Source organism: Spodoptera frugiperda, chromosome 23 (genome assembly GCF_023101765.2).
Source record: "Spodoptera frugiperda isolate SF20-4 chromosome 23, AGI-APGP_CSIRO_Sfru_2.0, whole genome shotgun sequence".
Taxonomy (NCBI): domain Eukaryota; kingdom Metazoa; phylum Arthropoda; class Insecta; order Lepidoptera; family Noctuidae; genus Spodoptera; species Spodoptera frugiperda.
Window position 1 is genome coordinate 6,623,366 of NC_064234.1, and position 114,785 is coordinate 6,738,150.

General features: G+C 34.5%; 17 protein-coding genes across 21 annotated transcripts; 9 read left to right on the forward strand and 8 right to left on the reverse strand.

The window, feature by feature from the left end:
- Positions 1 to 767: 767 nt before the first annotated feature.
- LOC118266598 (malectin-B) lies at positions 768 to 2,061 on the forward strand. The gene has a single exon (XM_035580037.2). It carries the CDS (start codon positions 979 to 981, stop codon positions 1,774 to 1,776), a length of 798 nt encoding a protein of 265 aa, XP_035435930.2. The 5' UTR covers positions 768 to 978; the 3' UTR covers positions 1,777 to 2,061.
- Positions 2,062 to 2,287: 226 nt separating this feature from the next.
- Positions 2,288 to 4,170, reverse strand: LOC118266599 (uncharacterized). 2 transcript variants are annotated; one of them, XM_050703054.1, is made up of 3 exons: positions 3,779 to 4,170; positions 3,329 to 3,586; positions 2,288 to 2,581 (listed from the first exon to the last, which is right to left on the reverse strand). In XM_050703054.1, exons 1-3 carry the CDS (start codon positions 4,013 to 4,015, stop codon positions 2,573 to 2,575), a joined length of 504 nt encoding a protein of 167 aa, XP_050559011.1. In that variant the 5' UTR covers positions 4,016 to 4,170; the 3' UTR covers positions 2,288 to 2,572. The 2 variants fall into 2 exon arrangements, with proteins under 2 accessions (XP_050559011.1, XP_035435931.2); XM_035580038.2 differs by having other exon boundaries at positions 3,225 to 3,586; positions 3,779 to 4,137.
- Positions 4,171 to 6,604: 2,434 nt separating this feature from the next.
- LOC118266594 (A-kinase anchor protein 10, mitochondrial) lies at positions 6,605 to 8,709 on the forward strand. Its single transcript, XM_035580034.2, has 3 exons — positions 6,605 to 6,823; positions 6,927 to 7,034; positions 7,111 to 8,709. The coding sequence occupies exons 1-3, from the start codon at positions 6,799 to 6,801 to the stop codon at positions 8,616 to 8,618; spliced, it is 1,641 nt and encodes a 546-aa protein (XP_035435927.2). The 5' UTR covers positions 6,605 to 6,798; the 3' UTR covers positions 8,619 to 8,709.
- A 73-nt stretch (positions 8,710 to 8,782) lies between these two features.
- LOC118266596 (G-protein coupled receptor 143-like) lies at positions 8,783 to 12,291 on the reverse strand. The gene is made up of 7 exons (XM_035580036.2): positions 12,005 to 12,291; positions 11,697 to 11,799; positions 11,459 to 11,553; positions 11,194 to 11,372; positions 10,675 to 10,834; positions 9,152 to 9,319; positions 8,783 to 9,063 (listed from the first exon to the last, which is right to left on the reverse strand). The coding sequence occupies exons 1-7, from the start codon at positions 12,155 to 12,157 to the stop codon at positions 8,854 to 8,856; spliced, it is 1,068 nt and encodes a 355-aa protein (XP_035435929.2). The 5' UTR covers positions 12,158 to 12,291; the 3' UTR covers positions 8,783 to 8,853.
- Positions 12,292 to 14,450: 2,159 nt separating this feature from the next.
- Positions 14,451 to 16,904, reverse strand: LOC126912178 (hornerin-like). Its single transcript, XM_050703058.1, has one exon. It carries the CDS (start codon positions 16,687 to 16,689, stop codon positions 15,043 to 15,045), a length of 1,647 nt encoding a protein of 548 aa, XP_050559015.1. The 5' UTR covers positions 16,690 to 16,904; the 3' UTR covers positions 14,451 to 15,042.
- A 1,038-nt stretch (positions 16,905 to 17,942) lies between these two features.
- LOC126912179 (uncharacterized) lies at positions 17,943 to 21,976 on the forward strand. The gene is made up of 3 exons (XM_050703059.1): positions 17,943 to 18,336; positions 20,436 to 20,621; positions 21,735 to 21,976. Exons 1-3 carry the CDS (start codon positions 18,065 to 18,067, stop codon positions 21,907 to 21,909), a joined length of 633 nt encoding a protein of 210 aa, XP_050559016.1. The 5' UTR covers positions 17,943 to 18,064; the 3' UTR covers positions 21,910 to 21,976.
- Positions 21,977 to 22,652: 676 nt separating this feature from the next.
- Positions 22,653 to 30,320, forward strand: LOC126912177 (MICAL-like protein 1). Of its 2 annotated transcripts, none has more exons than XM_050703055.1 (14): positions 22,653 to 23,045; positions 23,168 to 23,352; positions 23,450 to 23,514; positions 23,648 to 23,996; positions 24,480 to 25,153; positions 25,236 to 25,351; positions 26,050 to 26,130; positions 26,328 to 26,538; positions 27,087 to 27,231; positions 27,528 to 27,704; positions 28,079 to 28,193; positions 28,850 to 28,949; positions 29,258 to 29,396; positions 29,599 to 30,320. In XM_050703055.1, exons 1-14 carry the CDS (start codon positions 22,894 to 22,896, stop codon positions 29,793 to 29,795), a joined length of 2,706 nt encoding a protein of 901 aa, XP_050559012.1. In that variant the 5' UTR covers positions 22,653 to 22,893; the 3' UTR covers positions 29,796 to 30,320. The 2 variants fall into 2 exon arrangements, with proteins under 2 accessions (XP_050559012.1, XP_050559014.1); XM_050703057.1 differs by having other exon boundaries at positions 27,528 to 27,698.
- Positions 30,321 to 30,568: 248 nt separating this feature from the next.
- LOC118266595 (nuclear cap-binding protein subunit 3) lies at positions 30,569 to 34,394 on the reverse strand. Its single transcript, XM_035580035.2, has 3 exons — positions 34,100 to 34,394; positions 33,679 to 33,973; positions 30,569 to 33,563 (listed from the first exon to the last, which is right to left on the reverse strand). Exons 1-3 carry the CDS (start codon positions 34,190 to 34,192, stop codon positions 32,539 to 32,541), a joined length of 1,413 nt encoding a protein of 470 aa, XP_035435928.2. The 5' UTR covers positions 34,193 to 34,394; the 3' UTR covers positions 30,569 to 32,538.
- A 1,559-nt stretch (positions 34,395 to 35,953) lies between these two features.
- LOC118266647 (polymerase delta-interacting protein 3) lies at positions 35,954 to 39,991 on the reverse strand. 2 transcript variants are annotated; one of them, XM_035580113.2, is made up of 8 exons: positions 39,659 to 39,991; positions 39,391 to 39,568; positions 39,179 to 39,311; positions 38,783 to 38,899; positions 38,318 to 38,504; positions 37,988 to 38,159; positions 37,693 to 37,877; positions 35,954 to 37,606 (listed from the first exon to the last, which is right to left on the reverse strand). In XM_035580113.2, the coding sequence occupies exons 1-8, from the start codon at positions 39,718 to 39,720 to the stop codon at positions 37,516 to 37,518; spliced, it is 1,125 nt and encodes a 374-aa protein (XP_035436006.2). In that variant the 5' UTR covers positions 39,721 to 39,991; the 3' UTR covers positions 35,954 to 37,515. The 2 variants fall into 2 exon arrangements, with proteins under 2 accessions (XP_035436006.2, XP_035436005.2); XM_035580112.2 differs by having other exon boundaries at positions 38,783 to 38,908; positions 39,659 to 39,989.
- A 518-nt stretch (positions 39,992 to 40,509) lies between these two features.
- Positions 40,510 to 47,335, forward strand: LOC118266646 (RNA-binding protein cabeza). The gene is made up of 7 exons (XM_035580111.2): positions 40,510 to 40,678; positions 40,760 to 40,909; positions 41,185 to 41,500; positions 44,066 to 44,097; positions 45,442 to 45,581; positions 45,709 to 46,376; positions 46,547 to 47,335. The coding sequence occupies exons 1-7, from the start codon at positions 40,669 to 40,671 to the stop codon at positions 46,572 to 46,574; spliced, it is 1,344 nt and encodes a 447-aa protein (XP_035436004.1). The 5' UTR covers positions 40,510 to 40,668; the 3' UTR covers positions 46,575 to 47,335.
- A 1,782-nt stretch (positions 47,336 to 49,117) lies between these two features.
- LOC118266688 (mitochondrial Rho GTPase) lies at positions 49,118 to 52,996 on the reverse strand. 2 transcript variants are annotated; one of them, XM_035580171.2, is made up of 12 exons: positions 52,585 to 52,996; positions 51,991 to 52,199; positions 51,634 to 51,786; positions 51,311 to 51,442; positions 51,000 to 51,196; positions 50,731 to 50,920; positions 50,499 to 50,634; positions 50,292 to 50,422; positions 49,983 to 50,210; positions 49,706 to 49,899; positions 49,495 to 49,533; positions 49,118 to 49,414 (listed from the first exon to the last, which is right to left on the reverse strand). In XM_035580171.2, the coding sequence occupies exons 1-12, from the start codon at positions 52,775 to 52,777 to the stop codon at positions 49,288 to 49,290; spliced, it is 1,929 nt and encodes a 642-aa protein (XP_035436064.1). In that variant the 5' UTR covers positions 52,778 to 52,996; the 3' UTR covers positions 49,118 to 49,287. The 2 variants fall into 2 exon arrangements, with proteins under 2 accessions (XP_035436064.1, XP_050559019.1); XM_050703062.1 differs by lacking the exon at positions 49,495 to 49,533 and having other exon boundaries at positions 52,585 to 52,995.
- Positions 52,997 to 53,297: 301 nt separating this feature from the next.
- On the forward strand, positions 53,298 to 59,304 carry LOC118266689 (DNA-directed RNA polymerase III subunit RPC2). Its single transcript, XM_050703060.1, has 12 exons — positions 53,298 to 53,515; positions 53,978 to 54,309; positions 54,546 to 54,658; positions 54,935 to 55,110; positions 55,453 to 55,640; positions 55,960 to 56,344; positions 56,432 to 56,795; positions 56,880 to 57,338; positions 57,434 to 58,228; positions 58,312 to 58,448; positions 58,564 to 58,727; positions 59,017 to 59,304. The coding sequence occupies exons 1-12, from the start codon at positions 53,441 to 53,443 to the stop codon at positions 59,231 to 59,233; spliced, it is 3,405 nt and encodes a 1,134-aa protein (XP_050559017.1). The 5' UTR covers positions 53,298 to 53,440; the 3' UTR covers positions 59,234 to 59,304.
- Positions 59,305 to 59,385: 81 nt separating this feature from the next.
- On the reverse strand, positions 59,386 to 64,395 carry LOC118266687 (sphingomyelin phosphodiesterase 4). Its single transcript, XM_035580170.2, has 13 exons — positions 64,103 to 64,395; positions 63,723 to 64,025; positions 63,430 to 63,532; positions 62,905 to 63,121; positions 62,513 to 62,687; positions 62,012 to 62,304; positions 61,719 to 61,902; positions 61,349 to 61,470; positions 60,916 to 61,133; positions 60,571 to 60,701; positions 60,270 to 60,377; positions 60,057 to 60,179; positions 59,386 to 59,774 (listed from the first exon to the last, which is right to left on the reverse strand). The coding sequence occupies exons 1-13, from the start codon at positions 64,118 to 64,120 to the stop codon at positions 59,454 to 59,456; spliced, it is 2,316 nt and encodes a 771-aa protein (XP_035436063.2). The 5' UTR covers positions 64,121 to 64,395; the 3' UTR covers positions 59,386 to 59,453.
- Positions 64,396 to 64,685: 290 nt separating this feature from the next.
- On the forward strand, positions 64,686 to 67,435 carry LOC118266732 (tRNA-dihydrouridine(16/17) synthase [NAD(P)(+)]-like). The gene is made up of 7 exons (XM_035580250.2): positions 64,686 to 65,160; positions 65,299 to 65,458; positions 65,812 to 66,007; positions 66,241 to 66,489; positions 66,579 to 66,834; positions 66,908 to 67,075; positions 67,159 to 67,435. The coding sequence occupies exons 1-7, from the start codon at positions 64,945 to 64,947 to the stop codon at positions 67,318 to 67,320; spliced, it is 1,407 nt and encodes a 468-aa protein (XP_035436143.2). The 5' UTR covers positions 64,686 to 64,944; the 3' UTR covers positions 67,321 to 67,435.
- A 150-nt stretch (positions 67,436 to 67,585) lies between these two features.
- On the forward strand, positions 67,586 to 69,548 carry LOC118266733 (palmitoyltransferase ZDHHC11). The gene has a single exon (XM_035580251.2). The coding sequence runs from the start codon at positions 67,971 to 67,973 to the stop codon at positions 69,054 to 69,056; it is 1,086 nt and encodes a 361-aa protein (XP_035436144.2). The 5' UTR covers positions 67,586 to 67,970; the 3' UTR covers positions 69,057 to 69,548.
- A 160-nt stretch (positions 69,549 to 69,708) lies between these two features.
- On the reverse strand, positions 69,709 to 72,416 carry LOC118266734 (bax inhibitor 1). Its single transcript, XM_035580252.2, has 5 exons — positions 71,967 to 72,416; positions 71,371 to 71,597; positions 71,005 to 71,231; positions 70,291 to 70,461; positions 69,709 to 70,017 (listed from the first exon to the last, which is right to left on the reverse strand). The coding sequence occupies exons 1-5, from the start codon at positions 72,011 to 72,013 to the stop codon at positions 69,985 to 69,987; spliced, it is 705 nt and encodes a 234-aa protein (XP_035436145.1). The 5' UTR covers positions 72,014 to 72,416; the 3' UTR covers positions 69,709 to 69,984.
- Positions 72,417 to 72,501: 85 nt separating this feature from the next.
- Positions 72,502 to 76,644, forward strand: LOC118266731 (pre-rRNA 2'-O-ribose RNA methyltransferase FTSJ3). The gene is made up of 9 exons (XM_050703061.1): positions 72,502 to 72,699; positions 72,784 to 73,544; positions 73,635 to 73,784; positions 74,077 to 74,181; positions 74,422 to 74,583; positions 74,881 to 75,088; positions 75,199 to 75,651; positions 75,829 to 76,028; positions 76,141 to 76,644. Exons 1-9 carry the CDS (start codon positions 72,633 to 72,635, stop codon positions 76,585 to 76,587), a joined length of 2,553 nt encoding a protein of 850 aa, XP_050559018.1. The 5' UTR covers positions 72,502 to 72,632; the 3' UTR covers positions 76,588 to 76,644.
- The last annotated feature ends 38,141 nt before the right edge of the window (positions 76,645 to 114,785 follow it).

Below are 114,785 nucleotides of genomic sequence, written 5' to 3' on the forward strand. Positions count from 1 at the left end.
AAGTCGGTAAACTAACTGAGTACCTAGAAGTACCCCTCATAAATAAATAATTATATAGTTTGCTATTATCTATACTAATCTATACTAATATTATAAAGCTGAAGAGTTTGTTTGTTTGTTTGTTTGTTTGAACGCGCTAATCTCCGGAACTACTGGTCCGATTTGAAAAATTCTTTTTGTGTTGTATAGTGCATTTATCGAGGAAGGCTATAGGCTATTAAACATCACGCTATAGCCAATAGGAGTTGAGCAGAGCGGGTGAAACCGCGCGGAAGGAGCTAGTATTATAGAAAAGTACAAAGTAAATTGCAATCTGCAAGGTATTTTCATCATTGACGATGTTAAAAACGCCATCTTTTGGCGTAATTCTCAAACGGTATTGAAATATTTTCAATAGATGTCATGATAAATACTTTAAGCTTTCTTGTTTTGTTATATCCAACAATGTTTATTCCAGGTAATCTAAAATTATACATACTGCCTATACACTATACAGCGTAACCCGATAAAACTACCTGTCGAAGTCGGACTGTAGTACTGTACAGTTAAATCGGAAGGCGTATAACGTGTAAAAATTACGACTCAAAAAGAAGTTAAAAAGTCACCGGATGGGGTCAATGACATAATTTTATTAATTTATTCTACAAGAATTACGATTTATTTTACCTTTTTTAGTTACATAGAATAAAATTTTGGATTTAATAAAAATTACATTTTTTGTGCGCCGAGTCTCAAAAGACTTGGCTTCGTTTTGCTACAAACAGAATAAAAAAATCGATTCAAGAATTTGGCATGCATGGCATGGTTTGCCGATTGCCGGCTGTTAGTTACTTACCGTGTCAATTTTCAGCGATAAAAAGAAAGTTTTTAGTAAATTAATTATGTATCAAAGAATTCAATAATTAAAATCAGTTGATTTAGCTATTGAAAAGTGGTTTATTGTTATTCAACGTCTGACGATTATAGTTGTCATACAAGATGTGTCAGTTGATGTTTTACATCGTTGTTTCTATATTTTCTGTTTTAAAAACTGCGACTGGCTTAGGTGAAATAATTTACGCAATCAACGCAGGTGGTCCGTCTCATACGGACATCTATGGCATACACTATGAAAAGGACCCTCTACAAGGAAGAATAGGCACGGCTTCGGACTATGGTAAACAACTGGTTATGATCGGTAGAGTTAACACAAAAGACGAAATATTGTATCAAACTGAGCGATATCACCACAGCACGTTTGGCTATGATATTCCTGCAAACAGAGACGGCGACTATGTGCTTGTGCTTAAGTTCAGTGAAGTGTACTTCAATGCCCCTAACATGAAAGTGTTTGACGTGGTTTTAAACGGAGATCATACTATTGTAGCTGACTTGGATATATTTGATAAAGTAGGTCGTGGTGTCGCGCATGACGAGTATATCCCATACTCAATTAAAAATGGTAAATTGTATTACAATGAGGAAGAGTCTGACATAAGAGGTGGAAAGATAAAGGTAGAATTCATTAAGGGATACAGAGATAATCCCAAAATCAATGCATTGTATGTGATGAGAGGCACAATTGATGAAGTGCCTAAACTGCCCCCATTGGTGTGGCCAGAAAATGAAACGGAAGAACCGAGAGATGAAGTCGAAGAGAAGAGTTCTAAGTCAAGGCGAGCCAGTGGCCCTAAACAACCTGATCCATACTCTATGGACGAGAGTTCAGTGCTGATCCCAGTTTTTATAACTATAGGTGCTTTTATTCCACTTTTGTTCTGCCTCTGTAAACTATAATCTGTGTGATTATACTTAAAAATATAATTTTGGTGTGATTGTATGCTGTTTAGTATATGTTTATTTATTGTGGGTATATTTCATTTCAATAAATCATATTGACATTATTTTAAAGCACTCAATATCAAAGCTCAACGGTGATAGTACAAAGCCAACAAATGCAAAATGACTAGTGCCCGTCCCATGTTGAAATATAATTAAAATTCTACACTATGTGCACATGTTATGTGCTGGTCATAATTATGCACTTTATGTAAATAAAGAGATCTTGAGTTTATTTTGCAACACATGTTTTCTTCCTTCATCAACCTCGTGTATTGTTACATTCCCTATTTTAAAATATTAATTTTGTATTCCCTGTATAAGGAAATAATTTCTTTAACATTATGTACCATGTTCTAATGTTGCTTATAATTGTTCAATAGTATAAATTGTTGACTTTGGGGAGGAAATGGTAATAAAATCTTGTTTGTGTTGGATGTTGGATTGACAAAATAAATTACAAATATGATTAAAAAAAGAAAATATTTTTATTATTGACAGTCTCACATATTGGTAGTGTTATTTTCTACATTGTATACAACATTAATCCATCCAGGGAAAATGTATGAGTCTTCAAGTACTTATTCCTAATTAAAATACCTAACTTACATTAGAAGTCTTTAGAAACTATAAACATACCCCTAGTCTCTAAAGTCTAAAAATTTTTAACTTTGTAATAAAATTGATCTTCAATCAGTCTTGAGGTTCTTCATACTGTCTGCCTATTTTGATTTTTTGAGCGAGTTTTACGATTCTACGTAATCTGAAAAATAGAACAGTTTTAATATAGGTATTAATATTAATTTCAAAAATATTTTATGTGGTAGGACTCAGACTCTTAACTCTCTCAAAACCTATTATTAGATAAAAGAGGAAATAGGTTTAGAATACAAAATGTTATCTTGTTCACGTTTAAGAATTTTGTCTTGTATAATTTGTGACCATAATGCACATAGGTAGATATAATACATATATGAGGGGAACCTGACATCATAATGCAAGTGCACGAATACCTAAGTAGTTACGTGGATTGGTACCTACTCTGTTTTGTCGACAACAATAACGTGCTGCGATTATTAATTGTATCGTATATATCACACACTTATTCATTTAAAAAGGCATAAAATCGGCAGATGCATAAAAGCTTACCCTTTAAAAATAGGTCAAGTCCTAATTGTACTTTAGAAGCCAACTATAAATTTTAAACTAAGTAACGGTTTGCAGTAGTAACTCGCCATTTTAAAATTGGTATACATGTACCTACGTGTATGTGATGAGAGGTACGTGCAGCTATAAATAAGTAAAAACAAAGAAATACAATCGTTTGTGATATGACAGACTAAACGATCTGATCTGGGTTTCTGAACAGCAAGTCACAATTTTTCAAACACGGAAAAAACACTCACGCATTCGATGTACCATGCACTTTGTATTCACATTTTCCATCATTATTCTGAATAAATCCCCTTCTGCATTTATTTGCTATTGGTAAAGCAGTAGTGATATTTGCCTTATTTGAAGAATCTGGAGCTATTGTCGTGAGGATATCGGCTGTCGCCTGAGGTGTAGTGACAACATTATTGTTTGCAGGCTGGTTAGGAGCTGCCTCGGTTACTTCGACAGCAACTCCAGTGCTGCTCCTTATACCTTCTGTAGTCTGTTCTAATAATACTGTTGTAGAAATCGTTGTGGTATTTAACGGTTTTGGCGTTGTACCGTTTTGCGGCTTTATCGTCATTTCCGAGTAATCATAAGCGTAATCGTAGTCCTGCAAAATTAAATGATAAGCAGCATAAAACGCACTGTTGCTGTAATACATGGATTAATTGATAAAGTCGTATCGACGTAAAACATTATTTACTAATTATACTATGCACACTTTTAACGGCTTAATAGTACGGTACCTACTCTGTCTAAACCGTCACCAATTAAAATGTTTACCCATGTATTATGTACATACCACGTATTCTTCTTTTCCTCCTTTTAGTAACGCTATGATGTTTATGTTTTTCAAACCAATTTGCACATTTAAATCTCCCGTTTGTCTCTGATCGAAACTGGAGGTACAATCAGTTGTTCCCACTAAAATAGAGCACAATGTCAAAGCGAGAGCCAATAATTTACACATTTCTGGTGCTAAATTAAGTACGCGCGTATATGCGATGAGATAGGAATTGCGATCAAGTCCCGTGGTCATGCGCGACTGGTCTGAGCCACCGGTTGCCCTGTTCACAGCTTAACATAAAGTTATTTCCAACAGCTTAACAGTTATTTCAAGTAACTGTGGGAAGGTCGATAGCCTCCGACGGTGCATTGCGTCTTCAGATTGCGTAAGGATAGCAGATTCGAAGCGTTTACTTAATTATTAATTCTATGAACATGGTCAAGTTCTAGGTGATATAGGCAGAAACGAGTAGCAAAATGAGATTGCATTGCGATACTTACCTGCTTATTATTATTTAATAAGATTGTTGAAAGAGTTATTTTAATCCCTATTTTATTTAGGACTTCTGTATTTATCAAATTCATACCAATACCTACGTATTGCATTGTAACTGCAACTATACTATACTGTACTGTAAGCTCACAATGCCATGGGAATGTCCAATACTATTTTTTTCATTTATATTTATTAACATAAATATGTAAAGTAATCGTTATATGTTGCTTTGTGTACGTATTGTAGTATCTACAACTCTGGATTTTCGAGCAGGAAGGAAAACTATACATTTTCTATTAATTTATTATTTTTATCCGTACCTTATCAGGTAGGTAGGTAGGTATTTACATTCGTTCATTGGGACCGAGTGGTCGCAAGCGCAACTTTCCAAGCAAAAGGTCTCTGGTTCGATTTATTTAAATGGTAAAGCAACGCAATAGATTTGTCCTTTGTTACCTGCTCGTGGTGAAAAGTGTGTGTTATTTTATTTTTATAAATACACCTCTGCCCCTCTCACAACACACCTTTAAGGAAATATAAAGCATATTATTATCACGTCCTGTTTTGTTACAATTTTATTTGTAAGACTAGAATAACTTGACCTGCAACTTTATAAATAATACGGTGAGTGTTGGTAGGTAGGTACCTAAGGTAAATGTTATAAAATACACATTCATAATACTTATTATTAAAATCAATTTTGAGTTTTATGACTGCCGATAATGACTGTAACCGACGTAAATTACACTGGGTTATATTACATATTTGCTGAAGCGTAAATCAATTAAAATCGTATAACGTACCAGTTAGTCAATTCTCAAAAATTTGTCAATTCGGAACATTCGAAGTCCTCAGCTCGATCGCATTTACGAGCCCATTATTGACGTCTCATAACACAACCAATGACATAAAGGACCGCGATCGAGCTCACTTCGAATGTTTGATCAATTAGCTATTTAAGAATCCATCTGCCAAACCTTACTAATACAGAAGATGGTAAAATGTACGGACCTATGCTAAATAATAATAAAATTAATAAGTAGGTAAGGGAAAACGGCTATTACAGGTAAATGAATAGGTAATCATTTACGCCTCTCATTTAATTTGTCAATAAATGCATTAAATTAAATACCTAAGTTTGAAAGTTAAAGCAAGTGATGTACAAAAAATTCAAAGCAAAAAGTAAGGACATTTCTGGTACGTAGGTATTAAATTGAATAATAAGCCTGACCCGAATAAAGGAGACATATTGGTGTAGGTAGGGGTTTCTGAAACAGCTGTTTACATAAATATTCGGTCCAAAGACATACCCATTATAGCTACTTATGTAAGTTTCAACAAAAACTGATAGAAACTGTAACTCGGACCGTGTATAATAACTGTCGTATTACGTCATTTTCGGCTGTACATTAGGTACCTAGTTCTCAAATTCTATTAAACAATTCATGTAGGTAATAAGTACGGTACTTAGGTAAACATAATGTACGAAAAATGTAGGCATATAGGTATCTTGTATCTTTCAAAATATGACTTCGTAGTACGTTTATAAATAAACTAGATATGTACCCAAATAGGTACTTACTGTTGCAGTAATAAATCCGTAAATAAGACAGCTAAGACCTAAGGTACCTATATCATTCATATTATAGGTAATGTGAGTACATTGACGTCAATGTTAAAATACATATAAAAGTACGTATCTACCTACATAAATTTTTTATCCGAATACTGTTTTGATACGGTGCTTACAGCTATCTGAATCCCATACCCATACACACAAAGACAGACAAAAGGTAAACAGATATGAAATATTAAAACTTTATTTGCATATCAAATTAGCGTGAAGTTCGGGTCGATGCCTTTTCGAAATGTAATAATTGTCGTCATTTTGTAATCATCTTGTGGAAGCGTTTAACTATTCTTCAATTGTAAAAATTATTCAATAAATATTATCTTTTTTTAAAACATAATCAGTAGATAGCTAAATATCTACTAATCTTCGGTAGGACTAAATCTATTCATATTTTAACCTAAGTTCATTTTAAAATTGATTCATTCTTATACTATTAGCATTACGAACTGAATTCGATACGCTTGCCTGTACTGTACGCCTATCTTTTTACAACCATGACGGAATTGAAATGAGATTTTAACCTTTTAAGAAATATCTAGGTGTGCTAAACTCCTAAAGATAGTTAACAAACACATATTGAATTTTTATTTAAATGCATTCGAATACAAGTCATATTTATCACAAAAAAACTCTAAAATCGGATTGCTTAAAAGACAAGGTGCCGCGTCCATAAAAAAAAACAAAACATCAACAATAGTGATTTTCTTTTGACGTTTTCCGAACTGACTATCTTGACATTTGTAATGTAAACGTAATCCACTACTGGTACATAAACAAATTGTTTTCATTTTTCTTATTATTGTTTACGCTTATGCTCATAAAACGCACTTATGAAGAGCTTACGTAGGTTACTTCTGCAGTTTTACATAGCACCAATAGACACGTATAACGAAGAATTTATACGAAAATGATTAAGTTCTGGAAAAGTGCAGGTAAAGTGTTCTGTAATGATCATTGTAATCTTCACTAGTCGCCCTTTTACATCACGCATGTAACTACGTGGTGTATACGTTTAATCGTTTTCATTCATTTTAGCAAAAGGTAAAACCGGGTGTCCAGTACGTCCACCAGAAGTAAAATCCGTTAGTACACCAGATATCAAAAGTTTAATTAATACGCAAATACTACTAGAAGAAAATGAAGGTAAGTACATAATGCACACAAAATAAATTAATCGACGTTTGTTCATATTATTAAGTTATGTGCTACTGTATTCCAGATCCCAAACAAATGTTTGAAAAGAGTTCTAAGTTGTCTCTAAGTGTAAATGATATTATATTTGAAAAGAAGGCACTTAAATATTTTATACAATACATGGAATCAATAGGAAAACCTGCCCTCATTAAATGTTTGTTGGAAATAGAAGAATTCCGGAAACATGTACTGAGCTCAACTAACACCACTGAAAGTGGGAATTTATCAAAAATCAATCGTACTCAAAGTTTAGATCTTCCATACAAGCACGAATTGAAACAAGACAAAGATATTAAGTCACAAAAATGCAACTGGAGAGAAAATAATGATGTGTTCACAAGTACGAGTAATGCACGCTTTAATGAATGTTCCATGAGTTCATGCAGCAACTTAGCTGAACATGATAAATCTGAGAGTTCAAAGTCATCCAGTGAACACAAGCAGCTCCAGTGGGACTACACCGAGGAAGCCATAGCAATATTTAAGAAATATGTTGCTTTAGAAGCTCCATATCAATTGGATTTGCCAGATAGTTATAGAAAATCTGTAATCTCAAATATCTGTCAACCTGAAGGACAGATACAGGAAAACTGCTTTAAACCAGTGCAAGAAATTCTAATTAGCCAAATAGAAAATAATCATTACAATGATTTCGTTAACAGCCCCTTTTACATCAAAGCACAAATTGACATTTTGACCAGTGGCTCTCTAAATCTCAAAGATATTTTACACAATGAAACAATTTTGTTTTACTTCACAGAATTTTTAGAACAAGAGTCCTGCAGGGTATTATTAGAATTTTTAATGGCTGTCATGCACTTCCGAGATAATTTATTGAATGGTAGCACAACAAGCTCTGACCAAGCTCAGGCAGATGCTATATCTATTTATGAGAAATATTTTTCCCTTCAAGCTACACATCCTATTGGATTTCCAACTGAGACTAGACTAATAATTGAAAGTGATATTTGCAGGGAAGGGGGCCCACTTCCAACATGTTTTGATTTGCCTTATCAAATTGTGTTTAAAACATTGACTCAATATGTTAAAACATTCCTAGAATCCGAGTTGTATTTCAAATACCTCTCAGAGATGATTCATTCAGTTGACAACATGTGGTCCTCTCATCATAAATCACATTCCGATTGCAGCAGTGAATTTAGTATTAGTACTCAAAATACTCTCCTTGCGATGGGAGACCCAGTCTTCCGGAAGAAGAAACGCAATCTCTCTGTACCTGACATGACTATAGACTCTAATCAACTGTATAATGCTGATGCTTTGTGGCAGCGAAACAGACCGGATGGTTTAAATCTTGGAAGAGTGAACAGTTTAGGCAGATTCGAATCTAAATTTGAACCTGATCCAGACAAGAAGGATAAATCTGTGTTAAAGAAAATGGTGAGCCGGTTTGTACCTAGCAATACTTCTAAAGTGGAGGAAGAAATGGCATGGCAGATAGCACATATGATTGTTAAAGATATTACAGATCTAACCATGGCCCCACCTGATAATGAGCATGATGATATGTGATAGTTATTGTATTTTGTAAATCAATAATGTATATAATATATGTATATGTACTTGTAACTAATAAATCATCTATTTCACTTAATATTGTAAACATGTGTACTTTTTTGTCGTAGAATTTACATCCCAGAATATTTTGATAAGTACAATAAATTAATAAGCCATAATGTGATATACAAAAGTATATTAGTAAAAAAAGTATAAATAACACAATATCGACAATACTGGGAATGATTGATCACAAAGTAGCGTAATTGTTAATACCCGGCGGTATCGGTGATAGCTGTAACCTCGGCGGCTCGGACCCTAACAGAGGGGACTGTTCATCATAAAACCGAAATTCTTTTCGGGACTCGTTACTGAATGATGGCATTTGTCTCCATTTATTTGTATTCCATTTTCTATAGACAAGTGCATTTAATAAAGCTTGCATAGGATTTGTTAATGCCTGAAACAAGATTTCATTAATTAGGTATGTTACATCAATTGTGATACCTAATCTAATATGTTCATATAATATAATATGTGTTACTGACCATTATGTACCATATAGTTATAATAACTTTCACTGGTATATTGAACCACATAGTCCACAACAGGAGCCCATTTATAAGGTTGGGCAGCCAACATAAATAGAACACAACATTGATCAAGAAAAACTTTAATCTTAATGTGTCCACCACTCGCCTTTCTTTGCTTGTGAACTGAAAGAGAAATATAGGTATTATGATAAATTGCCTCAAGCCGAGCAGTCATTAGTGAGACTTTTAAAGTACCTACACCTTAACACTAACTACTTAGAAGTGTGGGATTTCTGATTAAGCTGTACTCTGTACCCCCAAAGTAAAAGTTCGATTCCTACTCCATCTAAAGAAAGGCCTCAGAATTAACAGAACAGATACCCCTTCGAGAAAAAATAAATAATACCACACTATACATATCAGAAATCTATTTTATACTATAATAAATTCTGATATAATGCGAATTGAATGATGATTTGATATTGAAAATATAAGATTTCATTCATAACAATACAATATTAGAATTATGACGTCATTATATAATACAAAATAGATATTGTAGCGCCATTCCTCAATTATCAAGGTTGCTCATCAGATATTAACAGGATAAAGCAGAAGATATACAATGTGATAACTATTAAAACAAGTTTACCTTAACATATCATATTCGGAATTTAATTCCATTCCTTGTGAATGACGCAAATGTGCGCTAACGTAACGTATATTACTACGTTAGTCACGCAATGTACTACAAAGTTAGGATTTAAAAGCGTGAACTTATTCATTGGGTACATAACCGGATCTGCACGCTCTAGCATATTAATTCCGTTTAAAGTTACCTACGTCTTTATAAGAGATTCACGTCTCGTTATATTGTGTAAAGTTCAATGCCGATTTTACTGTTTACCAAAAGGTTTGTTCCAAGGTTAATAGAACAATAACTATTTATTCTAAATTGTACCTAATCTTGAAAACTATTGAACTGATTTTCATTAAAGAATAAAAAAGTTACCTCAGTGAGATTCGCATGAAAGAAACGCATTTTTCGAATGACCATTTGAAAAGCGATTTAAATACTGAAAGCGCCATAAAATAGTCCGCGCTATACTTTTTATATAGCATTGGATTGGATATTGATTTTCCAAAATCGAATTGCAGTCATACGAAGCCCGATCGCAAAGGTAATTTAATAATACGGAAGTCTCATTCACTACGTCAGTGTACGCACGACATCAAATACTAATCGACCTTAGCAGCTAAAATAGCCTAATCATGGTAACGTAAAAATTCGTAAACAAACAAAAAATTTGTTTGTTTACGAAACATCATTTATGAAAAAAATATGCAAAAAACAAGTCTTGATATTTTAGTTTACTAATCTAACTTCAAGCTTTATATTCTCTAAGGGGTGAATAGAGTAGTATTTAAAGTTCCCACACCTCCATTTTCAGTTATATTAGCCATATCTCTGTTTCTTTTTTAAAGGTAAACAGGAAATGGAGTATCATAGCCAAGTTGTTCTATTTGTAATACTATACCTGTGCAAGAGGTACTGCTACTGCCATTTCAACATCTTTACTTGACAGCACATACATTATTGGGTTTACTATCATTACCATTGCTATAGGCAAGTATGTAGCACAGTAATTAGGTAATATCTTGTATAAGGCACTTGTTACACTGGGTAGGTTATGGCATCTGCAATGATAATAGCAAAGTTATTAGATTTGATTATTATTTATAGCTTTAAGGCCATGCAACTTTCAAGGCTTTTTGTATCTAATATCTAATTTACATATACCTAATTTGAATGATTATCTTTCTACAAAATCTGCATAGTAGTATATTGATTTAGAATCAAGTTTTTTTTTAGAAAATTCTTTATAAATTAATGTGGTGTGTATCTAAGATTCAAAACTAAAATTCAGGATTTTTAATAATTTTTAGTATTTTTTAAATAACCTTCTATATCTTTTATCTTTTATAATCATAAAATGATTAAATTTTATCTTCTGGTATAATTATATATGGTCTGTGTGTAAATAGTTTGCACTTACTTTGCATTAGGAATGTAAAGTATAGACAAGCCAACACCAGTAGTTGCAGCAGGTACTCCCCAAGCAATAGAGTGATAGAGCAAAGTATGAGAATCTCTGCCCTTTATTGTGAGCCAAGTGTCTATGGCATAAAATAAGGTCCAAAACCAAGTTACTGTATAAAAGTATTGAGTCCAGGCCTGAAAATTATAGAGAGAGATTTTGAAACCACAGAACAAAAGGTAAGAGAGAACAAATATAATTTTAATATTACAGAGACACTTACAGAAATTATGCTGCAAAATAAAACACTGACATCATCATCTGGCAAAGGCATAATATTCTTATACCTCAGCCACAAGGCAGAACGCAGCAATACTCCTGGAATAAAGAAATTAATAATTTAGAAGAATATTAATATTTTTTTAAGCATAACTAAGTACCTACCCCTTTATTATCAGATATTGTGAAGAAGTCTATAAAAGTTTGGTAAGAAGTTAAAGCAAATCACAATTAGAATTTACCAAAAGATGCCAGTAAATCCGCAACAGCTAACCAAATAATAATCCGCCGACCGCGCGTTGATCCGACTCCTTTCTTTATTCGATTTATAACATCAGGGAAAATCTAGAAACATATTAAAATAAACTTTAATTATAGAAAATGCAACTGGATCCAAAGTAACCCGAATTTCCAAGTCGGTGAACTGAGGCAAGACGGTAACTTGAGAAGCCTTACAATAGTAACATTAAAATGTCGCTTTCAAAAGTTCTGCTTAAATTAAACACGAAAGTTCAAACTGATAACAGTAACTCAATATTTTATCGCTTACCTGATAAACAGACCCTAAAATCCCAACTGTAGAGGAAACCAAACATACAATATTGTACGAATCTGTATTAAATTCATCCATAATTCTAACTGCAAAGTCTTCTTTATTGCCGGTATGGTGACAACAAAATGTCTGTATAGTAGGGTCCGACATGTTTATCTTAACTAACTGGTCCTTATGTAGGTAATTAATAAATATACTTTTTCATTTAAAAATACTTTGGCCAATCTTTACACATTTATCACTGAGCCTTGTGTTTGTATTGATAACAACTGTCAACTATTATCATATCAAGAACTTGACACTGACAGCGCAGTCATAGACATTTTTTTTGTTTGATTTGACTTCCACAGCTGGCACTAAGCTTTTTCGGCTATGTTATGTAGTTTCCCTAGGCTGAAGTTAAGGTTCTATTCTAAATTTCTAACCGATGATGGCGATGAATAATGCGATGTTATCTTTAATAATATTCGTCAATCGTAATTAATATCACATAATTTAAGTAGGATATTGTAAATAATGAAAAATTTGGTTAAAAATTAAATCTTGTTATCTTACCACTGATATTAATGAATAGAAAATCTTGTTACCTTTTTATTACATAATTATTACTTTACTTTTACTTATTATTACCTATTTACCTTTAACTTCACTACATAGTATAAAACAAAGTCGTTTTCTCTGTCACTATGTCCCTTTGTATGACTAAATTTTTAAAACTACGCAATGGATTTTGAAGGGGGTTTTTTTATAGATAAGAGTGATTCAAAAGAAACGTTTATATGTATAATACTTGCATAACATATCACCCATGCGCAACCAGGGCGGGTCGCTAGTATATTTATAATTATATAATTTTAATGGAACGCACTAATCTCCAAAACTACTGAGTAGAAATGAATAGTTAATTACTTTTGTTGGATAGTCCGATTATTGAGGAAGGCTTAAATATCACGCTACAGTCAGTAGGAGCCGAGCAGCGGATAAGCTAGTTGTGATATTAATAAAAAAATCAACAAAAACACTAAAATCATATATTTGGCTAATCATAGCATTTAATCAAAAAAATATTACGATATCCGGCGCCTGTTTCACGTAAGCCTGAAGTTCTTTAAATGAACTGCTGCTCCTAATGTACCTACCTAGGTATCTACTGTAACCTACTAATGCTATTTTTGGCACGTGTAAATCGATATCACTACGTATACCTTCCTACCAACAACATAATATAATTATAATACTAGGTACTTATTTCCGATAAAAACAATTATCTATGACTCACATCAAAATTGAATTAATTTGCGAAATTCCTTTATCAAAGTACCTACATACTTGACTTGTTAGGTAGATATAGTCGCTTATAGCACACAAATACCTACACAACAATAATACTCGATTAGCATCTATAATGTATTATGTACCTACCTAGGTACATTTACAAATATAGTAATTAAGTAACGATCCATATCTATCGGCAAAAGGAAAAATAATTATTATTTAGATATTCGGAACACGTACATTGACGATATTAAATTCAATTTTCAGTAGCATTCCACTAATATTTACCATATATTCTATTGTACTGCTGGCACAGTGGCTGAGCAAGAGGTCTAGCTGCTGCCCAACTTGTCCCAGGTTCAATGACCGCACGGAACAATTTATATGTCTGTTTGGGTTTTGGTATGATATTATGTTCCTAGTTTTGCATGATTATAACTTTGTAAACTCACTAACATTAACAAAACACTAATGTGGGGCCACATTAAGCCACAAATATCTGTAATAAAATCCAGAAGATACATAGGTTCAATCAAGTGTTCAAGTCATGCTTCGGCACGAATGGGCCGGCTGCGGCTCACGGCCTTACAGGAAAAGACGTGAAACAACGCTTGCGTTGTGTAAATGAGGTTACCGAAGGCCTAATTACCCATAAATTCCTAACCCCCAAAAGACCACCAACGCACTAGTAACGCTTCTGGTGTTACGGGTGTCCAAAGGTGGCGGCGATTGCTTACCACCGGTTAGGTTTATATCATAAAAAATGGTAGGTTAGGTACGTCAAAACGTCTATGAATGCCTGCATAGGTATTTTCCCTTATCGGGGTGAAGTGGAGTATTTGATGCTCAATACCTAAGTAGGTAGGTATACTTATTATAAATTATTTCGAATTCGTTGATAGACCCGTGCACCTCATGGTTTGATGACTAGTCAGATTGGTGATTACGAACAAAAAGGCACTAGTCATCTAGCGGTTATTCGGTATAGGCAAAATTAAATATGGTGTAAAAAAAATTGCCCCATAGCATCCGTGGGGGTATCGAACCTAAGCCATAGGTATACCCTCAATCTGAGCGTTAACCAGGAGGTTAAATTAGGGAATTTAGATAATGAAAATATGTTAATCAAGTTCTTAAATAAGTATGTACCTAGTGAAATAAAAAAAAATACAACAACACATGCATTTATTTTTCGCTTAACAACAAAAATTTTGTGTCTATGACTAACGTTAAACAGAATAGGTAGAATACTAATACTATTGTAAATATTTATCTTATTAATTATTAGATATACATAATACTATATCTGAATGAATCGATTCAACTGGGTATTACACACAACAAGTGCTTTGCCCGCGACTTTGATTGCGTTTTTACTTTTCTATAACAAGCTAAAGGTACGTGCCACTCTTCGTGTAAACAATCCATTTAAACGACCAACAAAATCGCAAAATATAGGTATTAGTGAAAATACAAACGCAAGCGGTGATCGACACTCACTCGAAAGATTTAACTATACAAATTCAACACTCTGTGTGACAACCATGTAATATCCAACCTATCATCTGATTGAATCCAAAACAATAAAGCCACTTAGAAAAGAAATTAAACAGATGTTGTAACTGTAGAGTAACATTCGTGTAACAAATTCCACTTAACAATTTAGGTAACAAATACCAGTGAAGTGAGCAAATATTATTTTTAAACCAAAAAAAAAGTTCATAAAAGTGAATTATAATTTTTTTAATGCTACAAGTAAATCATTTTGGTGCCTCCGTTGTTGGCAGAGGTATAACAGTTAAATTGTGATTAATCGAAAAACACGGATTTATTGGATCCCTTATTTCTTCCGGTTGCACAGTGCAATTTAGTTGAGCAAGCTTTTTATCATCTCCATTTACATCGTCACTGGAAAGCCCTAGAGCTGTTGGTTCTCCCCTTGGAGCATTTTCAATCATGGTGCCGTTGTTTTGGATGTCTCCGTCGCCAGTAAAGTTGTTGTTGTTGATAGGTTGATCAATTACTAAGGGAGGTTCTGTTACATTATTTTCTGCAGCTGTATTCAGAAGAATCGAGCACGGTATAGTGGTCATATACTCTTTACCGGCCTTTGTGAGAACCGCAATGGTGCACTTAGTATTATCATTAGGGTCTTTATTAACATCGGAGTCCTTTACATTAGCATCAGGAGTGAATGAGGTAGCAATAGAACATGGTATCGCCAGCACTTCGGTTTTATCATCATTACTTATTGCCAAACTACAATTTACTAAATCAGCTAAAATGGAATCCGTAGCAGCTGGCGTATCATTGGCCGGTGCCACAGCTACAGGTTGTCCTCTATTATCGTAAACAACCGTGTGATGATGATGTCCTGTCGAACGAGCCAAATTCCAAAGAGCCAACCCAGTTAATACTGTTCCAATACCTGCACCAGCAATACCCACTCCTGCCAGGGCGCTTCCACCGCGACTCATTCCTCCACTTGGTTTACCATAGTTTCCAAAATATCCGGGTACTTGGGGGCCAAATCCAGGATTGTAAAAACCGTGTCCACCAGCGCCGCCATAGTTAGACCCACCATAGTTTGAATAAGGAGGTGGTGGGCCTTGAGGATGATATTGGTTTCCATAGTTGTTTTGATATGGTGTGTATGGTGGTGGCGCACCTGCTGAACCAGTACCAGCCACTCCGTGTTGTTGTGGATAGTTATGTGCTGACTGCGGGTACCCCACCTGCCCGGTTCCAGTTCCCTGCTGTGGATATTTGCTTCCAGTTTGCTGGGGATAGCCACCGCCAGCGCTTCCTGATAAGCCAGGTGAAGCCGGGTAGGAAGCTGCTTGCTGATTAGGAGAAGATGGTTGTTTTGGCTTGTTGTCGCCAGATAATCCAGTACCACTAGGATATGAATGGCTTCCACTGCCACCACTGGGGTATGAATGGCTTCCACTACCACCACTGGGGTATGAATGGCTCCCACTACCACCACTGGGATATGAATGACTACTGCCACCACTAGATTTTGGCTTGTTGTCGCCAGATAATCCAGTACCACTAGGATATGAATGGCTCCCACTACCACCACTAGGATACGAATGGCTGCCGCTGCCGCCACTAGAATATGTATGACTTCCAGTGCCACTCGAAGGATATGAGTGACTTTGTCCACTGGATGATTTTGATTGCCATGATGATTGACCGGGTCGCTCCTGCCATCCAAACAAGGTAGGCTTTTGTGCTTGTGCTTGACTAAACGAAGTTGGCGCAGGTTGAGGATTATAATTTGTTCTTCGGCTAGTTCCGCGACCCGATCCACCAGAACCTCGGCTTCGACCCGAAGTTTTCCTACCTTCGGCACATACGATCAATATGATAGTAAAGATCGTTAATATACATTTACGATTCATATTTAGGTACTTGAACACTCACTAAAACTTTTTTAAACTGGACACTGAGTGACCTATAACAATGGACGTCAACACTACACTGTCGCGTGTGACTCTCTGTTTCTCGAACACTAAATGAATCGTATTAAGAACATGGGCGAATGTTGACCCGCCCACCCTACTGCGCATAACTGAGGGGCTTACATCCACACATAGAGTGGGACCTACGTAGAACCTAGGTAAGCGCTATAAATGGACCGCACACTAACATTCTCATGGTCTCTTTCGTAGAATCAATATTTCAGCATGGAAACCTAAACAACGGGGTACAAACAAACCTAAGTGTAAAGCGCGCATTACAATTTTCTGTAGTAAGTAGGTGGTGGGTACTTAATCAATAATTTCAATGTTAAGACAACATGTTGATTCTATTGTTTACAATAAAAACAAGTGCATAATTAAGTAGTTTGTACTTACTTACAAACTTCAGTCGCATTTATCGACGTAGATTTTTATGATTTCAGTGTAATTTATGCTGTCACCTACCGATTTATATTTACATAGGATGTAGCTGCTGTTTATAAGTTTTACAATGTTACATAAATAAAATTGCAACTCAATATCTTGAATCACAGGTGCCTCCACAGGAAAACAAGGATAAAAAAGTTAGCTCCTATTAATGTGTAGGTAACCTATGTCTTCAATTAATTAATTGTACCTGCTTATGTGAAGACTTTATACAAAAAATCAAAATTGATCTTTTGTTTCTAGAAATTGAAGATAAGCCGCTTTGGTCTTATTTCTAGAAAGAAAATGAAGAGACACAAACACACTGTAATTGGTTAATAACAGGAAATGACTTATACACACCAGTCGACAGGGACTAGAGTCCACAGCCAGTGGAACATATCAGTTATTGTACAAATTTTGCTTCTCCTGTGCTCAGCACATGGTACATTTTCCTTTGACGTATAATCAGCATTTACTGCATTTTATGTGTAGGATGAAATTGACATAGGTACCAAGAAACCCTGGGAATGCCAACCCAGGAGTACGCATTTACTTGCTTCTCAATTGATAAATTGATTCTGTTAAATTTAAAGAGACCCATTAGTATATTTTCCTGGTTTTGAATGCATTTATTCAAAATCTTTAAAACACAAACAATACAAAAGGAACTCAAACGACTTTATTAATACAAAGATTGTAGAGATATCGTATCTACCACGTCATTCGATTATCTTCTCTATAAACAACACTTGGAGTGATAAATACAATCAGAAATCAATTAAGATTCTTGTCCAGTAGTTCTCATCTTGAAGTAAACAGCAGACCATCGCTAGACCAAAAGAAGGTTTCTATTTTTGTGGAAGAAACGAGTACTTACTTACTTAAAATGATTTTATTCATTACGTTCTTAAGTTTTCTCGTCAGCACTTGTATCGCCAGGCCAAATATTGAAGCCGTGCCACAGAATGTGGTGACTGTACCCCCAAATTGTCCTGAAGGACAAGAGTGGGTTAATGGGCAATGCCGAGAAGTTTGGAAAGTTACAGCTGCACCCGCAAACATAGTCACGGTGCCAATAAACTGCCCGCCTGGACAATCATTAGTTAATGGCCAGTGTCGTGAAATATGGATCAAAACACTGATTGACGGCTTCTTCAGGTAAATTATTCGCTACAATTAATATTTTTATTTTTTTAACAATCATTTTGAGTCTTATAATGTAGAACACGAGACAGAAATCTTGCACGGTGTTTATAAATTGGTACCACATGATGGAGATAAGATAGGAGTAAAGTTATCGTAGAAACATACAAAAGATGAAGGCACCGGTATTGTACCATTATCGACTTGACATTGTTTCCTTTATACTTCCTATGGTATTTCTATAGATACGATGAAATAAGGTATATTAAAATCCAATACCTACCACAAAACATAAGAACCAGGTAATCTGATGTCGGTGAACCCGTAATACCTATATGTCCGTTTTGATTCTGACCATAATTTTTCTGCGACGGTACCTGTTCATTTTTTACTCATTTAGGTACTTCCAATAATTTTAATATAGTTGTTATATGAGATTAAAAAAAAAGGCAAAAGAAGTCATACTCATAGACCTAAGCTAAACCTAGTTGGATTCAAATGAGACGACGCAATTATAACAAAAAAAGAATCACGCAAATTGGAAAACATTTTATTATGAAATCCTTCAACAAAAGGTGAAATGCTGAATCGTTAAGGAATTCTCTCGACTATCTTTCGACTTCATCATTAGATACGTTTTAAATATCACGTATGGCCATCATTGCTGCAAAGTTCTCAGTAAGGATAAGTGCAGTACCTAAGTAGTTGAGGAGTTCCCCCGACTGTCTTTTAGCTCCGTCATCTAATCTAGACCTTCATTAATTTGTAGTGCTTCAGAAAAGGTATCTATTACTAAAACATTAACAAACGCATTAGCCATCTTTACGATATTCGAATGTTTCCCTTTATTTCCCTGAGAACCGAAGTCCCATTGTCACCAAGTTAGGATCAGGGACTTCTTCGGGAGTACAGGCATTAGGCTTTATGGCTTTTCGTGCCACAAGATAGGCAAGTAGCTGATGTTTTAGTTCTTCCAAATCTCAAGTTTGGAATGTTTGATCATATAAGCGTTTTCATACTTAATAGGCTTTGTTTATGGCGTAGCCTAAGTCATAGCAGGTGCAGATATCTTCTATATTCCAGACATCTCATAAATGTAGGTAGATAAAAGATACCTACATATATCAAAGGTATCCAAAATAACACAGTCTTAGCAGTAGCGATAAATTGTATAACTATTAATTATCTAAGTAAATCAATATTTACAATGAAACGATAAGACAAACAAATAAGGAAAATTAATTGTTTAATTTTCCTACTTTAAGGGAATTCCCAAATTTCTTTATGAGCTTACAATCATTCGGAAACTTTAGCTTAAGCGTACCTAAACATTTTGAGCTGCGCATTACGTAGAGGTTTCCCTGAGTTCCAGCTCGAAAAGCAGACGTAGAAACGGTATGATTTTTTTTAGTCAATAAGAGTCCGACATTCACCTTAACCAAGGTGGGAGATGTCATTGGATAATTTAACCCCGGTAAAAAAAGAAGCGTAAACAATTCTGACTAATTAATAGGGTAGTTGACAGAGTATAACATTATAAAATGTAATCAGTCCACTAGTTACATAATGAAAAAATATTGGACACGTAATTTTTATTTTGTCATACCTAATATTAAGGTTACAATAAGAGTTCCTACTCTTATTGTCATGGTATGGTCAAACGATATTTGAAATCAATATATTGTCAAAAGTATTTCATTTTCTAAGAAGAGAAAAATATGTGTCTAATGTTTTAACTTAATCTACCACTCTACCAGAGGGTCATTAAAATAAGAGATTGGTATTTTACGGAATGTGTTTGGGTTTTTCGTAGCCATATTCTATCTTCAATCAGTATATACCTAAAAACACCTACATCTGCCTACAAATCCGACCACTACCACCGACTTTAACCGTTCAATCGTTAATTACGAATGCGTAATAAGTAGTAACCTTTATGACGTAATAAGTCAGAAGACAATGACGAATAACTACGCCGCACGGCTTCGATACGATCATAATGGGGTACGGATTACCCTATCTTCTGACAACCCTACGAATATGTTAAAAACTACACAATATCCTTAATAACAAGTTCAGTGTATCTTTATTGTTTGTTTGTTGATATTTTTCAGAGATCTCGCACCACAAAATGTAGTGACTGTTCCACCTAACTGCCGTCCCGGGCAGCAGTGGGTCAATGGTTCCTGTCGCGACGTGTGGAAAAGTGGAACTGACAGCAAAAACGTAATCACGGTTCCTACCAATTGCCCTGATGGACAAGTATTTATCAATATGCAATGCCGTGAAGTGTGGAGAAGGTAAGGTATGATTTGTAAATTACTTTGTTGAATTTCAGGTCTTTGTACCGCAAAGAAGGCGCATCAACTGGCCGCTGCGTAGTGTATTGTGGGTACGATTACGCCACGGAAAATGTTTTTGATCAACAAATAGTTATTCAGAATCTGAGTGTAATATGTAGGATGTGTAGGCATGTTATATTTGTTGTGTGTATGTTTTACACACTGAAGGTGGCAGCCGTGTTTTTGCACACTAAATGGCGCTAGTGTGAACCTCAAATTTTTTGTTCAATTAGCTGCATTGATTTGACAAAAAGCCCTCTAGCTCCATTTGCACCATCTGGTAACCAAAAACACGGTACCCCCATTAAGATCGCAAGACAGGGAGCTACTCGACGCAAGTCGCTTTTTTCCGGCCTATCTGAAAGTCATTGGAAGAGACATGTGTTCAGTCTTGTGACAGATGATGATGATAGATACGCTCCCATGACAAAGGAGAAAATTCTAGTGTGAGGGCACCAAAATTTAAGCTTTTTTCGTTTACCTAGTTATGTTGCCATGTTCAATTAATATTTATTATAAATCGATTCATTGATTTGATAATGTGTTTATTATTTATTAATCAATATGTATTTTTTTTGTTTATTAGGTACTTTGTTACCTATAAATTTATCTTAAAAATTACGTGTGTAAGAGAGATAACATGAAATAGAATTTCTAAGAACACCTCTGGTAGATACTATGGCTTCAAATGCACATTGTATGCACTAAAAGTATTTTGTACCTACCTACATAATACATATGAATCACTAAATTAGGTATATTAACAAAATCTTAATTATCCCCTTCAATTAACCTAGATGTAAAAGATTGTAATTGCGATATGCCTATAGTTCATTGACCGAACGTCCCGTATTAACTGATTAACAAATATCGATGTGATTCGCAAATAATTATTTTTATTGAGGCTTTCATATACACTTGCTCAGACTTCCCTTACCAACTAGCTCTTCTGCAATAATGGTACTTAGATTATTCTCCCAAAATCGACACGAACTTCATTAGAGCCCACGAGCCTGATTGAGTCATAATATAAATAAATGTGACCAACTAATTTATCACTTTGTTTTTCAGTGCACTGAATTTGGAGAATGCAGAAAATCAACTTAAGGTAGTTGAAATCCAAGACCAAAATGATGGCAACAGAAACGTAATAACCGTACCAAACCAGTGCCCCAGTGGCTATAGGCCTGACGCTCTTGGAAATTGTCGCCCAATATGGAGTATAAACCTTGAAAAATTACTTTAAATAAGTACCTAACTACCTACCGTTTTTGACTAATAATTAATAAACTCTTAATTCTGTTTTTCATTTACTTTCATTTGTTTTTTTTTTGTCCCTTGTCCCTTTATCCGAACATGTTTGCTCTTCATTGGGCATGCCCTTGCCCAATAATATACCTATGCATCCTAGTTAGTATTATGTTACATTACGCCTTTATTTCCCGGAGGGCTGAGTGTAAGGGTAAGCTAAATTATTACAATTAATCTACCTATATGATATATTTAATAACTATCAAAAATATTGAAGTTGTAAAATCTAATACGTAGATAATACTTTGCCAAAACTGTTATATAAACCTGAAATGAACGTAGAACTGAAACTTATTCGTATTAGCGAAACACGACTATTATAATAGAACTAGATACAGCTATTTATTACGCTTACTTACACCACGAAAATTAAATAATATGATTTTGAAAATTAGGGATCCAAATGTTGAGTATCCAACCTATCTTTATTTTAAAACATAAAAACATACAAGATACGCGCGAAATAACATTACAGTTTGCCGAAATTTTACATCCGATTCTTATAGGATTTACACCTACTCGTCCCACTTTTTTGTTCAAAATTGCCAGTTCATATTTTAAAGATCGATCATATAATAATATGTAGTAGGAAAATAGCTTTATAAAAATCGACTATTGACTCAAATGGAAGGAACAGAATAGAAAATGACAGTAGTTTTAGTATGACAGCAATGTTTTAGGGACATCCCTAGCCAATGCCAAATTGCCAACTAACCACTAACTTGTGATGAATATTTTATTAGAAATGTATATTTGAATACGGTTCAATGATTAGTATCGGGCAAAATTTGTACTTCGTCGTACATTGCAAATGCAGAAATAATGGCTCGTTATTATTTTCAGTGAAAAGGTTTTATAAATGAGTCATAGATGATGAACAGTTTGAACTCCTTGTAAAGTTGCTAAAAAGTTTTGAAAAATGTCTGAACGAAGAGGCACTAAAGCTCTGGAGTTGTGGTGTAAGCGGCTAGTTAAAGATTGCCCTGAAGTGCATATAGATAATATGACAACATCCTGGAGAAATGGCATAGCATTTTGTGCATTGGTTCATCATTTTAGACCTGATTTAATGTAAGTACTTATACCTCTAAACAAATAAACAAGTCATAACTTCATTTCAGGCCCTGTAAATGGATTTAAAACGTAACAATTATAGTACTTATGAAAGTAAACTTTTAATACATTATTTTCAGTGATATGTCCAAGTTGAATCCTGAAAATATATATGAAAATAATAAACTGGCTTATAGTGTTGCTGAAAAGCACTTAGGTATTCCTGCTCTATTAGACCCTGAGGACATGGTAGAAAACGATGTGCCAGATAGGTTGTCAATATTAACTTATTTGTCCCAGTTTTATCAGCGACTAGGACACACAGGTAAGTTCTAAAATCTGAATGTTGTTCACTTAAATTTTATTAAAATTAAGGAATTATGGGAGATAGTTACCATATTCTTGAATTATATTTTTTTCAGTGAATACAAAAGTATCTGAAAGTGAGGCCAAGGTATCACCTCAAACAGCCAGCACGGAATCCGCAGTTAGTATGACAATAGTTAATGTATACTTTCTTAACTTTAACTTTCTAGATGTGTGCAATGTTTGCGATGAATCTGTTTTCTGTTCTCCCTAATACTTTCTACCTTAACACCTATCTTTATACTACTTTGTAGGCACCAATAAGGTTTGGCAAGACTGGTCTAGACAAATGTGCAGCATGTGGCCTGCCTGTGTACCTTGCTCAGCGTCTACTCGTATCTCACAAACTGTACCACAGAAGATGTTTCCGTTGTTCTAAGTGCTCTGGACATCTAAACCCTAAGAATTTCGAGATAGTCGAAGGATCTGAATTTACCTGTGATAGTTGTAAAAATGAAAAGACTTTATCAAAATATCTTAATAATAATGATCATGATCAAATGGGAATGCTGGCATTCACTGACACCGTGAATGAGACCAAATCAGTCTCAAATGAGGAGTCAGTTATTCCTAAAAACAAACCAAGACCACAGTCTATTTTGGGTGAGTGCTTCATTTTAATTATGCTAAATCCATTAATTAAACCGTGTTCTATATAAATGTCAATAACATAAACAAAGTCATAAATAAACATAATCTTATCAAATTCATGTAATATGCTACTGTTGCTAATTATGTTGTTATACAACACAATCAACATGGTTGAATAGTTAACAGGATTAGTTTGGAGTTACGAAATTGATAACATTTCCGGAACATTTGCTAATTTCTGTTCTGCATCATGTTCTCTCTTTGTTGACTACGAACTGAATGCTCCTTTCAATATCTTGAATGTTTTCTTATTGCGCAACAAGACTATTAGTTTAACTTGTGGATAAGAACATTTTAATATTTTTAATCACTGGATGTAAATCTATGCTTTTGTTATGTTTGTCATGTGTATGTCCATTTTCTTATTAATTATTCATGATATTGTTTTAATATTATTATAACCAGTTATTAATTAAACTATGTGTCATTTTGTAGACAAAATTAACATGTTCGAAAAAAATATAGAAAAAGATACTAATATTGAATACAAAATCTCAAATATTTCTTTAAAAGACAATAGTATTAGTAAATCTGAAGAACTTAGCACTACTAGTAGATCTCACTGTGAAACAGACACGCAACCGGAATTGATAAGCACGACTACTAAAATGGAAGATGACATGACGATATTAAGCAATAATATGCCAGAGAAAGTGTATAAAAGTAACATGGACAAGTTTAATTTTCTACAAACACAACTAGCGGAAGACGTTAGAAATGATGATAATACTATAGAAACTGTAGATGTAATCAAAACAAGTAACAAAGACAAAGACTGCGTTAATACAATTGACCATAATACAATTAGTGTAGAGGACATTAACGATGCAAGCAGTACTGTACATACAGAGACCAGCAATGTAACAGATGATAACAGAATAGCCAACAGCTCATCCACAGCTGTGGACCAACCACCTCCAATACCACAACAACCCCCAGAAACGCAACCAGACCAAGAAATAAGTATAAGTGTTCCTCCAAGAAGAAAGAAACAGAATGCTTTAGAGAAAGCTTTAGCCTCTGCTATGAAAAAGGAACAAGAATCTAAGTTGGAGAGCAAGGAGTATCCTGACCATCTGAATCCCTTCTCGGATGATGATGAAGAAGAGGTATAGTACCCTACTATCATTTTAATTATTAAATATTTCTTAATTGGATGTAATAATTTGTCCTTTTCTTTTTGCTTTCAAGGAAGTTGCCCCTTCAACTAAAAAAGTCAGTACAAATCCTTTTGGTAGCAGCGACGAAGAAGACGATGATGTGCCACCCATTCCACAAGCTCCTAAACCTGAGATAGGTACACCAGTGTAAGTATTATAGATTTTTAATACCAACCAACATGTGATATAAACACTTTATACCATTTCTATGAGTATGTTAGAAAGATAAAACGTAAGTCGGAAATAGCCTATCAAATCTCATAGCTATCAAATCAGACATTATCACATTCAAACAAAAAATTCTTTACATTTTTCGTAGATATAACTTATAAACATTCGTTTTCCAAGGTTGTAGAATATTTTAGATAGGTACATAATATGTGCTTACAATTTTCTTATCCTATACTACCTACTTAGATAGAGATTATCACAAATCTTGCCCAATCTGTTAGAACAAGACTTTTGGATTATCGGAAAATTAACGGAATAAATCAATTTGTAATGTCGTAACAACGGTAAATAAGTACAATACGTTTACGACTACATGGCATGTAGTTGGTCTCAATACAACAAAAGAACAATATGAAGGTCTTTACATTATATCAAAGGCTGTTCGTTACACAGCGCATGTTGCAGTCGCCCGTGATAAACGGAAATTTATTACGAACTTAGATTATTTCATACTATGTCGGAACTCGGAACATTCAACCTAATTAATTTTGTAACCAACTAGCTATTTGTAATGTATTTATCATCTAATCAATTGCATAAACGTTTAACCGTAATAGCTACAGTAACTACATTATACAGATGTTATAAATGGAATGAATATTTTTTTATTGCAGAAAGAGACTTATTGCAGTCAATCCATTTTGGTCCGATGGAGAAGAACCTTCGTCAGATGAAGAGGACACACACAGTAAGAGGTAAAAGGAATACACCACACATCTACGCATTTATATTTAAGCTTTATAGGCATACATGGGTGGTGCTGATCGCTTAATAATTGCCGTCTGGTTTTACCACAATTACAATAGAAAACCTACTTTTTCCTTAAGATAGACTTAAGTAATTACAATGTATAAATTACTGTAACACTAATAATTCATTATGTTTCTTCCAGTTCAATGTATAGATCTTCAATGGCAACAAGCACTCCGAATCTCCCTGGAAGTACGCCCCGGCGGAAGAAGGGCAAGGCGCCGCCGCCGCCCCCAGCGATCTCCATCACGGAAGCGCCGCGACTACACAACCCGGCGCTTACCAACTCCATGGACGATGTCGCAAGCATATCCTCTTTGAGCTCATACAACTCCACCATAAACTCTGACCAAGTGAGTGGTTTTCTTTTCTTTTATTTGTAACTAACTCCTTTTGATCCCTGAATGTGTAAGCAGAGGAGGCTACTCAATACCCCTCCACTTTTCACAAGTTATATTAAAAGCCTCATGTAGTACAATAAAGAGGTTGACCATTTTGCTATACAAATCCAGACTCCGGGTTATTACCTAATATTTTCTCTCTCTTCTCAAAACCTCAATAATACTATACTCGTTCCGGGAATCGAACGCACGAGCTCTGGTTCGGTAACCGGGTTTGGTGATCACTCAACCGACCATAAAATGATATTATCACGCTTCACTTATTAAATATCTCTTTGACTACGTGATCAATTTATCTTTACCGGTTTCATTATGATTATTACGACACAGATGTTTGCGAAACAATGCTTATTGTGAATTGTAATAAATGCGTGCGAAATTAAATGCAATATTACAATATTTTTATATTGTTAATACGTTTACGTACAATCTAAAATGTATCATAAACGTAATGTTTTTTATTCAAGGTCGGCTATTGATATTTGCTTATTTTCTTATAGAAATCGATTGGTAAGTCTACGCCAATTCTAAAGAAGAGGCGGCCTGCACCGACTCCACCGGACAGTTTGTCAACATTGTCAGGAGGATGCGGTTCTTTAGAGAAAGGCATCAACAATTCTGGCACGAGGAGCATCAATTCCGAAGGTATGACATAACACCACATATCTACGGTAGTTAGTCTACATAACAGTAATTGAAAATATGTGGTCCCACACTAGGATTTCGCTCTGTACGGATGCGTTAAGCCAATTGTATCACACTCAAACCCTGAATAACAATTTGTGAATCCCAGAATAAATATTGTTTCATGGAGAATAAATATTGGTTCGTCGTCGAGCTAATATGCTAACCTCACAATATCAATATTATTGCATATACATATTTGAATAATAATATTGATGATATTTTATAACTTACATAAGAAATTAATAAAATTTTAGGTGGACGAAAGACTAAGGGTCCTGCACCAGGGTTACCACTGCCAGAACGCCGAGAAGTGAAGCTACAAATGTCGCCGGAAGAATTACAAGTACAATTAGATCTATTGGAGACACAGCAACTTGGCCTCGAGCGGCAGGGCGTGCTCATAGAACGGATGATACGCGACAAGTGTGAGGGTAAACATGATCAAGCACATTTATTTCCATTCGGCACCCACTCTCTCTATAACTCTGTAAATATACGTAATCTATAGTCCTCAAACGGCCGAAATTAATAACTGATCCTAATCGATCTCGGTTTTTGACAGGAACTCCATAAAATACCGTCAAAAAATTATCTTAATCCTAAGATTTTGGGCATCCGTATTTAATTTCGGCCGTACATTTTATTGGAGTTGCAATAAATACGCTCAATTTTTTAAAGATTAATTAATATCTACTTCCTCTAGTACTTAATTTAATTGGTATGTCTATCGCTATCTTGTAAGTATCCGTCTTTGAACAGTATCTACAAGCATGCTCTTGATAAACAATGCACGTGTCCATTGCAGGTGACGAAGCTGAAACGGTGCCACAAGAGGAAGTCGAAGATTTAGTCATTCAACTGTGTGAACTAGTCAATGAGAAAAACGACTTGTTCAGAAAGCAAACTGAATTGATGTACATGTAAGTAACACGTGATGGTATAGAGGGCTCCATAGATTACATAATGGAGTTTGTTTACTTATAAATCAACCCTTAATGTTATATTTATAAAGTATATTTTACGTTAACGAAATTGCCTCTTGTGTCACAAAACACATTCTTTTTTATTACACATGTCCTCTTCAAATGATCTGTTTCAAAACAACATACATTTAAGTATGTCTTAAGAGTAGGTTAATATTTAAAATGTTTTACACCTGATTCCCACAGTCGTGTCGTGAGAGAATATACGGTTAATAAGACAATAAACAATAAAAATTTTAATGTCTCTGATACATGTTGGTACAAAATAGATGTCATAAATTTACTTGGAAGGAACACAAATACTTTTATTATATGGGCTACAATATGAACAGTCGCAATTCCGTGACTGTCCACTATTGTATTACGGACCTCCTTTATATTAGAATGTTAAAAAGGTTCGAGTTTATTACAGCAGAGCACTGCCACCCACCCTGTGCCAAATATGTAGACTGTTAGAGAGTTGTCAGCTACCATGACGCCTGCGGGAAGCGTGATGATAATAATATGTAAATGTATTCTCATCTGCCGCAACCACACATCTTATTATATGAATGAAGTACAAATAATACAATTTTGTCTGTTTTCTATTCCAGACGACGACAACAACGGTTGGAACAAGAGCAAGCTGACATTGAACATGAAATACGGGTCATTCAATCACGACCGGCCGTTAACCGCATTGATGCGGATAAGGTAAAGTATCAATTCTATTGTTCACATGCTTTATGCATATCAAAGCTAATCCTAGGAAATAATAAAATTTAACCGATACATATTAGGTATATGACTCAGAAGGGACGCGTAATATATCACTAATTCCTCCCTTCCTTAGTTGCTCTATGTAATTAAAATTACATAAATAACGTCACGCCTTTTAATCCCCGAAGGGGTAGGAAGGGGTGCCACACATTTTACCTATCGTTTGTTATGAGCCCCATATAATAGGGGTGATTTTATTGCCATATTAGATCATCATTTATCGATCTTTCATTTCATTACAGGCCCGAGAAGAAAAATTGGTTTTACGCCTTGTGGAAATAGTTCGCATGCGTGACGAATTAGTTCAGCAAATTGACGCAGAACGTCGTCGCGAACGTCAAGAAGATTTAGCTATTGCGGCTTCCATTGCCAATAAGAGAGGTATGCTATATTAATATTACAATTTGTTATTTGCCATAGGGAAAGACATGATACTTCAGTTGAAAATAGCATTCACACGGAATTAAAAGTCGCGGGTTAGACTCCTTGTAAAATGTATTTTTACGAAACTTATTTATTTTTAAACCTGTCCATATTATTTTATTGCGTAAGTTTATAATTTATCGTATTTTTACATTTTCAGCCCAAAGAAATAGTGAATCAAACAGTTCATCTATGAAATCAGTTGAAGTAATACCAACTCCAAAAAAAAGTAAGGTAAAGGACAAAGTTAAAAAACAACTGAAGAAAGCAAAACATACATTAATTTCTAAAAAGAAAGAAGATTCAAGTGATCACAAGGAAGCGAAAGAAAAAGATAAAGAGAAAAGAGTAAAATGATAGTATTGATGAGTTCTGGACACATTAATTTTATTATAATTTTCATCCAAATTAAATCATTTTTGGCATGAATAAGTTATGTTTCGTTATAAGCATGTAGCACGTACTTATACGTAAGACTGAAACATTCCACTAATTATATTATACATTTTATTTATACACATTAAAACATTTGAAAAGTTATTTATATCCAACTCAAAGTTGATTTACAAGAACAAGTTATCATTTCAAAAATTGAAATGTGGAAATTACGTGCCAGAATTTAGATGTGTAGAAAGTTATCTTAAGAATTGATCTGTTGACTATCTTTAGTTGTGCCAGCTATGTAAGTACTGGAATATGCATAATGATAGGAAATATAATTATTAGTAGTCAATTAGCAACTGCACAGTGCATAAAGGATGACAAAATGCACCAAAATTATTTTAAGTTATATTCGAATTGATCGCATAATTACTAACAAGTGCCTAAATTATTTGTATTATTAGAAATGCTTTAAGTATTAAAATTAATAAAAACATTTTATTTTTTATTTTTTTTTGAAACAGGCAATATGATATTATATATTTTTTATTTTTATTACTGTTAAGTTTTGCAATGTATAGTTTCAGATTAAGTAATATAATAACTGTACTTAAGAATACTATTCAATCGGCAGTGGAAGTTTGAAGTGGAATAAAAAAATCGTCAGTATTATACTTACTCAATAACAGGCTACCTAAGTGCTATTTTTCATTTTTTTAAAGATTTATTAAAGAAAATAAAAGTTCATATAATAGAAAAATATATTTATTATCTATTAATGTGTAAATGTAGACAACAAATTTGGATACAATTCATTTAGTTACAATATTTTCAGAGTATAAAATATGTGACGTTCATTAGTACATTATCAGGCTTTAGTACAATTTTGTAAGTACTATCACATTTACTGGCTTTATATTGCGTTTATTAAGTGTCATTATAAGTTTGTACATCATCAATATCACTAGAGGCTTTACACGAAAACAGGAATTATTCACACATTTTATACATAGTACATACATACATATACAATTGTAACACTGTAACACAATCATTATTATTATTCCACCCATAAGTCCATGAGTACTATTGTTATATTATAGTCAATTCTAATACTCGTCTTCCGAATTATCGAAATACATATTATTATTATATATTTGTTGCGAATGCATCAAAAAATTCTTATTTTTACTTTTTATTGAATTATTAAACATATTTTTATAGTAGATTTACTAATAGCTAGTCTTTTGCGCCCACATTTCTTGATCGTTTATTTTGATACATTTTATTTTTTAATTTCGTTTTTAGTTTGTAGTATGACTAATTCATTGTAATAGAGATATTACGGACAGTACACTTTTTTATTCAGCTAACTAACAACACGATTTTTGTTTGGCGAAATAGCACAAAAACATTGATTTTATTCTAATGCACAACAAATAACAATAAAAATTGAGTCCCAGTTGAAACGAATTTTATTAAAAGGCCCTACTCCTTACTCCTGGTTAACTTTGACTTAGACTTCAGAGTTTAAATATGGTTAAAAGTAACACAAACCAACTTATTTCCTCAAAATCTTTTATTGCAGTTTCTTATTGTCACAACTGAGTAAAGTGAGTACACGATCTAAGTATCAAGGTGCAGCATTCCATAACCCCACATTACACTGCTACTATAAAATATAGTCCATTTAATTCAGTGGTTCCCAAACAGTGGTCGGTGGATCTCCAGTGATCCACAGAAGGCTTTATGGTCCGTGAAATAAGAAAGATACACAAGACAATAATATTAAATTATCACAGTTAAAACTCAAATAAATTTTATGTGACAACTAAGAGGATCAACTGGTTTCAATTATCAGACTCACTATTTTCATGAGGAAATGTTATGTGGGACCACATGAAAAAAAGTAATAGTGGTTGATCTAGAAACGGTTGGGAACCTCTGATTTAATAGATCTGATTCAATCAGTTAAAAAATACTAAAATATAATTTTATTATATTACATTGTGATGCCCTTCTGACATTATGATAGTGACATGACCACTGACACTTGGAATGCTGCATCTGATATCACTACATCATGTATGTGTAGTAAACAAAATAAATCCAATGCAACAATAATATGAACACCATAACTGAATAATAATTATGATTCGATTGATTATGCAGCCCTATTATAACATAAGTACAGTAAAAAGTCGGTAAAAATCATTCAACTATAATTAATTTAAAGATTTTATTATCTAAACTACATTTAATATTCACTTAATTTAAACCAAATCATTTATTTATTTTATGTTAGTCTATAATATTTCATTTATATAATGAAAAACAGGATTGGGCAGGTGGTAAAACTTCATACTTTAAAATGAAAATATTCATTCAATAAGTGTGTATGTAAACTTTCATATAACATTTACCACATATACATAAGAAAGTAAATGTCCTCACATTTAGTGCTTAGTGTGATATTTCTATAAATTGCACTGACCAATGACAAGAATGCATTCATCATCTAAATATTTATATATCTACAAACTAAAGAGAATCCATGTTAATACCCATTGGTATTATAAACAACACTGTAGATACATCTATGTATATGTACCATGTTATGTACAAATTCATTTGCTTTGCAGTACATTGGAGCTAACATCTTAAAAACAAAATAAATGGAGTACACTATTTCTAATATAAAATAATCCTACAATAAACACTATAAATCATCATCATCATCATGTGCATAATTATTGTCAATTTCAATGCGTAAGTTACTTTGTTTAGATTTACCTAATTTGTCTCTTAGGTCATCAGACTTCCCATGTTTCTTTGATTTCAAAATTTGTCGTAAATCATTATGATCACTTGTATTTCTAGTTCCAGTAGGTTTTCTATCTAACCTAGACCATACACTATTATTACTAGAATTAACTTTATGCACTCTACTCATGACATAACTATCCGAGTTATCTGACACTTCATCACTTGAAAAACTTTCATTATCTTCCACAGTTATTACTTTATCACCTAACCTTGACTGAATACCATGTTTTTTTCTATAAACAGTGTTCCTTCTAAACTTGTCAGATATGATTGTATGATCTCTTGGCTTGTAATTGCTGTGGGAGTTTTCTACTTCAATTGACAATGCAGAATATCCATCTGAATCTTTGGATAATTGGGATGCCTGCTTTCTCTTTCGCTTAGACTCTTCATCATCTGCATGCATTCTCATTCGAGGTGCCTTTGATTTAGTTTTCCATTCAGAATCTGAATCACTTGCCTCAGCTTCTTCATTGCTATAGTTGTCCCTAGTAGCTGGCCTTTTACCAAGGCGGCTAGCTAAACTTTTATTCTTGATTTTTACAATTTTATCTGGCTCTTCTACATCATCATCTTCATCATTATTGTACCTAGGCTTTCTTTGAAATACTTCTTGATGATCATAAACTCCCCAAGATTTACACAAGTCACCCCAAGGGTTCTTACTTACTGCATCCATATTTTGATCACCATATTCATCTGTAGTTTTACTATGAGCTTTCTTCTTGTTCATTTTCTTGTCTCCATTAGTAGCAAATCTCATTAAAATAAGATCTTTTTTAGGATGTGGCATACCTTCACGCCAATGATGATTTGGATTAGCAGCAAGCATTTCCTTCAAATTTGGATCTTTAATTTCACGAGAATGCACTAATAATGCCAAGGCTGCTGATATATGATCTTGGCAAACAATATTACCTGAAAATGAAATTAAAAATAGTTAGCACATAGTCTTTCTGTATAATTGGTATGGTAAATACCATTTGTTTAATACTATGGTAAATACAATTTGTTTAACTATTATAAAACTTACATGATACTTCATCAATCCATTCCAGAGATACAGGTTTGTAGTCTTCTAAATATTGAAATATTTCCTTTGTAGAGAGTCCATCAACTCCATGCAAATTGATTGCATCAAAACGAAAATGTCTCTCATTTCCACTTTCTATACCAAAATTGGAATAAAGTTCATCGATCTGCCTCTGTGTAATTACTCTATTTCCTGTAAGATTTAAACCAAATCTTTTTGCTCGTTCCTCTATCTTAGAGGCATCCACTTTTTCCAATTTTTCTACGATTAATCCTGCCTTGTCAGCTTTGTACACCTGGAAAACACCACAAAAATACCACATGCATTTTATTGATTTCATGAGTTCACATAATTTACTATAGAACATTAATTAAGTAAATGCTTTAATCAAATTATGATCAATAATAATTAATTTACTTACCAGTGTACAATCATCAGTGTATGAAATTGGTTCTTTTACATCATCAACCACCATTGCGTTATCATCACTCATTTCACCATCTTCTCTATCCATTTTGGAGGTTTGGATTTATATTACTTTTAACTTCTCGTAATTGCTTTAAATTTCTTATAATATTCTTCTATTTATAGTAAGTAACACGGAAAAACGACACAAATATTGTTGGACAACTGATCAACACAACACAGCCAAAGATAATGAAAAAAATAACCAAGAGCAAAGCAAAGAGCAGGCAAGCACCAGTGTTGCCAGCTAAAAAAAATGGACTACCGTGTTTGACAGGAAAAATTGCCGTGTTCTTTTGAGGAATATGGAGTGCTAGGGAGTGGAACTCCTTGCCGTAGTCTGTGTTTCCTGATGGGTATAACTTGGGTGTCTTCAAGGCCCGAGTGAATAGGTTGCTTATGGGCAGACGTGCTCCACCGTAGGCCGTATCATCACTTACCATCAGGTGAGATAGCGGCCAAACGTCGACCCATTAAATGTAAAAAAAAAAAAAAAAAAATATTTTTGAACGCCGTAGCAATATTAACGCCATATTTTCAACTTTTTAATTATTATAATGACCTTCACCATACTATGGAATACATTCTTTGGTTATTATCAATAATAATACGTTCACTTCGAATGTTATTGATTTATTCTTTTTTTTAGTGGATGAATTGCCGTACGGGAAATTGCTGTATATGTATTTTGATATCGCAATACATTTGTTGTCGTAGACCATAGATTATTGAAAATGATTCAATTACCGTAGCACACGGCAATTGCTGTACAATGGCAACATTAGCAAGCTCCTAGAATAGACATAGACTATAGAGCTAAAAAGTATCAAAACTTTATGCCTGTGCTCTATGCACAATAAAATTATTATTGTTGTGCTATTAATTTAGAATTTCTATTACTTAACTTTTTGGTTTATACAACATATTTTTTGTTATTTACCCACGAAAATATAGTGGAAACTTAAAATACCTTAAAACAGGGTTTATAGACAGTATAGATTAACAGGATTTGTGGTCCTGGGGCAAAACAAGTATAAGGAGTACTTTCAATACATAAAGTAAAAACAAAAAATTAAGATCTATTTTTAGTTTCAAAAAAATATTCATCGACTTACCGCTTACGCACATGAGATACTAGAATGTAGGCTTTGATTATATTTATGTTTAGATGGAATATCTGGTCACGAAAAACGTTTCAGAGTGTCATGTACACTACAAAATAAATACGTAAACAAAAAAGCATAATTTGTAAAAATAGTAACATGCCTATCTATAGAAAAGTAATTAATATTATTATTTTTGATCTAATCAATTGGCGCCATATTTTATCAGTGTTGCCAATATTTTTTTCAATGTTCCCTTCTCAACATCTTTTTCTTATAAAAAAATTAAATTATGAATAATTTTATTATTTAATGGATTGTACCTACTTACTCTTTAATGTAATTTACTCTATTCGACTCGACAATTTCTTTGAAGTGACTAAATTGACTTGGTTATATTTTTTGGTGGATAGTTTTTACTGAAGTAATATGTTCAATAATGTCTTCATAAGAATATTTAATTATTGTTGTCATGCGGAAAATAAATTACTTGTATAAAAAATAGGAACACCAACTCCGTGTGCCGTGTCTATCAACAAAATAGGTACTTTAAAAACAAGTTCAAAAGCACCCATGTCATGTTATATTTAATGGGCTTTTTTACAGACGGCAATTCTAATTCTTTTAAGAATATTTAATTCATTTTGATTGTACATATCTTATAAGGTATATAACTGTGCATATAGGTTTATAAATAAAAAACATACGGGGGAAAAACTAGTTTTATGTAGGTACTTATGTTAATTTTACTTAACAAATCGACATCAAATTATTAAATTTAAAGTATCTAGTTTATAATTCTAATGTAAGAATGCTACAATGATTTACGTTCAAGCAATGATATTCGTATTAAATCAAGTTTGAGCATTGACACAAGATTCATAAATTCAAAACGCACACTGTGTGATTTTATGAATGATTGAACATTTATCATGCACATTCAAATTAATTTTATGACTCTCCATGAAATCACACGTGCCGAAAGTAGCACTACGCCATGTACTTTAACTTGTTTTTAATTATAAACATAAGTATGAAAATGTGTTTAATAATTGTTTCTGTACATAGGTACTTAACATTTATACACAATCAAATTCTAAGCACCGCAAACTAAAAAAAGGACGTAGAACATACGGGACAAACGTATTTACAACTTTAAAAAGTTATTAAGTCTAACTTAAGTTGACAACATAAAAAATATTATATTCATATAACAAAAACAAAGTATTTAATAAGTGAAAAAGTTTTACAAAATTTCAAAATTGTATGCTTTTTTATTAAAGTAGTATTATTATTGCATTTGAAATCTCAATTGTTATCTGGGGGCACGGCAGTGCCGCCAAGTCGTACAAAAAAGCGGCAGGACCGTACCATTTCTTTTTCCGGATTTTAAATAGATATTAAGATTTGTATGAATTATTTCTTAACTAAATACACAACTTATAATTTCAGTAATATCTCTTTGAAAATCTTTAACATATCTTGTATGTTTTTTCCAAAATAAAAGATAGGATAGAAAACAAGAGATTAGATATAAATTGTTGTTATAAGATATGGTAGACAACTAGGCAATTCTTATGTTTATAACAATTCAGCAAATTTTAGAATGTACAAAAAAAAAATGCAAAATGCAAAAGCTTTTCTGCATTGATATGAAAATACACATATATGGAGTACCTAACTACCTAGGTCTGCCAAGTGATACTGAACTAATTCTACAACTTTATTAAGTGTATTTAGACTGCCTTAGCCGGAATAAGATCGAGGTACATATTATTCTCTTAAACATATTTAATTTCATTATAACATACAATATAACTGAAGCCACTAAACATTACAAAAATGTTGAAAATACATTTTTTTCTAATCATACCTATTAAGGTCTAAGTCTTACCAGGACTAAGAATAAGATTCTTTATAATCTTTGTTGATGTCCTCATTATCAGTCATAAACAATAGCATAGTTGTATTATTATTAATCTACAATGCCAGCACTTTTTGTAGTTGTAAGAACTGGCTGCAGTTATAGTGTGAGGCTTAGTCATTTGTAGATAAGATTATCCACTTACAAAGATTGATCTTCTTGTCTTCAACATTTTATTCACAAAGTTACAAATGGGGGACAAAGTAACTAAGGTACCAGATAACATAAATGATAAATTGCTCACAAACACTGTTTTAATTATAATAAAAATACACACTTCAAAAGTTAACAATTCTGTTTGATATTGCAAGTGACTCACTAGCAAACAATATTCATAAAGGTGAATTACAAATTGCTGAACAATACCTTGTGGAAAGTAGAAATATCAGGCTCCACATTTGAATTTGTGCTATATAGTTCAGGCTTGTTACTGCTCCTGAAAAAAAAAATTTACTTTAAAATATGCTTAATCTACAAAATCTTATGTTCAGCTGCTACTGATCAACTCAACAACATTCTTACCTGGGTGCTGTAGAAGGTGATCTTGGTGTGACAAGTAAACAATTCATTGGTTGTCCATCTAACTGTCTATTGTGGTACAAATCAACTGCTTTCTGAGCATCTTCTTGAGTTTTGTAGATCACTTCAGCTGTCCCAGGTCGCACCAGTCTTGACTCTACCATGCCACCAACATCTCCAAACAATTCCTGAAATGAAGAAAATTATATGAATATGATTTTAATAAATTAATCATAAAAGAGATTATCATAGAAAAAGACCGAATTCTCTTATAAGATAATAAACGAAAGTAACCTACCTCAATATCTCCACCTGTAACTGTGTTTCGTAAATTGCTCACAATAATTCTATACTCCAAATGTGGCTTCTCTGGTTTCTGAACTTTGTCACTTCGCATAGCTGCCATAGGGCGCTTTTTCAAAATAGATGGTGGCCTTGGTGGACTTTTTTCCTTTTCCACAATGGTGTTTCTGAAAATTACATATGTATGGTATCATTTCAATAACTTTAATTTACAAACACAAATATAATGATGTTATCATAATGATATTATGCCATGCCATACCTATAATAGAAACCAAATAATAATTTCAAATATAGATTTTATAAAAATAAAAGCAATAATTACCTATGAACAGTAGCAATCCTGCTATCACGAATGTCGTTATTATGAGTAATAATTTTGAGCTGCAAGCTTGCTTTGCGGTTTAATGATGTTGGTTTGGGTATATATTCATCTTCCATAGGATCATCAATTATTTCCAAATCATTTTCAACAGTCCGAAGTATTGGTTTGGGTTTTTGTGGAATTTGTTCTAAAATATAAAATATTGCATAGTTATACATAATAATGTAATTTTTGCAGATGTTTTATTATTAAAAACAGTAGTAAAATTTGAAGTTTCACAGGTTCTTATTCTGAGCAAATGTCGCACAATTTATGATAACTTTTTATTCAAGATTCAATTCAATAACTGGTGAACAAAAATGTATCTATACTGTTTGCACCTGTGAGACCTTGGTATATGAGAGGTATAAAGTAAATATTAAATTTATAGAAGCCTGTTTTAAAGTACAGAAAAAAAAGAATTACCGAAAAATCTTGACTTTTCCACCGGACGGCGTTCATTGAATCTTCCAGAATTAATTTGACGCTTGATGCCAATTTTAGACACACCAAATGGCTGTGAAACCACCTGCCTTGAAGAATCTGTAAATACTGTATCAATAGAAATATCATTCAATAAAAATATAAGAAATAACTAACATAACTTTATTATTAAAACAATACAATTATAAACAGAACTTGTATTAAATATATAATTATTATGTTGGTTTGATGGTGAATTATAAGTAGCTGAAAACTGTAAGATAATTATTAAATTTTCTGTTAATCTAACTGATGAATAATTTGGTATACCTATTCTCCATTTGAATAAAATGTATGTATCAAAACATGGGTTCATGAATTAATTTAACACAAAATTACCTCTTTCTTTAGTTGGTGGGTTTGCCCTCGTAAATTTAGTTCTGTTTGGGAAAGGTCCATTCCTAACAGGCCCCGGTCCAGCTCTAACGGGCCCTGGTCCAGCCCTAACAGGCCCCTGTCCAGTGATTCTTGCCTATAACAATTGAGGTTAATTATGATAACATCAAGAAGTCCATAAGTGTTGGTACTTAACTATTTGGGTAGTAACTTACCCTTTCAAGACGTAACTTTTCTAATTTTAATCTGGCATCTTTCTGTTTAGCAAGCTGTGCTAACTTCTCTCTAGCATCCGTTATTTGTGTTCGTTTTTTTGATATTATTTTATTTCTTGCGTCGGTAATAGGCAACTTTTTGGGTGGAGGTTGTCCTTTTACTTTACCTTTATTTACCCTGTAATAACAAAAAATATATCATTACAATAATGTATTCAAGTTATCATAGGCCATGGTGAAAAAGATTGTTAAAAATTGAAAGCTTTACCTCGTATTTTGTCTCTTCTTTTTAATTATATCTTCTAAACTCATATCCACATATGAAGACATTATAAATTCGGCAAATATGAGCAATATAATGCACGATTAAATCAATCAGAAAATTTAAAGTTGTTCTTCCTGTTTCGATAAATCAGAAATATAAATTGATAGCCGTTATATAGATACCAATCTACCAATAAACCACATCAAATAAAAATAATGAATGATAATAGTAAATTTCTCTTATTTGTTCGTTATTTTAGCTTTTTGTTGGTTTTCCATTCGCAAGTCGGTCGAACGTCAGTGACAGTGACAGTTATAGACTAGACTACTACTGACTACATTTCTTTCTGTCATCCTAGAGCATAGACTAGTATTTTTCTATTCAGGACTATTCTATTAACTAAGCTAGGACATTCACTATCAAACCGATAAACCGAAAAACTAAAATACGAACACATGCAAGTATGTACATGCATGATATATCATGGCTTAGATATATGTTTCTTTGCTGAATGTAATCAAAAATAAAAACCAATAAATAAGTGGCATGGAAAATAATCTCTCTTTTTACTTTTACCTGTACTGTAACTTTTTACCTGTACTGTGATAATAATTCAATAACAAGTGGAGCCTTTTAATAAATTCTTTTTATTTCTAGTGTATAAACTCAAAAGGTTTAAAATTATTTGTGCACCAATTCCATTTGGTAGAACATAGACCTCTGACATGTTTAATCTAAGACCTTTCTGTATACTGTATACCTTTTCTCACAAATAAATACATTTGAATTTGGACATTGAAGTTCAAACCTAAAGCCATATATTTCAAATTTCAACATTCATAGACTATAAAAAAATATAGAGAAACGATTACGCGAAAAACGAATGGCGGCTTCGCGGGCGCCATTGTAGCGTAGCGTGGCGTGGTTTATTCTTCGTGATTCGTGTCCGTTTATTTCATTGACACACGCTATTTTCATCTTTAGCATTTAATCTAAAATTAAGTTTATTTGACATGGGTGATCGTAAGTATTATTCATTATATCTGTTCTTACTTTTCTTAGGTGTTCATTTATGTGATAGTAATTCATTACGTTTTTTAACAGCGGGTGATTATAGTGGTGGATACTCTGCTCAATATTCTGTTCCACCACCAGCTATGGCTTCTGGCGATAATAATTATTCTGGTTCTGGTCAGGGATATCAAAGCAGTTATGGTTCTGGCCAAAACCAAGATTGGAACCAACAAAACACCGGTAAGGAATCGATATTTTCTGCGTCTTATTACATTTTGTATCAATTTATTTCAGCAACTTACTAGGTTTTTCTATAAACATATGTAAACCCTAGCATTAAGCAATTACTTGCAATTTATATTTTAACGTGGTATTTATAAAGTTAGTGGTACTTTTTTGCTTCTCAGTACCATTACACGAAATTGTAATTATCATTCCTTTGCCTCATTATGATTAAACTGTGATAACAAATAATTAACTTCTCAGGTATTTATATAAATATTAAACAATTTCAGGAGGTAATGCTTATGGAAGTGGACAACAAGGAAACAACTATGGCCAAAGCTATGATTCCTCAAACTACAGTAGTGGTGGTGGCGGAGGTGGTTATGATAGAAACAGTGGCAGTGGCTACAATGTAAGTGGTGGCGACCGCGGCAGCAGTAATTACTATGGCGGTGGTGACCGTGGAGGATCAAATTATGGTGGAGACAGAGATCGTGGTGACAGACAAGGATACTCTGGTGGTGGAGGCAATGGTGATCGAGGAGGGTTTGGAGGAGGTGATCGTGGCTACAATAGAGATGGGGGGAATAGAGATGGTGGATATGGGTAAGTTTCACTAATCTATATTTTATTCTATACAAAAATAAGTTACTTCAAATACAAGCCTTGTGATGTGGCTGTTTGTGATAGCAAGGTATACTGCTACTCCAAAGGAAAAAAGTACCATATTTTGGACCCAAGCTGTTGAATCTTCAAGCAAACCTTCCTATTATTCAAACAAATTTTACTTTTCATTTATGCTATATTGATGTTTGAAATTCTTCAATTATATCCAAACTACAAAGTACAAAAATAAAAATCAATAATCAGAAGAAACATGCTTGGGTTCAATTATTGTGTTGAGTAGCAAAGCAAAATCAGGCTATCAGCATTATTATAGTATTAGATTATTAATATTGTTCTAAAATGTTGTTGTCATCATCAGCTGAGGTCGGCTTATTTCTGGATGTATGTCATCTGAAGTATTTCTGCAACTCTTGGTATTGAATGGTGAGCTAAATAATTTATTCTTCAAACAAGGTTGTATTAATAAGATTATAGAAACTGTACAAGTTTTAAACGGTTTATCCTGGTTTACATTTTAATGAGAAAGGGTGGTTGTCTCTTACATATAGAAATTTGGTTAGAATTTACTTTATAAAGGTATTATAAATTTATGATATAACTAATTATATTCACATGTTACTGGAATAGCACGACATTGATTTATCTTAGGGTTTACAGGAAACAATTATTGTTACTTTCTTTTTACCTATGTATGTATGTGTTAGAAACTCTGTAATTAGGTGGCAGCCACATGGATGAGTAAGTGCTTATAATGATGAACACTGCATCAATAACAAGGAAAAACAATTGATTAATATTGATTTAATGTGCAACAAGTGTACCATTAATTTACGAAATGACTGGTTCGACATGAGTGATCCCACAGCCTCGCAGAAAAGCAGCATTAAACAACTTTTGCATTGTGTTTCGTCATGTAGTTGTCCAGGCACTTTGATGTGATTGGATTAAAAACAATTATCCAAACTGTCTAGAAATTAATATCACTTCATTGCCATTTCTTGTTTATATAGATAATTAGATACACCTACCTAGTGTGGATTAGTAATTAATTTTCCTCAGTGTGTGAGAGTTGACCAAGAGATATTATTCAAGAGATGTAAATTATTATATCTTGAGTAAATAGACTATTCATTAGCTGGCTTTTTCTAACTTTAACATTTGGTTTCAGTTTTTAGTAGAGTTCTTGTAAATTAATTATTGATTCTTAATTTTCAGTTTCCTATCTATTGAACTCATAGTGAATAAATCCTAAAGTTTATTCACTTTGTCTTTCAGTAACAGTAAATAAAGTGATATTGAGTTAAATGCTTAGAATTTTGCCATTTAATCAATATACTTCATATTTATTATACAGGGCTTACAGGACAAGTTCAACTAGATCCTTGTGAATTTAGGGAATTATAGAAGACATAATTTCTGTTTCATTAACAGAAATCAGTAAAAAAAATGTGTACTCTAACTCCTTAGAGTAGAGGATCTAGAAGGACTTAATCTGTAACCATGTGTAATAAGCTTAAGCAATATTTAATACACTGGAATCTTTTGAATTTTATTAAAACTTAAAAAACATACTTGGCATAAATCTCTGTATTCTAGTGATTGAATGTGGTATGTTGATTCTAGGTATCATGATGTGGTTTTTGCTATAAGTCTTGTTGTATCATACTTATAATGGTATTTTTGCGGCCTTTTTGAAGATCTTTTATTATTGTGTATTGCTGAAATAGGTTTGAAATAGCAACATTCCAATTCAACATATTTTCATCAGCTACAATTTTTTTCAAGAATCAAGAGGTAAACTTATGTATAGAAATGTATTAGGTTTATACTTAACTTGTTTAGCTATTCGGGCAATGTTGATCCTGTTTTTGTGGTGATTGGAGACAACCTAATTCAAGATGAACATTTCTTTTTGTTTATTGTAATATCTGAATCAGTTGGTCTAAGCTTTTGTTACATTTTTATGATTTAATTAGATATATTAATAAAGGTTAATATTGTCTAAATTGTAATAAAATTATTGAACAATGTATTTCAAATTCCAAATAATTACGACTGACTATGGTATGTTAATAGTAACATTATATTAACCTTTATTAATGTTAGATTGTTTTTTTTTTTACTAGGAGAATGTGGTGGTATATGAAGTTCCACTAATTGGCGTCCCTTGAAAATTATGGTTTTCATACAGCCATCTTTTCAGTTTTCATTTTTAGTATACATAAGTTGAATTTAAAAGAGTCTCTTCATGAATGCATGCAAATAATTTCAAGATAGTGTAATTGCAAATTACAATGTATTCTTGAAATTATTTCCATTGTTATTGCTAGCATGCATGTGTCAAAAACATTGTAATATTAACATCATCACAAAATGTTCTAAGATTTTCAAGGTATCAAGGTATAAAACATTATGGTAAAGAAAAGGATGCAACACGGACTCGGGTCACTTATAAAAGTGTACCTAGGTGTCAATCAATCTCCGCGGCCGTACAGTGTGTCCCCAGCCTGCCCAGTGTACTAAACGCTGTTCTTATTGTTTTAGTGGCGGCGGCAGGGGGGGTGGTTATAATAAAGGTAAAGCTCCTCGCGATGAGCGAGCGGTGCTGTTAACATTTTATTAATTTGTAATTTTCTAAGGGCTGCCAAACCTGGTATTATGCTGGTTCATTGGTAAATAATCTGGTTGTGATTGTAGGTCTTATTCAGTGTATTCAATGGGTATCGGTATCCAATGCGTTGTGTCATCGGTCATCAATTGAAATTTACACCATTTTTTACGAAGCACGGTTTCAAAGAGTGGATTTGACTTGTGTATTAACATTTCAAAGGTATGAAGACACCTCTTGCCAACTAATACGAAAAAAAAACAAATCAACTGTGGTTTATAATGTAAATTGTCAGGGACTACAACAATTTCTGTTGGCAAAGGTGTGAAAGAGTAAGTGGTATAACGCAAGATATGGCGTGCATTGTCCTACACGTATACAAAAAGGTCATCCGTCGTTATTTTTGAGGTTAAGGGTGTATATTATTTTACTGGTGTTTAATTTAACGTTTCCCGCGAAGAGTGTGTTAATTGGACTTGGTTATTGTGTAGTCCACACTACAGTTGTATTATGATAAGAATTGCGTAATATTAGTGTAAGTTTTATGGTTATACCAGATACATGTATATCATTTTGGCAGCCCTGTCTGAAATCTAAGTGAATGTGTTATTGAAAATTGGTAAATCCGTCAAAATCTTTAGTGGGTACTTATGATAGCACAGTACTTACTCATTAATATGGTACATACATGCAAAAAAACAAACAAAAAAAGTGATAGTAGATCAATAAAAGCGATTGAGATAATTCAAATCTCAGATTTTCAATTAATTTGAAATGTTATTAGATATAATACATTTCTGACCATTTATTAGTATTCATATGAACATATTCCCAAATAACAATATAATGTGAAATAAAAATAGATTTGTGCATTATCTTTTGATGGGGCAACACAACCTGCCTTTATCCATCTTATTATTTTTTTAAAAAAAAGGTAAAATAAATGTGTCATATTAGTGGTTAGTACTGTTTATGCTATCGTGACATTTTCGTTCCTGGACATATTATTATGAATTGGTAATAACTAATTACTGACCAGCAGTAATAGTAGGTGACAAATTAGATTGAAAAGGGTTTAATTTTAATGTTCCTTTGGTAAAATAGAGAAAATGGTTCGTTAAATTGTTCAGCAATGTTAAAAAACATTTATTGAATTAAATGTCTTATTATGGTAAAGTGTTTAAGACGTCTGGGTAATATTTACTAGAGTAACTCTTCAAATACATTGGACAAACAGGAAAACAGTAAATAGGTACACATATACAAGTATGTATGCTGTGATAGCGGTGAATAACTTAGTATTTATCTGCAGGTGGCGGCGGTGGATACGGCGGCGACCGAGGTGGGGGTGACATGGTGACTCAAGAAGACACTATTTTCATCCAGGGAATGAATCCATCTACAACTGAAGATGAGCTATGCCAGCACTTTGGTTCTATTGGTATTATTAAGGTGTGTATTATATTTCGACCAATACGCTTAGCATTTTAAAAAGCTATATAAATAGATTAAACCCACCCTTAAACTAGGAGGAGGTTTTGATTGTAAAAAATATTAAAACTTTAATATATTTTTGCAGACTGACAAGAAAACTCAAAGACCAAAAGTCTGGATGTATAAGGATAAAGTATCTGGACAACCAAAAGGAGAAGCTACTGTAACTTATGAAGACTCTAATGCTGCATCCTCAGCTATTCAGTGGTTTGACGGAAAAGATTTTAATGGAGCTACAATCAAAGTATCTCTAGCTCAACGCCAAAATACATGGGGTGGTAACAAAGGAGGCGGCGGCGGTGGATTCCGCGGAGGGCGAGGGGGCGGAGGCGGCGGCGGCCGCGGAGGTGGTGGCGGCGGCGGCGGCCCAAGAGGCGGAGGCAGTTCTGGCGGAGGTGGTGGCCTGCCTTCTGGCAATAGAGTCGGTGATTGGAGATGTCCCAATCCAAGCTGTGGAAATACAAACTTTTCTTGGAGAAAAGCATGCAACAGGTGTAATGAGGAGAAACCAGAGGGTGCAGGCGGTGGAAGTGGTGGTCCTCCATCGGGCGGTAATGGACGCGGCGGTGGTGGCGGCGGCGGTGGCCCACCTGGCCGCGGAGGTCGTGGAGGCGGTGGACGAGGCGGCGGTGGCTGGGGCGGCGGCGGCGGCCGCGGGGATCGAGGAGGCGACCGTGGTGGCGACCGCCGTAGTTACGGCAGTGGTGGCGGCGACCGCGGCAGTGGCGGGGGCGCGATGAGGAGCGACGGCGGGTAACTATCGTCATCGACCTAGTCATTTACTTTTAACACATTTAAAAAAATATACTGATTCATTTGATTGACTAAGCTATTCTTCAGTAATATTACTGCACCCACTTTGCGTACACTTCTTCTAATTTGATTGCAAATAAATTTACAACTATTCTATTTCTGTTTTTCAGGGGCCGGGACCGCCAAAGACCATATTGATTAAATTAATATTATTTTTATTTAGATGTAATAAGTTTGTTTTGTAATTACGAATTGACTTACCGCATAGTTCTTTCTTGTATAAAATCACCTATCTATTAAGGTAGTCATACCATTTAAGTGTGAAAGTTCATGTTAAAATAGCTTGAATAGCCTAATCTAATGAAAATTATTTAGAAAATTAAAAGCTAGCAACTTATTTGACAATAAGAGTTATTTTTTTCTAAATACGTAAGTTTTTTTGAAAACAATAACTTGTTACATTTGTACAACAATATTATTATCATTTCTTCGCTGTCGATTCTTACCAGAAGATAAGCCGTGTGAATGATGTTGGAATTTTGTGTGTATATGATAGATTTTTAAAAATTTTACAAATACATTTTACCAATGTAGCATTTCTACTATAGTCGACTCAATTTATAACAGTAACAACTGTTGTTGCAACTTAATGAGAACTTAATCGAATCGGGAATAAAATGAGTTGTATCTGTTAGATACAATGATTAGATAAGTAGACCAATAAGTTATTAGTTTTGTTATAGCTTTCACTGTGGTCACTTGAATTTGTGATCGAGTTAAGTTTTTAGTTGAAATAAAGGTCGAACTATAGGCATATAACATCCCTGGCTTAGTTTCTAAGCGAAATAAGTTGTTCCACATAGTATATTTTTGCATTTTTTCTTTGTAAACCCACTAAGGATGAATAGTATTATGTATTTGAAACTTTGTATGCATTCATTAAATGGTTATAATAGTGATCATGTGTTTATTATTCACCTTTTTGTACCTTTATAGTGTTCACAAGATAAATATTTTACTAGATCTAAATATTATCTATTGTCTTCAGATGAGGGTTAGGTACAGAGGATTTTTATGGGATAATGTTCAAATCAGCAGATGGACCATCTGATAGTAAACAATCAGCGTCGTCGGTTGTTTAGGGCTGATGCACCTCGCATTGGGATTTTATAATCAAGGTGTACGCGAAAGTTGTTTCAAAAGACTGCATCTCTGACAGAACATAGGTCCAATATAGCAGGGATGGCCAACCGGTCGATCGCGACCATTAGGCACTTGTCTCACCGGCAACGAGTAGAGCTAGAACTAGAAACGAGTTAGCGAGACGCGGGGAGCGAGTGCGTAATTCCGATATTTGTGTAGCTCTGCTATAAGCGAGTGTGCGAGTGAGGCGGGCGTCTACTCGCTTCACTCGCAGCACTATAGCAGCCACTACATAAATCCTATCATAGATTCATCATCATAACGATGATAATTCAAATGATTTTTCGATATTCATAGTAAATAAAAAAAAACGGTTCATTTTAGATCCGCACTGTAGAGAAATGACCAGTGGTTGCTCTCTCGGCGTGAGTTCTAATCGCTTGGCGAGTGTCGCCGAGCGAGTGTTACCTTTCATAGCTCTTGTCGCTCAGCGACAAACTAGTGAAGCAAGTACTCGCCGGCAGTGTGAACAGTCAGCGATCAACTGTTTGTATATGCATCTCTTTTGTTCACACGGAATGGATATCTATAGTACGTTTCTTGAGCGAGAAAATAGCCGATAGTCGTTTTCTCACCGTTGGTGGGACAACTGCCTTAGTCCAGCCGATCGTGGCAAGGCAAAAAATATAAGTATGTAAATAGTCCATATTGCGCAACGTAATTACTAACTACTACACTACTATGCTCAATGCTATTTAATTTAAGATTTCAAGAAGCAAGTAAATAGTAGATTGCACACTGTTTCGTTAGTAAACTATGTTTAATCAAGTTATGCCTAATCAAGTTGGCCACCCCTGCAATATAGGAAAATAAGAAGGTTCAGCGTACATTGGCGAATGTACTGAGAATAAATCAATTTAAAATAATTACTATGATACTATGTTATATAATTTATTTTTAAATGAATAGTTGTTGTTGTAAAAACATAGAAAAAAAAACATACCGGCTGAATTGAGAACCTCTTCCTTTTTGGGAAGTTGGTTAAAATGGCGTAATATATGTTTGTGTAGTTATTGTGTTATATAAAAATTAACTACATACTACGGCATACTCGATGAAAACTGCATGCGAAAGAAGCTTCTTGTGTAGTTTTTTTCAAACGTGGTGGCACACCAAGTCTAATCTACGTGAGACAATCTATTTTCTATTGTCTGGTTAAATAATTTTACATCATACCTACTTTATTTTTCAATGATTTTTCCGTGGAATCGAACCCCGCGACCTGTTGCGCTGCAGTTGGTGATCAACCAACCACTGTGCCAACCGTGCAATCAAAAATGTGCTTTAAATATACCGATATAGGGGTGTATGTACTATTTTGTAATCATGTGACAAGTTTCTGAGCCAAGAGCTTGTTCTAACGATTTAGTATAGGCACTTCTATTTTGCTGTTAGACAAAAACCCCTCGTTTGTCGCCAGTAATAATTATTAGTACTTACGCAAAAGTGTATGATGGATATTAAAACTAGAATAGTTAAGACTAGGCCACAGGTCACTAACTTTTTCCAAGGGGCTACATATTTACAATGAAAGCGCGTTCCGCAATCAAACGTTTATTTACAACTGAAACAAAATATATTATTCGTCCTATTCAAGGTTTCTCTTTGGTCTAATTAAATAATTTTTCAAGCATTTAAATTCAATACTATTTTTAATACATAACAATATTTATGTACAATAAATAAAAGCTGCGTCAGTTACTCTAATCTAACGTTTCTGGAAGCTGAATATCTTAATAAGGACGAGACCCACGACCGTAGCGGCGGCTACACCAATTCCCGCCTTCCACCATGATGAATTATCTCCTGACAAGCTGGCAAAGTGCTTCAAGTGTCTGAAATATAATAAAATCAGTCAAAAAAGAGTCTATAGGTATTAAAACATTCTATTCATAAAAACATTATACCAACTAACCTGTGCTTGCTGAATAAAATCCAAGCTGCTTGAAATTGACTGACAAAGACAATTAAAATAACAATTTTGTATTTTCAGCCATTATTTATGAAAAACATTAGTTTGAAAATACATTGATCCATTAAAAATTATTAAAAGGTATATAAATTGATTTAATTACTAGTGATGTAATCCTGAAAGCAGTGCTGATTAAAAATAAATGTTTACTTACGGAAATGCAGCCATGGTGGCTAGCTTGACGAAGACATCGTGTTTATTTTCTCTAATATTGAACAACTGTGGTGGTAGTAGTTGGTATTTATTGCAAAATACATCTGGTTGAAGTATGTACTCTTGTCTTGCAATCAGCGCATCACCTTTTGTTCCCACTATTAATACAGGAATATGACTTTCGGCAAAGTATTTCTGTAAAATAATAGAAATTGACATTAATTAATCATGAATCGATTTTGATATTCAAAGTATTTATTAGTGAATACAATACTTACGATATATATCCTAGCGATATATTCAAATGACCGGCTAGCAGCGACATCATATACAAGACAAGCAACATCACAATTGACTTCATGAGGTTGCAGTGGATCCGAGACGCGAGTTATCGGTATTTCTTTTAGAACTAAGTATTTCTCTTGGCCATACACCAAAACAGTATTTATACAACAATTATCTGTGGTATTGCTGTCACCGCGTTCATTGGCGTGCGGTTTAATTTTCTAAAAAATAAAATATGAGAAGTTAAATAAAGTTAAGGGTCACTGAAATGTATCACACTATACATACTATTTGACACAAACCTTATGTGCTATACCGAGAAAGCTTCTACAAATAGACGTTTTTCCGCACGACCTTGGGCCGATGATATGGCACTGGTATACATTTCGACTGGATTGTTTCTTGGCAATATCAACTTTTTTTTCACGTGTTACTGTAAAAAGTTTACAAATGAGTTCAAGTTCCACAGTTGAATATTATTGCGTAATTGTAGTTTTGCCAGAACTTACTGTGTATAGCAGATTTTTGTGTTTCATTTTCTAGAAAATTGAAGCCCAAATAAGCGAGATAGGCACTGGTATTTTGTAAGTCCATCAAGGTCATTAAAGTCCATCGACACATCCAACCTTGTAAAGTTAAATATCCCTGCAAGAATAATAAATCAGTCAGTGAAGATTTCTCTTATAAGTAATGAGAACATTTACTGTGCCTGCAGAGGGGTATAGGCTAATACAAAAATACCTTATCATTTGTAGGCACAGTGTACCGCAAATTATGCCATGGTATTCTTGGACAGCAGGAAAATACATTTTTCAGTTCAGTAGGATTAAGCATGCCATCTTTGTCAGAGTCATATTTTTCAAACAACTGTGTTAAAAACTGTTGTCCTTTGTATGAAAGTTCAGTTGTGCAGCCTACAGGAACCTTAATACTGCAAAGGTATTAAATTAATTGTATAATAAAAATTATTATATTTATCAAGATAAAAAGATAAACAGTGAAATACATACTTAGCATATAAATAACTGTGAGTCAATTCCAGGCTCTCCTCATAGCCAAATTTACGAAGGACTGTCCATGTTGTTTCATTTCTTCCTCTTTGTATAAATAAACAATGTAAGAAAATAAAACCTTTGATTGTTATACAATCATTTTCTATACCACCAGCTATGTTTTGAGCAATTACTGATTTTACTTCATCTAAAACCTGAAACAACACTTATGCTGTAAGTTTGTTATGTAAAGGCAGTCATAGAATGTATAACCCACTTTTAACAACTTTGTGTATTTAAAGTAGTGGAATGTAAGTCAATCATGTTACCTGCAATTGCAGAGGTGAGTCAAAGCATTTTCTTTGAAACATTGTCACTTCATAGTCATCTAACAGGCCATCTCCATCTAAATCACAGATCTTGAATATCCTTGTTAAAGCCCTTTTGCATTTTTCTGTTAACTAGTTAAATGAAAAATATATATTAGTATAAGTTTTCTCACTCAGTGTAATTAATTTTCTTGACATAATGGCTTTAGAAGAGGATTTCTGCCAACTGAGTTAAGCTATTCCCATTAAACTAGACATGTATATTCTACACTAAAAAATAAATGGTTATTATTAGAGGCACAATGGTACATGTAATTATTTACCTCTTGTTCTTCAATATTGTATATGGGATTAATTGGGTGTAGGACAGCTTTTTGTGCATTATAGAACATCTCAGATACATTTATAAGAGATTTTGCTGAGCATTCTATACATCTATCCACTTCTGGGTACTCCTCTGCTATGTCCCAAATATTCTGAAATATTTATTACATGTCCATATTAATGCTGATGAAAAGTATACCAACACAATTTTTAAACTGTCCTGAATATGTATACCTTGTTGAATGAATATTATCTTTTGAGTTTATAGAAATGCAGTGTAATGCAATGTTATCAATATATTATTTTCTATATAAATAATATCTAAAGTACATAATGATTACTGATACAAAACTTACATCAATGATGGAATAATCAATTAAATCAATCTTGTTGCCAACAAGAATAACTGGCTTTCTGTAATCATCAGGGCAGTTTTCTCTTACAAAAGGCAACCAATATGAGGCAATTTTGTTCAGCGTCTCTTGTCTGTCTACTGAGAAAACTATGCATATTACATGAGCTCTTTCTATTTCTTCTCCCACTTGCTCTAGTGTTTGTTCAGCAACTGCAAGCAATGTCGTAAATTACAACACATCATTACATGAACAATCAAATATGTTTACAACTACATGCATTCCTAGAATTCATGATGTGTATTGTTTATGAGAAAATGTCATTTGTGGTAAAACAAACATGTGAAAGCCAGACAATTTTATAATGCAATTATCATTTATTTAAAACTTACTAAATACGCTCTATAACATTCTAATTGAACTAATTATTTACTTCTGAAGCATGTAGTTACACAACTATTTATTGCAAAACAAACTGATAGTACTTTCATATATTAAACAAAGGCCTCAATTATTATGTTGAAATATTTAAGTAGTATTTAGTAAAGTATAAAGTGTAATGTTTTCTGTAGTAAATATTATAAGATTAATACATACGACAAATGTCGATAATGTTGGTCGGTACTTGTTCCGGGGTTACATCTGCAGGAATTGTTATCTCTTCAGCTTTTGGCGGTACATGTTCAGTAAACTCTTCGGTTACCAGGGAAAGTATCAGCGACGTTTTTCCGACACCAGGTTCGCCTAATAGGAGTATTCTAACAGTACGAGGTATGGACTCGTAAACCATCTTGATGTGTGTGAAAAAATTGTTATATTACGTATAAAGGCATTTTTCTGTAATTAGGTCAAAAGTCGCTAATTTATTGTTTTGAAATTGTTTTTCACAACAACGACAAACGGAATTTCGAACTGAAAGGTGATGATCATAATTTTATTTTTAACAAGTTACAGGATCAGTCGGCCGCTGTCAGTTTTAGTTCCTGCACTAGTGCACTCACTTTTTCATTCATTCAATCATACAATCATTCATAGAAATCTGGATGAAAAAAATATGAGATAGAAATATTTAATTCAATTAAAAAGTTTTTAAATTAGGAATTTATATCAGTAGGTCTCTGTTATTCAATAATAAAATGTAGATTTTAATTGAAAAGTGACTTCAACTATATCCAAAATGTTTGAAGGCACTGCGAGCATCCTATGCACTGTCCGACATGTTCGTCGTTTGATTGTCCAATTCTTTGTCTATGGTAAAAATCATTGAAATATTGTCTATGGTTGACATTGACAGCTGTTCGACCCATCCTTTCATTGTTGTCATTTGCCATTAAGCCATTGAGTTGTCAACATTCTGTCTGCTGTCTATTTGCGGCGAATTCTAATGGCATGGATAGTTTAAAATATTTACTTTATTTAAATATTGTGTAAGCCCTAATCGAAATACAAAATCATGGGTGAGATAAATAAAAAGCAAAATGATTGGGATTCTGCTAAAGTTTCGCGAGAGCCGATAAAAACACTGGAGGTTAGTTGACTTTTAATTTTATCACTAATTTTATAATATTAAGCGTCTTCTAAATTTAATATTATAATCAACAATAAATGTATTAGATAGCAGCTCATATCTCAATAAAATAAAGTATAAAAGTAACATAAAATGGAGATTTTTTGTGGTACTTTGTATGCATAAATAAAACCCCATGTGGTAATTTATTTCTCTCTTTGTAGCCTTTTTTCGACGTTTTATCATTAATTTCCTATTATTAAGTCATTAATTTCACATCATTAAACTATTAATTTTATGTTTTTAAACAATTTTATGCATTTACATATATTTTTGCCTGCCAATCTGTAGGTACACAGACTTCACTGTTTACTGTGTGAATTTCTAAACTAGTGGTATATTTAATACATTATAATATGTTTGTATTAACAATAGTATAGCATAAATCCCACATGTATAACTCAAAGAAATGTATATTTTCAGGACAAATGGAAATTAGTACCTTCCTTTCTACAAGTAAAAGGATTAGTGAAACAACATATTGATTCATTCAATTATTTTATTAATGTTGAAATTAAGAAAATAGTGCAAGCAAACGAAAAGGTGTTCTGTGATGCAGACCCTTTATTTTACATAAAATATTTGAATGCATATGTTGGGACACCTGATTTAGAGGAAGGCTACAATGTCACCAAACCGACTACTCCACATGAGTGCAGACTCAGAGACATGACATATTCTGCACCAATCACAGTGGACATAGAATACATAAGAGGCAATCAAAGAGTCATCAAGAACAAACAGTTAATTGGAAGGTATGCACCAAATTTTTATTACCATGCTTTATTTTAATAACTCAAATTATCACAAGCTTAATCTTATATGCTTTTATTTACAATGATGTCTTGCAATCTTAGTAATTGGGTAATTATCTCTCATTATAAGAGGGTTCTTATAATGCGAGAAACATTGCCCAATTACATGCGAGTTCTTTTTAACTATACTAAAATTATTGAACTGTGAGTTAATGCATTTATGTTTTTTTTTTCAGGATGCCATTGATGCTGAGATCTTCAAATTGTGTGCTGACTAATAAATCTGATTTTGAATTAGCACAACTAAATGAGTGTCCTCATGACCCTGGCGGTTATTTCATCATTAGAGGTAAGTTTGAGATTGATCTTTAAGAACTTCATTCATACTAAGTACATTGTAAATGTCAATTATTAATGTCTTGTCTGTCGGTATATAAGACACAATAGAAAACACATTGTGTCTCGCGTAGATCTGCGTTCCGACAGACAACGGGTTAATGTACGTATATGAACATAAACATCATTAGATAGAAACCCACCAGCCCACCACTAATTACTTAACACACTAAAATCTATAACACTGTTTCAAGTATCTAAAGATAATTAAGTCTATGTTCTTTTACAGGTCAGGAGAAGGTGATATTGATCCAAGAACAGCTGTCCAGGAATCGTATGATTGTTGATGAGTTCAAGGGAGCAATTCAATGTCAAGTGACTAGTTCAACACATGAGAAGAAGACCAGAACTAATGTTATCGTTAAAAATGGGAAATATGTGTTGAGACATAATGCTTTGTCTGATGTAAGTTGTCCATATTAGTTATTATAGGTAGCAATTGAGTGGTGTTAAGTAATTATTTTTTTACAGATTATTTGTAATAGCAGACTGTAATTAGTGCCAGGCATAAGTCTCTTCTCAAGCTAATAAAAAATTGGTCGAGAATAGACTCTTTTTATTTTATTTAACCAATAGTATGTCTGAACATAGATCTAGGTGAGACACAATGTTTATTCTATTGTGTCTCATATACCAACCAACAGACAAGAGATTAAATCTCTCAATAATTGCTCTATCTATATTCTATTGACAAAGTACTTGACTTTATTGAAGATTTTTAATTCTTAATTTACTTAAATTTTACAGGATATACCTATTGCAGTGGCATTCAAAGCAATGGGCATCTGCAGTGACCAAGAAATAATGCAACTAATTGGCACAGATGACACTTCAATGAAAAAGATGGCACCTTGTATAATGGACTGTCATAATTTAAAGATATTTACTCAAAATCAAGCTCTCTCTTATATTGGGAGCAAACTTAAAGTTAAAAGGTAAACACACAAGAATACTAATATAATAATTTACTTCTAATTAAAAAAAAAAAAGTAAAAGTATTATTGGGCATTTTCGGTTTTTCGAAAAATTCTCAGTAGTAGCACCGAGTCTGGAATTGTGTCCAGTATATGGCAATAGGCTCACCACACATGGGACTTATAACACAAATGGTGAAAAGTACATTGTATAGCGGCATTACGTGCCGTAATATGCACCTCTGCCTACCTATTCGGGGATGAAAGGCGTGACGTTGCGTTACTTCTAATTTTCTATTTGTTGAGATAGTAGTATTATATTTTGATTATTTCGTTACAGGTTCCAGTCAGGCACAGCTAAAGTTCGCACACCCGTTGACGAAGCTCGAGATTTGTTAGCCACAACGATCCTAGCTCATGTTACTGTGGAAAATTATAATTTCTATGTAAAAGCTATTTACCTAGCTATAATGGTCAAAAGAGTAATTGAAGCTGAAACAAACAAGGCTGCTATAGATGATCCAGATTATTATGGTAACAAAAGACTTGAGTTAGCTGGCTCTTTACTTGCCCTAATGTTTGAAGATCTGTTCAAAAGATTCAATTGGGAATTAAAATCGATAGCAGATAAAATAATACCTAAAGTTAAAGCCGCGCCGTTTGACGTTGTTAAACATATGAGGCCAGATCTGATTGCGAATGGACTGTTTGCTGCTATATCTACTGTAAGTACAATTTCATAATAATTATGCTATGTATAGTTTTCCACTTTTGAAATAGAGTTTTAGCTAACTTAATTTGTGTTTTTTTAGGGTAATTGGACAATCAAGAGATTTAAAATGGAGAGGCACGGCGTAACGCAAGTGTTGAGTCGGCTTAGTTACATATCGGCGCTAGGTATGATGACCAGGGTAAATTCTCAGTTTGAAAAGACCAGGAAGGTGTCGGGTCCTCGTTCGTTACAACCTTCGCAGTGGGGTATGCTATGCCCGTCTGACACTCCTGAAGGTGAAGCCTGTGGTCTCGTGAAGAACTTGGCGCTGATGACACATATCACCACTGAGTGTTCCGAAGAGCCCATAGCTAGGTTAGCTCGTAATGCAGGTGTTGAAGATGTAAGACTGTTAGGAGGCGAAGAAATCAATCACCCAGCTGTCTACATGGTGTTTCTTAATGGTTAGTATTGCTTTACTCAAACTACTTCAATTTTAAATTGTTTGTGATTGCATTATTGTATACTAATTATTTTTCATTTTCCAGGTAACATATTAGGCGTTTCAAGACAATATAAAAGGCTTATTAAAGTCTTTAGAATGTTCCGAAGACGCGGGCTGATATCGGCATTTGTTTCTATTTACCCTAATCACAATCAAAGGACCGTTTACATATGCAGTGATGGTGGAAGACTTTGCAGACCATATATCATTGTTGAAAAAGGAAATCCATTAGTACAACAGTCCCATATAAATGAATTAAATAGAGGAATCAGAAAATTCCAAGACTTTTTGAATGACGGACTTATTGAGTACTTAGATGTGAATGAGGAGAACGACAGCCATATAGCAACAGTAGAACAAGAAGTAGATCCTTACGTCACCACGCATTTAGAAATAGAGCCGTTTACTATCCTCGGCGTCTGTGCCGGCCTAGTCCCATACCCACATCATAATCAGAGTCCTAGGAATACATACCAATGTGCTATGGGTAAACAAGCAATGGGTGAGTACTGTCTATACATATTACTTTTCTAATACAATTACTTTCCTGTAAATAAATCTGAGTTTTTTTTATTAAATATTTCTGTAATATTTCAGGTACAATTGGATATAACCAGAAAAACAGAATAGACACATTAATGTATAATTTAGTATATCCACAATGTCCAATGGTTAAGACAAGAACAATAGAACTGACAAATTTTGATAAACTGCCCGCCGGACAGAATGCTACAGTCGCCGTCATGAGTTACAGCGGTTATGATATTGAGGACGCGTTGATACTTAACAGAGCGTCTATAGACCGCGGGTACGGCCGTTGTCTTATTTACAAAAGTGCCAAAACTACAATGAAGAGGTATAGCAATCAAACGTCCGATAGAATTCTCGGTCCTTCTAGAGACGCGACTACTGGAAAAGTTATCAGAGCACATGAAATTCTTGACACAGACGGTATAGCTGCGCCTGGAGAAATGGTAGAAAATAGACAAGTCTTGATAAACAAGCAGATGCCGCCAGCGACTTTGAACCCCGTGACGCAAGGCCAGCCCCAGCAGGTGGACTACAAAGATGTGCCTGTCACATACAAGGGACCTGTTGAATCCTACATAGAAAAAGTAATGGTGTCATCAAACTCGGAGGATGCTTTCCTTATTAAAATATTGTTACGTCAGACTCGTGTTCCGGAAATAGGAGACAAGTTTAGTTCCCGCCACGGTCAGAAAGGAGTGACGGGTTTAATTGTACAGCAAGAGGATATGCCCTTTAATGATAGAGGAATTTGTCCCGACATGATCATGAACCCCCATGGTTTTCCATCCAGAATGACAGTAGGGAAAACTATCGAATTGCTAGCTGGGAAAGCTGGGTTGGTGGAAGGGAAATTTCATTATGGTATGTATAACCTACCTTTAAGACAGATATCTTGTATGTATTCTTTGTATGATTATCAATTAACTTTTTAATATTTCCTCCAGGTACGGCATTTGGTGGTTCAAAGGTTAGAGATGTATGCCAGGAACTTGAGAAACATGGCTACAACTATCATGGCAAAGATATATTTTATTCTGGAATCACAGGAGAAACATTGGAGGCTTATATCTATTCGGGTCCTGTAAGTATCAAAGTATATTATAATTTGTGTTTCTGCAATCTGAGCAGACATTGAGAAATAGCTCTGCTTTTCTAAATTGTATGTTATATTGAGTGATTTTTATGTTTTTGTTTAGGTATACTATCAAAAGCTGAAGCATATGGTGCAAGACAAAATGCACGCTAGAGCTCGTGGTCCACGAGCAGTTCTCACACGTCAGCCCACTGAAGGACGATCGCGAGACGGCGGTTTGCGTCTCGGAGAAATGGAAAGAGATTGTCTTATTGGCTATGGAGCAAGGTTAGTACATATTGCAATATTTTGTACATAATAGAGGTTTTGTATATAATGTTAGATGAGTGTGAAATATCATTTGGCAGTATGCCATTGGAATTTGCCAAATTTCTGGATTTTTATGGGACACGAGCTTATGCATGTGTTGTCTTTTTGTTAGGAGTTATAGTATCAGTAGGACATTACACATATCGACACTACGATTAATTTATAATATGGATTTTTATAGAATTTGCAAATATCCTGTTTTATTTAACTTGTAATGACTAATAAATCGTAATATTGATATTTCCAGTATGTTGTTGATGGAGCGTCTGATGCTGGCGTCGGACGCGTTCAGCGCGGACATATGCGGCGCATGCGGGCGGCTGGCCAGCCGCGCCTGGTGCCACGCCTGCCACTCGTCGGCCGCAGTCTCCAGCGTCGAGATGCCCTATGCCTGCAAACTACTGTTCCAAGAGCTAGCTTCCATGAATATAATCCCTAAGCTTACTCTTAAGAAATACTGTTAGATTACTTAAGCGAATGTTGTTAAATTCTATATAAAATATGTAAGTGCTACAAATAAAAATGTTCAATATAATATCAAATGTTTTAATTATTGAGACTTCTAGCTTCTAACTCTTTACAAATTCAGTAGTAGTTTGCAACAATGAAACACAAATTCATACAAAAATATTTTTATTCGATGCAAGAATAAAGTATTATAAAAATTGAAATAATATCTTGATTTTAAATTAATCTTAACATTTTACAACTAGCTTTTGTGAAAATGAACATTATCCACATAATGATTAGTACAAACACGTAGAAAAATCCGCTGTACGATAACATTTTGAATATGACGTAGCCGATAGAGATCCACACAACGCAGGCGTGAGTTCCGAGGCGACGCAGGGAGAGTCGTGCAGGCAGTTGTTGACTGACAATGTTCTGATGATTTGTGACATCCTTCACGTATGTCTGGATCGTGCACGGTGATTGTAGCACTTCCCGAGCCATAAACCCACATAAATCGGTTCGATCCCACAGAACTGCGAACTGCGCTCCATACTGTTGATAATAAAGAGACATAATATTTAGGTAGAGGTTACCACTAATTGCACTAGCCGCACTAGTCAATATTTTTCATATTACCTAGAAAATTAATACAAGTCTCGTTTTAGAGTTATTGTCGATCGTCTCGGCCAGCCTTAAGGCATGTATTAATCACTATTTATATACCAATAAAAATGCGTTGTTACATCTAGAATCCGTTGTCAGGCAAGCTTCAACAATCAAATATACTTAGGTAGCAATAAAAACATACTTTTATGATTTGATTGTATCACTCACCATTTCATTTATTCTAGAAGCTATTTGGTACAACATTCTCACTAAGATTGTGCTCTCGTAAGTTGTTATTGGCATGAGGTCCGGATCACCCATATAGTGTACTTTGGTCGGTTTACTGCGCAACTGTAACCATACAAATAAAAATATTATTACTGACGTTATTTCATGATTATTATAGTTCCCATTTAAAAAAGTTATGTGTAATAAAATTACCTTATTTGTAATTGAGAGAGGAAAGTTTAGAGAATTGTCATATGATGAACTATCCAAAGAATTATCTTCTATGACTGGTTCTGGTGGAACTGCCACAGGTGCGTTTAACTGAAAATATAAAAAAATATATATTTACGTACAAAATACGCATGATAAAAAAAAAAATGAAAAAATTGCTACCAATAGATACTTTAAAATGTTACATTACAGAATGTAACACTTTAAAAACCAAAGTATGTTTTATCTTTAATCAGAGTTTACCATGCTAGATCAAATTAACATGATTGTATAACATAATTACCCCAAATATGTATGAGAAGTAATGGAAACTGGTTGTTAAGAAATGTGGCACTTTCTTGTTTTCTTCTAACAAAGCGGCTTCCTCTCCTTCATCTTCTATCATTAAAAATACCTTTATTGAACCCCAGATACCTAGAAACAGGAAATACATATTTCATAATAAATTAAATAATTATAGATTTAATTTATTTTGACGCCGATGCCTGATCAGTTTCGGGTCACGTCGGGGTTCATATTCATTCAGCTCATAATTATGAACCAGTGTGTCTCTCAGACATCTTCGAATAGTTTTCGTGATTAAGACATAAACATTATTTAAGTATAGTGTCTGGCGTTCCTTAATTACCTTTGTTGCGCTGATTTATCATTTTATTAAACTCTTCAATATTATTTTCTGCCGTTGTTCGAGCTGTTACAATTCTTTGCAATAAGTGAGACGCAAATGATCGCATATTCTCGCCCCATATCGGTTGGTACTCAAAGTTAGCTGATAGATTGAATTCTGATAAAGATTGCTTTGCTATTGTCACCCACTTGTGTAACGAAATACCATTGTAAGTGTAACTGAAACAAAAAATAAATTAAAACATGAATTGGATAGGCGTACGTAGCTATTGTGTTTTATAATATGTAGTGATTAAGGGCTCCTTGAAACTAGATGGATATCGGATATTTTCCCAAACAACAGGATAGGTATGTGAGTAAATAGTAAAAAGATAGTTTACTAAATTTAATGTCTCATGGAACTTATTAGAATTATTATACAAAAATTTTTTTACCTTTGTTCCATTCCAGAATTATTATAACTTGTATCTGGACTTAGACTCAAACCTGTGCCACTGTCAGTGATAGCTTTTTCTAAATTCCATAAAATTGGGCAGAGGTGTTGTTGTGTGAAGACCTGTTGAATAATTGGGAACATTTAGCACAAGATTGCACATTTAACGTAGTAACTGGGCAACTGGGTTGGTTGCTGGACTACTGCAAATAGTTGTTAGTGCAATTTTGTATGATCTACAAATCTACAAATCTGGTATAACGATTAACTGGAAGTAGAATTACAATCTAGGGGCACTGGGGGTGATATGCGAAGCATGAATAATATATGCAAGAATAAATAACATTTTAAAGCTGAAAAAAGAAGATTACCTTTCCCAATCTGAACAGCATAATGGCATTCTTGTAAGCACTGAGGTCCAGCCTCATAAACCTTGGCAGTATAAGTTGGAAGATGCAAGTGTATGATGGATAGTTTTCAGCTATGAACTGAGTAAAACTTAAGTCTAGTTTATTTGCTTTTTTATCTTCTGCATTGTTGTTGTGGTGAGCAAATCTAGAAAAACCAAGACATTTCTTTGAAAATATTTGTAGAATGTCAATTTATTTTCTTACAATTGATTAAAAATAGAAACAATAAAATACCATACATAGTTTCATATTACCTGTCTTCAGAAATATTGTTGTTAACATATCTCCATGGCTGAATAAGACTTAGCCACAATTCCATGACAAGTCTGAACGACGCATCGAGCGGCCATGTTGTGACCAAATGCTTTATATAATGGTATGCTCGAACACACATTAGTTGACGAGCATATTTCCTAAGTGCTGATGATCTGACTGCAGGGTCAGACATGTGTTTAGCCGAAAAGGCGTGTAAATGCTTGACTAGAACCCGTACTGTTCTCACACGCTCTGGACTAGAAGATACAGTCGTATAGTTTCTCTGGAACATCTGAATTAAATGAAAAGAATTTAGTTTGTTATAAACATTAACTGGACGCTTAAGTAATAAACTAGAATAAGCATTAGCTGGTTAAATTACTGCATTCTTAATAATGCATTTAATTCCCGGATAACAATTTTATTGTTCTGGGAAATTATGTGTTAACTCAAAATAATAGAATAAACCAATATAAAATTAAGTATGTGAAATGACGTACTTCAACATTTCTAGCACTGAACTGCTCCACACTCATCCAAATGTCGATGAAGACTTGTAGCACTGTTTCAGAGCGCCAAACCTCATTCCTTGATTGATTCTGTGTTGTTGTATGTTGACTACTCATGCTGCCAGACAGATCAGGTATCAACAGCAGAGATGGAGAATACAAGGGTCTGAAATATTACAAATTTACAATAAGCATTTAATTAATGATATTAATATTGAAGAGCTTGAATATTGAACTCATATAATAAGAGGCAACAGGTTTATTACAATAGATATGTAACACAACTCATGAAAAGAGGATGTTACATTTCATAATGTGCTTGTCTGTCACCTATTTGAACATTAAAAGGGTGTTACATTATAAGTATGTGTAAAAATGCTTACCTATTAGCTGTTTGCAATGGAGCAGCCATGGGTACTTTGCCAGTATAGTTAGGTATGTGTGGAAGTACAGATGTATTTGGGTCTGTAGGTAAGAAGTGCACCAGATAGTCACATGCCAGAGCAAAGTAAGCACTGCTCCAGTTCTCCCAAGAACTAGTCTGTTGATTGTTACTAACAAGGTGGAGTGCGAAATTGAAGATGTAATAATCAAATGGATCTGTTACTATATAGGAAAATATATTGATCGACTTAGAGAAAACTGTAGAACTGAAAGCAAATATTAGAATTGTAAGATGTTCTATAAATTGTGTTATATTTCTACTCCTACTTTTAATTTGCAAGAATAGCATCAATACATACTAAATGGTTCATAGTTTTTCAACAATAGATTATTTCAATTCATTCAGCATGTGATTGATTATAACCTGACTAGGCTATGCTTCTTCAAATGGAGTTGATTTATAATAACAAAATTGCCAAGCTAGATTAAAATAAAAAAAATAAAAAAGTTTTGATAAAGGATACTGAGTGCCAAAGCCACAACATTGAGTGTTTGTGGGTCAGTAACAAGCATGTCAGAATAAAACTGTGGACATCTTCCCCTCTCCAAAGTCATTTGCAAATCCAACTGAAAATTAAATACATCTATTAAATCATAGTTCAGACATACAACATACCTAATTATAATGAAGACAGATACAATAACAATAAGATATTTATAGTGGTAAGAAGAGTATTAATTTATGGCTAGATTATATAGGCATATTATTAGGTAGAAAAGGTATTTTTCTGTTTACAATATGCTGAGTAATACTTACTGGTAGGACATTCAACGGAACATTATATTTTAATTGTGGGTCAGACAATAGTTTATAGCACAACCGGAACATTGGCCCCAGTGGTTCAAAAAACGCCATCAAGGCCATAAATTCATGCTTTTTGCCATCATATGTAACTGTCCGCAGCCCCCAGCCATTGTTGAAAGTGTTTGAGAATATATTACTGATTAACTGAGGGAACAATGTCTGAAGATCTTTGCTCGGAGTAGATTGATCTATGATTCTAGTCAACTCGTCAACTTTTTCATGTAAAGGCAAATTCAAACTTGTGTAAAATTGACTCTGAAAACAAAATAAACAAAGTTAACCAAAATTAAATTATTGGAGGGAAAAATGTGATTAGACATTTTAATACATACCATAATATCGTGTGCCATCGTTGCGTTGTTTCTGTACTCTAGATTTGCCAAGATAACTAATAATTTGTATATTTTATGCTTTAATTCACTACAATTTGTTTGAATAGTAAACCCTGATATTCACAAATTAGTTTTCCATTTAATTATTCATTATTATCTTGAATAGTAAAGAGCGCGACAAATAAATTGTAATGTGTAATATGTTTTAGTTAGATGAAACGATTAAAAAGTAAATGAGGCCGGTAAACGACAGCGGTTAACCACCATAACCACAGCAAAAAGCAAAGCAAAAGATGACAATTTGATACCTATGATAAACGTGACAGTGACATTTTGAAGAATAAAATTGTGATTAACGACGCGTTCAAAGTTAAGAAAATTATCTTAAAAAAATGAATACAGATTAGGGCAAGCCTTCACACAATCATGCTATGTATTTTACTATGTTATGGCAAAAACCCATTCCCGTTATTGTGCTAGACTGCTGGTTTGTAGGACAGTGTATGGGCAGTTTTATAGTGTTACTATTGTCGGTGAATATTGACAATCGTCAGTCATAATTGTCACTGTCATAATCATGGTGACATTTGCATTTGATAAACAGTCACATTTTCACGTGTATTTTTATTGTAGTCAATGTGTTACTTGATATTTATCAGATTTTTTGCTGGTACTATAGATTTCCATATGGATTAAGAGTTTCGTGTAAAAATAACATCCGAATTCATATTCTAATACTGACAATAACAGTTGTTATTTATGTTATAATTCAATTCTTTATCAGTTCCAATAAGAGTCCGAGTAAAGTTGGGAATTAGAAATCTATTATATTCTGAAGAAAGATGACTTACGACTGGTTTGAGTCTATAGGACGGCCACGGTTTGTGGTTGCTCCAATGGTTGATGCCAGTGAGCTAGCTTGGCGCCTTTTATGCCGGCGACATGGAGCAACATTATGCTACACGCCTATGTTTCACAGTAATGTTTTTAATAAAGACCCTAAGTATAGGAAAGACAACATGGTTACGTGTGAGGAAGATCGTCCTCTAATTGTACAGGTTAGTATTTACAAAGGTTTGAGAGAAACAATTCTTATTGGGTAGTCAAATTGTTACTTAGTTTTGGTGGGACATAAATCTTAATTATATATTTTGACATGAATATCTATTAATACAGTTTGTATTACTGTTTTTCAGTTCTGTGGAAATAACCCTGAAATAATGGCATCGGCTGCGAAACTCGTTGAGGGTCAATGTGATGCCATAGACATAAATCTTGGCTGTCCACAATCCATAGCCAAAAGAGGCAGATATGGATCCTTCCTCCAAGATGACTGGGATCTATTGAAGAAAATTGGTAAAAGATTTTATTGTGTTCTTGATAGGAAAGCTAAGAAATCATAGTCATTTATGTGTCACTGCTAAAAGACAATATAGAAGTATTGTACTTATTAGTTACTGAAACCTAACACATGCAATTTATAAATTGCAAGATCCAATAAATATGATATATCTGTAGAGTACAGAGCTAGAGCTTTGTTATCATTATTTATGAAACCTAACAATATGACATCTTACAGCTAATTCCAATACAATGTCATATTATCTTGCATAGGCATTTAACCCTAACATATAACTTAATAAAAAAAAAATGTAGACTTATAGGTTTATTTTTAAAATTTTAAATTAACCAAATAATTCTTGTTACAGTACAGACAATGTCTGAAGCAGTTTCAGTGCCAATAACATGCAAAGTAAGGATTTTTGAGAGTATAGAGAAATCAGTGGAGTATGCTCTCATGTTACAAAATGCTGGATGTAAAATGCTCACAGTTCATGGTAGGACTAGAGAACAAAAGGGACCATTGACTGGTATTGCCAGTTGGGAACATATAAAAGCAGTAAGGTAATAATTTTGAAACAGAAATATTAAATCTATTAAATTTTTATCTGAGTTTGTTTTATTATGTCATTTTGCCACCATCTTTTGATACAGGCAACCAAACCAATGTCTTATCTTTGATAACATATCATAATACCTAAATCATTATTGATATAATATTATACTTTTGCAAAACAATACCATACTTATGATATGCTAACCTATATTGATTAAAACTAATCAGATTTTTATTTCAGGGAGGCAATATCAATACCCATGTTAGCTAATGGGAACATTCAATGTTTACAAGATGTCTACAGATGTTTGGAATATACTAAAGTAGATGGTATAATGAGTGCAGAAGGAAATCTTACAAATCCAGCCATATTTGAAGGAATAAATCCTGTGACTTGGGAGATAGCTAATGAGTATTTAGAATTAGTAGAACAGTATCCCTGCCCAACATCTTATATCAGAGGACATTTATTTAAAATATTTCATAAAATGTAAGTGAAAAAAATATTATATGTATATTATAGCATAGTTATTATAATACACATACACATAAAATAAATAATGAATGGAACTATTTTAGATTTTCACTAGAAGAAAACAATGAAGATAGACAAATTCTGGCCACTGCACAAAACTTAGATGACTTCAAGAGAGTGTGTGTCAATGTTAGAGACAAGTACTTGCCATACCATGAAGGTAAAATTAATATTGAGAATGATGAAAGTATAACTAGGATTGGATTCAATTTAATACTACCTCCATGGATATGCCAGCCTTATGTAAGAATGTCACCAGAAGAACACACACGAAAAATGGAGAAGTTGAATATTATTCAGGTAATAAATAAACTTACTTTACTGATGTATCAGTAAGTAACCTTTAATGAATTATAGTAGATATTGTTTGTAGGAAAATGCTGCTGAAAAAAGGAAATGTGAGGACACTGATGGAACAACTCTATCTAGAAAGAAAATGAAAAAATTGAAGAGAATAAGCAGAAGGCCAGAAAAGCCAGATTCACAACAGAACACTAGAAGTGGCCAAATCTGTTTTAGTGAAGATTGTCCCAATCCTCTTGTTAGTATATTCCTAATTAACACACTTTTTATCTTGCATGCTAATTTATAGAACTAGTAATATTTGAAATGATTTCTTTTCAGGGTGGAAAATGTTTATACCAACTATGTAAAAGATGTTGCAGAAACAAATGCTATGAAGAAGAGTTAGATTGTAAAGGACATGGAATACTGGTTCATACTAGACGCGAAATGGCGAGGAAATTTGCAAATGGTCAGGCTAAAACAGAAACTGCTACAACTTAATTTATACAGGACATTGGTGACGATCTAGGGGAATTACCTAACAATGTAAATATGTGTAAAAAATGTACAAGTTTTAAGAGAAAATGTTAAATACAATTAATGAATTTGTAACTGGCTTACTCTTTTTATCTGTAAATACTAAGAGCATCATAAAATAAGTAAAATATCGTCATCTACCCAAACTTCCAAAAGCCCTCTTACAAAGTTACAAAACACTGTTAGAAAGGTTTCCTTTTATTTTTTTGAGTGTAGGTAGGTCATTCGTTTCCATAGTAACAAGCTGTATACAGTGTATAAACTCTTAAAATTACGTAAATAAATGTCGAAAGTACACAAAATAACTGATGTTAATTAGTCAAAGTATCCACCCAGTTAGGGGTGATGTCATCCTAGGAATTGTAAAAAGTTAATTAATTAAACGAAATCGAACAGTTGCGCGCGCATTATATGGGTTTGACCACCAATTAAGGAAACAACACAAGGTTAAAACTGAGCTTTCTGCTGTATTGTTCCTTTTGTTTTAGAAATGGTCACAATACAGTTTTGACTGAATAGTGCCTTAGTACAGTGTGAAATGGATATTGAATATAACGTGACTATAGATAAATAGTAGCTTTGGAGTAAATGATAATTATCATCAACATCTACCGATGGACAATTGCTGTTCCTCCCATCAATCACCAAGACCTCAAAGAAGAATAAATGGACTTCAATTGCCCCTGAACTTCCAACAAGTCACAAGCTGGGTCGTGTTTATTGCGACTGGCGCGTTGAATTTCCTCATATTGATAGACATACAATTTAACGAACTGAGGACGATATCATTAGTGATATTCACTGTGCTATATATCTCTCACGTTTCATCGAATCTAACTGCGTCGTTATTAGATCCGAGTGAAAAAGAACTGAGAAAATTGGCAGTATACAATGTTCCTGAGTTTGATCGAGCAGTTCACGCCCACGTTATTGAAAATGGAAGATGTCATCTGTGCAACATTCACACAAGCAGCAGAAGGACCAAACATTGCAGCATTTGCAATAAATGCGTCGACAATTTCGACCACCACTGCAAGTGGCTTAACAACTGCGTCGGCCGGAGGAACTACCTGGCGTTTGTTGCCTGCGTTACGACGGCTCTCATGATATCTACATTAACAACATCATTATGTATAGCAGACATTGTGATATTTTTTACAAATCCCAAATATTTCAGCATTGAAGCACAAAACTTTATTAATTGTAGTACTTCATACAGCAGCACGATAGTGATCCCAGGGTTTTGTAGAACTTCTATATCTTTTCTTGTATTTTTGATTTTATTTTGTGTAATGGCGTTAGCCATCGGATGTGCCTTATTACATTTGTGCTGTTTCCACATTTATATATCGTTGCTAGGAGTTACAACTTATGAATATGTTGTGAGGAGTGGAGACTCGATGACTCCTTCTTGCAAGTGTGTAAAGAACTGTAAGTGTTACAGGTGGAATATGTCTAAAGACCTGTATACCATAAGGCAACCGAAGCGCCATGGGCATGGTCGATCTAGTGATAACATTAATGATGGTACAGTGGCGAATAAATTAGAAGTATTTCGTACAGCAGATATACACAATGGGGAAGCACACGTTATTAACTTTATTAGCATACTAATTAATAATGAATTAGATAAGGCAAGGAAAATGTTTCTGTATGATAAGAACAAAATACACCCTCACGAAGCAAGTAGTAGCAGATAACACACTTCTTTATCTACTTAGGTACTTCTTAGATGCACTCTCCTTCAGCGTCTTTCGAACATTTAGTGAAGGTAGGTTTATTGATAAGCACAAATGCTTTCACGTTTTTGATATATTATTTATTGTAGGTGTCTATTCTACAAGTCTAACATTCGTTTAGACTATCCTTAGTTACTAGACATACATGAACTATAATAAAAAAACTAAATGAAGATGACGATTGATGCAATAACGCTATTCAAGTTTTGCACTCATCTTTATAAACACAATACCTCATATTTATCTCCACACTTTATATTTATATAAGGTACATACATCTTTCTTCATTTACGTAAACAATAAGAATATATCTTGGAACTTATAGCGGTTGCCTATTGTGCCTGTGTATGAGACACGATTGTGTCAGTATTTGTATCGAAAATAATATTTTTTATAATATAAGCCCAGCATTTCTGATTATCTACTTTTATTGTTATTAAATTCTTATTACAAGCTACAGTTTTATTTACACAATCTCTTATTTGAATAGATCTTAATAAACATTGAAATTGTTTATCTAATGACGTAAACGGCGCGCTGTGGGGAGGAAGACGGGCGGGGGGAAGGGTAGGACGTATTCAGCTGATTAATTCCAACTATGTAAATAAAACAATTATATTCAATCGGTTCCAATTTATTTTAATCCTTTAATAAACTTGTAAATTTCTTAAATATCATATAGTTAACAAATCATAAATAAAATAATATTTGAAGGATCCTTCCCAAAGTGATGAGCAGATGGTCCTTGCCTTCGCGAAACTTAACTTGCCAGTTGCATCAGCTCGATGGTGAGTCATTTGAGCAACTTACACGTACGTGTGTACGTACGTCAATGTATTGTAACATTGGTTAAGTCTTGCGTAAATAAGGATTTGTGAAATCGCTATATTTATTCACGTTTGCGGCGGCGATTCTGTTCTTCCTGAAAAACGATTTTCATGGTTACAAGTTGTGTTTGTTTGAATAAAAAATAAGATACGACGCGGATAATTATTTAGTGGATCTGGAAGGTGATGTACACTCAAATTATATTCTGACAAAACCAAAACTTTTTATTAGTTTGTAAGTTTAACAAAGGTCAAAATTGAAGAATCCAATAAGAATCAGCTTAATTGTATATAGTTTGTCATTATTTAAGAATACATGTTGTAAGAAAACTATTCAAAATAATCTTAAGAAAACAGTAAATACAAACCTTCTGTGACAGAATAATGAGCAGTCTTCTGAACATTCCGATGAAATCAATGAACAGTTCCAAGGCGTGTTGCACAAAGTCCTTGCTACCCATTCTGCGCTTCTCAATGATGAGTTGTGTGTCAAACAGCACGAAGCCACACATCAGCATGAGTCCAAGGTAAAGGTGAGCCTAGAAAAGAGGGAAAAGAAATCAATAACATTTCATCACAACTAGGGTGTAGGGAGAAGTGGATATAACTTGTCTACGCCATTTTACCATTTATAGATCCCATCTTGTAAGTGGAAAATAGATGGATATGTATTAGATAAAATTCTAAGTTCCATATTAGATATTTACACATTAAAATTATAATTTTTGAAAATCGCTAAATTAACCTCTCTTATGCTGTATATAAGACAACAATAGAAAACACACTCATAATGAGTGAGGCTTCATGCAGCCAATGTTCATTACACAAATAGGCCTTGACCCCTAGTTTAACATTAAAACAATATTCATGATGATTTAAACTAAAAGAAAACCTGTACTTTGAACAGTGACTTGTATTGTTTCAAGGACATATTTATTTATTAATGAGTTCTAGACCCATATAATGAGATTGAAATATATGTATGTTTTTATAAAATAACAATGGACTTATACAGAAGCTGTCTAAGTTAATGTTCTTTGAGAATGTTCAGGAAGTATTTTGTTCATGTTTTTTATACTTACTTGGTACAAGAAGTGGGATTGCATGAAGATATTGACCAAGGTCATAAGAGACATAGAAGTAAGGAGAGTCATGAGGGTTCCGCCCAGGAACAGCCAGCTGCCACGGTCAGCCAGCATTGCAGCAATAGAGAAGCAGACAAACACCAATGTACTGCCCATAAGAGCTGTCACTATAATCGATGGGTCAACGAAGCTCACATACTCCAGGAGTGGTCCCAAGCTCATTCCTGAAAAGGGCATAATGTTTAAATTATTTATCCTCTAATTATTCATAACTTAATATTGACTCATGTTTCACTTATATAGTAACTAGTAAGTAATGTAGGAAAATCAATACCTATTACCATAATTTGAAACTACTTTTACCTGAAGTAAGTCCGAAACCCAAGAGGTATCCAAGACGTAGGTTTGTATTCTTTCCATTATCAGGAGTAGCAATCAACATCAGCATGAGACCGGCCCCCACAATGGCAGACAGGATACCAGCTTGGAACCAAGTGTACATATCAACAAATACTCCACCCAATGCTGCACCACAGGTCATCATCAAGGTTCCATAGACATTTTTTAAATGCTGGCGGACTGGTGGTTCCCTGTAAAACATCAGAGTCAATTAGGTGACTGCACTAAATTGTAAACATCCTTCATATAATAGACAGACATTACATCACTTCCAATATCAAGAAGCCCATTTTAGCAAATTGTCATTATTACTAAAGTAAATGAGGTATTGTTATTACAATTATTGATTATAATCTTGTTATTGTAACATACTATCATATACGAAAACAAATATTTGTATGTGTGTCACAGAACGTACCTTGAACGACAATGTTCTAGAATGATACAGTCATTAATTAAAATTAATTTTGTTGAAATAATATCTTTTATTAGGTGAAATCATTAAATGCAGACAAAAATATCGTATTTTCAAGCGGATTAGAGAAAAGTACAATACTTACAGTCGATTTTGAAAACTGTTGACGAATGTTTGAAGATTGGGAGTCATGATGATGGGAGCAGTTAATCCAATATCAAAATAATCTTTTGAAGTAAAATCACAGAACACTTCTGAAGAAACCTTAGTATTTGGTGAATTGCACGATGCTAGAAAAGTACTGATTATTTTTAGAATGCGCACAAACCACGAACTCTTCGATACGAAACAATGGTGATTTTGATGAAATTCCAATTGCCATTAAAAAAAAATTAGAATCGAATGACGTCACAGTCACACGCAGAGACACAACACAGTTGATCGCTTATTCTAATATCAAATATCTCAAATAAATATCATTCTAGATTTCATTTTCCAATTCATTGGAAGGAGTTATTTACAATTTAAAGTAGAAAGAACAGTTAAAAAATTAAGAAAATTGAATTGATTAATCTAAATTCTGAAGAATATTTGAAGACCAATCAAAAGAACCCACGATATTTTTTTAATACTGGCAAGGCTGCCTTTTTCGTTGACAGTGACATCTGTAACACTAACTTTGACAGTAGTCAACTTGTCAAGCAGACGTTGAGTTGACGTTGACATTAAAATAACCTCAAACTGTAGCTGAAGAAGCAGTAAACACGTTGTAATTGTATTATTTATATATTGATGTGATAAATACAGAAAAATGGGGAAGAAGACCAAAGTAGGAAAACAGCGGAAAGATAAATACTATCAACTCGCCAAGGAAACTGGTAATGTTTCAAAAGAAAATAATATAATGTTTTGGTCACGTTGTAATTTTTAGCAACAATAACTTTTTACATGTGTTATTTTAGGTTATCGTTCCCGAGCTGCTTTCAAATTAATACAGTTAAACAGAAAGTTTGGATTTTTACAAAAGTCGCGAGTATGCATCGATTTATGTGCTGCCCCTGGTGGGTGGATGCAGGTGGCGCATCAGAACATGCCTGTATCCAGTGTGGTCATAGGAGTCGACTTGTTTCCTATCAAGCCGGTTCCTGGTTGCATCGGCCTCACTGAAGATATTACCACAGAAAAATGTAAATCTGCTATAAAGAAAGAAATTAAAACATGGAAAGCTGATGTGGTCCTACACGACGGAGCTCCTAATGTTGGTCTAAACTGGATCCATGATGCATACCAGCAAGCTTGTCTCACTCTCAGCGCCTTAAAGTTAGCAACAAATTTCTTGAGAGAGGGAGGATGGTTTGTTACTAAAGTTTTCAGATCAAAAGACTATCATGCACTCCTGTGGGTGCTGAAACAGTTCTTTAAAAAAGTTCATGCCACAAAGCCTCAGGCCTCTCGTAATGAGTCATCTGAGATCTTCGTGGTTTGCCAGGGGTACATTGCCCCAGACACAATTGATCCTAAATTCTTGGATCCCAAACATGTGTTTGAAGATTTAGACATAGTGAAGAAACAGCACATGAATATTTTACACCCGGAAAAGCAGAAGAAGGCTAAAGCTGAAGGTTACTTGGAGAATGATTATACTACTCATCATAAAGTAATGCTCTCACAGTTCTTGAATCCAGACCAGGATCCAATAGATTTACTACAAGGATGCTCAGAGGTACACATTTTACTTCCTAATAAACCTCTTTTAATTTAATTTAATGTTTAAATATAAACATATCTTAACTATGTGGCCATTGTTTTACAGATTGTATTTGATGACAAGTCAGTAGAAGAACATCCTAAAACCACAGCAGAAATAAAGGAATGCTGTAAAGATATTAAGGTGCTCGGCAGAAAGGATCTTAAAGCGCTGCTGAGCTGGTTCAAGCAAATGAAAGAATGGAAAGCATCACAGGTAATTACATAAATTTCTTCTATGTTAAACAACTATACATAAAGTTATATTCATATTCTGTCTTGAATGTTGCACCATATTATTGCACAACATTATAAAGAGATTATATATTTCAATTTTCTTAAGTTCAAAATTTAGATTTTCTTATTGCCAAGCTTTGTTATGGCACTTATTAGATTGCAGTCTTAAGTGCTGCAGCAAACATGAATTTAATGTTAACAGACAGATAATATCTTAAATTGTGTTACTGTGTAAGTAATATCTAAATAATATTTATAATGTCAATATTCAGGTGGTCAAAACTGATGAGAAGGAAGGCAGTGACGATGAAACAAAGGTGGAAGAAACAGAAGAAAATGAGGAAGATGGTGTTGATGCAGAGATTGCTGAACTACAGGTATTTATAACTATAATACTCATATGTACAAATATTTGCTTTAGTTTAGATATTATCAATCATAATGGCTATTGTTAAATGAATTATCTTCTGAAATAAAGAATACAGATTTTTACATTTATGACATAATTTTTTGTTCACAGTCTACATAACTAAAATAAAAATTAATTGATGCATTTTGAGTGGGATTTACCCAAAGTAGATTTATCATATTAATTATCAAATTTAAATAAATTACAGGATGAGGAAAGGCGCACATCGAAACGTAAAAGAAAACAGCTGAACAAACAAAGACAGAAGTTGGCAGAGAAAATGAATCTGAAAATGGTGCTGAAGGGTGATGGCGGACCTATCCTGGAGAGCAATGACATGTTCAGCTTATCAGACATCAAGAATGCAGAAGTAAGTAGCATTAAAAAGAGAAATATGAAATAGTCCACAACACATTTTGTTGTTAGTAGATAGAAGTTGCACATAATAAAAGGAACACAGTTACGTAACTATATTGTGAGTTCTATTGTAATAAGGGCGACTGAATTCTATAACTCCGTGATGTTATTGATATTATAGAATAATGCACTAGTGCTTTGTCTAATTTGATCAACTGTTTTATTTGTCAGTTCTGCATTGTCAATTGCAATCGTCTCGAGCAACAAAATGATAGATAACACGAAATTAATGATAATTTCTCTGTTTTAGGAATTGGCGCGTATGGTAGACCAGCAACCTGACATTGTAGCAGAAGCCAGTGATGACTCTGATGATGAAATGAAAGTAAAGCAAAAGTATGTCAAGTATGATACAGAATCCTCTAAACTTGACTCCTCTGGCCTCTACTATAAGGATTCCGACAGTGAACTTGAAATGGAGTCTGATTCTGACAATGAACAGGAAAAAGAAACTTTAGGTAAGGATTTAACATATTTATTCATTATATACAAAATAATGAACAATTAATTAGAAAACTGTCTTCATAATCAAACAAATTTCTAAAAACATGATTTAATTCTATTTCAGCATTTTCGGATTCCGATACGGAAAATAAAAAGGTAGCAAAGATAACAAAACAAAATACCTTACTAAATAGTAAGGTGGCTAAAACTCCAACTGTACCGAAGAACCATCCTCTATTGACTGACTTGGATAACACTGATCCAGTCTCCCGGCGCTCCATGAAAGCAGAGCTATGGTTCCAGAAAGATAGCTTTAAAGATATTGATGAGGATGACGATGAGGGTGTAGATTTGGATAAGTTAGCAGAAACATATAAAGAAAAAGGTAAAAAGGTTGCAGAAGATGGTCTTACTGATGACAAGAGAGGAATGAAAAGGAAACTGGAAGATGAGAGTTCTGACGATGACTCATCAGATAGTGACTATGATGTAGAAGACAATGTCGCTCCTGCCACAGGAAAGGCTGGACCTGATACAAGTAAAAAAGACGGATTTGAAGTTGTGTCACAAGACCCAGGTGTGTACTTTTGTAAATACTTTATTAATATGTAGATCATTTGTCATCATAAGTTATTGTATGATTTGTAATTTAAAACAGTATAAAAATTACTTTTGAAGTGTAGTGAGATTACTTTCATATCTCATAAATTTTGTCAAAGTTGTTTAATTTATTGGATGTTTATGTGTTTTATAGAGCTAAAACGACTGAAGAAAACTCTTAAAATGGATGCTGAGACACTGGCCTTAGGAACGATGATAGCAACTTCGAAAAAGTTCAAAAGAGATCTCATTGATGATGCATGGAACCGCTACGCCTTCAATGATACTAATTTACCCGACTGGTTTGTGGAAGACGAAAAGAAACACATGAAGAAACCAGTTGTTGTACCCGAGGTAATTATATTTTATTTATAATATTGTCTTTTATCTTACATTTATTGGCACAATTTTATTGCCTATTCTATTTCTAAGTAATTTATTTAATGCATTATAATAAAACTTGCAGAAATATACGGAAGAATACAAGAATAGGTTGCAAGACATCAACGCCCGGCCGATTAAGAAAGTGATAGAAGCCAAAGCACGTAAGAAGAAGCGTATGATAAAGAAGATGGAACGTGCGAAGAAGAAGGTTGAGGCGGTCATGGAAAATGCCGACATGTCGGAAAGAGAGAAGGCACAACAAATCAAAACATTGTACAAAAAGGCGCAAACAGACGGGAAGAAAAAGGTAACTTACGTAGTGGCTAAGAAACATACTACAGCCAAGCGAATGAAACGACCTCAAGGAGTTAAAGGACATTACAAGGTAGTCGACCCGCGAATGAAGAAAGACTTGCGCGCGCAAAAGGCAAAAGAGAAAACAAAAGGCCGCGGCAAAAAGGGCAAATCTGCTAAGAACAATAAAAGTATGCCGCCTAAAAAGAAAGGAAAGAAAGCTAAAGCTAAATAGTTGAAATGAATGTTTACTATAGGTACATTATAATAAATATATATCGATTGCCTAACACATATTTTATTTTATTTATTAAAAATCATAAGTTGTATATTTTCGTTAATCTTTCTAGATTATTGTTTTTATTTAGGATTTGTTGATAGAAACGATCATACTATTTTTGTGTATTAAGATGCAACTATGATCCGTGGCGTGCGTCATTCTAACCGGATCCACACGAATCATACGGGAACGATGTTGCAGCTAATAACTTAATTATGACGTAGGTACTTAGGACGTTATAAAACTTTTATCAATATGATTATACTGTTTTCTGTGTATTTTTAGATTCCGTCATAATGTACAGAAAGTCGGCAAGTAATCGGGCGGCCGTCAGTTTTCCAATGACAAGGAACGGACATGAGGCAATTCGTTTTGTGACCCCTAATTCATTATGTGTTTTGGGTGGAAAGTAGTTCCATTATTGTAGGTGGCATTACAAAGATTATTTTTACGACTAAGGTCAGGGTGATATTTGATTCACGTGCGTCATTCGGCGAGTTCAGGGACAGACACGCCATATAAATGATATCACTTCGCTTGGTGGCCTTGGTGTCTAATTCTGATTCGCTCTAACTACGCCGTCTGCCTACTAAGTACCATTGAGCGACTTTATGCACAGTTTGCGGAATAAATATTCTGCGTCGCGATGTTTTCGTCCTCCAAACGTTCAATATTGTTTTCTTGCTAATTGTGTGGACTTCATAATACCTACATAATGTTTAACAAAGTAGGTAAGTTCGTACTTACGTTAAACCTTCGTCACTTAGCCTTGAAGTAAATTATGATTAATTGAAGAAAAGTGTATGTACAGTCCTGTCGACTGTAATTCACAAATTTAATTTGTTAGATAACTTAACTATTTTTTTGTCGTCGGTCACCACTACTTAGTTTAGGTACTTGGGACCTAAGGTAGATGCCGATGCCTGCTTAAAAATTTGTTGGTTCCACATAGCCAATCTTGCATCTTGTCAGCCGAAAATAACTTGAAAATTGCTACCTTTAAGAAATTCGGAAGGAAATAGAATGGTAGGTATGAGGTGAAATGTGGGTAGGAGATGGTACGTGGGAGGTTGGAGGCGGCGAGGCAGGCGGGGCGCTCGGCCGGGCTATATCGAGCGCGCGATCACGGCCAAGGCCGCGCACCGCCGCCGTCATCGCTCCCGACTCCGCTCCGACCGTCCGTGCCCCGTACCCGTACCAATCGCGGTTATTGTCCATAACTAAACATAACAAACAACTCTTTACATTACTGCGTAGTTTCCCGTATTATGTTAATCCCCGAGGACTGCATGATTTAAAACGACTGTAAAGGTACGTGTGAATAGCAGGGAGTGCCGTTGCGTCATATTCAATGTAGATGTAATAATCATGTAAGTAGGCAGGAAGAAGTCCAAATCGCAATAAAGTCGATATTATCCCCTCGATGTATAAAACTGATTGAGATGTACAGAAATAAAACTGATGGAGGTTTCCTACGAGTGTTGGCATTTATGTTACACAGTATGGTTAGCGGTGACGTCCGCAGAGGCGCAGGTAGAAGCTGCCGAGGTGGTGTAGGGACCGGGCGGGGTGGTGTGACCTCGCCCTGACAAGGTCGCCGGTTCCATTCCACTTGGCTACGCCACTCATCCCTCCCTATAGTAATCTTCCATAATGATTCTCGTCTCCCAATACATTATCATAATAAAATGTTTGATTTGTCGTGTTTAGTACATTTTCATCTTATTTGTTTTGCAAGCATGAATTGCGAAGATTCCAAACAAAGTAGGTAGGTACGTACCTCCCTAACCCTCGACCCGACCTTGGACGCATAATTCTCATGGCCGCGTTTCCCCTCTTTTTGGCCATGCTGCGAACGTCCTTCGTTTTCCCTGTTTCTATCCTATAGCGTTGTATATGTAGATAGCTACTGGAATCGGGATCGTACCAAGGTTACGCTACGAACATAAAATGATACTTGTGTCGGTAAATAGGTACCTCCATGATGCGTGGCATTGAATATTATCCTTAGACTTTACATAGTTATATTATTACAGAAATTTGCGATACCCTCGCTAAAACAAGTCAATTGAAGCACAAGGGCACTACTTACCTACTTCTTATTATCATCTCATGATGATGCTCAACAGTGGGCATATATAGGCATCAGTTCAGGCCTCTTCTCACGGAGAACGTTTGAGCATTAATCACCACGCTTTGCTCAAGGCGGATTGGCGAGTGCAAATTCGTAATTTAAAATTATAAGTTTAGATTTCCTCAAGATGTTTTCCTTCACTGTGTGTCAGTGGTATCTAAATAAATTAAGAAAGTAGGAACTTGAAAAAAGGCACTTTCGTATTTGGCAGGTTTCAAACTACAACCTCATGCATGAGAAGCGTGCATGCGCTTTAACCTACAACAGGGCACCACGAGACGACTCTTGCTCGAAGAGCTTCGTTGTATTTTTGGATCTTGCTAAATTGAGATTAGAGTTTAACAGATGAATAAAATTTTATAAATGTCAAATGCTAAAAATGAATAATGCTCTCATTGATGTCACGTCATCCACGTTCCCTTGTGTGCACTAGAGTGACTAGTTTGCAAGATGTTCACCTTTATAAATATTGACTTTAAGTATTAAGATGCAACAGACACCGCTAGTTGAATAATAATCGTATAACCTAACAACCCGTTCTAATTAATACTCGTATAACAGTATGACAACACAGGCAAAAGGTCAAAGAAGTAAAGAAAGAAAAACCAGAAAAAAAATATTTTCATTAATATGTGACTATATGTATAGCTCACTGTCAAAAACCATACATGCTCAACTCTAAACCTATAAGCCTTAAATAGTTCTATAATTAAATTGCGGCGAAACATTACAAGCGTAGCTCGTAGCGCGTAGTCTGTAGCTTGGAGTTCGTACCGCGTAGTCCGTACTACGTAGCGCGTAGTTCGTAATGCGTTGTAGCGTTTTCCCGCTATTAATTCCGCAGACGTGCAAGCCGTGGACTCTTTTGGTGAGTTAGCCGCACAGAAAGAGTTAAAAAACTCAACAGAGTCCTGGGTTTGCACGCCTTCGAGAATAATAAACAAACTAACGCTGCTACGCGCTACGAGTTAAGGCTGTAGTATTTCACCACAATTTAAGTGCGCAAATTGTAGATTACAAATTTACGGCTGACAGGATCAGAAACTTTTGGCTGTACATGAGATATTATTACTTTTAGACGGTGTGATATTGTATAGGTCTCATGAATCGGAAATTCGATCACCAAGGTAATGGAAGTAGAAAATGATAGCACAATAAGAAAAAATTATCAACATATTTATTTATAATTTTAATTGAAAATGTAGCCTAAAAATAAGCACGAATCTCCCTTATTGGCTTTTATAAGTATAAATTTCATAATTATGGTACAGAACACTTCTAGACCAGTTGTTACGTGTGAGAACCGTAACCGTACCAGGAATTTGTCATACGTTACTCACCAATCGGTTGTCCGGCTGTTGAGTAAACGTAAACCAGTCGAACTTCAAGTAAGATGATAAACTTATATGAAGATACATTAACATTGTCATTTTTAATTTCGAATAATTTCCGAAATAAAATTATTCTTTTCTAATATTTATTACTTACATACTTCCAAATGCGAATGTTTGTTTTATAACTTATTTATAAAAAGGCCGTCAAACAGTTTCAATTTGATAAAATAAATCCGAGCCTGAAGGACTGTGCGCTATTTTCGTCCTTTATTTTAGTCAATATCGTGTGTCAGTCAGACAGTCGATGTAGGGCCGTCTGACGTCATCTCGATCTTCAGGAAAGTTCTAGCAATTTAGAAAATAAAATATTTATTAAAATGGTTGTAGATGTACCTATGAATAGTGTCTATAAATAGTATTAGGTTACGAAATATATTTCAAGTACCTATTATAATATAATGGTACTGGTTGTTGGTACATATTTAGGTAAAATCATAAAAAAAAACTAGAAATGTGGATATAAAGGAAAAGTTCAGCACTGTTTTATTTTTTTAAATATGGTGTAGGGAAAGAATTTATATGATATGTAAAGTTTTCTAAAGGTGTAGAGTCGACACCTGAATGATGGAGCAGCATATAAATGTTTGTTCTTTACATAATCACGGGACCACAGGGTCCCGGACCTTTGGAAGGCGTACGAGGAGCCGAAGCCAACACGCAGAGGCCCGTTGAACAATTTTAATCTAAATGTAAGGGAACATCAGCCGGCGATTATCCCTGTATGCACTATGGAAGTACACCAAAGGACAATCCCCGGTTGATGCAGGACTATTGTGAGATATGGTAAAAGGAAATTATAGGGATATGGGTGTGGGTGGCTGTGGAATAGTTAACCGGTTAACTATGGGGACTATGGCCCCTGCCCCTGACCAATATTGAAAAATACGGATAAACAGGCAGGGGGTGACTCGCAAACTCAATAGTGGGCCCCTGAAACGGCCGCTAGCATGTAGCGACAAGGGAAGCAACATCCGTTGAGCTGCTTGAGGAAGGGGGGGCATCCCACGGCTATCAGAGCAATCCCGGAAGTACGGTCAAGACCCCTACCAGCATCTTACTGAGATACGTCCTTCCCCCAAGTGGAGCTGAAGGCAACTCCACTCTTGCGAATCTCCACTCAAACCAGCCGATTAAGGCAAGAGTGAGGTAGGAGAGGCCACTCCGGATAGTCACGAGTACCAACCGGAGTTAAAAAGTAGGGCCTCTCCCGGGAGTCAGGTCCGTGGGGTCGCCACTGCCCAACAGCTCGCCACAAGCTGCCTTGCGGACGCATTATAAATTATTATTATGTTACCATTAATTCTACTTTTTAAGTAATTAATTTCTGATCATCCATTTTTTTCTGGAAACCTACAGAATATACAGAACATAACTATGTGAAAATTGAAACGCGGTACTACCGTTAAATATATAACTCAAACATTGCAAAATCTAGAATGCCTAACGTTAGTGTTGTGTTTGAGTCTATCGACCGCCAGATGGCGGTCATGTCCCTCAATTCGCTAGTTTATGAAGCTGCGCAGTTTAGTTGCGAATGTGGTTAGATGGCATTTTGGGATAAATACTATAGTAATACGATTTAGTTTCTAATATATTCTTACTAATTTAAATGAAGGAGTATCAAAAAAAATATATTATTTAGTTTTTAAATTTGATATACAAATTGTTTTATATTTATTTATATAAAACTTAGAACAAGAAAAGCGTCGTTTTATAAAAAAAAAACTTCAGAAACTAAAACCGTCTTTTGAACTTTTTGATTCCACCTCACGTATCCGAAATTACCGCGTGGGCTTCCTTTATGGGTAATACAAAAATGTCGAGTTACTTGACTTGGACAAAGCATAGCATATAACTACATTCTTGTCTATACAGTATTGTATTGTGGACATTAAAAATAAAAGAACAGTTCAAACCTCCAACCCAATCTTAACTTCGATTAAAAACTGTATGAAGGTTGAAACACGAAGGTAAAGCAGAAGTAAAGCTCCCGATGATTCGATAAGTGTGTCATGCTACCTTTATTTTGGTGTGGAGACGCATCGAGCTGCGGATGGATTGTCTGTTTGAGAGGATATTACACAAATCTTGGAGACAGGTGGCCGCCCCCGCCCTATAAAGTCCGTAAGTTTAGTGCGCGATGAGCGGGTGATCGACCACGTTCACGGTCAACACCGCGGAAACACTTACCAAAGCCCGGCGAACAAAGCCACAGAGGCCCAACGTCAACAGTTACCCACAGGTGAACCGCGATTAACCTCTCGCCAGACGGTCGTTAGCCGAAATGGCTACTTAAATAGGTCCATAAGGTGCCATTCTGGTTGCAAATACCATTCGGACATTTTACGGGTACCGGGCGACGATAAAGCTCGTGACGAACTGCAGACGTGTCACGAAGTCCCAGCACTTTCATCACTTACTTGTTTTGTTTGTGTTTATTTGTTAAACTAATTCTTACTCTGATCCTTATTTATTATATGTAAGTATACGAGTCCCTATTTGCTTTTGTTGTAGACAACAAAGTTTTGTTATAGATAGATAAATATCATTTTGTCTATCGTAGTTTTTTCAAGGTTAATCCCAGGTGCAAAATTAATAAATGAATAATTGAAACTTGTAACAATAGTTAATTATTTAATATTCAAATTAAAAATAAAAACAATTATGTCATAATTGTTATAAAGCTGATTGCGTGCAACAGTAACTGTTCTAGAAGAATCGTCCACAATCTGTTAACCAAGTAATAGAAAACGGTAAAATAAACCATTTGTTAATTCTGTTACGATTATAAAATATTACACAATCAAAACTAGCTTTTACTGAAGCTTTCATATGTACGTACATAGTTGGAGGTATACGTACTGCTTTCGCAATAATGCCAATTTACAATATTGTCATTTCATCGTAATTGAAATAGATGACTATTAGCTTATTACTTTTGTGGCTTGATATTTACGAGTATGATGTATGTACAACGGTACTGACATACTACGAAAATATAAATATGTGATTGTAGATCGTACAAAAATATCCTTTCAATGTTTTCGATATCCAGCACTGACAAATTAATGATCGACATTCCCGAAAATGTGCGAAAAGTAGAGCAGAATTGAACGGATATCCATAATTGGGATCTAATTATACGTTTTGATTGTTTATATCCATATCCTTATCGATACCATCTTCACCTTCCCATTAACAGTTATCAAGAAATCGATCGCAGGCCTTGATTAAAAAATTGCACGTATTTAGTTCGTTATTAATTTGTAGCAATACAGGTTGTTGAGTCAGTTAGCGAGCATTATGGTCGCGCGGGTTCGACGACCAGCCCTGGCCGGCCGCCACCCGCACGCATTGCACGCCACGTATTTGACCGATTACCAAGCTATTGCAACTCCGACACTCAATGAAAACTTACAATTCATGCTCGTACGCGCGTGTTAGTAAACACACGCACTGCGTTCTAAGCGCATACCAACCGAGGATCATCGTGCTGTTATGCAATCATCTTAGATGAGTAACGAGCTTTCAACCAACTAGCTTTGTAATTTTTCAAATCTTAAAAAACGGTTAAACATTTTTAAACGCCTAAATGTATTTGTTTGCCATTTATTTCGGCTGTTAGCCTTTACTTTTTGGCAAATATAATATAGTTGCGTCTAGTGCATTGTGATATGAATAGCTTAGTTTGTTAGTAGATAAAAAAAATAAAGCAAACCGAAGATTCCTTGTTGTTACTATTAAGTTCACAGCTATGAATAATAATACTAGAATATAATAAGAATACAGTTAACCAGATGTTACTTAGAGTCAAATTTAATGAATTGTAAAGCGGCCTGCCAATTTAGTATGTGTATTGTGGTGGAGGAAAAGGGGCCGCAGGCCGCGTGCGGTCGTCGACCGAGGCCCTTGACTCGCGCGCGGTTCAGCGACACCGGCTGACACCGCGCCGCGCGCCGCTACCCGCTGGCGCCACTAGCGCCACCAGCGAGCCCGCTCATCGCGCCCATTCCACTACTCGCCCATACACTATTAAAACTACTTATCTAACTACTGTTGCAATTAATGATATTTAATGGTTTTTGTATTTAAATAAATATCACAATACTGATTTCATTCCTGATAAAACGGTTAGCTAGTAGTTAGTTTAACATAAGCTTGATGAGTTAACGTCGGAAACGCGGGGTTACTTTGATATGAATTAGTTTGTATTGAGTATTTAAAAATATTATTTTATTTATAAGTAAAAAGTGCATCGTGTAAGGTCACTCCACTTATCTGTCCAATAAAGAAATCAGTTTTTGTTTTGTTTGTAAATAAATATGGGTCGTTGAACTTTTTCAGCGAAATCAGGTAAATAAGCCAGCTACAGTTACCTACATTTCTTTTTTAGTTTTCGAATACATATTTAAACCGTTTTAGGTAGATGTCGGTATTTTCTTGTTGTCTACAAATGTTATGTTGGTTTTATAAAGTTCAAAAAACTGCAGTGACTACACACTCGAGGTTAAAAGTCAATGTTCTCAAATACACACTAACCAAAAGATATGTGTAGTGTACTAACTAGAAAGCAAATACTAATTTCTACTTAGATACGGTACATTTCAGTTTTTGCTACAATTTTAGACAATACCTACATGGTTTGAGTATACTTGATTTTTTTTAAACAATGGCATCTTTATACTAAGTACAACTTAATTGAATAAAAGAATATCTATTGTTTTTTATTTACTTGCGAAATTAGTGAACCATAACTTTTTCTTTGTGTCATCGGTTCCTGTTTCCTGTCTTTTTGCTTTGGTGACCTAATGGTGGTCTCAATTTTAAATATAAAAAAATATTTTGTTTGTTCGGATCTCGACGACAAATATGATTACTTTTGAATGCTATAAATGGTTATATGTAAGTAAGTAAACCAATTAATTTAATTTTTTGTGTGACGAAAATAATATTTTATTCTTTATAGAATAGAAATCTCTTATTAAATTGATTTTAATTATAAATAAAAATAAAGTAACATGTAATGAAAATGTTTTTTACTTAGAGATAAATGCAGTTTATATTCAAACGAGAACAAATTCTTTATAATACCGTGATAATACTTCCAAGGGAGTGATATCAAGTTGCATTCGATGTTCTACAACATCAGATTTCTATTTTGGTTAAAGAAAATTGTAAACACCGGTGAAAGGTGTGGTAGCAAATAAGTTACCTACTCGAAAACTGAAAGTCTACCTGAAACTTATCTCTAAGTTAACCTACTTACTGATTTCACTGCAACGACTTTACTTGTACCTGCTTGATGTATTGCACTAGTTGTTATCATCCACGGTCCAGTCACAGCCGCTATTGAAGCGTGGGACTGGAATTGGGACTCCTCTAGTAGGGTTTGTTATAATTTCCATGTGTTGGATATCGCACTTTTAAGCGCCTAGCTTCACTGACAGACAGACTGACGGACAATTCAATTTGACGTTTCAAACGTGCCTAATTTAGGATTAATTGACATAAATGCTTTGACTTTGAAGGTTCACGTTTGGAAAAAGTCTGCAAACGAATCTCCCTTACATGTACGGTTCCTTAGTGGACTCTTACCACACCCACTGGAAGAGTGAAGATGGTAAACATTGCATTTTACTTTGCTTTCATCACTTTGTTAAGCCAGTAGTTATGCTACAGGTTAACATCATCACGCCAATTATTTCTTGAAGGGATAAGCGAGAATGATTTTGTCTCCTTACCCGTTTTTACGAAGCGCTGAATTTCATTCATTCTTGCTAGAAAAAGCGGGTGTTTATTTGAAAAGCTTTAGCGTTTCAGTTCGTATGTGTTTGCTGTTGGACATTGACCCCTTCAATTTGAACTTATGATTTTATTGCAATAGAGAAGACAGGTACATTTTTGTAAACGCATTTTTTCTCGTGTTTTTCGTTAAACATTTTCAGTTTAATATCGATTTTCTTCGTTATAAAAATGAGATGAAGCTTTAAATCTAATAATTTTAAATTGTTGCCGACAATCGCATTTAACCTATATGTAGCCAAGTTTAGTAACAGATATTGTTAATTGTCTAATTAAGAGAGAGACATATTTTGACAATTTAATTATTAGCCATTTAGAAGTAAGAACTAATATAAACTTAATTAGAAATTGTGAAATTGGTTATAAAAGTTTATAATACTTATGCAAATCCTACATTTAAAAATAACCAAGATATGCATACCTACTAGGCTTTCTCTCGTCATCATGTTACCATGGAGGTCTCTCTCTAAAAAATAATAAAGCACAATATTAATTAAAGATTATATTGCTCTAGTTAAAAATATTAGACAAAAGTATCGCGACTAAAAATAAAACATTATAATCTTTTTAGGCTTTAAGGCTTTGAGCTTGTTTTGATTGTAACAGGTTTAAATCTTAAAGTGTCCAAAAAGGAATGATGTTTTATGGGTTAGTAATGTGTTTTTAGAACACAATTAATTTATCAATATTTGAATGTTTCTGATGACGTTTATACGTACAAATAAGCAACATACTTGACATCATTGATGAAGAAGAGCTTCGAGGACTCATAAAACAATATTCATGTTCATTCGATGTGAGCAATAAATCATAGAGTGATGCTGTATAAAGTAAAACCTACTTAGCATACACAATCCATCATCTCCGGATCGTCAATGTCAAGCCTCAAGGTGTAAACATTTCGTAATCGTGAAAGTACTTTCTTATACAAAGTGTAAATGTGTTCGTCATGTGCGTATCAAATTTCGTAGCACGAGTGTGTGCAGCGCGGCATAGGGCACGAGGTGGCGTCGCCTGCGCTTGCGCCCGCGCACCAGTGAAAGTGGGTTGAATGCAGCGCCATTACTTTCAGTTTCTCTTGCGCGCACGCCCGATCGTGGGCTCGTTACAATAAACATCACATCCCGTCGATTTCTCGCTCTGCTAAATTTCACCTTTTCCACTCTACTATCGCAGTGTAGTTTGACCTGTTGCGATTCGGCCGTAGAAAGCTATATCGGTTTTACACTAAATTAGGTTACTGGAACTCATTAGAATGGAGAGTAAACCGACGATGCTCACGTTGTTAGGTATTGTTTCACTTATCATGTCATAACAATTTTGTTAGTTATTTTATAATTTGGAACTAGGTACCGTGAAAGTGATTTGAAATTTATATTTGCAAAATACTTTTAATTTTTTTTTTGGCTTTTGTACGTACGTAGCATATTTTATGACGAGTATCAAAACTCACTTCAGTACTTAAATAATCATAAAGTATGTTTGGTATGTTAAGCCTTATTGTTTACAGAGAGGACACATAACAGTGAAAGTACCTATTTCTTGTTAAAAAAAGATTTTGTTACTATTGATTCGTAACTTAATGACTTTGTATGAGTTGGATTGGATACATAGAGACTTACTAAGGGGCCAGATTACTTCAGATACATTAAATAGGGTTTTAGGCAAGTGGGTCAAACTTCAGTGTAGGTACTGTATTGTAAGTGAGGTAGGTGTTTACCTAGCTCACAACAGCATGAAAGTAGTTTAATCCAGCAATATAGCGTTCCGAGCCGACATTTTAGTACTAATTAAAATTATCTATGCTTTTACTGACAGGTAGTTTCGAATTTGTACATTATTAGAAAACGATTCTTTTATAAAAATGCGTGATTAGCGTGACGTTAGATAGTGGCCTAGAAAGTTCTTACTTTCGACAGCTGCGCCCGCGCGGTTCCGTCTTTGTCAGTTTGTACGCTGATCTTATGACTAAAATCCGGTTCACATTTAAATATAGTAAAATAGTGACACTTTTCTTATATAAAGAATGTCCTCATTTAAACATAAATGGTTACTTACATAGAACTTCATAAAGAATTTTACAATTTAAACACGTATTAAAAATAAACGTAATGTATGTGACTAAGCCTGTTTATAAAACTTATCGGTGTTTGCGTAAAAGGGCCCACCTATATTTAGAGTTCTCCAATAATGTACCTACCTGTTGATACTATTTATTCGCCTTTGTATATCAAGTAAACGTTTATACAGGCCAAATATTGACCGCAATAAAGCCGACTTTTACTGGATTGGACTCATTTTTATAAAAAAATGTTTTAGTATTTAAGTATTAGTAATTAACTTGGTTTATATTTTACGTAAATTAATACAAGATCGGCATCAAGCTCTACTAATAAGTGTGTAAGGAAAGGAGGTAATGGATACGTGCTAAGCAGCACGGCAAATGTTCGCCGCGTTGCATCCGAAAAGAAATGAACGAAAATGAAAGTGTCCTACTTCCCCGGACCCTCACCCCGCACGCTTTCTCGCACTTTTTTCTATCTAATCTATTAGTTACAGTTGTTTGTTAGTTTGCTTATATCCGGAAGCTATTCTATTTATTGTAACATTCGATTAAGAGTCCAATACGGTGATTCGCATCTTTATTATGCAAATGGTTTGCGAATCGCATAACAACTCAGTTTGTTGTGGGTATTTACTATTAAACAACTTTCACAGTTAAAGATTTATGATTACAAGATTTTATTACTTACTTTCCCAGTTAGATGTTTTTGATTCATATGTAATTAAATATTGGTTATTGAACGTAAGATTCTGCGAATAGTAGTTGTCTTAACATGTTTGGTGGCTGCTGATTGAAAAATAAGGTTGAAATGAATGAAAATCACATTTCAAGACATGTATTAGTTATAATAGTTGAACTTTTCTAACATCTGATGTAAATACTAGTATTTTAAATAGGAAGCACTATTTACTTGCTTACCTACTTTCTTGGATTACATGTATGGTGATTTCTATGTTATTATTCAATAAATTTTCTTCTTTTACAATTATTATACACACTATAACAATAACACACTGAATAAAAGTGTTATAGTATAAGATAATAGGTAAACAAGTACATACTAGGTAACATGTTTACATTCCAACGACACTTGTTGACATTACAATCTTTACACCTAAACATAGTTTGAATAGCATTAGTGAGTAGTGAGATCAGTTGTAACATTTTTACTTTGTTTTATTTTATTTATTTATGTCCGAATACTCAAACGCTACTCAATTTTAAGACGCTCTCAAAACTAGTTCTGTCTCTATCAATTCTTTATAAAATGACAGAGATAGCACGATATTTAGGTATAACTTAAAATTGAGTAGCATTTCAGTATTCGGGCGTTAGCAAGTTAGTTGTGCGAGTAAGAGTGCTGGTACAGCGGTAGAAAGTCGGCAAGTCTGACGCTGCGCTGGGCGCCGCGCGACCGTCCGCCACTGCCACTGTCACTGCGCGAGAAAGTTACTGTTCTTTATTTTCAAAAACCATACTTAATGACTGATGCTTTTTGGTATTCAGCAGTTTTACATTGTTTAGCAGTATTGTGGATACTGGCCACTACAAAAGCGTGCATTTCTTAAGACTAGGGGCTAATATTATGATGACATTATGATTTATAATCCGACCTGATCCGACCATTCACAATGAGATAAAATACTGAACAATATTGATCAAATCGTGAAGGTTATTCACTTGCCTACTTACCTGATTGTGAAATCATAAAACATGGCCACCCAATTTAACAATAAATGTATATATTTTATGTACCAGCGTACCTACATAAAATATGTGGTCCATGACCGGTAATTGATTTCACGTAGATACATTTTCAACAAATACCTCGCAATGTTTTTAGGTACGAAAATTTAGTTTCATTCTTTTTTACTTTATGTTGTTCTTCACCTTGTACTTTATAAAGCGATTTGACACTTTGATTAATGTTTTAATTGGTAGAGAATTTATTTTCGGAATACTAGAAAGTTCTATTAGGTATCTACCTACACAACGGTGGTTCGGGATCGACCGATAAAGTCGACAAGCCGTTTCTTGTCTCAATTGAGGTCAAACTTCACCTAGATTTAGAATAGGTTTATTTTTTAACTTTTCCTGAGAACTAACCACGGATGTGATTATATCTACAAGGTATGCAAAAATCATTCGCACGAACATCGAACAGTTAGTAAGGGGAGATAAGCAGGTTGATAACGCTCCACGTTTTTCTATTGCCCACTAGGTAGTTGACCCCAAAATGTTGTGTCGACTGGATATCTGAGTTGGTCGTAACGTATCTATAAATAGATAAAATATACGTCTTTGTCTGCAAAGAAATTTGCAAAGTGATTTCAGTTAAATGAGTTAGTGACGTTTAGTTTGAGGAAGGCTAATTCATATCCTTTTTTGTTACTGTATTTTTTGGTTGTGACTATATACAGCCAGTATTCTAGAATCAAACATAGGTCTAAAGTTTAGCAAAATGCTTTCGACGACTGAATCAATCAGCACAGCTTACAAATTGTTTACTATTTTCCAACCATTCACTGTTGCTAAGTATAAATAATATGAATTATTTTGTTTCTCAGAAAGTTCTTTGACCTCCTATTTAGAAGCATCAAGGCTAAGCCGAGCTCTGTGGCTCTGACATCTTTGGATCGGTTTAAAAATTCATTAATCTTTGTAGAACTCGAATAGATTTTCAAGAAATGAAATAAAAAGTTTTAGGCGCGGGAAAATATATTGAATGTAGAGAACACATGCAAACTAACGACTTGTTTATACAATATACTACATATTTGCCTGACATGCAATTGCTTATCAATGAACCATATTAATAATAAACGTGCAATAGCTAGCAAGATCTAAAGTTTCATCATTACGCCTACGCTATGTGGAGGAACATAAAGTGATGAATGAAATGAACCGTATTATTTCCCGTTTTGAACACAGTAGGCACGTACCTTCATTTCAACCTTTAAGAGATACAAAAGAACAGTGTAGAACCAGGTCGACAACCTCGAGTACGCTACACGGCACGGCTCTTGACATGAAAATATGAAACGAAAGCCTATTTTTTTCAAAAGAATGACAACTGGACCAATCTCGTCATTTATTATTTTACTTATTTCGGAACACCTTTTGTAGTCGTGACACCTGAAAGAAGTACTTTTCTACGAGTTAGATTCAATTCAAAGAATGTTTGCTGGTAGGCTAATTTCTATAACAATGTTGCATTTGACTTGTTTGTGACGCAGATGTTTAGTGAGCGAGTAGTGGATTGCATTTAGTAGTTTAGTGATGCAGCACATGTGTATGGAGTGTGTGTGTGGCTGTGCGTAATTATGCGCGTGCGACTAGCGGCCGTGCTTGAGATAGCCGCAGGTCACCGACCGCCGCGAGGCCGACGTCCGCTGACGTAACGTTACGCGAATTCCGACGCCCTCCGCGCCGCCCGCACCCGCCCGCCACTCGCATCGACCCAATTCCTTCGAAGCCACTTCATTTGTGCATCGCTAATTATATAAAACGACGCTGCACCGCACTGCCAAACACGATCTAATTCTAATTTTAATCGGCGACTTATTTGCGGACAACTATTTAAAATACGTTATGAAGTGGTTAATTTTATATCTCGCTGTCTTAACTTACGGTTATAGATTTCTAAAATCATTGCAAATTAGGTAATAGTGTATTCCTATCTCGTACGTTACTTTGATTTCACAAGAAATTGTTTATATTTAGAAGATTTTTGTAAATATTAAGATGATTCAGAATCACATTGAAAGTATTGTACCTAATTATAATAGTGTTGTTTTACAGTTGGAAATCTTGATTTTCTAAAATCAAAAGATTACACTATTTTTTTGTATTTCAAAAGCAAAACATAAACATAACGTAACTGTGTTTCACATTGTATGACAATGGAAAATACTGAAAGATATCTATTGACTTTTTTAGTGCTTGTTTACAACTGTTATCATAATATTTACAGTACGTAAACATTCGAAAGCCTGTCCAATACATACTTGATAAGATGCACGTATGTTGTGAATGACTGATTAACTTTATAAACACAAAAACATGTTTTCTTAATTAAAATATCTTATCTATTACTATACATTTGTAAAAATAATTTTGGATTTTCCTGTTTACCAAAAAGAAAACTTAATTTTCGATAGTCTATGGTCTTGTCATTTGTTGGGGTGAATGGCTTTTAGTAGATTTTTTTCTTTGAAGTGGCATTTTGTGCTCGAAATGTCATATAGAATATGTTTAGAACTCTAAATAAAATAAATAAATAATCAGTAAAGATTTTATTATAGAAATATTTTTAATTTAATCAATAAAACAATATATAGCTCTGCTTGTAAATTCGACTGAACGAATGATATAAAGTTTTTCTTTAGTCTGTGGCTACGGTCTGATTGATTTTGGCGGGTAACGCTATCAGTAGACGACGAGTATATAGGCACATAGCCAGTGATAAATTAGTATGAGTTTTATAATACTTGTTTGTTTGTTGTTTTGGGAATTTTTTCTTATCCAAATCCGTATGTAATTGCGGTCGCTGACGCTTTGAATTAAGTTTGCAATAATTACGTATACGTAAAATACTGTGACTAAGTTGTTGGTCGCTCTAATTTAATGTCATAACCTAAATAACAAATTGTTGTTGTTCATATTATCATTTATAAATAAATAAAATGAACTCATAATTTTACATGTTTTCCTTTTTTTTTGTTAGATGAGTAATTTTAATAATAATTTAAACTCAAACTCACAACAAACTGTACCACTTACCCTCTTTAAAATATAATTATCGAATTTTACCGTGAAGGAAAAATAAACTATAATTCGCACTATTTAAATTGTATCATTATTATACATACCGGGATTATAAAATGAAATCGTTTTCTCATCTAGTGTTAATATTGAATATTAGAAACTTATTATAGATTTTAAATTAATATTTCAATAGGGACAGTCAGATTTAACTTAAACAACACATTAGTATATATTACATACTATAGATAGTTATACATTATTTTCATTACGTACATAATGAAATTAATTTACAACTAGTAAGATATGAAATATGAAACTAATTAAAGTGAAAAGACAGTTAAAAAGTTATAAGTTATGACACATTAACCAAGGGTTATTTTGCTAACGGCTCATATATGTACCTAGCATTATACTACTGATGACACACTGAAGGTTAAAACCAAAACAAATTACGTTACATTTCATATCAATATTTTGTTACATTTTCTTATAAAAGCCACTAACCACTAAATATGACTACAGTGTAGGTAAATACTATTTTGTACGTGATATTTTGTAAGTACGAGTATTTTCTCTTTGAACTCCTTACGTTTACCTTGGATGAAGCCTAAGCTGTTCAAACTGGTAGACTGAATGAAGCCCCGTCCGTCATTGAAGGCGTTTTGTATGAGCCGTCTGAACGCCGTTACAGACTGACATACTTTTTAATACATTTTTAACTTAAAAGTCATGCACTTAAAGTCGAAAATCCATGTGACAGATTGAAGTATGTCCTGATGTCTGTACTTACCCTTTGTTTAAAGCTGCCTCGTGTCGACGCACTGGGCGTCCCTGAAAATGTATTTCAATTGCAAAAGGAATAATACATTCAATTATGTCGCCATAGCAACAATTTGGCGATGATTCAGTTCACTGTTGACGACTGATTTCCTAGAATTTGTACTGTAGATCGTAGGTGTATTATTTTCATGAGTTATGTTTAATTAGTTTGTGCCTTTCACAAAGGCGGCTGATATATTTTCAGGTTAATTTAAGTAAGTATTAATACGTTTTTAAGTAAAGCTCGAGATATGTAATATTAAGTTTATGAGTATAAATTAGTGTTCAGATTCAAACACATTGAAATGTTTAATATTTTAAAGTGTATACCAACTTTTATAATATTTAAACACACCTGCTTCCTGACCTATCTTACCACCTATCGAAACAATTTTCTTATGTAGGTTTGGGTGACAGAATACAATTTTAATGACACATAAATCCAAAATGTTACTTTCTTTATAATAATGTACAGTAGGTTTTAGTGACGCAAGTGAGCGTTAACCGCAGTATCGTTTAGTAATGAGTCACAAGCATGCGTGTGATGGACACTGACCAATTGTCATTGGCACTCCAATACAAGGATAGCTATGCACGATAAGCTCACATGTCATCAGCGGTTTTTTCCTCTATACTAGAATAAATATCGTAATGAAAACTATGTTCACTGTACACAATAGTATACATATGTACTTCTGTATATGTGTATGCTCAATGAACGTCTTTATCCCTGTGGAAATAAAGAAAACGAAAAGGTTCTATGGTTCGCACTTAGTTATTTTTTGTACTTATAGCTTTTTTATTAGTGGATGGACAAAGGACGTAGCCAAACTTTTTGCTTTACTTAAATATCCCTTGAGACTGTTTTGTTTGTTGTGGGGCTTACTAACACATTCATGTTATAATTATGCTACTTAATCTAAATCTACCTCTCTCTTACTATTCGATACATGAGAAATTCACGTACTCTGTGACCTAAGTTAGAAAAAGCGTGTTACAAGAGTAAACAATATATATCTATAATACATAAACAATTACAAATGCACATAAAATCACACATCGACAAGGTTAATTATAATTGTAAACTATGAACATGAACGTAAACCTAAAATGTAAACATGTAACGACTAAAAGTTTATTGCATAAATATTTGGCTAAACAGTTGCTGGAATTGGAAGTTTTGTATAAAAACGCCAGTGTAATACGTAAAAGTACGAAAAGAACATCATTGAGTTAACCCCTAGGAAAACGGCGCATATTAATTTGTCCCTCACGATGTTTTCCTCCTTGCGGCGCGTCGAATCCGTCTCAATAAGACGAATACAAGGTCACTTTGATAACTCCTGGTGTCATTTGTTTTTATATTTTTCTGGTCAAGTTGTCCTTTGTCTTATATTATATACCAACATTTACATACATAGGTCGATCGATAGTAGCAATATGTCGATACCTACGTGATGTAACTAGGTTTACTTGAAGAGCTCGTAAAAACTACAAGTGAAGTTATTCAGTCATGAAAATATGTTTTTTGTTTTCGTTTTATGTGTTATATGTTGATATTTTATTTTATTACAGATGTGTTATGAAAAATGGGGTAAAATTGATTTGGATTAAAACTGATATCTCACAGCCGTTCAACCAAATTCAAATTTCATGTGATAAAGTGTTAACCTTTTTTTTATTTATTTTTTATTTATGCTAAAAATAGATATTAAATACTTCATATACATAAACTAAATATTTCAAATTGCGACAGAACAATGCATTTTAACATCCTGTGCAACTAAATGCTAGACATTACTACGCAAATCTACGTATGGATACGTGGTACTACGCAATGCTACGTAAGGCTACGTAGTACTACGCAATGCTACGCAGGGCTACGTAGTGCTACACAAAGCAATATAACGCTATTATTTCAATTGCAATTCTATAACGATCATTGAAAAAAATATAAGGAACTAACTAACGCTGATTAAGCATTTTATAAATTACTTATTAAATGTGTATTATTATTGTAATAACCGCCTTGCATTGAGTAAATAAAAGCATTTATGCTTTTTGTTGCCATTATTTTATTTCATCATTTTATTTGTCTAATAATATTATATTATTTTAGTAATATAATATAATTTCTTAAGACAGTCCTGGTGGCTCTTAACCGATACTTATATGTATTAACTGCATCTATAATTAAAACTTCTGCTTTCTTCTTTGTGTCTGGGTCACTATAAAATGTGTGGCCTTAAATAAAGTATACATTGTCGCTAAAATGTAAGTAATTTAATCTTGATCCAGGTGCGTACTTGATTCGCACCCTTTCTCGTCTGGGTGGGTTGCAGCAAGCATTGTACAGCTCAATAGACGTCTGTCGCCACTCGTCTGCATTTTATTTGCACCGGTCATATTATTATTATGTGTATTATACTGGCCGCCCCATTCGAGAACGATATTTAAAAGCCATTGAGATGGTTACCTGCAACTAAAAATAAAATGCATCGCATAAAACTATATTTAGTTAAGCACAGAGAAGGCACCTACAATAACCTCTAATTTACACTTAGAGCAATAATGTGGCTAATAAATAAAAACTCAGAACAATACAATTAAAGCCGACCTTGTAGTAACAGACGCTTTGCGTCACTGTATCATCAAATAGTTGTATAAAAACGCTGCGGTCATACAATGTCACCCCCTATCCGGCAGAGTCGCGGCGTCCGCGCCGCAGCCGCCGCGCGCCGGTCACATTCAACATAACAAAACGTCAATTGACACGTCGACCTACCTGCCCCGACCTTTACAACCGATCTTAACTTATGTTTAACTACTTGATAATAATATGTTAAATAGTGATGCCCTGTGAAACAAGATCCATTGTGGTCATACTCGTACTGTTTTGTTATGCAAAAAATGAACGAATGTCTTGATAAGCCATTTCTGATGTTATCGTGGAAGCTTTGTTCTTTCATTGTGTATCTAGACCGTTCTAGATTTTGAAGCGGGAGAGAGTAAAACAATTATAAATTGTCATAGTAATGTTAATATCTAAGTGTACTAAGAATAAAAATTATCAATACATTTCAGGCTTCTTTTTCTTATTTTTCGACCTTACTTAGTTCCCAAAATATTAACTAGTTAGTGGCTTTTTTTGCAATACAATTGTGATTGTTCTGAATTTACGACACGTGGTGCGTTTTATAACATAACCACTCCGTCAATCATGTAAATAAAAGCGTACCTAAACCTAAACTTAGGTACACGTAATTTAAAAGAGTTATTCTTGAAAAAATATTGTATGGTATGGTAAATGATCTGAGATTTGCTCTCAACTACAACAAAATCTCAGGTACAATTCGTGGTACTGTCAAAAGATTATGTTGACAGTCTTAAAAAAAATTGTCTGTAATCAGTAGCATAGAATTAGTATCTGAGTCTGATTTACATTTCTACTCAACCCTCTCGGGTAATAAATACGTGTTAATAAATTTTTGATCCTAACTATGATTCAGAACAATAAATGAAAACAACACATGGTACGTACGTGTTACGTTACGTACTGAGCATACATTTTGCGACACTCGCCTACTGTAAGCTGTTCTGCTTGTAATCAATATGTATTTCAGTTCACTTGACTCACAGGTTTTTCCTACAGTTCCTAGTACAGCAGAAATTGTGTGTTAGCATTAAATATTTAATCCAGGGACTTTTCGAAAGTGCTAGTGAACTATTTACAAGCGGCAATAGATTACGCTATTGCGTCAAACTAAAACTATTTATGTATGTAAATAAAAAATGGTTACGTTGGAGTTCGAATTGAATTTTCAGCGAACACAAAATGAAGTAGGTAGGTAGGTACTTGCTACACCAAAGACGCCCTGATTTCCTCGAACACGACCTTCACTTTAATGGATTTTCAAATATCTCGGCAGTAAGACGAACCCGCTCAAGGCCAACGTAGGGGGGAGCTGGAGCCATCATGGGAGATTGATCCCTCCCACACTGATTCTTTTCTTAAGAGGGAAATAAATGCCGCGATAAAATCTCTCCGGAGGTTTATGTGACGAATAGAATACATATTTATTTGTTATTCAAATCACCTCGATTTTTAAATCCATTTGTCATTCAAAAGTTTAAAACATCTTCTTATATTTGTTACCGATAAGAAAATATTAATGTTATTACGGGTTTTATTATAATTTCAACCATATTTTCTATTACTTATTTTAAATCATTCATTGATGTTATTTGTATATCTTCATTCATTAAAATATCAAAAGGTTTGTTGATATGCTTAATTTTCATTTAAGACATTGCAAGTATGAGGTTATGTATTTGTATCTAAGATATTGATTATTCCTTACTTTTGTACAAGACATTTTATAATGTCTTGTTACTATGTAGTTGGACGGTTACAAAATTATATATTACAGCAAATGTAATGCGCTGTAATTCTACTAATTCTTACCGAAGTACAGGTTACTTGGTGCAAAGAAAATATTACTGTCGGTTAACACTCTTTGTAGTAAAGCGATATTCCATGGATTTTCTTTTTAATCCTCACTAGCTATTGAAGGTTAAGTGTTGTCTATTTTTATTCGGTATAATTCAATGTTAAGGGTTCTTCAGTTCGTCTGGACTGTGTATTAAATCGATAAGATTTAATCTAGAGTGGGTGGATGCTAACTAAGATAATGAAAATGATGACTATGACGAAGAATGTGTCACAAGCCGCGACTGTGCAGATGTTGTATATTCAGAGTGATGAATAATAATTGGCCACATCCGGCGTTTAAATATTTGAGTCTAGCCGTAGTCTAGTCGAGGCCTTCTGTTAACAAATATTTCGGATGGTGTCCAAAAACTGGGCCGTGCAGTGCGTATTGCGACATGTCGATATTACAATGAGTTACAAATATAACATGCAGTGCAATACAGTTTTTGATTCAATGTACTTGATTTATTACAAATTATTGTATGCAGTGATGTGTTATAGACACGTGTAAAGTTTATTGCGGAGCAGGGTGCACGCGCGACCTTGCAGCATGCGCTTGCGCAGCGCCGGGGACGGGGGGCGGAGCGCGGGCCGCGAGAAATGTGCGCCCGCAAACGGTGACGTGCCGGCTCCTTATCAGCGGATGCCGCTTATCGCAAGGTTGCAGCGTCCACGTGTTGCTGACCATTTAATACGTTGCGCCTTCTTGCTAGCTACCTTAACTACGTTTCAACAACATCACGGACGAGGAAAATTGCAAAACGTACCGGAAAATTCAATGAAGAATTTAATAAGGATGAGGCGGAAATGTGTCACGCATCAATTTAATCGAAGATATTATATTGTTTCTGAACACTGCACGGTGTACATATTCAATTCATCGATCGATGTATCAGAGTTTTTGGTCAGCAGTCCATACCAGACGGCAGTGTTTCGTAGTAGGGCTATATTGTTGGGGTCGGACCCTCGCCCTCATTACACTGAGTACATCTGGCCCTTTCCGATCGTTGTTACAGTGATGGCCGCCGTGTTTCAATGTCATTTTGCAAATGATTTGCTTACAATACGAAACTTTCCAATTCTTGTGTTATTACAATGAGCATTTAAAACTCTATAATGCATTGTACCAACGTTCAATCAATTCATAGAAAAATCTTTGTGTTAATAAATGTCTATTTTTACAAAACAATTATTACAATTACGTAGTTACTAATAGCATAATATGAGAAAAGTGTGAATAATTTTAACTATTATTATAACAAGTTCTATTAGTTATTTCTAGCTTAGATTACTCATTAATTGTTATTAGTGTAAATTATTATGCATTTAACAGATAATAAATGTAAAACAATATTATAACATAAACATAATAGTTTGAATTATTCATATAACGTATAGGTAATGAAGTAAAACTTAAAGTAACGTAACATATATATGTGAGATATGAATCTAAGTACATACATATACTTGGATCAAACGCAACACTACGTGAGATTTGCCGCATTCTGACCATACCATGAATACCATAGGTAAAACACATTAACTAGATGATGTATTCAATTACACACTGTAAGAAAGGCAGTTTTAAAAATTTCGGCCTGTAACTATAGGTATAGGTGCAAATGCATTCATTAATAGTTCAGTGTCCATTAGGCGTATACGGCACATTTGTGGTAAATTATAAGAGTATATGGTAAATTATTAGACCATATATTATGTAGTTAAAATCCATAATATTCTAGAGAGCAGTTCTCATTGTTTGTCCAATTATTTATTTTATTTTTGAACTTCTGTAGATAAAAGTACATAACTAGTTACATTTCCAAGTTATGTAAGGAAAATGCTTCAATACATAAATCACGTACGTTCTCGTTATAATAAATTGTATTAAATTATTACGAATTATTGCAATAGGTGATGAATCATAGGAAAATTGACTTTAATTAGGTTTAATTTTATATAAAATTTTTAATTTTAGCACAGTGCATGTAGGTAAAATGTGACTGCACTAAAGGTACCTAACCAACTAATTGCGCTGTCATATTGGCTAATGGCTATATAAATAGATAAATAAATGACCGGGATATAACAGCAATGTTGCATGGACATATGAATAATATTATAGTCATATACTGTAGAAAAGTATTGCTTGTTTAAGGGTGATTTTCCACCAGAGATGTGTTATATAGCTATGCTACGAAAATGTAGTAGCTAAGCTGGGAAGCTATGTGATCTTTTCCACGGATACTAAGCTATGTAGCTGTGCGAGGAAGATGTGCTATAAAGATGCGCCGCCGCAAGGTAGCTGTGCGAGGAAGATGCGCAGCTCGAGTATGCGATATATCGATAGTAGGGAAGCCATGCATAGCACGCATCTTTCCATATAAAAAACATAGCTTTGCTGAGTCCGTTTCCACCAGTGCTAAACTATGTGTACCAATGAATATGATTAGTGGAAGCCAAACGCATCCACAGCAAAGTAGCATAGCACATCTCTGGCGAAAAAGCAATCTAAAGCACCATATAGCATAGCATTTGTATAATGTTTAGTAATTATAACAATCAAAATCCGAATGTAATACTGTCTCACTGCGGGAAAAAGTTGTCTTATCGTTGGCGACCGCAAAAGCAGTATGAAAAAAAAAAAAAATTTATATATTTCGATTGTAGTACATATTATTATACAGCAAATTGTGATTTAAACTAAAGAATGACCTTCAAACATTACAAGCACTAAGTTACCTATTATATTATGAATAATGTTGACGTAGGTATATTTCCCGACTGAATACGTTTATTCAAAATTTGTCATCGGTAGGCACTTACTACTTCACCGGATGACCTTGTCAGGCCAAACTCAACCAAACGACAAATCGTCGCTAATTGAATATTGTAATATTCGCACTATCATATCATTATCACTATTTTGTGTCCTTAAGTAAATCAATACTATTTATTATGTAATTTCTATTACTTACTAGTTGATTAAAAACATTGAATTCACACAATTGTGTACCATCAAACTTGGTATTCCCTAAATGCATACATAGCATTAGTCTTTCTTTTATTAAGTCCAAAACAGAAATCATTGTTTGCCCTATGTAATCGTTGCGTTGCTTGATCGAATAATCACATTGCGCGCCTGAGGACTCAGTAATCCAAATCATTGTGTAAGCAGTCTCGGTTGTCAATATATAAATATTATATTTACCTAATTAATACGACCTCATCTATTCCTTCGGGAAATTATAGACACAATAGTAATGTTTTTTTTTTTCAGACAATCAACTTTTATGTACATACAAGCTGTCTTGTAATTGGAAGCGATCTGATCTTAATATGGCTTTTAATTTTATTTTAATAATTTAATACTACACTTCACTGAAATAAATATCAGTATTAATAAATAAACCATCACGTTACACATTCGTCATGAAATTTTCATACTGAATTCTGGTAGCTTGAGTCATGACACGTTGTCGTGGCATCTAGAAGATGGAGTTACAAAGCGATTCTAAGAACAACGTGTGTTACATGATTCACAAGAATGAGCAGTTCTTTTAGTATAACGTCGTACTTCCACAAGTAATTAGTAATGTTTACAATGGGTTATTGTGTGCATATAGTCTGCAAGTGGAGCGGTAGGAGGTGGTCGAGTGCTCGAGTGTCGTGTCGTCAGTTCGCATAGCGGCGAGGGCGGGCGCGCTACCGCGGTCGTCTCAAGATCAAGGTCGTGCGGCAGACGTGCGGCAAGGTCACCTGCTCCCGCCCCGCTACCCCGCCACCCCTTACCCCGCCGCGCGCTCGCCTCTCCTGCCTCTTACGCGCGCAAATATTTGCGACCGTCTGTCCTCCGCGACCGATACGCCGAGGTCAGCCCGTCAACAGACCTTGAAGTAATATTATCCGACCTCTCCAGTTTGAAAGACGAGATCGCATTTTATCGGTCAGTTTTAATAAATCCATAAATTAAACCAGGTGTGTGGTTTCAAACCGATGGCGAATTACCATGTGCCTGAATTTTTAAATAAATAAAGTATATCTTGAATGGTAAATCAAGTAAAATGAAAACATGAATGATGAAGTAAAAGTAGAGTCATTGTTGGATATGTCAAGTAGCTCAAAATAAAATGTTTTTTCATCGCAGAGGTCCTTTTTATGTCCCAAATGTGGAAAAAAATAAAGTATTATAATCAAAATACTTAGTGAATAACATAAAGAAGCTTCCATGCCATTCAACCTGTAACAAAGGAAAATATAAATAAACGTGGATTGTCATACTTTTTCAATTGTGTCATGTAACGTGATACAAATAGGACATTGTGTAGCGTCTATTTACTAACTAATAGCCTTAATTATTTAATTATTTTTAAGTTAAATTGTTAATTTGAATCAGCTTGTGGCGAGCGACGCGGATATAATATGGCCGTCTGTTGTCTGACTCACGCATGCCCATTCCACGAATTTTATTTTCAGTCCAGCTACTGAGGTCTAACGCAGTTTTGGACTTAAATATATATTTAACTAACATTATTATATTCATTTAAATATTCAGGTACAAAGTACGATGAGAAAGTACGCGAGTATCACACTATCACAGGTATCTGGTAAGATGCCAAAATAAATGTTTTGTAGCTTGTTTGTACAATTCGATATTATGTGTCACGCATTTATTAGGTTATCAGATTTATAATTAGCTCTGACCAGTCGCCCCATCCCGACGAACTATCGAGATGAAAACACAGAGATCAATAGCATTTCCACGTGGAGCACTTGATGTCGTTAATCTCTCCAATGCGCAGCAAAACGCAGAAGTGACACAACATTTAAACAATTACAATAATTGTGCATATTTATAATATTTCATTAGTAATCACATGTCGACTTTGAGCTTTGAGCCTTGAAAATATATTTTCAATTCAGTATTGTTTGTACAAATGTACATTTTTAAAGGACACCTTTCATTATTTACAAGGATTTTAAAGAAAAAAAGACAATGAATGTCCATAGCCAAAGGTCACGTGAGAATATTGAATACGTTCGCTTAAGTTCACCTTGATCTACGTTAAGATTTAGGTACGCGGTATGTTTTCTCATAATAGACATTTGCATAAATAAGTACTTAATTGTACATTATTTGTTTAAAATCTTTCAACTACAAATGCGCCTTTTAGTTGGTTCATTCTTCGCACAATATACAGCGGGAAGCATTCTTTAAAGTTTTGAGAGATTGATATAGTTTAGTAGATTAGCCTAGTTTGTGCTAAGTAACAGGATGACGTGTGTCGCTGGCACTCATAATCGTAACTTTTTCATGATAGGTCTCGTCGGGCTGATGAGCCTCGCATACGCAGCATTGGGGCCAAGGTTCCTATGAATTATGTAGTATATGGTATTATTCGGGCGGGATGTGTGTCAGTGCTCCGATTTCGCGGTCATAACGTTAATAATAGCAGCTGAAGGTTTCATTCGACAAGAGGAGGTCACTTCTTCTTGCGGCTGTTTCCGGATTACTCATTGTAATTATAACTTAGCTTATAACGTCCGTTTTTAAACTACTGCTAGGCGTAAATCCAGTGTCACTTTTATTTGTAGTGTGTTGGAATTTAAGTGAAGATTAAAGTTAATTTTAGGAACCTACAAATTTGTCAGTCCTGCTTCAGTAAATGCCACGGTCGGGTTTTCATTGTTTAAAAATTTCAAATAATTGTAAGTACCGGTTAATGACAGAAAAATGAATGAAGTCAATTTTGATACTTTAAATAAACACGCGTTACAAGTTTAACTTCATGATTTAATTATACAACTTTTTATTTACCGTCAAGGGACTGAATCATTGATAAAAAATTGTAACAAGCCGCAAATATACAGCGTGTTGTCTTCGGAATGTTAACAAAGAACAGTAATTGTAGAACAGTGGCAAACTAGGACATAATATTTATATGAAAGGCGGCGAGCGCGGCGAACAGTGTCGGCAGTCGGTTCCCAAATGAGGTCAGTGGAACACGAGGCATTACACTTGACCTCTTTCTGTCGAGTCCTTACCTCCGCCAGACCTTCACACTTTTTACAACGCTTTTACGAGCTAGGTCGGGCCAATTAAGTTTCGTCGAATGGTCGCATTTAACAATGACGCCCCCGTTCCGACAGCATTGGGGCAGATGCAATGTGCGGCCACGCGGCTTGCGGCCCGTGGCCCGCGGCCCTACGCGCTCCGCTCGCACACACTTGACACACATTCGCATTTCAATGACTATTGAAATTTGTTTTTTTGTTGTCTCGCATATGCATATCTTTAATCTATTATGGTGAACACATGTATGAATTGTAAATAAAACATTGATTACTAATACTCTAGCTTACTACTAATAACTAAGTATGTACATACATATGTGAGTAGTTAACGTGACGCAAGTTTATTGCTTGTATACGTAAGTAGATATGAAAACTTCCGCGATTTTACGATGTATTTGCTAACATTATATCATGTTTAATAAAAAGTAAGGTACGGGTGTGTATGTACACATTGAATAGGTCCCTTCACAATACTTGCACATAAAAACTGTAAATAGTGTCCGCGTAGGACTGGCGCCTTCTTTCGTAGTAATATGTTTATATTTACACTTCTCAACTCAACAACTACGTGTGTACAATGACGTCTGTTAAAAAAAACTATGTAAACAAGTCCAGGTTACCTTGAGATGATGAGAATTTTTGTTATTTTTGCTATAACAAAATCACAAAGACAAACAAGGAAGTGCTCAGGTGTTCAGAGCCTCGATTATCTGGCATGTATATATGGTTGCAAAATATGTATTATACGTTCTGCAGAGGTATATTTCTACATATTTACTCATTTGCTCACAATCTCCAGCCTCAGGGCCAACAATATCATTTGCAGTACATGTATCTCACATTTTACTTCGAAGGTTGCTTATGGTTTACAGGGAACCTTTAGAAATGATCCCGTTTGTTACGCATTTTACTGGTAGGTTTCACATATCATAATATTCATAGAGGCTTACTAAACCTTACCTACCTACTAAACTTTAGCCAGAACATCTTTTCAGCGAGATATTCTATTCCTACGTTCAATATTCTGATTAAATCTTTCAAATAAATATGTGATTGTTCTTATTGCAGTCTTTTAAAAGTACATATATCTTGAATGTCGTACATTTGCCTAAGTATTTTTAAATTATATAGTCTCTCATAGCAATCAGATCTATTCGTTGCTTTACTAATTCTTATGTGTCGACATCTCTAGTTATTTTGATTTAATAAAAACAGTAATACTCGTATAGGTTTGTATATGGTTTGATGAACTCTTAAAGTCTATTTATTGTTTTTGCAGGGAAGCTCCGTCCTCACAAAGTTCTAGATTTTCAATTCGATAGGAGAAGTAATACAAATACATTGTCCCTATCTTTGTGAGTATCTTTGTAAGTTTTTGTGGGCCATATTTTAGCACAAACAACTTTTATCTAACTTAAATTTTGTGATATTTTGATATTGTTATCTATATAGGTAGTGCGAATTCTATATTCGTGGAACACAACTGGGCCAGTGCTGCACTACCTGATAAATAATATATGTCGAGAACTGCGACGTGACAAAGAGACTCTTACAGTATCTTCCTAGAACAACACTTTATTTGTACGACATACAAAAAGCTCTTTCATCGACTGTGGGCGTCGGTTGGCGACAGATATCGTTACTACAAAAAAAGTGTTTTTTTTTTGTACAATGTCATGAAAATAAAACTTATCCTTGTAATTAATAATACACAGTATATTATTTCCGCCACTAGTATTAAGATTACAATGTTATAAGATCTTCCTCATGTTTAGTCTCAGACTCAGAAAGAGCTAATCGATCCTAAAAGCATTTAATAAATAGAATATAAACTCTATTTTTCATTCAAGTCAGCAGTACTCCTCCACAAGATTTTGCCAATAAATGGTTACTAAAACTCTGTTCTGAAACTGCATGATTTCTATGCTTTCTTTTTACGTATAAGCAGAGTTATAAGCGTGTCAGCATGAAGTGTGTCAACATTTCAGGTCGTGTGCCGCTTATTTAGCGAAAGTGTGAATATTGAACTATCCACAATCAGGTAAAGATAACAGTGTGCAAGGTGCGTTGGGTAGAGAGTGTCAACCCTAGGTGTGTGATAACTCGGCGAAAGTCAACAAGCGTTAGATAAGGCGGGTGGTGCGCTGCGACCGCGGCCGCGGGGCGCTGTCCAGCCGCGCAGCCGCTCTATCGTTCAAGATTAAGGTCGTTTCATCTAGTGTCGCACATCGCGCTCTAAGGCTATCACTGTTTACTTTGCAATTCTAAACATTACATATTGCTTTCGCATTCTAACCGCAGATAAACTTGCTACAATTAAAATCTATTTTATTGGACGTTCTTTTTTTGTTTTATTGCGCAACAAATATTCGATTGATGTAACATCATAAGAATGAAAGAAAATATAATTACGCGTAATTTCAAGTAATAAAAATGTATTCAAATAAACGATGTTAAAATACATAATTATATAGTTGTATTTATTGCTTTCGAATGACTGACTTTGAGGTAGCAAATAGTTATTGCCATGGTTAAATATTATTTCGAGAAGTTATTTAACGTGAGTTGGCGGAGCGTCAGCAAACACCTTTGGAACGACCGCGAGTAGACCGAGTTTACGTTCGTTTGAGCCTGTTTATATAGTAAACGAAAACAATTGACGGCTACCTTGCGAATGTTTAACAAACGATGTTGCGCAACAAAAGGCGAACAATGGCGGCCGCGGTGAAATATTGCCATAACATCGGACGACAATCGAGATCAGCTCGCAGCTCTCACATGGCTACCACTTGCGTAAATAATTACAGCACCATGATTAGATCACCTCGTTACTCTTTGCCTCAGACCTCCACCTGAATTTAAAAGTACATATGTACATGGAAAATTGCATACGACTTATTTGCTCAAGTTAGCGTTGTGAAGTCGGTATTACTGTCCACTTGTTGGAAAGTGGTATATCTGGCTGTGAAAATAGGTTTGAAATCGAAAGAAGGTGAAATTACCTACATTTTTATACACCTATCGAAAAATAGAGATGTCTGATGTACACTTCTAAAAGTAATTTTCCTTTCATAATTGATAACATTCTAGATTAGGTACCGACGTCAAAAATCGTCAATTAACTTTGTTAATTTCATATTCTTGAATTAAAATGTGTGTGGTTTGGTTAGGCATCCCTTACCGATGAGGAATAAAATCGCGAAGGAAACTTGTATAGCGTTGTTTTCCAATCACTAAAACCATTGTACGTGAGCTAATCTGTTAACATGGATACAATTTACCATTTGTCCCAAACCTCGAAAATAAGATTTTCACGACTGTTTCCAACCAAACTTGTTGTGGGTGGAATCGATCAATTGCCACTTTATAGACTAACATGGGCAGCTTACCTCCATTTTAGGTATTGAAATGTTAAAGTTGACATTACGTAGGCGTCTCTGTGGTTTCACTGTTCTTGGTATTCCATTAACAAAATCTAGTACTTCCTGGACATTAGTAGTTCCATATCAAGTGTTCCCAGTAAAAGTACCGCACTGAAATACTGAGAAATATTTCGAGTGTAGTGTAGTGTCATGTGTAGATTAATCTAATGAAGTGTTTGTCTGTCTGTCACTGGTGAGTCAAGGGATCACGTGTGTCTGATCCCAGCAACAACTCGACAGCCCATAATGTCATGATAAATTTATTGTTATATTTCGTGCCACATTTCCGCATGTGATATTTTACTTAAACATATATGATTGTCGTAAATTAACCCGCTTTTGTATATATTACACAAACGTATGCAGATGGCCTTCAATCTTTTCCGCAATTCGTAATCGTAATCTTGTTGTGAAGACGTTCTGATGCTTGTTTGCTTAGTTTCATATAGTCTTATTTTCATTATTAATACCAGAAATCGTTTTTCCTCACATTTTACAACGTAACAGTTTATAGAAACGTGATTATTACAAGAAAACGCGGGGTCACAGGCAGCGGGCAGTGGGAGAGGGGGGAGGAGTACCTACGCGTGTGTGCGTCGTTGTCGAATAATATTTTTTCGCACACACAAGGTCGAGGTCGAATCGCTTGACTTCCTAGATCGGCAGCGAACGACCTCGCACCGTGGTCGCCACGCGCCGCCGCCGCCCGCCTCCGTAGCCTCCGCCCGCCCCTAACTTACAGGATAACCAATTCACTTTACAGCCTTAACAGGAAGATCCTTAAAAATATTTTTCAAAACTAGTTGTAAATATTTATTTAATTGTTGCTCTGTAAGAGAATGGCGTACAAAATATTCATGTGCGTCGTTTTAATTTCATTAAGTTGCTATTATGATGTCACAATTATTTTTATCCTTAAACAAATAGTATTTCAATTTACGTTACGTAAAAGTTTTTATCTTTGTATTTTATCTGATATTACTTATTATGATTTTGTCAGTTCCTCATCACGTAGCTCCGTGTATACAGAACACTCGCGAAATGTGTATGCGGATAAAAATATCCAGGGTCAGGCTCAAGGTCTTGCTGCTTTTCTGATTAGGCGATAAGAAAGAACAAAGCCACGGCAAAATAGAACTTTAGTGTAAAAGAATACGTTCTAGTTTAGTTTACATAAATTATATCTAAATAATAAAAAACAATAACGGTATTTGCTGATATTTTTTCTTGTACAAGGTTACAGCTTACACGTATGAAAACCATACTTAGTTGTTAGGTACCTACATAGATACATACAGCTAGTGCGACAAAGTTTATCATCCAACGTTTTGTAATATTTAACCTTGTGTAACAATTTTGTTTTTAATAACATGTAGCACTCGTTGGTTTCAGGGTGTTGTGTTAATAGCCATCATTGTTCAGTGTCCATGTCTGTGTTACAAGGAACTGCAGTAAATCATATTACAATGTCGTGGTTGGCAGCGCGGCAGAGCGACAAGGATGAGGTCAATGTAACGCGCCCGAGAGATAGCACCCAGTGCTCGGTACACCTTGAGATCAAGGAATCCCACTCGAGATGAAAACATGAGTTTGAGGCTACCTATTTACGTTGTAAACGTAGTTAAGACTAGTAGTAGTAGAAGTAGTAAGTTTTTCAGACTCAATTGTTGCCTATGTATTTTGTTCACAGGATGAAAAATCCTAGTGGTACTGTCGCCTGTCTCTTAGCAATCAAAGACTACACTGGTGTTCTGTATGGCACTCTATTGTTGGTTGGGTTGGTGATGTCGAGGGCCAGCAGCGGTGCGGCTCGGCAGCGGCCGGGTGACGGCGCAGGCCAATGTCAGGCGACCTTGTCGTATGACATTGGCGCGACACGGACGCTTCCTGTTATCTCATTTACGATACTTCTCGCCACTCGCGACCGGCATTAATCATTATTGGAACAAAGAATGACCACTCACGGTAATTGTAATTAACACGCGTTGACCTTGACGCGCTCATTATCTCGGCCACCTCGGTCACCATACTATACTACGTCACAAAGGACTTTATATTAACTATGTACGTAAACAGGAATGTTTTCCTCGATCATTGTTTTTACTCTGAACGTAGGTATGTTAAAGTTGAAGCCGGACAACTAGGAAGTTATTTTTATTCATCATGCTCGTAATCTATCGATATTATTGTTGATCTTTGCGACACAAATATATCGTTTTGCATGAAATCATAATAATATCCTGTATATACCTAATACCTAACTTGAAAAATATGCAGCAGTGGTATCCTTCAACTTCAGTCCGTATAATTATAATGCTTTGACATTAATTTTATGTTAAACTGAGTAGGTAAGTATGTAATACCCCATTAATAACAATATTAACTATTATGCCATTGTCATGTTTACAGGGATATAAATTCACTTTGACATGATAATAAATTGGAAGAGATAAATGCGTACATCCAATAGCTATAAAGTTCGTAGCCTTGGTATGACGGTACGTCGTACTGTCGCGATGGCGTACTGTACGACACCATAAACGTTAGTCTCGGTTCAGCTGAAGGTCGGATAGGAATCCAATTGAAGTGCCACGTGGCTGAAGGTAACGGAATAAACCAGGGAATAAAACAAATGCAGTGTAGGGCAAGACGAGACGTCACAGCAATAAAGAGTGCGCAGTGAACACTGCGCAAACATGTTTACCGGCGCGTTCTCAAAGTTCAAGGCCCTGCTAATGACCAATGAGAAACAATGTACTTTCATGTGAAGGTTCCTTCGAGGACAAAACACGAGATTTTTAAATGTTTTCATTAAAATATGCCTTGTTTTTGTGTTGGCGGTCTGATTGTGACGGCTACACGACGATGAGCCTAGTTCTTGAACATGTTTCAATCAAATTTTAGGTTATACAACGTGCTACGTACACATTCTCTCTAAGATATTTGTATAGCAAAAATAACTGCGTTGATATTTTAGTTTAAACTGAATAACTATTTAAAAAACAAAGCTTTATTTGATAAAACGCAATAATACAAATATAAAGAATAAGTAAATAATTATATTATTAATTGTTGTCGCCAATATTTTAGTAAGTAAGTATATAAATTCGAATTCTAGAATATACTGTAGTCTAAAAACCTTAAATAGTCAATTCTGTCTGAGAATTACAACTAAATTTGTAGCATTGTAATAGAACTTCATCTTCCGTATTGGTACAGTTTTACTAATTGTTAAAAGATACCAGATAGCGAGTTTTATTAAGCTGTACAAAGTAATCTCAAAGAACACAGAAGTAATTAAACGAATACCAACTAAATTAAACATTACATACAAAACATGTCGTGAAATTAAGGTCGACATAACCCCATGAAGAAAACTGAACAGTTGCGTGAAATCGGCAGGTGTGGCGTGCGTGCCACCTGGACTCTACTTTCGAGTGTTACCTTGTTACGAAGAAGTCTGATAAACGAGCTCCAGGTGCATAAAGAATCTGAAACAGCATTCTATATCATGTGCCTATTCACGTGGTTAGACTGCCCAACTGTTTCATATTTCAGTTGCCTACCCATTCACGTGACGCATTTAAATGATTCGACGTTTCGCGACGTACGTTGTCCGCTATCCCACGTTGCCCGTATCGAATGAAATGTAAGAAATTAGAGAATTGTAATTAGTACCTAGTGTTGTCACTTATTTACTCGTGACTCGGACACGTGTTAATTGAGGATGACATGCGTCGTTAAATTGTTGTAATTTATAAACAATTTATGTAAGTTTGTTACGTATTTTCTTTTATATACATTCTGAAATGTTCCCTAGGAAACGAATAGAATTGTGTACAGGATGAAAGAGCGTTTTTCATCACATTGTACAAAATTACAATATTATTATGTATAGTTGGTAAAAAATCCTATAGCAACCGAATGTCTTCCACTGGCCCATCCTTATTGTGTATTTCTAAAATGATTTCTTGAAAAAAATTGAAGGTCAAATGAACATTAGCACTGACCTTGGTTTCATTTCAAAGTCTAGAGGTGATCTCAGACGCGACTTACAACAGCTTATTTAAATTAGGGCAAGTGACCCGGTTGTGGCCATCGACCCCTTTGTGGCCACTTGGGCGTTCAAATATTTATAACTAAGGCATGGACAAATAAATTACTCTGTTATGTACAGTATTTAAAATATTGAATATTGGAGACACTGATACCGTTGGCAGCTTTGATGTGTCAAACTTCACTTCGATGCAACAAGTCATTCTTTTTAGTTGAGGGTGAAATTGTTAAGATCTTAACAAAAAGGCTAAGGCGAGCGGGTGAGGATTTGGTTTTTATTTTTTTAATCTTTGCTTATTGTTTGGATGTTTATGTTAATACTACATGAAGAATATATTGTCTAAGTGGAACTAAAGTTATTTTGTCGCCATATGTTTCTGAAGTGGGATTATTAGAAGGTGGCCACTAATGGAGACAAAATTATGAATTTTTCCATCTTTGGCCACACGGCTGGCCAAAACTTTTGTACATAATCGCCCCAATTCTAGTCATTTATCGTAATTTATTTATTATTTTTCCTTGGCTTTACATATCAAAAAACACATATTTTTCATTTTCAGAGACGCAATAAATTGCCTTCACACAATGGGAGGTCAGTTTACTTTGCAGCTTTTACCAACGTCATATAAATGTTGATCTCTTTATTTGTAAGTTAAATTCAAGTGAAGTAATAATATTTCATATTTTCCAGACTAAATGAAAACCATTGTTTCTAAAATGTCAAATTTAATTAATAAATTTTGATTACTTTTATTGTATTTTTTGATGGCCAGAACTGGCACACGACCGTGGCCAGAAATGGCACGAATCTGGCCAAAAATGGCACAAACTCCCTTTTTTTTCCTTTTTTATACAGTTATTTTTTTACTGGACGTTCTTTAAAAAAAGGGTTTTCTTAGGCAAGATTAATACATGTTAAATGACTTTTTACAAGAAATATGTTCGTGATAACAAAAACTATAAGTTAAGAAAGCCTCAAAGTCGACAAAATTCTTAAAGTGGCCACAACCGGGTCACTCACGATACAATGGTTTTATGTTGTAAAATATCTAGTATCTACATCTGAATAAATAAAGAATAGCACGTTTAGGTAAGTGACTGTTCCAATAAGTAGGTAATGACTAGACAAATTAATAATCTAGAATAATTTGATAAATATTTTTGTCTTTAGTACTTAAGGACAAAATGTATCATCATATACATACTTTAATTAATAAATTAGGGATGGGTCGAGCGAAGGTGCGGAACCTTAAAATGTATGATTACAGAATCTAATTGAGCTCCTGACATTGTATGGGCTTCCTGTCTATTTACATCACTATAGATTACCTTCACACAAGCGGGTTGAGGTCAGCAGAACTCACCGCAACTCCAAGAACGCAGCCATCGTTGTACTGACGTCTGTACTGAATTGATTTATGAAATATATCGTAATGCTTACGTTCGAGTATGCAGACAATGGACACTTTACTCAAATGGGTAGTAAACGTTTGCTTCAAGAAACCATAACGTTTTTCCCTTAAGTTCGGTATGAATGGACCATTGGCAATGGAGTTATTTGTTTTTATGTGAAAATAATGAAGGGTAGATGTCGCGTCACGTTACGGAAACCCGACACCGCGGCGTCCCGCTCACGAGGTGTGAGGTGCGCGGGCGCGGGTGACGGGCGCCGCTGACCCTGACTCTTGAAATAGTCTTCCGCATTAACGCCGAGAGCAAAAATATCGCATGATGCTGCTTCCAAGGTCGCCACTACGCCAACACCCCCGTCGCGCCTTACAAGGATTTAAAACTACCATTTACAGCGACGACGGCTTGCTAGGAGACTGTCACCTATCTACAACTGTGACTAATATTTGTAACACATTGTTTATAGGTTCTAGGTACTCGCATTTATAATGCAGTTCATTAAAGGCTTCCTATTACTCTCAATACTGCAAGGTCTATGCAAATGTTGCAACAGAACAGGCCAGTGAATGTCAGCTTTAATCTGTGGATTTGCACGGACTGAACACTTGGTTCAATTTAGACATCCGAAGCTAATTGAATCGATTATAGTCAAACAGTGTAGATTCATCTATCTTTCAAGGAAAAATAAGAAGTTTTAATTTAGTATGTGTGATTGGTATGCTGAGTGCGCCTAGCACTCTTATTCTGGTTGAATGTGAACTAAATACGTGAATGTCTTCCGTCCATGACGTCTCAGTTTTAAACAAATCGACTTTTCATGGAGATTTATTAGTTCAATTATCTTGGAAGGTTTTTTACCATTAAATATAAGTAGGTACATCTAAACGTCATATCACCGAAATTATTTATTTACTCTTTTATCAGGACGGAATTGTGTTTGATAAATGACAGATAGTACATAGCGAATGTCAGTTAAAGACCTTCATACGATTCTGTCTAAACCTTCGTGAGACCTTTCTAAATAAATCTACGAACATTGACGTTTTATCGTAATATCGAGCGGCATTTATTTCCAACAACTGATTTATTTAACAAGCAATTAGCTACGTGTGCACTTAATCAAAGGTTACGATTCTGTTACCTGAAAGTCGTAGGTACAATTAGATTTATCGAATTATAAAATAGAGACTACTTTTAAGCCGCTCGGTACAAAGAGTTATCGCATTAGTTAATTAGTTGTTAATGTACGTTAACATTTCCACCAATATACGTCAAGGCCTTGAAATGTATTACACACAATGTTATTAGCTGCGTATGTTCAGTTGTAAATCACTAGTGGATCGCAGCTGTAAACAGACTGCCCACTCGTTGCAAAAAAATCCAATGATTCTAAAAAGTGCGCCTTGAAAAACATAATAACCTTGTTGAAAAATAACTATGTACATCTTTACAGTGCCAAAATTGAGATCTTATTCCTCCGCATCCTCAATCCCAAGTTGTTTATTACAAAATTACGGAAACGAAATATGAAATATGTAATTGATAAATTTATCTACGAATCATCTCATCGCATCACGAATATTGTAAAAAATATTTATGTTACTGTGTTGGAGTTCATAAAGTTATCCAAATTACTTTACATCGTAGCACTTATATAATTAATTTGCTTGTTATAGTCAGTGGTAACCTTTTGTAACATATTATTACGATAATTTTC

What these genes read in the sequence shown, in the direction of transcription:
- LOC126912177 (XM_050703055.1), top strand. Translation starts at nt 22,894, where the DNA reads ATGTCTGAACGAAGAGGCACTAAAGCTCTGGAGTTGTGGTGTAAGCGG. An exon ending in GAGGAGCATCAATTCCGAAG is followed by an intron (nt 27,232 to 27,527) that starts GTATGACATAAC and finishes ATAAAATTTTAG; the next exon opens with GTGGACGAAAGACTAAGGGT. An exon ending in ACCGCATTGATGCGGATAAG is followed by an intron (nt 28,950 to 29,257) that starts GTAAAGTATCAA and finishes ATTTCATTACAG; the next exon opens with GCCCGAGAAGAAAAATTGGT.
- LOC118266689 (XM_050703060.1), top strand. Translation starts at nt 53,441, where the DNA reads ATGGGTGAGATAAATAAAAAGCAAAATGATTGGGATTCTGCTAAAGTT. An exon ending in CTTATATCTATTCGGGTCCT is followed by an intron (nt 58,449 to 58,563) that starts GTAAGTATCAAA and finishes GTTTTTGTTTAG; the next exon opens with GTATACTATCAAAAGCTGAA. An exon ending in CTTATTGGCTATGGAGCAAG is followed by an intron (nt 58,728 to 59,016) that starts GTTAGTACATAT and finishes TGATATTTCCAG; the next exon opens with TATGTTGTTGATGGAGCGTC.
- LOC126912179 (XM_050703059.1), top strand. Translation starts at nt 18,065, where the DNA reads ATGATTTTATTCATTACGTTCTTAAGTTTTCTCGTCAGCACTTGTATC. An exon ending in CTGATTGACGGCTTCTTCAG is followed by an intron (nt 18,337 to 20,435) that starts GTAAATTATTCG and finishes GATATTTTTCAG; the next exon opens with AGATCTCGCACCACAAAATG. An exon ending in TGCCGTGAAGTGTGGAGAAG is followed by an intron (nt 20,622 to 21,734) that starts GTAAGGTATGAT and finishes TTTGTTTTTCAG; the next exon opens with TGCACTGAATTTGGAGAATG.
- LOC118266594 (XM_035580034.2), top strand. Translation starts at nt 6,799, where the DNA reads ATGATTAAGTTCTGGAAAAGTGCAG. An exon ending in TAAGTTCTGGAAAAGTGCAG is followed by an intron (nt 6,824 to 6,926) that starts GTAAAGTGTTCT and finishes CATTCATTTTAG; the next exon opens with CAAAAGGTAAAACCGGGTGT. An exon ending in ACTACTAGAAGAAAATGAAG is followed by an intron (nt 7,035 to 7,110) that starts GTAAGTACATAA and finishes ACTGTATTCCAG; the next exon opens with ATCCCAAACAAATGTTTGAA.
- LOC118266731 (XM_050703061.1), top strand. Translation starts at nt 72,633, where the DNA reads ATGGGGAAGAAGACCAAAGTAGGAAAACAGCGGAAAGATAAATACTAT. An exon ending in TACTACAAGGATGCTCAGAG is followed by an intron (nt 73,545 to 73,634) that starts GTACACATTTTA and finishes ATTGTTTTACAG; the next exon opens with ATTGTATTTGATGACAAGTC. An exon ending in AAGAATGGAAAGCATCACAG is followed by an intron (nt 73,785 to 74,076) that starts GTAATTACATAA and finishes GTCAATATTCAG; the next exon opens with GTGGTCAAAACTGATGAGAA.
- LOC118266646 (XM_035580111.2), top strand. An exon ending in GTTCTATTGGTATTATTAAG is followed by an intron (nt 45,582 to 45,708) that starts GTGTGTATTATA and finishes ATATTTTTGCAG; the next exon opens with ACTGACAAGAAAACTCAAAG. An exon ending in GCGATGAGGAGCGACGGCGG is followed by an intron (nt 46,377 to 46,546) that starts GTAACTATCGTC and finishes TCTGTTTTTCAG; the next exon opens with GGGCCGGGACCGCCAAAGAC.
- LOC126912178 (XM_050703058.1), bottom strand. Translation starts at nt 16,689, where the DNA reads ATGAATCGTAAATGTATATTAACGATCTTTACTATCATATTGATCGTA.
- LOC118266599 (XM_035580038.2), bottom strand. Translation starts at nt 4,015, where the DNA reads ATGACCACGGGACTTGATCGCAATTCCTATCTCATCGCATATACGCGC. An exon ending in GAGGAAAAGAAGAATACGTG is followed by an intron (nt 3,587 to 3,778) that starts GTATGTACATAA and finishes TTAATTTTGCAG; the next exon opens with GACTACGATTACGCTTATGA. An exon ending in GTGCATGGTACATCGAATGC is followed by an intron (nt 2,582 to 3,224) that starts GTGAGTGTTTTT and finishes TCTATTTTTCAG; the next exon opens with ATTACGTAGAATCGTAAAAC.
- LOC118266732 (XM_035580250.2), top strand. Translation starts at nt 64,945, where the DNA reads ATGACTTACGACTGGTTTGAGTCTATAGGACGGCCACGGTTTGTGGTT. An exon ending in GAACATATAAAAGCAGTAAG is followed by an intron (nt 66,008 to 66,240) that starts GTAATAATTTTG and finishes TTTTTATTTCAG; the next exon opens with GGAGGCAATATCAATACCCA. An exon ending in AGAAGTTGAATATTATTCAG is followed by an intron (nt 66,835 to 66,907) that starts GTAATAAATAAA and finishes TATTGTTTGTAG; the next exon opens with GAAAATGCTGCTGAAAAAAG.
- LOC118266595 (XM_035580035.2), bottom strand. Translation starts at nt 34,192, where the DNA reads ATGGATAGAGAAGATGGTGAAATGAGTGATGATAACGCAATGGTGGTT. An exon ending in ACACTGATGATTGTACACTG is followed by an intron (nt 33,974 to 34,099) that starts GTAAGTAAATTA and finishes GGTGTTTTCCAG; the next exon opens with GTGTACAAAGCTGACAAGGC. An exon ending in ATGGATTGATGAAGTATCAT is followed by an intron (nt 33,564 to 33,678) that starts GTAAGTTTTATA and finishes TTTCATTTTCAG; the next exon opens with GTAATATTGTTTGCCAAGAT.
- LOC118266598 (XM_035580037.2), top strand. Translation starts at nt 979, where the DNA reads ATGTGTCAGTTGATGTTTTACATCGTTGTTTCTATATTTTCTGTTTTA.
- LOC118266734 (XM_035580252.2), bottom strand. Translation starts at nt 72,013, where the DNA reads ATGACTCCCAATCTTCAAACATTCGTCAACAGTTTTCAAAATCGACT. An exon ending in GGGTTTCGGACTTACTTCAG is followed by an intron (nt 71,232 to 71,370) that starts GTAAAAGTAGTT and finishes TGCCCTTTTCAG; the next exon opens with GAATGAGCTTGGGACCACTC. An exon ending in AATCCCACTTCTTGTACCAA is followed by an intron (nt 70,462 to 71,004) that starts GTAAGTATAAAA and finishes CCTCTTTTCTAG; the next exon opens with GCTCACCTTTACCTTGGACT.
- LOC118266596 (XM_035580036.2), bottom strand. Translation starts at nt 12,157, where the DNA reads ATGTCGGACCCTACTATACAGACATTTTGTTGTCACCATACCGGCAAT. An exon ending in TTTTAGGGTCTGTTTATCAG is followed by an intron (nt 11,800 to 12,004) that starts GTAAGCGATAAA and finishes ATATGTTTCTAG; the next exon opens with ATTTTCCCTGATGTTATAAA. An exon ending in TAGCAGTACCTCTTGCACAG is followed by an intron (nt 9,320 to 10,674) that starts GTATAGTATTAC and finishes TTTCTCTTTCAG; the next exon opens with TTCACAAGCAAAGAAAGGCG.
- LOC118266647 (XM_035580112.2), bottom strand. Translation starts at nt 39,720, where the DNA reads ATGTCTTCATATGTGGATATGAGTTTAGAAGATATAATTAAAAAGAAG. An exon ending in AAGAAGAGACAAAATACGAG is followed by an intron (nt 39,569 to 39,658) that starts GTAAAGCTTTCA and finishes TTGTTATTACAG; the next exon opens with GGTAAATAAAGGTAAAGTAA. An exon ending in AGGATTGCTACTGTTCATAG is followed by an intron (nt 38,160 to 38,317) that starts GTAATTATTGCT and finishes TGTAATTTTCAG; the next exon opens with AAACACCATTGTGGAAAAGG.
- LOC118266688 (XM_035580171.2), bottom strand. Translation starts at nt 52,777, where the DNA reads ATGGTTTACGAGTCCATACCTCGTACTGTTAGAATACTCCTATTAGGC. An exon ending in GCCACCATGGCTGCATTTCC is followed by an intron (nt 49,534 to 49,705) that starts GTAAGTAAACAT and finishes TGTCTTTGTCAG; the next exon opens with TCAATTTCAAGCAGCTTGGA. An exon ending in ATTTTATTCAGCAAGCACAG is followed by an intron (nt 49,415 to 49,494) that starts GTTAGTTGGTAT and finishes ATTATATTTCAG; the next exon opens with ACACTTGAAGCACTTTGCCA.
- LOC118266733 (XM_035580251.2), top strand. Translation starts at nt 67,971, where the DNA reads ATGGACAATTGCTGTTCCTCCCATCAATCACCAAGACCTCAAAGAAGA.
- LOC118266687 (XM_035580170.2), bottom strand. An exon ending in TTCCGTTGAATGTCCTACCA is followed by an intron (nt 63,533 to 63,722) that starts GTAAGTATTACT and finishes TTTAATTTTCAG; the next exon opens with TTGGATTTGCAAATGACTTT. An exon ending in CTCTCTCAATTACAAATAAG is followed by an intron (nt 60,180 to 60,269) that starts GTAATTTTATTA and finishes GTATGGTTACAG; the next exon opens with TTGCGCAGTAAACCGACCAA.